The sequence below is a fragment of the Carassius auratus genome, unplaced genomic scaffold (assembly GCF_003368295.1).
Source record: "Carassius auratus strain Wakin unplaced genomic scaffold, ASM336829v1 scaf_tig00039986, whole genome shotgun sequence".
Taxonomy (NCBI): domain Eukaryota; kingdom Metazoa; phylum Chordata; class Actinopteri; order Cypriniformes; family Cyprinidae; genus Carassius; species Carassius auratus.
The window spans coordinates 30,001-132,500 of record NW_020526555.1 but is presented as its reverse complement, the minus strand read 5'-3'; the positions used below and the strand labels follow the sequence as shown (position 1 = coordinate 132,500).

The window sequence follows — 102,500 nt, the reverse complement described above, 5'->3', positions numbered from 1 at the left end:
AGCGCTCGGACAGTTATTCTGTAAATCAGGGAATCTCTAGACATGAGCTGTGTTTCAGTCAAGTCCTCTTCCTGTTGTTCCAGTTCCACTTCAGATCAGATTCACACTGAATCACTGAGACGAGGTCGAGATGATCCTGAGATCTGATGTGTGTCACTGCTTCAGTCATGTTCCTCAGTTAAAAACAAAAAACAACAGCAAACGTTCTTCACATGTCTTCTTTGATGTTCCAGAGAAGGAAGAAAGGCTTTGGGAGGTAGTGAGTTAAAGCTGTTGATTGTTCATCTCTAGTCCTGCCATGATGAATCACTGCACTGATCATTACACCCAGATGAACAACTCTAATTAAACTGTGTCTCTGACTTAATTACCCCCCCCCCCCCCCCCCACCACCACCACCACACACACACACACACACACTCCAGCTGAAGAGCTCATGACACACACTCACACACTTCAGTGAACGCCAAACCTCTGTGTGTGTGTGTGTTTTAGGGTAGTGGGATCTTTTTCTCTTAGGTGGGTTAAACCTGAAGCTTGTGTTTTAAATGTGTGTCATGTGAGCTGTGAAGTGTGTGAACGGATGATGTTGTGATCTCCAGGAAACAGAGCTGTTCTTACTGTACTGTACATCCAGGTGATGACATCATCATCACACGTGTGACATCATCACGTGAGTGGCTCGCTGTACAGTAAGCTCTGCCCCGTAACTGTTATTTATTGATTGATTTATTTTAATTGCGTGAGAAGCTGTAATGATTTTCTGGAGTAATTGACAGCTGGAGCACTGCGAAGGAATATAATATAGCAGATAAATGAACAGAGCAATAGAGAGAGAGAGAGAGAGAGGAAGAGTGTGGGAGGACGGAAAGGTGGAGATGAACAGTTAGAGGACAAGATGTCACGATGCGGCGATGAACGTGGGCAGATAATTCAGCAGAGAGAGAGAGAGAGAGAGTGATGTAACTCGTTCGGTGACGCTCCTGGGTTCAGATCCAGCTCTGTGTTTCTGTGCATCTCATACTCCAGACGTTAATATAAGCTCATCCACATCCTTCCGCTCGAGATGTTTGTGTTTCTCTCGTCCAGGAGCTTCAGATGCAGCGTGGTGCTGTGTGGTGAGGGCACACACACGTCTGTCACACACGAGGCAATCCCTGCATTCAGACCAATATTAAATATAGAGCCTTTTACTCTATATTTGTCTACTCTGTGAATATCTATATGTTTTTCTTCAGTGGAAAACAGAAGATATTTTGAGAACTGTCAGTGTTTTTTGAAATTATAAAGTACATCGTAATTGTAATAATTTGGCTCAAGCAGATGCTTATTTGAAAATAAATGTATAAGATACCGTTCTTAAAGTAATAACTGTAACAGAAGTGAAAAGTAAGATATTTTGAGAAATGTATCTGCTTTTTGTCCGTACATTGAAAGTCACTTGTGTCCAGGGTTGCTTTTGTTCCTCAAAATATCTTCTTTTATGAAAATCATGCAGATTTAGATTGACATGAGGATTTTTGGGTGAACTGTCCCTTTCAGAAGGTTCATTTGATTTAAGATGTTCCCTACGTAGACGGCTCACTACAGAGTGACCTGAAGCTCTCTGTTTTCTCCGTGATAGTGAATATGTGACGGTCACAGCAGGCCATCGATGGCAGCGGTCAGAAGCGCTTCATCAGTGTGAGACATATTAAAACTCTGGAGAGATTGTGTGAGAGAGCTGCAGTCGTTCCTCTGGTTCAGGCTCTGAGATGATGCAAACACAGAGATGTTTCAGTGCTCAGACAGCTCTCAAGCCTGCTAATGTGATCGCCCTGATGAACGTTTGAGCCGTTCCTCACACACAGTGACTCTGTGACGCTGCTTTTATCTGACACAGCGTGAGCTTCAGTTGTGGATGAGAGGATGAGGCCTGATGTTTGTCCGGAGCGATCTGTGCTGTTTGCTCTGTGCTGATGTTAGACACGCCGCATAATTCATGTCCTCCGGGCTTTCTGTGAGCTGGGTCTGGGTAATGTGAACACACACACACACACACACACACACACTCCTGCTGGGTCGAGTCCTCTCCAGGACTTTTAGTTTTGTCGTCATGGGTGGCTGAATTCAAGATAAGCTGGATTTAGTGCAGAGGACCGTCTCCAGGAGGAGTCTCTCTCTCTCAGTTAATGTGTTGTGTCTCACTCCATGACTGTCAGACAGACGGAGAGATAGATTTATTGATAAACATTTGTTATATATATATATATATTATATATATATATATATATATATATATATATTTTTTTTTTTTACTGTGCATGATTTTTTTTTTTTTTAGGTTAGTCAGAATATTCAGTTTCTGTTCTTTTTTTTAAATTTTTTATTTTATTTTTTAAGCATATTTGAATGCTTCCAAACCACAAAGGTCTTAATAAACATGTTGTTGTATATAATAATTTTGATATATAATTGTTAACGAAGGATGGAAGTGTAAAACGCTTTATATTCATATATGCATCATTATTAAGTAGGTTTTCTTTTACAGGTAAAATGAACCAAAAAATACATTTATCACACAGAAAAGTAAAATAAATGAATAAATAAATAAATAAATAAACCTTTCCTCTAGGCTTTTATGAGTAAAACAAATATAAATTAATAAAATGTAGATGTTTTGCTGTACAAACATGAATTACACACTCCCAGAATGAAAGTACAGATTTATGTTTGTTATTTTTACTAAAACAACAACAACAACAACATATATTTGTAGTAACTAACTACTGTAGATAATGTTTGGAGCATGAGGGTATATGTTCTAAAACAAAACTTTATCACTGAGTTGTGTTTACCTCATGACATCATACGAAGCTGCAGGAGAGTCTGTTGAGAACCTGTGCTGAGTTATTCTCCACACCAGCAGCTCTCTGAGCAGAAGCAGATCAATCTGATCAGTTCTAGCATCTGTAAACACAACTGTAAAACAGTGGCACAGCAGAAGCACGCTCCTGAGAGGACTGAATGAAACCAGGCTGTTTTCCTCACGTCAGAAGCTCAGATTGAGATGAATGACAAGGGTTTCTTTCTTTCTGTAACCGCACACTCGCCGCCTGCCTCTGGCTCCAGCAGAAACCTGAGCGCTGCAGTATTGGAAATCGAAGGTGAGATCTGTCCGGCCTGCTCTAATTGTTTTGGGAGTTGAGGATTGCAGAGGAGCAGGGTAATGGGAAAGATGATCCGCTCGGACACACGAGTAACGAATGCCGATAGTGCTCTCGTCCTGCTGGAGAAGTGTTGCTGCAGTGCTAATGGTGAAGCGTCAGCAGCTGGAATCAGTCCACTTAACACATAACACTTATTAACATTTAGTTTGATAAGAACTTGCATGGGTTATAGTTTGGGCCCAGAGACTGAAACCAAGAGCAGAAGTTAAAGACTGCAGTTGACTTTCAGTAGACGGTTTAATCAGAGCCAGACAGATATTAAACTGGACTGAACTGACCCTGCGGGGATAACCAAGCCCAGTATTTCTGTCTGCTCATTCCACAGTTTCCCATCAGTACTCGAAATCTTTTCAGTCACTCGTTTGCAATCAGACAACGGTGATGTTTTCCTGTAGAGACATGCTTTCAGAGTTTTGCATCATTTGTAAAGTGTCACAGAAAACACAGAAGAGAAGAACTAGACATGAAAGAAATGTGTGACACCTTGATGCTCGATGCGATGCTGTGTGTGTGTGTTTTCTATCAGTGTCTGCTGAACAGGTCTCTCTAATTGAAGTGGAAGCTGCTTAAGTCAGTAGTTAGTGAGGAGCTGGTGATCTGCAGTAGCTGCTTTAACCCAGAGCTATCTCCAGCTCAAGGGCATCGTGAGGATGAGGATGATAATCACACCAGCAGTAACACACAGTGAGTGAGGATGAGGATGAGGATCACACCAACAGTAACACAGTGAGTGAGGATGAGGATGAGGATCACACCAGCAGTAACACACAGTGAGTGAGGATGAGGATGAGGATGATGATCACACCAGCAGTAACACACATTGAGTGAGGATGAGGATGAGGATCACACCAGCAGTAACACACATTGAGTGAGGATGAGGATGAGGATCACACCAGCAGTAACACACAGTGAGTGAGGATGAGGATGAGGATGATGATCACACCAGCAGTAACACACAGTGAGTGAGGATGAGGATGAGGATGAGGATCACACCAGCAGTAACAGACAGTGAGTGAGGATGAGTATGAGGATGATGATTACACCAGCAGTAACACACAGTGAGTGAGGATGAGGATGAGGATCACACCAGCAGTAACACACAGTGAGTGAGGATGAGGATGAGGATCACACCAGCAGTAACACACAGTGAGTGAGGATGAGGATGAGGATCACACCAGCAGTAACACACAGTGAGTGAGGATGAGGATGAGGATCACACCAGCAGTAACACACAGTGAGTGAGGATGAGGATGAGGATCACACCAGCAGTAACACACAGTGAGTGAGGATGAGGATCACACCAGCAGTAACACACAGTGAGTGAGGATGAGGATCACACCAGCAGTAACACACAGTGAGTGAGGATGAGGATGAGGATCACACCAGCAGTTACACCACAGTGAGTGAGGATGAGGATGAGGATCACACCAGCAGTAACACACAGTGAGTGAGGATGAGGATCACACCAGCAGTAACACACAGTGAGTGAGGATGAGGATCACACCAGCAGTAACACACAGTGAGTGAGGATGAGGATGAGGATCACACCAGCAGTTACACACAGTGAGTGAGGATGAGGATGAGGATCACACCAGCAGTAACACACAGTGAGTGAGGATGAGGATGAGGATGAGGATCACACCAGCAGTAACACACAGTGAGTGAGGATGGGGATGAGGATCACACCAGCAGTAACACACATTGAGTGAGGATGAGGATGAGGATCACACCAGCAGTAACACACAGTGAGTGAGGATGAGGATGAGGATCACACCAGCAGTAACACACAGTGAGTGAGGATGAGGATGAGGATCACACCAGCAGTAACACACAGTGAGTGAGGATGAGGATGAGGATCACACCAGCAGTAACACACAGTGAGTGAGGATGAGGATGAGGATGAGGATCACACCAGCAGTAACACACAGTGAGGATGAGGATGATGATCACACCAGCAGTAACACACAGTGAGTGAGGATGGGGATGAGGATCACACCAGCAGTAACACACAGTGAGTGAGGATGAGGATGAGGATCACACCAGCAGTAACACACAGTGAGTGAGGATGAGGATGAGGATCACACCAGCAGTAACACACAGTGAGTGAGGATGAGGATGAGGGTCACACCAGCAGTAACACACATTGAGTGAGGATGAGGATGAGGATCACACCAGCAGTAACACACAGTGAGTGAGGATGAGGATGAGGATCACACCAGCAGTAACACACAGTGAGTGAGGATGAGGATGAGGATCACACCAGCAGTAACACACAGTGAGTGAGGATGAGGATGAGGATCACACCATCAGTAACACACAGTGAGTGAGGATGAGGATGAGGATGAGGATCACACCAGCAGTAACACACAGTGAGTGAGGATGAGGATGATGATCACACCAGCAGTAACACACAGTGAGTGAGGATGAGGATGAGGATCACACCAGCAGTAACACACAGTGAGTGAGGATGAGGATGAGGATCACACCAGCAGTTACACACAGTGAGTGAGGATGAGGATGAGGATCACACCAGCAGTAACACACAGTGAGTGAGGATGAGGGTCACACCAGCAGTAACACACAGTGAGTGAGGATGAGGATGAGGATCACACCAGCAGTTACACACAGTGAGTGAGGATGAGGATGAGGATCACACCAGCAGTAACACACAGTGAGTGAGGATGGGGATGAGGATCACACCAGCAGTAACACACAGTGAGTGAGGATGAGGATGAGGATCACACCAGCAGTAACACACAGTGAGTGAGGATGAGGATGAGGATCACACCAGCAGTAACACACAGTGAGTGAGGATGAGGATGAGGATCACACCAGCAGTTACACACAGTGAGTGAGGATGAGGATCACACCAGCAGTAACACACAGTGAGTGAGGATGAGGATGAGGATGAGGATCACACCAGCAGTAACACACAGTGAGTGAGGATGAGGATGAGGATGATGATCACACCAGCAGTAACACACAGTGAGTGAGGATGAGCGGTGTCAGAGTCAGGTGCAGTTTTAATGTGAGTGGATGGGATAGAATGATTTGCTTTGATTGCTGAGTTCATATCTGCTGTCCATCCTGCTCCTGTTCTAATGAGTTGAGCTGTAACTCCAACCAAACGCACCAGTGATCCTCCAGGAGACGACACACACCATTTACTCTCATTTGTGCATTTGTGTTTGAACCTGAGCTTCTGCTACTGATATCATGTAAACAACCCAACAGAACCGTGCCGCTTAAAAACAGACTGTCAAAGAAAGGAAACACCGTCTCTTAGAAGATTAAAGGTCTACAGTAATTTCACAGAGTAATAGAGTATAAATTCTCAGAGAAATAGAGCAATAAATTATGTTCTGTCAGGATAGTTATTTGCTTCCTTCCCTTTTTTTATTAAAATAACTTCACTTTAATCACATTCTGGGAATATGTGACTAAAGTGAAGATAGTTTATTGTGGTTTTTCTTTTAGTTATAATTGAAACAAGGTTTATTATTAGTTACAACTAAAACCATAAAAAAAATATAAAATACATAATAATTTTACCTGAAATAAAAATAAATGTTAACTGAAATGAAATAAAATAACATAAAGAAAACATATTAGTGAAATTTTATTTAAAGCCTGTATGTATAATGCATTAAAAAGGGTTAGTTTATTCAATTATTCATAATTTGCATTGTAATACTTTATATCTTTTAGCAAATAATTATAACCAAATTTAAAATGCATATTGTAAGAATGAATCGATGTGTTATAATGTATTGACTGTGGTTACAGACTGTACAATGCATTATAAAGGTCCTATACAAGGCATAATTAATGCATTAAAACCACTTTTATCATGCATCATACATAAATGGCACTTTCATTGTCATTTAGTTTAGTAGTTAACTTTATATACTAAAAAAATCACTAATAAAAATCTTTTGAAATAACAAATAATATATAAATTAAAATATAAACAGGATAATAGTAGTATGTCATTGATACTAAACAGACTTTTCTCACATGGATGTGTACTGTAAAGCTGCTCTGAAGCTGTTTGTAGAATAACAAAGGCAGGTTTGAGTTGTGTTTGTGGTGTGAGTGCCAGCGCTCTCTGCGTGTTCCTGATTTAAACCGCTGCAGTATTAATGGGGTCACCTGTGCTTTCTCAGGCCGTCCTGCTCCAGCAGCGCTGTTCGTTCCCGTGGAAGGACTCTGGCTCTCCTCTGAATGTAGGCCACACACTCCCTGCAGAGTGAGCTGCTTCATTGCCCTCCACGGCGATTGACACTGATGAATCGGGCCGGTTCTGTTGGTCACAGTGTTAATGAGCTGCTTTGTGCAGCTGAAAAGCAGAATGTAGAAGGATGTGTGTAAGGTTTGATTCATCTGTTCAGATTCATCCCGCAGAACAAAGCTTCAGTCGTGTGTTTCTGTTGAGACAGATGGCTCTGTCTGTACAAGGGCTGCTTTAATCCTCTGTACCTCCTTTGAATTCTGCCTGATATTTCTCTGCTGTAAGGCTGGAGAAACAGTCAAAGACGTCCCAACCGCTGACCTGACCTCACAATCTGATAGAACAGAAGAAAAGCAGGTTTTAATGGGATTTCAAGTGTTGAGTCTATGTCTGGTGAGCTCATTGATATGATAGTGTATGGCTGAAGATGAGAAAATGAACTCTGAGCACGTCAAAAACCGGGTTATTACTTCAAATAAAAGAACACTGAAAACGAACTGAAAGGAAATCCTGAGAAAGAAAACCGTCTCAGGTTCTGTATGTAACCATGTTTCCCTGAGAAGGGAATGATTCTGTCCTCTAGGGGTTGCTATGAAGCACACATCTAAACATGACAGTATCACTGGCTGGCTTCAGCCTGTGACATCATCATCCGGCACGAGGGCACCAGGGCCCGTTCTTCCTATGTCGCTAACTCAGTTAGCTGGATTCGATTTTTGACGATTTGGCATGATCTTGGATCATTTGGTTCTTGGAAGCTCATCCCAGAGCTGTTGTCATAGCAAAAAGTCTGTAAGATTAAATCTGCTCCGGAGCAGGCTTATCTCATGTTAACAGCATTAGATCGCATCTTTTAAACCAGAACTGATACTCAAAATATGTCCACAGCCACCGATACTTTATTACAATAGTGTCCTACTGATCCAGGGTCAATAATTTAAAATGTTAATCATTTCAAAAATATTTTCAAGATAATATAATACTGTTGTGTAGTCCATAATAGCCTGAAAGATTTATTCATCATAAAATAATCACTTCATAATCATATTCAAGTCTTACACACATGCTATACAGATCATGTAGAGTTGTGCATGCATTTGAGTGATGAAGGCTATTATTGGAGTGGCTTGATGGAGAGCAGGAGATGCAGATAACATGATCTTGACCCCTAAGAAACTTTCATTAATGCTGTCACATAGCAAATGTGCTAATCATATTTCATAAATCATATTTCATAAATTGCTTAAACAAGGTGCATGTATTTCTCATCTTTCAAACACCTTTTCCCTTGTACACCAACATAGCTTTGCATTGCTCATAATAACCCAGTATCATCACAAGTTACATTGCATAATCAGCAGAAAAATTAAGCACCATAGCCTGCAGGGTCTACTAGAACAATCCACAAAGTCCGTTTTTTACAATCTCGTCTGATTTAGTCCACTTTAAAACACATTCATTTTGTGTCCATTCTCTGAGACTATGTCTGAAACTAGCTTTGACTCTGGTTGCTGACTTGAAAGGCGATGCTTCCCATTTGTCAGCTGATGGGCTTTCATTTTTAACCAGAAATTTCCACACTGCTTCTCTGATGTTCACTGAAGTTTTCCGTGTCTTGTTCCTGTGTCACTTGAAATGTGTCCATTTTGAAATGTTGTTACCAATGGAGAGACACATGAGGAAAAAATAAACCATCAGTTGTGGGACTATATTGGCTATATGTGTTTGTGAATTAGATCTCGCTCGGGACGCACTCTCTGTGAAGGTTTGGCCAGGAACAGTTCCAGAAAGAACCATGTTTTCCTTCGTATGAAGAACATTTTTCAACTGTAAAAACCTTTAATGGTTTCATGGATGTTAAAGGTTCTGCATGGAACCAAGGTGGAGTTATTCTAATATAAAATAAAATAAAATAAATACAGTAGTTTCAAATCAGCTTGAATAAAATGAGTCGAAAATGAGGATTCATTTCTGTAATATACAGAACATGATTTTGAGAACTGATGTCAAACTGTGATGGATCTTTCTTTCTATCTTTCTTTCTTTCTTTCTTTCTTTCTTTCTTTCTTTCTTTCTTTCGTGTTTGTATTTCTGTCAGTAACAGCTGATTTAAGTCCGTAACATCTGACTGTCTGTAGATAAATGCCTTTAGCTGCTATGTGAGCAGATCATTTAGCGGGTATAAACTGCTGCGCTAGGCTAGCTCTGGCATATTAGCATCTGTCTTTCCTCACAGCGTTCAGCCAGAAAGCAAGGCTAATCGATACCTCAGTAACCGCAGAACCTGCGCTGCTCGTTTGAATTAGCTTTGTTCAATACTTCCCCATTCACACTCATTTGCATTTTAGCCTGAGAGCGTCTCATTAGCTTCCTGCATGTTTCTCCTCCACTGCAGGGTGCTAATGGTTGGACGCGCTTGGCTAAGTGTGTAGCATGGGGAGCGCTAGAGTGGCCATCACCCATCATGCATGCGCTATCAGGGGAAACGATCTGAACTTATCAGCAATCAGCATTAATGTTGATGTAGTGTTGTTTATGAGCATTAATCATTTAGGACAGGCCCCATGCTAGCAGCACCCGATTAATCTGTGTAGAGCTAGCATGGAAATTGATGATGATGAATTACAGCGTTTATCAAGTCAGTCTCCATTAGCAGAGGCGTCGAGGAGTCATCAATGATCAGACACGCTTCCGCTAAATTCAGTCCTGTGAGGAGATAGAGATCAGCGTTAATAACATCCGATCTGACGCCGCACACGCTTCACATGGGATGCAGTTTGGAGGAACACTGTACTTAAACATGATGATGATGAGCACTTCATTTCATCTATGCATTACACTCTTTACACACTTAACTAGTAAAGCTTTACATGTTTATATATGTGACCCTGGACCACAAAACCAGTCATAAGGGTGGTTTTTTCCGAAATTGAGATTTAACATCATCTGCAAGCATACATCTTTCCATTGATGTATGGTTTGTTAGGATAAGGCAATATTTTGGCAAAATACAACTATTTGAAAATCTGGATTAGGGTTAAATCAGAGGGTTCAGAAAATCTAAATACTAAGAAAATCTCCTATGTTGTCCAAATTAATTCTTAGCAATGCATATTATCATCTTCCAGAATAGATCGTTGTGGCTGAGGGCAAAGTCTCATAGCCTTATATTTTACATAAATATATCAGAGCGCTGCTTTTGTACTTTTGACTGAATTGCTTAGCAACTTATAATTGTTTTTGTATATTAAATATTATTGTTAAATAATATTTTATATAAATGATAGTAACATTTAATAGTAGCCTATTTAGTATTGAGAAACTGTGTGTGTTTGTGATGGTGATTTAATTTACCGTATTTTTTGAACTACAAGTCGCACCTGAGTATAAGTATATATGAGCATGATTTATGAGGGAGTCAGAAGTAAAGACTTTAAAATTGAAAGAGGCTGAAACAGGGTTGTAAACAAGGACATTATTCTTTCCTTTAAACACCTTGTAAGATGCAGCCAATAGCTAAAAAAAAAAAAAAAAAGGTACTATGACAAAGATATTGTTTTTCTTAGTGGACATTCAGACTAATGTTTTATTGTGTATATTAGAATGAGTTGAAGAATGAATGCTGTATCAGATGCAGGCAAACATACACTCTTCTTTACATAATACAATACGTTTTTAACTTTACATGAAGCAAATCATTAATTATGGCCAAATCACAGCTATGCTAATATAGCGATAGAGGCTAGAGTTTTCTTTAGTTTCCTTGTGTTACTACACTGTCAAAATAGTAGTGAAGTTCAAGTAAAAAAAAAAAAAAAGAATAATAAAAGAAAAAAAAAACTTTCTAAATGTTTAGTTCAATGGTACTGAGTGAAAATAGATTTTTACATTTACATAACATTTATATAGTTTTATACAAATACTAACATTTTAAATGATGTGAGATCAGCTTTGGCATAACAGTAATTGGGCATGAAGGAGAAAACTGGCTGTAGAAGAATAGTATTTGCATTAATGTCTGTTACAGGATTATGAATGAACAATAGCAAGATCATCAGCTTCTTCTGTAGCAGTGCAGGTGTGGAGTTGCTTGTGCAGAGCATGTTTCAGCCTAAAGTGCACTTTGGTTGTTACTCATACAGTGTGTGTGTGATATACTTTACACCCAAGCATTCTTGTCATAACTGAGATATATCATATATGGCTTTAGATTACGAGCTAGAACTAAGTAAAGAAAAGTGTTTCACTGCTGAACAGAGAACAGAACAGATGGAAGAGAGAGAGAGAATCAGATCAGAGAAACAGAAGGAGGTTGTGAGTGTGTGAAGGTGCGGTCATCTGTCACGACGGACTCTGAGGAAACAATGTCTGAGGGAATGAGTTTGCTGACATGAGAGCGAGTGATAAAGCAGCGCTCTCGCTGAGACAGATGACTCTTAACCTGTGCACATCTGACACACACACATTACTGATACGCTGTATAAATGTTTGATAAGCCATCTACAAACACCTCTAAAATATTCATAGAGGTCGCTGAACGGCTGTAGGAGGACCTTCAGTGGAAACACAGGTGTGTGATGGAAATCTTGGACTAGAAATCAAACATACACTTGGAAATGAGCAAAATGAATGTGGAATTTTAAACATAAAGACACATATGGCATGAAATGAAAGCTAAATCTGTTTGATTGTGCTGTATTTCTGTATGATTGATCATGTAAAGGCTGATTCAGATGAACTAGGGCTGTCTGGATGCTCTTGTCTTTTAATTCCCCATTTTTGTTTTCTGAGCAGTTTGCTTTTGATGTTTCAAAGCTCTTGGGGTTAAATGCGCCAGTTAATGACATGGATCAGACAGGTTATATCATTATGTTTCTGGAGCAGGTCTGTGTGTATGGATGGTAAAACTCTACTGGTTAATATAGATAGAGTTGATGATTTTGAGAGATCTCTACAGCTCAATATGAGATGCCTGCAGAGAGAAAGAATGAAGTGTTCATTTTAATAATATATTCAGATGACTATTCAGATCTGAACAATCACATCTGCTCTCAGTCCGAGCAGCAACATGAAGCTGAGTGTGTGTGTGTGTGTGTGTGTGTGTGTGTGTGTGTAGGTGCATCTAAAAAAAATTGAATATCATGGAAAAGGTCTTTATTTTTTGTAATTTAATAAAAAAAAAAAATCAAAATATCTCACACAAACTGAAATATTTCAAGAGTTTTTTGTTCTAATTCTGATGGTTACAGCTTAGGGAAATAAAATATTCAGTATCTCAAACAATTTGAATATTCCATTTTGAGCTTGATTAGATTAATTTTGAGAATGAATACTGGACTAGTTTAGAACATGCAACCACAGTTATGGGAAAGACTAGTGACTTGTGACTAGTGAGTTGTCCAGAAGATGATCATTAACACCCTCCACAAGGAGAGTAAACCACAGAAGATCATTGCTGAAAGGGCTGCTGTTCACAGAGTGCTGTATCGAAATATATTTATAGAAAGTTGACTGGAAGAAAAAAGTGTGGTAGGAAAAGGTGCAGAAGCAACAGGGATGACCACAGCCTTGGGAAGATTGTCAATCAAAGCCGATTCAAGAACTTGGGAGAGCTCCACAAGGATTGAACTGAAGCTGGAGCGCTCCGAGTCACCACACTCAGACGTCTTCAGGAAAGAGCTACAGCTGTCACATTCATAGAACCAAGACACTCCTGAACCAGAAAAAAAAAAAAAAACATTTCACTTGAGGTAAGGAGAAAAATAACTGAATCGTTGCTCAGTGCTCCACAGTCCTCTTTTCAGATGCAAGTAAATTTAGCATTTCATTTATGAAATCAAGGTCTGGAGTCTGGAGGAAGACTGGAGAGACACAGAATCTAAAGTCCAGAGTGAAGTTCCTGAAGTCAGTGATGATTTGGGGGCTGTGACGTCTGCTGGTGTGGGTCCATTGTGTTTTATCAAGTCCAGAGTCAGTGCAGCCATGTACCAGGAGATTCTGGAGCACTTCATGCTTCCATCTGCTGACAAGCTTTATGGAGATGCTGATTTCTTCCTCCAGCAGGATGATAGCACCTGCCCACAGAACTACTTCCAAGTGGTTGGATGACCATGATATCACTGTGCTTGATTGGCCAGCCAACTCACCTGAACCTCACAGAGAATCGATGGGGTATTGTGAAGAGGAAGACAAGTAACATCTGACAAACAACACAGAGGAGCTGAAGGCTATCAAATCAACCATGGCTTCAGTAACACCTCAGCAGTGATCATCTCCACCCCGCACTGAAGCAGGCATTCATACAAGAGGAGCCCAACCAAGCATTGAGTGCATAATTCAACCTGCTTCAGAGATCGTGAACATTACAGTTTTGTATTTTTTTTATTTATTTTTTATCTTTAAGAAGATAAAAATAAAAATTGAGATACTGAATTTTTAATTTTCCTAAGCTGTAAGTCATAATCATCAGAATTAAAACAAAAAAGTGTTTGTGTCCATTGAATCTAGAAATATAAGAAAGTTTGCTTTTTTAAATTAATTGTATGTGTGTGTTCTATGTGTTCTGTGTGTGTGTGTGTGTGTGTGTGTGCGTGTGTGTGTGTGTGTGTGTGTGTGTGTGTGTGTGTGTGTTCTATGTGTTTGTGTGTGTGTGTGTGTGTGTGCGTGTGTGTGTGTGTGTGTGTGTGTGTGTGTTCTATGTGTTCTGCGTGTGTGTGTGTGTGTGTGTGTGTGTGTGTTCTATGTGTTCTGCGTGTGTGTGTGTGTGTGTGTGTGTGTGTGTGTGTGTGTTCTATGTGTTCTGCGTGTGTGTGTGTGTGTTCTATGTGTTCTGCGTGTGTGTGTGTGTGTGTGTGTGGTGGAGGTCACGTCAATGCCATCTCAGCTGTAATTGCGTGTGGATGGCATTCTCACATCCGTGTGGTGGATTTATGATGCTCCTCCTGCATCAGACGAGTGTTCACTCAAGGCCTGCTCCGCTGACGGATGATGGATGTGTGAGGATGCTGTGGGATCGTGGCTTTACGCCTTGACGATTCTCTCGGAGGTCGTTAGAGTTCATATTCCTCCATCAGTTCAAACTGCTGGTGTCAAACACGCTGGAAAAGATTCACGAGACATGAGGAGACATTCTGGAGAAACATGTGTCACTGAGATATTAACCCTATAAAGCTACTGCATCGCATTCTACAGTAAAGGCTTCAAATGATCAACATGATCAAACTTTACTGTCAAACCTGTTTCACTCAAGTTCCTCATGTCTTCTGTCTCTGATTGATCATTTTTATCATTTTTTTATCCAGTCAAAGCTGTTTTATTGTAATTGTATTTGATCCAGTAAAGGTCAGAATAAGGTCAGTAATATCTCCAGATGAACTCTTCCTGGACTGAAGCAGCTCAGCTTTACTTGATTCTCCATCAATCATGTTGTTTCTGTTTCCCCTCCATATTCAGACTATATGAGCCATAAAAGAACAATGGATCAAATATGATCACACACACACACACACACACACACACACACTAGTGCTGAGATCACTGCAACAGAAAAGGCTCAGTTTTTGTTTTGTATCAGGTTTGGTTGTAAAGGGCTCGTGTCATGATGAGGAATCACAGGTTTCTTGCTGGATGCTGGAAGTTAAATGCCATGCAGGAGGAGTGTTTTCTCCTGTCTGTGAAACACAATGGTATTTTTAGCACAAGGCTGGCGTGACTGTGTGTGTTGGTCAACAGAAGCGGATGGGAACAGATGGAGTGTCAGTGTTTGTCCCCGCAGGCCTCGCTCGTGTCTTATAGGACGCGTCTCGCTGTTATAAAGCTTCACAATCAGCCTCTCTCCTGCATTCGGATTGCTAATTAGTGCTTATTGGCTTCTTTTAAAATACTGCCTGATCTCTTTAGAGCCAATTGAAGGGGAAATCTGTGTTTAATGAGACTGAGAGTAGTTTAATGCCACTAGTAAGAGTCCAGACACTAGAGAGAAACTTCTTAGTCATTAATGCTTAAACAGGGCGAACACTTTATATTATTTATTCATTTATCTAATCTGTCTGTCTGTATTTATTTATTTATTTATCTATCATTTAGTTTAATCTTTTTTTATTATTTAGTTAGTTTATTTATTCATTTATTTGGATGGTTAATCTTTATTTTATTTTATGTAAATGTTAATTTTTGTATTTATTTATGTTGGCTTTAATTTATATATTATTTCTATTTAGTATTTTCTGCTGTTATGTATTTATTTAGTCATGGGTCTTTATTTGTTCATGATCTCATTATTAGAATCACTTTGTGACACAGATGATGTTCATCCACACATGAGACAGATTCTGCAGTCAGAAGTGAACACAGCTCGTCTTCAGCGGAGATACATGATAAAAGAGGAAAGATTACAGTCATTCTGTTTCTTACAAAAGAGACAAAAATCCAGATGAAAGGAGGAGAATAAAAAACGCAATGTTCTCCGAACATCCTGTACTCATAAAATCACCATCATTACAGCAGAGCAATAGCAGTCTCACAGACGGACGAGAGAGAGAGAGAGAAACTGACTGCTTTATGACACTCCATCAGAGAACACCATCTGCTCAAAAGGCTGCATTAATTTGATCAGATATACAGTAAAACAGTGAACTATTATTAGATTTTAAAGCAGCTGTTCTCTGTGTGAATCTGTGTTAAAGTGTAATTTATTTCTGTGATGCTCCGCTGTATTTTCAGCATCATTCCTCCAGTCTTCAGTGTCACATGATCTTCAGAAATCAGAATAATATGATGATTTACTGCTCAAGAAATGTGTGTGTGTCCCTGTGTGTGTGAGAGAGAGAGAGAGAGAGAGAGAGCGCATGAGTGTGTGCGTGCGTGCGTGTGTATGTATTGGTGTGCGCGTTCGTGTGTGTGTGTGTGTGAGAGAGAGAGAGAAAGCGCATGAGTGTGTGCGTGTGTGCGTGCATGCGCATGTGTGGGTGTGCGCGTTCGTGTGTGTGTGCATGGTTGTGTTTGAGAAAGAGTTTGTGTGTGTGTGTCAGAGAGAGAGCGAGTGTGTGTGTGTGTGTGTCAGATAGAGAGAGCGAGTGTGTGTGTGTGTGTGTGTGTGTCAGATAGAGAGAGCGAGTGTGTGTGTGTGTGTGTGTGTCTGATAGAGAGAGCGAGTGTGTGTGTGTGTGTGTGTGTGTGTGTGTATGTATTTTTATTACAAATAAAAATAATATCCTCAAACACACTATTCATGTCGAGCTCCAGATCAGACACCTTAGAAGGGAGCTGCAGAGCTGATTCACACACATTCACATGCCTAGAGAAACACAACAGCCTGCAATTACCTTTCTACAGATCTCCATTGAGCCTCATAGAAACTTCACAGTAAATACGACGACACAACTGCTAGTTACTAACACAGCAGAGTCAAACAAACAGATCCTGAACGGATCTTTTCGTATAAACCAGTGTTTTCAACAAATCACTTGAACAAATGCTTGAGTAACTCAGAGTCACTTGTTCTGTACCTGAATGAATCATGATGACTTTAGAACCACATCGTTCTGTGGAAGGAATAGTCACTTGTTTTGTTTAGAAAGAATCAGCTCTGTGAACGATTCAAACGACTCACTGACCAGGACTGGAACTAACTGTGTAATAGTTGTCCTTTCTTGTTTATTGTAATTTATTGTATACATTGTGGTACAGAAGCATCTTGGAAGAGTCCTAGCTGAAGTAAATAAAAAAAAAAAAAAAACACAATTGTCCCATCTGTCCAAGGCAAATGTCCAAGAGGGACACAGACGAGGAGAGACGTCTCATTCTCTGCCAGTTTCCAAGTTTAGCGCAGGAAACTTGCCAGTGACTGTTAAATGCTTATGAATCAAAATGATTCACTCTTAAAGGGACAGTTCACCCAAAAATCATCTGTTCAGCAAAAGCAGATATTGTGCTGTTTTAATACAATACAAATAAACACGGACCGAAGCATTTCATGTTTTTGAGCCATATGATTATAGATATATAATATTTACCCCTAGTGGACCATTACTCATTTTATCTGAAGCAAGTTCAACTTGTGAGTTGAGCAGGTTTGTGAAGCAGGTGAATTGATTCATTGAAAATCTAAAATAACTCATTAATTGGCATTCACTGCTTCATAAAGATGCTTCTGAGTTACAGCAGGCTTTCAGTGAATGACTTCAGAAGAACTGAATAGGACAAAGCCGTATGGATGACTGTTATGAACCGCTTCTAGAAGCTGAAGCAAAGCAGTCTGATTTCACTGTAATTTAATGGATCACAGTTCTCATGGAGTTTCCTTCTGTTTCAAAGAAGAAAGCAGGACATGAGGAGGACAGAGGTTCAGGTTCTGGGTGAACGAACCCTTCTCTTGAATCAGCAGCATGTGATTCCTGTGAACACACTTCAGTCAGAGCACTTCCCAGCGGCACATCCGATCGAGTTTGTCTGTCTGATGCTCCTCATGAGAGCAACACTTGACAGACGACAGCCTGAGAAGAGACCGAGCCGGAGGAGACGCTCCTGATGATGAAAGAGTAGAGAGACTCATGAATATGGATGAGTGACAGAGAATCTGGGATTGATCCTCCGTGTGAGACGCTTTACAGTTCATCACCAAACATCCACGATCGGCACGGAGGATTCCCTGCACACACACTCACACACACACACACATGCACACACACACATACACACTCACACATGCACACACTCACACACACACTCACACACACACACACACATGCACACACACACACACACTCACACACACACACACTCACACACACACACACATGCACACACACACATACACACTCACACATGCACACACTCACACACACACTCACACACACACACACACATGCACACACACACAAACACTCACACATGCACACACTCACACACACACTCACACACACACACACATGCACACACTCACACACACACTCACACATGCACACACACACATACACAAACTTACACACGCACTCTCTCACAGACACACACACACACACTCATACACACACACTCACACACATTCTCTCTCTCTCTCTCTCACACACACACACACACTTACACACTCTCTCTCACTCTCTCTCTTACACACACACACACTCACGCACACGCTCACACACATTCTCTCTCTCACACACATAAACACGTGCATAAAGGCACTCAACAGCAGCAGTGTCATATTAGTCTTTGCTATGCGGCTGTTTTGCTCACTGAGGGGTAAAATTGAAAAGCTGTCTTAGTTGTTGAACAAACAGCAGACGGTCGTTGTGTCCAGCGGAGCTCAGAGACCTAAGCATCTCTCAAACACACACACACACACACACACACACTACTCTTCAGCAGACGCGGGCGGTTAAACACACTTCACCAGGAGAGATTGCATTACTAGCCATTAGCTCACATTTACACACGTCATCAACTGTATGTGCTCACAAACACGCCATGACATCATATTAAATCTCTGACGGATAAACGTGTTTGAGGGTGTTTGGGAAATTTATTTTTTGAAAAGCTATTTTAAGAAATTACTCCACTAATATTTATTTATTTATTTTTATAAAAATGTTTTTATAGAAGCTTATTTCATGAATAGTGTCTTCAATTTAGATCTGTTATGCTAATGGCATGCTGGTGCTTCTAGAATCTTATTCAGATTCTCACTTTGTGAAAGGATCCCTTACACTCACTCTTGAATCAGCAAAACTCAAATGAACTGAACTGAATCAAAAGATTCATTTGCAAACTGGATATTGATGTGACCATTCAGCAAAGATTGTTGCAAATGTAGTGAAAGGCTCTCTAGAAATGTGTCAGAGAGAAAGTATCATTTTTTTTTTATAAAATTCAATAAAAATGTATCCTTGAGTAAAGAACATTTACTCAAAACTGTACTTAAGTAGAGTATTGAAGTATTTGTACTTTGTTATACATCACTGCATATAAACTCAATTCGGATACATAAACTTTAAATTATTATATATGAACTCAATATTGTTATATATGAACTCAGAATTGCGATATAATTGTGATGTATAATCTCAGTATTATGATAAATAAAATCAGAATTGTGATATATAAACTTAGTATTACAATATATAAAGGCAGAATTGTGATGTGCTGTATAAACTAAGTATTGTGATATTAACTCAGTATAGCGATATATGAACAGTATTGTGATATTAACTCAGAACTGCGTTATATAAATCCAGTATTGCAATATATAAACTCAGAATTGTGATATATAAAGTATTTCGATATAAAATCTGAATTGTGACTAATAATGTCAGTATTATGATATATAAATTCAGAAAAGTAATTTATAAACTCAGTATTGTGATACATGAACTCAGTATTGTGACATATACATTCAGAATTGTGATATGTAATCAGTATTGTGCTTTATTCAGTGTTAAATGTGTCTAATGTGAGTTTGAGTATTATTTTTCATGATCTTTATAGCCATAGTGAAAGCAACAATAGATATTTTATTTCAGATCCTGAAAATAAATTATGGTAAAGCAAACTTACGTTAAAACTGTGAACTTACTGTGAACCAACATCCATAAGAAAGATGGTCTCACTCATTCAAAACTGTTCAGTCCATTCACATTTGAATCATCTATTTTCAGTGTCCACATTTCTTTACTTCACACTCGCCCTGTTTTTGCTGTCACATCGTTTATCTACACTGGACGTGACAAAGCATTGCTAATCATTTGAACTTTGTGTCAGCACGTCTCAAATAGAGCAAGGCAGCAGTTTACTGTTGGGGATTTGTCTCGCCGCACTGTGCCACATTGAGTGTAGACAGCATAACTGATTATACTTAGTTCTGTTGTATTTTGTTGCATCGCACCACACAATGTAAGTTAATGTCACTTTCTGATGCTGCATTTGAATTTTCATGCCAATTTATTTGAAATTAGCGTGGGCCAAACATATTTGTCTCGCGGGCCGTCTAAATTGAGGAACCATGGTCTAAGGCCTTCTGAAGCCGTACCGCTGACTAATCTGCAGCCTGTTATGCATCACACTAATATTGCTGTTGAGACAAAACACAATGCAATCAAATGAGCAATTCTTAGCATTCGCTCCCTAAAAAAAAAGAAAATTCTAATCAATTACTTAATGAATGAACCACAAACCACCTGGATTTTATGTTTCTAAATGAAACATGGCTTGAAGACAGATGCAGTGCAACGGTCCTCAATGGAGCAGCCCCTCCTAACTTCACTTTCATGAGTTTCTGCAGGACTGTTAGGAGAGGTGGAGGTGTAGCTGCTCTATTTAACCCCTTCACTGTCAAAGATCGTCAATGGCCCCAGATTATTGTTGTTTCACTTTCACAGCACTTTAAACATCACACTCTGGACAATCTGTGCAATCAGTATAAAGATTAAAGACTCTGCAGACTCTGTTGATCTTCTCCTTGATTCCTTTAACTCAAAAGTAAAAAAAAATATATATATTGATGACATTGCTCCTGTGTAAATCAGTAAGAAGACGAAGAAGTCCAAGAAGAAGCTTGGAGAAAAAATCAACAACAGTACAGAGAATGAAAAGACAATGCAGAAAAGCAGAGCTGATGTGGCGGAAGACAAACTTGAAATTCACTATAGCATCTATAAAGACAGCCTTCATGCTTTTAATGTGAAACTAGCCACAGCTAGACAGAACTTCTTCTCAGACCTTATAAACAGTAACTTAAATAACACTCGTACTCGTTTTGCCACTGTTGAGAGACTGACAAACCCCCCAAGTCTGATTCCCAGTGAAATGCTATCAGACAGCAAATGCAATGAGTTTGCTTCTTTATTTTCTGAGAAGATCATAAATATCAGGAAGGCAATTAGCACATCCTCAAGTGATGCAGAGGTCAGACAGATTCGGCCACAATATCAAAAAGATACTATGGGCCCTATTTTAACGATCTGAAACGCAAGTGTCAAAGCGCGAAGCGCAAGTAACTTTGTGGGCGGGTCTCGGTGCTGTTGCTATTTTCCCGGCGGGATAAATGGCTCTTGCGCCCGGCGCAAGTCTAAAATGGGTTGGTCTGAAGTAGCTTCATTATTCATAGGTGTGGTTTGGGCGTAACGTGAAATAAACCAATCAGAGCGTCATCCAACATTCCCTTTAAAAGCAGGTGCGCAAGTTCCATTATGGATTGCTATTATTATGGCGTATTTACCAGGCGCACACCAGGAGCGGTTCACAGCCGAGGAGACTGATGTTCTTGTAAGAGCAGTGAAAGACAGAATAGTTGTGTTGTATGGGGATGGGAGAAACCCACCCAAAATAGCGTCGGTTAAACAGGCCTGGGAGGAAATAGCCACAATTTGTCAGATGTCCTTATATACACATATGTCTTGCCACTATTTGGCCAACAGGTCTGATCCTTAATTACTACAATTAGCCTGAATAATTTGTAAGCTAGATTTTTGCCTATTTTTTCACATCGTGGCACACCACAGTGATTTCCGTCATCTCACGTGTTAATATTTTTTAGTGTAACAATTTATGATTTGTAAAAATAACTGTTGCATCTGTGTTGATTACATGAGCAAAGTGTATGCGCGTGGTGCATGCTATACATTATGGTCAAGCATGCGCCCTTAAAATAGCATAATGAACAACGCGCAACGCGCCACTGACTTTAGACTAGTTTTTTTCTGGTCAGTGGCGCAATTGTTTAATGGAACAGCAAAATAGCACCAAGGATTGTTTGCACCGGAACACGCCTCCTTTTCTGCGCTGAACCGCCCAGGGAGCGCAAGTTCATTCACTAGTTTAGCGACGTGCTTCTGTGGAGGGAAAAGCGCGCTTTGCGCAGGTGCAAAATAGGAATGACACATGCGTCGGTGTACAAAGTCAATTGCGCTGGGTGCAAGATAGGGCCCTATGTCTGCTTTTAAAGAAATTGAAAGCAAAATTTGGGAAGAAACAGTACAGCACCTTAAATCGTCAACCTGCTATCTTGACACATTCCCACATCTTTTTTCAAAAGTGTGCTAAACTGTTTAGAAGCAGATCTCTTAGAAGTGGTGAATGCCTCACTTCTTTCTTTCAAGCCCCTCCTGAAAAAGAATAATCTTATAAAATAAAACCATTTTGATCAATTATAGACCAATTTCAAATCTGTCTTTTATAGGCAAGATTGTTGGAAAAGTAGTATTTAATCAGCTGAACAAATACTTAAATACAAATGGATACCTGGACAATTTTCAATCTGGTTCCCGACTGCATCACAGCACAGAGACCGCACTCATTAAGATAATAAATGATATTCGCTTAATTCTGGCAAAATATCGGTGCTGGTATTGCTAGATCTGAGTGCTGCGTTTGACACTGTCGATCATAACATACTACTAGAGAGACTGGAAAACTGGGTCTGGCTTTCTGGGATGGTACTCAAATGGTTCAGGTCATACTTAGAAGGGAGAGGCTATTATGTGAGTCTAGGAGAGCATAAGTCTAAGTGACGTCCATGACATGCGGAGTCCCACAAGGCTCAGTTGTTGCACCGCTTTTGTTTAGCCTGTATATGCTTCCACTAAGTCAAATAATGAGAAAAAACCAGATTGCCTATCACAGCTATGCTGATGATACCCAGATTTACCTAGCCTTATCTCCAAATGACTACAGCCCCATTGACTCCCTCTGCCAATGCATTGATGAAATTAATAGTTGGATGTGTCAGAACTTTTTTCAGTTAAACAAAGAGAAAACTGAAGTCATTGCATTTGGAAACAAAGATGAAGTGTTCAGGGTGAATGCATACCTTGACTCTAGGGGTCAAACAACTAAAAATCAAGTCAGGAATCTTGGTTGTGATTCTGGAGACAGACCTTAGTTTCAGTAGTCATGTCAAAGCAGTAACTAAATCAGCATACTATCATAGCAGATATGTTCACTGAATATAAACCCAACAGACTGATCACTCAGATCATTAGGATGGAGTCAGTTAGAAATACCAAGGGTTCACACAAAACAAGGGGAGTCCTCCTTTAGTTACTATGCTGCCCGCAGCTGGAATCAGCTTCCAGAAGAGATCAGATGTGCTAAAACACTAGTCACATTTAAATCTAGACTCAAAACGCATCTGTTTAGCTGTGCATTTATTGAATGAGCACGGTGCGATGTCCGAACTGATTACTTTGTATTTTTATATATAATCATTTTCTATTCTTTACTGTTTTAAATTAATTTGAAAACCTTTTAAATAAACACACTTTCACATGCACTTTCTCTCTCTCTCTCTCTCTCTCTCTCTCTCTCTCTCTCTCTCTCTCTCTTTCACACACACACACACACACACACACACAGAGACACACTTTCTCACACTCACAATCACTGAAACCAAGACTAACGTGCTACATGATGGATTCTGAAAGACATCTGACACTGAGGATGTTTTAATGAACTCATCTCATTAAAATAAAAGATAAAGATACAAGCGACAAAGACAAACAAAAAGATAAAATTTGGAAATGGAGAAATGAGGAAATTAAGAAAAGAGAAAATAAGGCAGGTGCACTTGGGACACAAGGAGGTGGAGCAGAACGCAGTGTTACTGCAGCAACAAGCAATTAAACCTTCCTTCAGAGAGCGAATGGTGCATGTGAAGAGCTTGACCCTCAGCGAGAGGCCGCATGTACCAAAACACACACACACACACACACACACTCGCATACACACACAGATCTTAAGAAGCAGTAAAGCATCACATGAGACCAGTGGTGTATGAACCTTAAAGACATACTCAAGTCAAAGTACAAATATCTTACCAGAAAATGACTTTAGTAGAAGTCGAAGTCACCTTTTAGAATATCACTAAAATATTTCTAAAGTATGCAAAATGTATTGTTCTTAAGTACAAAAAGTATTGTTTATTCTTAAATGTACTTAAGTATTTAAAGTAAGAATACAAGTAAATGCTACATGGAAAAGTAGCAAATAATTATATATAAAAAAATGTTCATACACACCTTGAGTAGCAAGATTGTGTTAGGATTGAACTCTATTTATCCATTGTGTATTTTTAGATAAAAATAAGAAGCACTTAATCTATACTTAGTGTCTTTCTTTCCAACATATGAAAACATTTCTGGAACCTGCATCTGTACAAGCATTTACAGTAGGTGCATTTACAGTTCATGGCAACAAGTGAATGTTAATGAGTGAGTCATTTAGATTGAACCGATTCTTTCAAACAGCTGGTAATTCAGATACAAAGCATTTGACTGTGTTAATGAGTGAATCACTGAATCAATTTTTTAACCGATTCGTTCAAAAAGCTGATTTATTCAATAAGTGAACACCATCCATTGCTTATAGATGCAAAACAGTGCTGTGATATTTTTGTTTGGAAAAATTGAGCAAAAACAAGCAATATTTTGTCTAAAATGCAAGTCAATTGCTGCTTTACTGAGCTTGTATAAAATTATTATTACGTAAATGTGTTCATGCTGATATGTGCAGTAAAACTGGATTGAGGTAAATGATCTAAATTCAGCACGTGTTCTCTGAAAACAAGGCTCATTATCTTACACAGTTTTGTTTCTCCAGAGGAAATGATTGTGTTTTGTGAATGTTCAGATCACAGAGATGCATTAGGAATATATGATCTCGGTGTGAGGTTGTGATGTGTCTCAGCTCGAGCATGTTTAGCTGATCTGTGTTCATCATGCGTGTGTGACCACATACTGTATTCATAGCTGTGATATGAGATTGCAAAAGTTGTATTTGCCTTTAGTGCTGAGGAACATTACAATAATTGTGCCAAAATCAGAGTACAGAAAAGAATGCAGCAGATTACAGACACCTGGCTGAGATTCGTGGAAGTGTAATACGTTTATGATTATAACTGAGCAAACTGACAATACAGACATTATGTGTCTAAAATGTAACATGGTCTTCACTTCGTGGTATAAATTAATATCATATTTTCAGTGGTGCAGATATTGGGAGAAACTGCACTTTTGTTTGTGTGATGTTGTTAATTATATAATTTTTATTTATTTATTTATTTTCCCCTCATGTCTCGAATGTTAGGTTCATAATAGGCTAATAGGCTGTAGGATGTTAATCAGCTACTGCATCAGGATCATATGACGGGTCTGGACGGGGTGTTAATCATTCTAATGCATTTTTTTCCATAATAATTGCCAGCTCTATATGTAAACACACATTGTTTTATTTGAGCAAAACAGACGTACTGTGTACTTGTATGTATGTAAACGAATAGAGGACACACACACACACACACACACACATATATATATATAGCTAAAAATAAAGAAGATTGTTGTTTTCAGAGGCACAATAATAAGAGAGATGATTCGTCTTGCACTAAAAGAGAGAATGAAAGAGAGATGGAGCATTTTATGAGTTTTCTCTAAACGCTGAAACACAGATCAATCAGACTGTCGGCAGCAGGTTTCACTCTCTCTTTCTTAAAGAAAGAAACTCTTTGTCATTTAAATGCATCGGCGTGTTTCTCAGGTGTGTGCATGTGTGTTTGTGTGAGTGTGTGAATCAGACATTCAGATTTGACTTCTGGAGCATCAGTTTGTGATTCACCACTTTCAGTTATTATCCCGCTCGCAGTTGGAATCAGCTTCCAGAAGAGATCAGATGTGCTAAAACACTAGTCACATTTAAATCTAGACTCAAAACCCATCTGTTTAGCTGTATAAACTCATTTAATTTTTAAATCATTTAAAGCTTTTAAATTCCTTGTTTTATTGTTGATTTTTTACATTATTATTTTACTTCCTTTTATGTAAATCTCTTTGAATTACACTTGTGTATGAAATAGAGCTGCACGATGTGTCGTTTAAGCATCGATATCGAGATGTACAAATCCACCATAGTCACATCGCTGGATGTCAAGTCAAGTCAAAGTCACCTTTATTTATAAAACGCTTTAAACTAAACACATTGCATCAAAGCAACTAAACAACATTCATTTGGAAAACAGTGTCTCAATAATGCAGAATGATAGTTAAAGGCAGTTCATCATTGAATTCAGTGATGTCATCTCTGTTCAGTTTAAATAGTGTCTGTTTTTATTTGCAATCAAGTCAATGATATCGCTGTAGATGAAGTGACCCCAACTAAACAAGCCAGAGGCGACAGCGGCAAGGAACCGAAACTCCATCGGTGACAGAATGGAGAAAAAAACCTTGGGAGAAACCAGGCTCAGTTGGGGTCAGTTCTCCTCTGACCAGACGAAACCAGTAGTTCAATTCCAGACTGCAGCAAAGTCAGATTGTGCAGAAGAATCATCTGTTTCCTGTGGTCTTGTCCTGGTGCTCCTCTGAGACAAGGTCTTTACAGGGGATCTGTATCTGGGGCTCTAGTTGTCCTGGTCTCCGCTGTCTTTCAGGGCAGTAGAGGTCCTTTCTAGGTGCTGATCCACCATCTGGTCTGGATACGTACTGGATCCGGGTGACTGCAGTGACCCTCTGATCTGGATACAGACTGGATCTGGTGGCTACGGTGACCTCGGAACAAGAGAGAAACAGACAAATATTAGCGTAGATGCCATTCTTCTAATGATGTATACACACAGTTGTATAGCCTGAATGCAGTGTAAGTTGCTTTGGATGAAAGCATCTGCTAAATGCATAAATGTAAGTTTTGTTCCCAGTTTAATGGGTATTATTCATCTGTGTTTGAGAGAGAAAGAATCGCTTCAGGCATAGTCTGTATTTCTAGCAGTTGTATTTGCTTATTTTTGGTAAGGACAGTTTTGTGTGTGTGTGGATTTGATGTGCTCTACATCTTAGGGAAACACTCTTGGGCAAATTAATTAAGAAAACTGAAACAAAAACATTTGCACACTTCTCAGAATCAGTGTCACGACAGCACAATCCAGTAATCTTTTACGAAGCCTCAGAAGAGCTAGACCTGAATAAAACCAAACATTAAAACATTAATGTGCTGCTGTGGTTTAGTGGTTAAAGATCTGGGCTGATTTCCAAAAGGTTGTAGGTTTGAAATTCTTCTGAAACACTGTTTTGTGCCCCTGAGCGCAGCGCTTGACCCCGGGTTTCTCCAGGAGGAACGGACCTGCGGGAAAGCATGATGTAAGGCACTCTGATGAAAGCTTCTGGAAATGAATACATGTACATGCTGTTGCTTTGGTTTATCTGCTCCTCTCATGAGGATTGTTAGATTTGCAGAAAACACTCATAAATACGGGATTCCCATCTTTCTGAAGCCAAACTTGATGAGTCCTGATACTGTATGTTGTGGAGTCATGGAAAATACAGCGGCGGGAACTAAAGAGAAACGGTTTATTCTGGAGAAGAGCAGGAGTCCCTGGAGAGCGTCTGCGGTCGGTGCGGTTGGGAATAAGAGTTTCGCTCTGAGCCTCACTCTTACAAGTGTTCAATACGGTTACAACTAATTACTGCAAAACCAATATAAAACCTAGCTAAATTGTGAATATGATCCCACTTTATTTTAGGTGGCCTTGAGTGCACTTTTTGAATTTTAATTAATAATTTCTAAACATACATACATGTTTTTACATTGTACTTATATGTTTAAAAATACCCATATGTAATTACATCTGTGATTAATTACTGTAATCACATTTATCGTTACACTGTCAACCCATCTTTTACTCTTTAAATCACCCTAACCTTACCCATACCACCAAACCTGTCCCTAACCCTTACCCATGTCCCAAATCAAAAAGTGTTTTGCAATACATTATGAACACAATAAGGACATTGTACTTATTAATGTATTATTTTACATAGTAGTTAAGGCCAACTTATATAAACGGTGACTGTGAATATGAATTGTACTGAATCCTTAAAGCAATGTGGGAAGTGCTTTCAATTACTTGATACATTATTTAGTAACCAAATAATACACACATTCATTCTATGAGGGCTGCATTTTACTAAATAAAATGATTTAATAAGTTCCTGTTTACAAAGAGCAGTTATTCAGATGTACACAGGTTTGAGGCACATGTGATATCTGAGGGAGCGCAGATCCATGATCTCTATATGGAGAACAAGCCGAGAGAGTCGTGCTGGCGCCCTCTCGTATTACAGTAATACACTCTTGACATCTGCCATTAGATAATGCCAAAACTGCCTCAACCGTACTACGAGTCATACAAGCTGCAATCCATTTATTTTTGGTTGAAATGAACAGAAACCATCCCATGTTTTTCCATGGGTGCTCGATCATTTTTGTGGGTGCTCAGGGGCTCCAGATTGGTGCCTGTGGGTCAAAGGGTCAAATTTGATGAAAATACTCATCATGTTCTTTCTCTCTCTCTTCAGGGAAAGAAGAATCGGTGGCCACCTTCAAGGGGAACGAGTTCTTCTGTTACGATCTGTCTATGACTCCCATCCAGAGCAGCACGGATGAGATCACGCTGTCCTTCCGAACGCTCCAGCGTAACGGCCTGATGCTTCACACCGGGAAATCTGCAGACTACGTCAACCTGTCTCTGAAGAGCGGAGCCGTGTGGCTCGTCATCAACCTGGGCTCCGGCGCCTTCGAGGCGCTCGTGGAACCGGTGAACGGGAAGTTTAACGACAATGCTTGGCACGATGTTAAAGTCACGCGAAACCTGCGACAGGTAAGAATGAGCGCTCGCTTCGTTAAAGTGTTTGTGTGGATACTGATCTCTAACATTGCTTAAACGATGGCCTGAGCAACAGTGCTTCCCAATGACTGGCGTGTGATCCTGACAGGTCTGCGAGCAGCGCTGGGTGTTTTCTTGTTAGACCTGATCCAGACCGATACAGACCCATGCCTCCTGCTTCAGGACTTCATTACAGGCACCTTAACTTAATGTTCTGTTCAGAGAAGAGTTGCTCGACTGAAATTGACTCCAACCTAATGAAGTCGGCAGTCCTCAGGGGTCAAGAGTCCCGGTCTTGTTCTACAGGCTCATATCAAGGATTTAATGATCAGACCTGATTGCACTTTACATGTCCGCATTGACAAAGACCAGAAACGGGTATTAACAGAACAAATAACAGCACACAACACTGAATGCGATACGGAGAAACGCTCACAGAATGCTTGGCTCAGCACAATGGCATCATTTATTAAAGGAGCTTCATTAGTCCTGACTCTGATGTCTCAGCGAGATGCTTCAGTCGCACGCACAGAATGAAAGTTCATGGACAGAAACACCAATGAGCTTCACACACTGTACTATACATGGATAGACGATTCTTCAGCTGTATCCACTTCTGTGCTTGTGAACTGCATTTCTTCCAGTTAGCATTTGTTGTGTCCTAACTACAATCTTAAAATCTTATATTCACATTTTCTGCATACTTGCACCAAATTACAGCTGGATTGGAAATAGTACACATTAGAAATAGTGATATTTATGATTATGATCTATCTCAATCCCTTTTTGCTGACCCCTATCTTAAACTAGCTTTAGAAAAATAAATATTTTAATAGGTCAGATGGAACTTATGTCAGTTTTATAACTGATTAATATACTTTTATATACTGATTTATTGTCTATAATTCAGTATGAACAGTTGTTTCTATGACATGGTGTTATGTTGGAGGGTCTTTTTTAGCTTTTTTTAAAGTACTTTGGTCAGTTTTAGTTGTTTTATAGGTGTTATGTAATGTTATGTTAATTTTTTTTTTAGAATTAAAAATGTTAGTTTGGAGTAAGAAAAACAAAATTATTCAAAAGATGAAGGAAAATATTTTTACATTGACCTTCATATAAAATGGACTGAAATCAACTGCTGGGACATGAGTGTTTGTATAGCTGAAGAAACACCCTTACACTCTTGATTTCTTTGCACGTTTCCGACACACACACACACACACACACACACACACACACAATCACAGATTGAATAAAAGTGAAGAATGGTTCAATACAGCTCGTGTAATTGGCAGTTGCAGATAGCGTTGTGGAGATGCGATCGATTTCACTTACGCTCCACACTCAGTCTGCCTCGGCTCTGGTAATTGTAATTGGAACGAATGTCTTGTCACCTGTAATAAGAGCGATTGTAATTGGCTGTTGTAGCATGAGGGCGTGTCCACTGTAGTAATGCCTATTGCTATTGGCTGATGGCGTGAATCCAGAGAGGAAACAAAAGGAAAAATCTTTTGTCTGCCACTGAATTTAATTACACACTCGAGTCTTGGGTTCAGAATCACTCTTATGAAAACAGCTTGAGCAGCTTTGTTGGTTTATGCTGGTTTAGCTACCCAAAACTCTCTCAAATCCAACAAACCAAGACCTGCAGACCTCCTCAGGCTGCTTTTTACAGAGGATTTAATGGAGGATTTGAGCCGAACGCACCACCAGACACCAGAGAATACATTATACATGAAGATGCAGATTAATGAGTGTTTGAGAGTCGCATTTAATTCTAGACGTCTTAATGAGAAAGTAAAGATGCACAGGATTTGTGCAAGGAATTTGGGGATAGCAAATATTATTAGCTCAGTGTAAAAGCATAAAGAATTAACTGGAAAGACCCAGCATGATAATAAACAACAGTGTGTGTATGTGTGTGCAGGGCTGTCTGGAGTGAGGTCGCATCTGTTAGCAGCACACAGTTCTCTCTAGCAGTTCATTATTGACCAGCACAAATAGAAATTAAAACAGCTAGTAAATCTGATAAAGACTGATATTGTGTCACGTGTGCAGCAGTGGACCGCGCTTCATTTGGATACAAGAAAACCATTTAAAATAGAGTAGAACAGTGCAAGGTTTCTAAAAATAATGAATACAGTAAAATATATAATATAGTAATGTGAGTGTTCAGGCAATAAAACACTTTTTTGCACCAAACTTACAATCTGTTATGTCTTTAGCCAGCATTTAGCTAAACTTAACTTAACCAGCCACCCTTTAAACAAACCTTGTTCCATTAGCTAAAAGTACAATGTCCATAAAGATACTAAATGATTAGTAATCGCTTATAAACATTTGCAAATGATGAACAGTTTCATCTTTAGATTGGCTACTGCAAAAACATGAACAAATAATTAATAGATTATTTGTAAAGATGGGTAAATAGAGGTCTACACAACAAACACAGATCATATGAAATAAAAATTCTAAAGTGTTACCCAACATTCTCATTTCTGATTGGCTGCTAGGTGTGATTTAACTCCTCAGCCTGAGAAACACAAGCATGTGTGTGTGTGTGTGTGTGTGTGTCAGAGGTGGCTGGTTTATTGATCTGATTCAGACATACACTGTCCTCACATTTACTCAAAGCTGTACCTTAGATAATCAATAGAGTAACTGTGACATTCACAAACAGAGGAGGAATTCTCCTCTAAAGTGTGTGTGTGTGTGTGTGTGTGTGTGTGTGTGTGTGCGCGTGTGTGTGTGTGTGTGTGATATAAAACCGTTAGAACGAGGGAAATAAATAAATGAAAATCAATGTAATAAATAATTAAATGCTGCAGCACAACATCGCCACCTGGTGGTGAACAGTGAAAGTGCTCAGATGTTTCTCCACTTCCTGTCCTTAGAGCCAATCCAAGCTCTGAAAACAAACACATCCGGGATGCAGGACAGATCTTATTAAGATACTTTTGATTATTAAATCAATCATGAAAGTCTTTGATAAAAATAGGCCAATATAGACTTGCTGTTCTACTCAGTTTACTGTATATTTAAATGTTTAGCAGTGTTAGGATGAACTGAAATCAAGTGTCATGTGCTTCTCTGTTCACTGAGAAGAACAATATTTTCCTACTCAATATTTCAGTCTTGATTCCAGTACAAATATCTTAAGCCGGGACACATTTACTGAAGAAGTGAAAGGACTAATTCTGCCTACAGGGTCAGGAAAATCCTCTTCATCCAAAGGGCAAATTATGATTTTCTGACCCTACTGGCATTTATTTATACTTGTTTTAATCATAAACTCACTTCACTTTAATACATTTTTCAGAAAACGACTTCATATGTTCAGATGAATTCATCTTGATATATGAATAATTATATATGTGCTGGAAAGCAAGAGATAAATTCTGTGAAGTGGTGGATCAGACCAGCTTGAGACTGATCTGATGCTGATTTCTCTGTGTTTGGATGGTAAATACATCCTGTCAGACAGCTGTTCTTCTCTTAACGGATGCTGTGGTGTCCAGGAACTATCTGAGGTTCGATTCTCGCTGACATTTCTTGGAAGAGGTCGTGACATTTTCTCCTCAGCGTTTCTGTTATAGACTCACAGGCAGCCGTTACTGAGCATCAACATGAAGTCGATATTCCAGCACAGGTGAGAGAGACACATGTGAGAATACAGCCCTGAGACTTGATCATATAACAGCACAAACCAGCACAGATCAGATCAGTGTGTGTGTGTGTGTGTGTGTGTGTGTGTATCGTGAGGAATTATGCTGAAAATTCAGCTTTGATCACAGAAGTAAATTACAGCTGAACAGATGTTCACAGAGAAATCAGCTGTTTTATAGTAACGACATTACACAATTTTAGTGTTTTTTTTTTTTTTTTTAAACACAAACACTTTTTGATCGATCGAATTTGATGCAGCCTTGGTGAGCAAAAGGAGCTTTTTAAAAACATTAAAATTCTTACTGATCACAAGCTTTAGAACAGCAGTGAGATATCCTAGTTGAGTATAACAGTGTCAGAGGTCAGAGGTCAGAGGTCATGTATGAGCACTAGTGCGGAGGCTTGGGTCTGAGGCCGGGTCTGGATCAGAATCTGCATCTGTATGAGATCTGTTTGATGTTTTGTAATCACAACGCTCTTTTCTTCCAGGTCTGAGATGGCAAGACCGCACGTTTCCTTCCTAACAAGATTTGTTCCTGAAGATGTTAATGTCTCACTGTTTAACTCAGTTGTGTTTTTGCCTCCTTTTAGTCGTCAGCCAGAGACAAGTGATTTCTCAGTTTGCTCTGAAACCCATGTCTGGCCCAATTGGCCTGTAAAGAGCCCCGCCCACTAGTAGGCCACGCCCACTCACAGGACTAGCCAGTCCGAATGCTTTTCCTCTAGCCCCTCCCACTCCGATCAGCCCCTCCCCCGATCTGTCTATCCCCCTTCTTCCTGTGGAGAGTGGTTTCGCTAACTCTTGTGTCTTCTTACTAACCCCACAGCTTCAAGCTCTTCCAGTTTCTTTTGGATTTTGTGTTTGGTTTTGACCTGTTTGTGTTCCTTTGAAACGACTAACACTGTGTCATTCACTGAATGCAGGCCATCCGTTGTTTTCCAAATTAACTTGTGTACTGACGTACTAACCCTAATAACAATACTGATGTCATGTTTTTGTTTTGGATGACAAATCCTTCAATGAAGAGATTCTGTTGCTTTAGTTCTGCATTTGGATCTTGATTCTCTTGCACTAAAAACACATTAGGAAAAGAAAGAGCGAAGGCCGGTTTAAGACCGCCGCTCTTCAAAAGACCTTTATTGACTTCACGATTTGTCATTATTCTATATATTTTCTTTCCCTTCCCTTGTTTTTTTTGTTTGTTCCTAAAGCACTCAGGCATTGGACACGCTATGGTAAACAAACTGCATTATATGGTAGATATCATTCTAATTGTCTTCTACTTTGGTTTGCCCTGGATTTTCGTTTTCTATTTCTATTCTGTTTGCTTATACTGACTACACAAATCCCCATTGGTATCAAGGTAGCAGTCAGACTGTAGACCTCCACTCTTTTCATTTCACGGTCTCATTCCATCATGGTTGTGACTTTGTTCTGCCCATCCTGCATCTCCGTCCCGTCTGAAAGATCTTAGCTTAAATGCTTGAGTCTCGCTCCATGTGATCGTGACCGATTCGTCTGAAATAAAGAAGTTTCTCGACAGAGCAAGATCAGAGTTTCTCTTCTCTTCACTCATCTTACCCAACATGATTTATCACGCTCTGAACCGATATGAGCGTTGATTTGAGTGATCGTATATGACCCCAGTGGCAGGCAGAACGGGTGTCAGGAACTCAATAAAGATGGTCCAAAAACAAACAAAAAACATCAGATCAATTCTAATGGTTTCCACTACAAATACCATTAAAACATTACAAACCATCAACTTTTAACCATTTAAACCATTAAAAACATGGACCGTTCCATTGGATTTAGTGGTTTTAGAGAGTCAGATAGAAGATAATAGAAGGCAACCACTCACCAGAAGAAGCCCACAGAGATCACAACAGTTTCTATTTAAACTAATAGGGTACGACGGGGCTAAAGGCACCTTTGATATTATTTTCCTCTTAACCACTAGATGGCAGAAAAATGAGGCGTAGCACTTTCCAAAACGTCCGCTTTTTAAGATGCACGTGTATATTTGTCTGATCCTTGATTGTTCCAAAATAAACGACTTGTACGATTTATTTTTACACAACATCTGTTGCTCCATTAACATTCAGTACAATGTATATATATTTTTCTGCAGTTATTCCTTTCAGGCGCAGAGAATAGCACATTTTTTCTTAAGGTGGGACTTCAGCCCTGTTGTACCCTAAAAGCCCCATCACACCCAGTAAAACTCACACATTTTGTGATGGGGTCTACTGGTTTTATTTATTTTCAGCAGAGAGGGAACATACTCAGAACAAATCCTCTGAACATTCAGATGTCACATTCCAGTAATGTGTGCAAAATGATCAAATGTTTGTTCCTTCAGAACCTTCAGAAATATTGAGTGTCCTGTTTTACAGTCAGTGTTCTGATCCTGAGTCTGTGGTGTTCAGCATCAGTGTAGCCTGCAGTCCATCCGCTGATAACCACAGCTCGTTTGACATCTGGCTCACAGAGATGCTGGTCTCTCCTGGAGATTCACGGCCCGGTTCAGATCGAGCAGACAGAACCCCGTTACAGACCCTCAGATTCACTCTTCAGAGCCGACCCGAGCTGCACTCTTTTGGGTTTGTTTTCTTTGCTAAGTCTCGGAGACTCGGGCCAGTGTGAGTGATGATTTCATTAGTGTACATACCCACAGGACAACTAACTTAATTATTAAACATGAACAATTAATTATTACTGGAGCGCAGTAGCCTCTATAACTTCTGAGGGAGTGTAATTGATGCCAGGACGCTTCTCAGCCACAGCGTTTGGCAGATCTGTGCTTTAATGAACTGTCAGACCAAACCAGCGCTCTTTACTAATTAGTCTTCTTTATAATTAGCTTTCGTTTCAATACTTGCCTTATTCGTTTTAGTCTATTTGTTTTGTGCTTTTGTCATAGTTTTTTGTAGTTTTTATTTTACATCTGATATTTATATTTGAATTATATTTCAGCTCTATAGTTTTAGTTAACAGTAACTACTAGGGTTGCAAAGGGGTGGAAAACTTTCCAGGGATTTTTGGAAAGTTTCACACATTTCTGGAATATTTCTGAAATGTACCATCTTTTTGCAAGCGTATTAACAGCACTGTTGTGAGGCGTGCGTCGATGAGCTGTGGCTCTTCACTGCCTGTCACTGGACTCGTCAAACACGAGGCTCCGCCCACAGCTGCACTGGGACCTGTGTTCATTAACACTGATACTAACTCAACGATGAAACTCATGCATGACGGCGTTCAGGAAAAGCTCTCTGGTCCAGTTATATATGTGTATACTCTGTACTGTATGTACATATGCATATTTCTGATTGAGCAGACCCTATAGAGATAAGCCACACCCCTTCTGATAGGAATCTCAGTAGATCAGGTGGAAGGGTCAGTGTGATTGACAGCTCCAGATCACATTAGTATGACACTACACCGATCTAATGAACTCAGAGACAGCTACCGCTCCAGCTCGTTCCTCTCTCGTCCACCATCACGTGCGGTCTCCGAGCTCCTCCCGCTGTGTTTCTTTGGTATCTTCAGTACAGTTGTGTGCATGCTTCATCTGCTTCATCCCGTTCCCCGCAGCGAGAGAGAGTCTGCGATGCCCGAGCCGAACGTGTCTCGGCTTGCACGCAAACCTGTGGACTCAAAGTGCTCATCTTGTTGTGTACCCTCTCATATTTAACCCCTTAATCAACTAAATGTCGCCGATCCTCCATGTGTGGCGTGCTGTGACTGTGTTCTGACTCTCTCCGCCCTCGGCTTGCACTCAGCGTTTGCTTTGCCCTTCATCAGCAGCTCATTCCCATCCACATCTTCATCTTCATCTGCTCACTCAACTGCATGGCTTCTTCCCCATGTCCTGACTCTTTTGGATGGTTTATTTTGTTTCCTCTTAACCTCAAAATCCACCAGACATGACAATTTGGACCAATCTCTCTCTTGGAATCAAGTCACAAAGGATTTGACCAATTGACTGCTCTACTAATTGACTAAAACCCAAATTCTGTTACTAATCCGAATGAAACCTTTGTTATAACTGTACTAACAACCATTTTTGTGTCTGACCTGCTCTTCTTTACTAAAGTACTAACCTCCAACCCCACACACATGATCTCCGGCCGCCCCAGGCCTCCTCTCCTGCTCCTGACCCCTCCGTCTCACTAACTCCTTCGGCTAGTTTACTCCCGATCTCGCTCCACTAGATCACAAACTGTGTTCAGGGCCGTTTTCCAGCTGCCAGCCACCTGTTGAAGGATCTCTCTCTCTCTCTCTCGCTGTGTGTGCTTCAGTGTCTGTCTCTGTTTATGATGGGTGAAGGTAAGTGATCTCTGGAGAGCGCTGCTCTGAAGCTCAGGTAAGGACCATCACAGCGGTGTTATTACTGCATACATCCGCTCTGGGTTTGGTATCTGGATGGATATTAATTGAAAGTCAGTGTGTCCAATTACATTTGGTTCCCAGTATTCTTAACAATATCATCTTTAATGAAAGTCAAAAAGGTTTGAAATCTTGACAGAATGGTCATGTGGTTGTGAATTACCCCTTGTTAAGATCTGGTAAATGTTTTCTTGTGTTTTATTCTGACTGTAAAGGTGTATTACTGTAGTGCATTGTAATATCCTGCAGTGTTTCATATTTCTGTGTCGAGGACGTTGAATCTCTTAATTGTTCGTCTGCAGTAGTGTAAGCTGTTTTGACTGATGGACGGGTGTTGAGTGTACTGAGGAACTCTCTCTGCTGTTTAGTGCCATGATTTTGATTCGAGTTTTGGTTTTTGTTGTTCAGTAAGTGTTCAGTAAGTGTTGATTATGTCATGCCCTCATAGTTTTTGTGAAATAATAAGATATATTTACTTGAGAAACAAAATTGTGTAGATAGTTTTTTTTAGGACATATACAGTTTTTGTGTGTACATTTAAATGATTTAAAACAAGAATTTTATTATGATGGCCCTTCCTGGAATGCTTTGGTGATGATGTGAGTGATGGATGGGCATTGAGAGAGCATGTTTTCAGCTGCTGCATCATTTTGTGTGTGTTTTCAGGCGGTCTGAATCTTGTCTGTGGTCTCCGATCTTGAGATGCGTCACGTGATTGGTTTGTTTTTGGTTATCAGAGGTCTGCTTCTAGACGTGCCTCTTCATGTGTTTCGGCTCTGTTCAGACTGACAGATGTTTGTCTAACATTATAAGACATTATTCAGTGTTAACAAGGGATCAGTTTTCTGGATGCTATAATCAGTGTGTTTGTGTATCAGTGCAATAATAATGCATTAAAACATGAACAAGATGAGAGTTATTAATGCATGAGTCAAACTGGCTCGCCATGATTTTGCCAAGTAAAACATGTTCCTGGATCAACATTATTGTTCAAAAATATAGACTTAACCCAATCCTTACCCCTAAACCTAACCCTACCCATAATGTATTCCTAAATTCAGTTTGAAATGCTGATTAACAAGAGTGTTGAAGCGCTAAACCCTGATTGTAAGCCTAAAACTGATATTTTCTGAAAAGTTATATCTCAATTCTGATTGGTTGATTGGAATATTGTTCCAGAATCAACACGGATGTTGATCCAGGGCATGTTGTACTTGGTGAAATCACTCTCATGTTTATAAACATTATAGTCAACATTTGCATGTGGTCAGAAATGCATCATAAAGTCATAATAAGATGGTGTATTTCTCCTGAGCTGAAAGAGGCTGTAGTTTAGAGAGAGTTTCTCTGTGTGTGATGTGTTCTGACACTGATTGTGTCGTGTGTGTGTGTCTGTGATGTGCACGAGCGTCTTTCAGACTGATGTGATGGTGATCAGACGTGTCTATTACTCCTCTCAGGTCCGAGTAATGGCTTGTTTGGCCGACTATAAATGAGCTGCCAGCGCTCATCTAATGCAAGCGGCCAGCGATTCGCTGAATCAATATCAAATAATTATTTTATGGCTGACAGGTGATCAATTCTGCCAGATGTATTAGGACGGCCCAGTTGACAACAAGATGGAGCATTTTATCAAGAGAGCCGCTGCGCTGTGATATTGTGTCTTCACGCTCAGACTGGTTAGTGTGACACTGCTAACTAGACTCAGTTAACCAGTCAGACTGATCTCTGCGGTCACGTGATTCTCCAGAAACCAGCCGATCTGGAGCTGGAGAATCTGAATCATTCAGCACTTTCAGTGAACTTATGAAACATATGAAAACCTTCAGTAAGTGTGTTTAAGTTCAGTTGTTTAGCCTCATTTTAATTGCATTTGTACAGAATGTGTTCAGCTTTGATTCTGTCATGTTGCAAGGATGGACTGTGACAAAGTTGTTACTGTAGTAGTACTTTGTACTTGTCCTTCTACTCAAGTAATTATGAATAGGCTACTTATAATTTTACTGGAGTAATATTTGATTAGGGTATCTGTACTTTTACTCTCGTACTTGATTTGTGGGCCACAGACTGATTACTAAATATGACTATTTGCATATAACTGTTCAGTACTTGTTATTTCATAGTTCTTTTTTCTTGAACCTTGACTAGTAGATAATTAATAGTAGTTCTTCGGGAGATATCACAGAATATATTAGTTATTGATTAGCTAACTGTAACTTAACACAATCATAAAATGATATTACGTACTGATTAGTTAACACATCTTCTTTAGTAGGTAACAGTAGTGAGCTAAGTGTTAATTAATAGTTACCTGTTAGTTCTTCAATAAATCCTTATTAGTTATGCATTAAGAAACAGTATTCTAAAGTGTTACCAAAATATGATACATCATGGCCCAAATATATACAAATATGGACAAACTACAATAAAATAAACACTTAAATGTTTGCTTGCTTAAAAAAAGAAAAAATTCATTCAAGAGACGTTCTCTGAGAGCATCTCTTATTCTCCTATGCACTTCCATTCAGAAACATGATCTTATTTCAAGGATGTTTAGATAGGATTAGAAAACAACACTAATATTGATTAAAAATATATTGTGCAGTTTCTAAAAGATGTTATTCACTTGATTTTTATCAGTGTAATTTATGCATTTGTTTAGCCAAGTTTAGTTTGATCTTTATTGTCATTCTGCTACATGTGTGCACATACAGTGGAAGGAGAGGAACATCGTAAGTCACGCAGCTGGCTGGGGGACAGTGCAAGATGATTTGCAGTGCACGAGCATGTAAACACATCTTACTGAGTCTATTTTGGGATTATGTACACACAGCAGTGTGTGTGAAAAGTGTCTAGTGTGCATAGAGGAGAACTGCACAAAAGGTTTGCTGTGATGTGGTAAGGTTGTGGGGTGGAGGAGGTGAGATGGTCCATGTTTCAGGAGGAGGGGGTTTGTGTGGGGTTTCAGAGGAGGGTGGGGTGGTTTGAGTTCAAGGCTCTCACAGCTGTTGATCAGTCTGGTGGAGCGGGCTCTGATGCTGCGGTACCGTCTTCCTGATGGTAGGAGCTGGAGGAGACTGTGGGAGGGATGGGTGAGGTCCTTCACGATACTGTTGGCTTTACTGGAGCACCGTGTAAGGAAAATGTCCAGGATGAAGGGGAGAGGGCACTGATGATCTTTCCAGCCGTGTTCACTGACCACTGAAGGGTCATACGGTCAGCATCACTACAGTTCCCGTACCAGACAGTGATGCAGCTGGTCAGCACACTCTCTAGGGTTCCTCTGTAGAAAGTGGTGAGGATGGGTGGAGGGACACTTGCTCTTTTCAGCCTGGGGAGAAAGTGTAGCTGCTGTTGTGTTTTCTTGGAGAGTGACATGGTGTTGTTGGTCCAGGTGAGATCCTCAGTGTTGTGCACTTCCAGGGATTTAGTTCTCCTGACTCTCTCCACAGTCGAGCTGTCGATGGCCAGTGGGGGGTGTTCAACAGAGTTTCTCCTGAAGTCCATCACAACCTCCTTTGTCTTCTCCACATTGAGGGACAGGTTGTTAGTGCCACACCATTCAGCCAGCTGTGCCATCTCCTGTCTGTAGGGTGTTTCATCACTGTTGCTGATTAAACCTACTGTACACAGATGTGTCATCCTCAGACTCTATGATGTGGTTTGAGCTGAACGTATCAGTGCAGTCATGGGTCAGCAGCGTGAAGAGCAGCGGTCTGAGTACACAGCCTTGTGGGGCACCTGTGCTCAGTGTGGTAGTGATCGAGGTGCTGTGGCCAACATGCACTGACTGAGGTCTTCCGGTTAGAAAGTCCAGGATCCAATTACAGAGGGAGGTATTTAGGCCCAGCAGGTTTAGTTTATTAATGAACTGTTGTGGGATTATTGTGTTGAACGCTGAGCTGAAGTCGAAGAACAGCATTCTAGCACAGGAGTCTTTATTGTCTAGGTGGGAAAGAGCCAGGTGGAGGAAACTGCATCATCTGTAGATCAGATCGTGTCTGAGGTAGAACACTGACTGAAGGTACAGAAGAGTGTGAAAGCGTCTGGATTATAATTAGGACTGTCACATGACCTCAGTGTGTCAAAGAGTTCATCACAAGTGGCTCAGAAATCAACACTCATCTCACATTTTTTGCCGTTCTTATGTGAAAGTGTCTGAACTTTTGTCGCTCTGATCAGATAATGAGTGATGGAGGAGGAGATGTTCAGTGGTTCGAGGGCAGGGCATTGTGGGAGTTTTGGCAAATGCACTGTTCCATAGATACTGATTATTATTCTGATCATAACTCTTCTATATGTTGATTATAAACCACAAAAAAATATTGTGCGGCACTGTTTTCAACTGTTCAGAAATGTTTCTTGAGCAGTAAATCATCATATTATTCTGATTTCTGAAGATCATGTGACACTGAAGACTGGAGGAATGATGCTGAAAATACAGCGGAGCATCACAGAAATACATTACACTTTAACACAGATGCACACAGAAAACAGATGATTTACACTGATATAATATCAAACAATTTTACTGTTTTTACTGTGTGGTTAAAATGGTGGTTAACGAGAATGTTATTGTTAAGATTGTGTGTGTGTGTTGTAGGATGTTGATGTTGATTGCGTATGTCAGGAAGAACTCTCTCTCTCTCTCTCACACACTCTCTCTCTCTCTCTCTCTCTCTCTCTCGCTCTCTGTGTGTGTGTGTCAGTGTTTTATTGGCTCTCTGCTGCATGACTGCGGTGTGTTTGTGGTGAAGTGCGAGTCACAGTTATTTCTGGTTTGAGCACTGATGATGATGATGGCTTTAGTATTCCAGTGTTTTGGTGAGGGATTACGTGTTCTTATCTGAACATGCTCTCTGTCTTGTCACGAAGGGTTTTAGGGTAAATAAGTCCATATATCTAGGAGACAAACGGCCCATTAACATGATCAGCTCTGTGAGGTTGTAAGACGCAGGAGCTGCTGCTTGACTTATCTGTGTTTCAGAAGCAGACGAGTGTGTTTCAGCAGATGCTGCTTCAGTCTGAAATCGATCAGCAGAACCACACACACACACACACACACACATTCCTCATGTGGCCCTCATGCTGCATGGAACTGGCCACTGCACATATAAAAATAAGCTATAAATATAGATGATCTGGGCCACACTAAGCCTTAAGTGAGTAATACATCAACAATACTCAACATATTGTAAAGAGAAATTTACAAATGTCATCCATAAATGTTCAAATATGTTCCAGAAATGTGTCATATTTGATAAAATCATCCCGACCCAAGTTTTGCACAAGCAGCAATCAAAATGTCACAGATAAATATTCAAAGACACACTCCAATACTCTGAAAACAGTTCTTGTCAGGTTTGAACCTAAATGCCTCTCATTCTTCCTGCAGAGTAATTCTGTGAGTGTCACATCTAGATTTCTAGGGGAAATCCAAACACAATATAATACAGCAACATTTAAGACATGAAGACGTAAGAGCAGACAAACTCCGTGCACATACGGTACTTAAGTACTCAGACCAAACTATATGATCATTTAACAGTCACACCTGAACAGAATAATACAATCAACACCACCAGGGAAACAGAGTCAGACTAATAACCCAAAGTTTGCGAATTCAAGTCTCGGACCATCAGGGATTGTAGGTGGGGTGAGTGAATGTCATCATACTTGGCTCTATGTCACTTCTCTTTCACAATTTATTTTCAGGGAAACACACAGTTATGTAGTTCCAGGCAGCTCTTGACAGCATTACATATTCATATCACTACACCAAATGATTTGAGATATTTCAAAGCTTTCAACAGCAAAATAACCAAAACCTGCAATGACACCGGCCAAACAAATAAATATAGTAAACAACAGGATAAGAAGCACAGATCACCTCACAGAGACACACACACACACATATACAGCTGGCACACTGATGTTAGCACTACTCTGACGATTTCATCAGGAACATCAACTTAACAACTACATGACTTCTCACAAGAGAGGTAAGAACAATGGGTCTGTTCGAGGAGAAAATAAACTCAAGTTTCACTATAATAACACTATAGAAACACTGCTGCTGAACACTACTGAGAGACGCAGAGAGGTGATCTCTCTCTCTCTGTCATAACATAGTTATTAATTGTATTATCTGCAGTAGTCTGATCATTACTAGGTTTAAACTGATGTTGTGGAAGTAGCAACAGAGGCTTTAGGTGAGATGCGGAAGAAATAATTCAACTCACAACAGCGTTTTAATTACAAAAACTGGACAAATGCCTTGAAATATCTCATCTGATCGATGTCTTAAGGTGTGGCACACATAGTATATGTGGAATAATTGACTTCAGTCCATTGAATTATTAGGAAATAGGAGTAAAATAACTCCACTTGGCTTCGTAGACATATCACCACCTCAGGTGTGCATTATTGTGGCCCAGAGCCAATTATTCCTTACATATCTTTGCCAAAACTGGCCCAGATACATTTTAATATGCTTGGGCCACATTTGATGAAACATATGTGGACCACTTGTGGTTTATTTTTTTTACATTGTGGGCACTGGCCTTTGGTCCTCACAAGAAAAATAAAAACAAAAATGTAAGTGTAATCAAGTGTGTGTGTGTGTGTGTGTGTGTGTGTGTGTGTGTGTGTGTGTGTGTGTGTTTGACAGTACTACTTTAATGTTTACCATCAGACGTTCAGCAGCAGTTGAGTTTCTTCTGTTATTGCTGTAACTTGCTCCTGATGCAATGTGCTGAAACACACAAGTGTGTGTGTGTGTGTGAGTCACTGCGCTCAAATCAGACGATTATGAGCTTCTTCAGGTTTGTGGCTGCACACATGTTTAAACAGTCACAACAACACGCCAACATCCAGTACAAACATAAACTCTCCCAAATCACGATACATGTGCTCCAAGAGCTAAATAACTTTCTGCGGGGTAATCTTGTTTTATATTTTAATTAAAAAGATTTTTCTTGATCCTTTGACAGATTGTTATTTATTTATTTATTTATTTTCATATTTTAAGAAGTATAAACTCAGTAAATTGTAGCACATTTATTTAGAAAGTGAGACTTAATAGCTTGTCCTTTCACTTCTCCAGTAAATTAATTTACAATCTTTAAATGTTTGTACAGGAAAACAAGACAACAACTGAGGCAGAAATTCATTTTTATTCAGTGCAGTTTATGATGTTAAACTATAATGGTGTCACTCATTAGTAAAATGTAAAATAATAACTTTTTATGTTAAAATAAAACAATCCAGACGCCCCAGATTTAAAAAGTAACTCTAATGTAACATAACACATTACTTTCCATAAAAAGTAACTACGTAATGTAAGTAGGGGACTGACGCGATATTGCAATGCATTACTTTTAAAAGTAACTTTCCCCAGCGCTGAAGCACAGGACCGTCATCACACACCGCTCAGACTCTGACGTCTGGATCAGCTGGAAACACAAACTCAGTATCGCTCGAGTTATCCTGTGAATTAAGAGGAAAAGAGCAGTGATAATCAGCATGTAACTGTCAGATGAGAGCAGGCTCGAGCTGGATCCTTGTCCTGTGTAGAGCTGGAACTGAATTAGTTTCAGAACTGAAGAGTTTTCACCAGTAACAGTGGTTGTCTGACTGTGGATCTGCTGGGAAACAGTGTGTGCTGTATGAAGCGCTGGAGAAATGACTGATCTGATGCCTCTTCTGTCCTGAACGAGCTGATCTGATGCCTCGTCTCTCAATGCAGTTCACTTACCAAACAGCATTGACCAAACAACACGAACACAGAACAAATAATGATTTTTATAATACATAAAAACTAGAATAGATCCGTAAATCAGTTAGTAAATAATAATTACATGAATATTTTTTAGTTTTGTCCACTGGCTGATGCATGTCTTGCTGCTGTTGGGATCATGCTGGAGATCATGACTTCATTAGGTAATGTCATCAGAAGTGTCTGTGTTTGTTGGGACAGTAGTGAAGAGTGTCTGTCCTCTCTCTGCAGTCTGATCTGTGTGAGTGTCTTTCTCAGTCTGTAGTGTAGTGGTATCTTTACCAGGCCGTGTAGTTTCGTCTCTGTGACTGTGTTTGGTCTGGTCTGCTGGTTCTGCTGTCATTGCCTGATATGAGCTCGGGTCACTGTGTTTGAGCTGCTGGGACATTTTCACAGCTCTTCTCAAATATTAATTAAATGGGGTCCTATTATGCTTTTTCTCAAAGTCTTGATTCTGTTTTGGCAGGATTCTAGAACAAAAACAAATAATTTCCACTTAATTTACATTACTACAAGCCTTTCTCCCCAGCCTGGCACAAACGGCCTGATTAGTTCTGGGTTTGATGAACGCCTGTCTTCTGAAAAACGAAGTGTGATTGGTTAGCTGTCCAGGTGCGTTGTGATTGGCTAACAGCTTCGACGGCGTGTCAGTACCGCCCCATCAATATTGCCATATCAATTTGAGAGTGATTCAGACCCCGAGAATATTGAACAAGAGGATCGCGCAGAACTTTTGCACGTACGGATATTGCAAGACATTTTAGAGTGGTAACATTATTGTTGTATTTTTGGCTAAATCACGTTTTAGAAAATATGTCAACAACTTCTTAAAAATAACTGCATTTACCATGTACAGATAAGTGCATATGTATTATGTTTATTGTTATATAATTCTAAAATTGTAATATGAATTGCAGTGAAACTGTTATACAGTATATATAAGCAGACTGATTCTCTGCCAGCAGGAGGCGCTGTTGGAGTGCTACAGATTGAGGTTTCCGCGGTAACCCTAACCATTCCAATCTCTGCTATTATTTTTATGATATTCTAATGGGTTGCTTTGTGATATCATAAATCCCGGAAAAAAAAACACTGTATTCCAAACAAGCTATTCTTTGCTGTTCTTGAAAACTAAATATCTCCTTTTTAAGCCCAAACATACACACTACACACTGACTAACAAAGTGAAAAAACATAATAGGACCCCTTTAATATTGTGTATTGTCCTAATTCAGCTCTGCACGAGTTGTTTGGGGTTGCTCTGTTTACTTTTAGGATGCTTTTACAAATGTGTGTATGCTTAATATATGTTCCTTCTTTTTCCCATTTAGACAAATCTGAGGTTATTATAGGTGTCTCTCTCTCTCTCTCTCTCTCTCTCTCTCTCTCGTGGGTCTGTCTCACAGGTGGCTGTCAGCTGGTTATCTCTTTCTCGCTGTAATGATTTATTTATCGTAATAACACTGGAGTTCAGGCCAGAAACGAGCACTGAAAACATTAACATAGTGCCAGAGCATTTCCACACACACACACACACACACACACTCACTCTCTGACACACATTCACACTCACACACTCACTCTCTGACAAACACACACACACACACTCTCTCTGACACACACCAACACACACACACACTCACTCTCTGACAAACACACTCAAACACACACACACTCTCTGACACACACACACACACACAGACTAAAAAAAAGAGAATTTCCCTCGTCTTGAATCATGGTCATGTAAACAATGTTTCACACAAGGACACACATGAAAGCGTCTCGTCTCGTGAGCGACACATAGACAGTACCTCACACAGCTCATACACTCTGAAGAATAAAGCTTCTTCACCGGCATCCATGATCCTTTATTTTCAGAGTGTAGAGAAGAGCCTGAAGCTCTGATGGAGGTCCGTCACTAAAGCCCACAGCTCTCAGAGAACGACAGCAGACATAAAAATGTGTTGCGCTGTACGGCAGAACGATCGACAGTAAGAGTGAGCGATGCTGCGATGATGACCAGCGCTCTGGAAACACTTCTTCAGCGCAGCTGATGCACAGATCCACCGGCTGTCTGAGCACTCTTCATTAGAAGCTGCTTTGTGTTTTGTTGTGGAGAGGTGAAGACAAATAATTTCGGCTTAGTGCCTGATAGTCGCTGAATAAAAATAGAATTTGACAGATAAAGTCATCTGCCTCGCTGCCAAGTGTTATCAGCGCAGGTTTTAATTGGACACGTTCAGTCAGAACGGCCAAAAACATAATTATTATTCAACAAATAAGTGATCCTGACAAATCATTTTAAAAAGCCAAGTGATGCAGTAAACACATTTACGAGCGTGTGTTGGTTTGGTAATGACTGCATCTCCCTCAGGATGATAGAAATACACTCTCAATCAGAGCTTTTAGCAGGAAATGCATCTGAACTGCAGAAGAGACGTGAACTGAGTTATGAAACAGAGCCACATGAGACATGCACACACACTCAGAAGAAGGCTTTAGAGCAGTTTAATTGTGTTTGCATTACTGAAACATTAGTCTTTTGGTTAAAGTCTTAAGTAAAATCTGAACCCTTATCAGGCAGGATTATTATAGTTATAGTTAACTAAAGCTACAGCCATTCAAAAAATCTGTTACTGAAAATAAAATAAATCTTAACTGGAATCTAGTTTCCCTTCGAGGGAACTGCGTCGAATGACACTTTGGGGGGAAGCCCCTCTGCGTAGCACCTCTGAAGTATGAATGAAACTAAGCCAATCCTGATTGTTGTTGCGTCATGATGTAATGTGTGACGGCATATGCGGAAGCTATAAAAATGATGCCGGCACACAACAGAGACAGCTTTATGTTCTTCAGCAATCACTCTCTGTCTCTTGTTTGTCTCATTTGGTGGTGTATTGTCTATACAGAGAATGCTTTCTGCCGGATCTCGAGGGTCATCAAGTCCTTCTGAGGATGGACAATATGTCGGTGGTGGCCTGTATAAACCATCAAGGGTGTCTGAGGTCTAGCCATCTATCCAGACTGGTGCATTCAGGTCCTCCCTCACACCATGCCGTGGTCCAGACGTGGCTGAGGGTGCGTCTGTATGCTTTTGCCCCGATCGCTCTACTCCCGGGAGTTCTAGAGAGGGTTTGTCGCAATGGCATCAGTCTATTATTGGTTGCCCCATTGTGGCCGGCCCGAGTATGGTTCTCAGACATAATATTACTCCTGGACAGCCCTCCACGGGAGTTTGCTCCAGTCGACATCAAAGCCATCCTACTTCCTAGGCTATTTGCCCAAGGTGCCGTCTAATGTGGCACGGCCTACGGTTCTGCACGCTTTTCATCCTCCTCCTCACGTGACGGCGGATGAGGAGAGACTTCACCCTTCTCTGCCCTGTCAGAGCTCTCAAATATATATCCAGAGGTCCTCCTCATGGCGGAAGTCAGACCAGTTGTTAGTGTGTTTCGGGTCGCCCAAGAAGGGGCTTCCTGCTTCCAAACAGACCATTAGCAACTGGATTGTCCAAGCTATATCTATGGCTTTACCAGGTGCGCAATTTGCCTTCACCTCTGACTGTGAGAGCTCACTCTACCGGAGGCATGGCATCCTCTAGAGCCCTCCTTTCAGGGGCCCCCATCCAGGAGGTCTGCGATGCAGCAGGATGGGCCACCCCTCACACTTTTATTAGATCTTACAGCCTGGACATTCCATCGACACCTGGAACCCTTGTGCTCTCGTCCTAAGTGTGCCTGTGCACAGCTTCACACTAGGACAGACAGGGCTCATAGTGGCATAGTGGGTACTCGTTCCTCCAAAGTGTCATTCGACGCAGTTCGATGTTCCCTCGAAGGGGAATGTCTTGGGCTACGACTTTTTCCCCGAGAAAGGGAACGAGAACTGCGTCCCTGCGCCACACCTCCCCCTGCCTGGGAGCGCTTGCTTCATCACAGAAGCTGTTTCTGTTGTGTGCCAGCGTCCTTTTTATAGCTTCCGCATATGCCGTCACACATTACGTCATGACACATCTAGTTTAACTTGATGTACTAAAATAACAAAAATTGAAATTATATATATGAATTCAATTAAATTAAATTCAGTTCAAGTTTATTTGTATAGCATTTTTTACAATACAAATCGTTGCAAAGCAACTTTACAGAAAATTATGTTTCTACAATATTTAGTAATAGCTTATGGTGGTGACTGTCAGTTTGTGCACATTTGAAAGGATTTATTGTTGTCTATTGCTACAGATATACCTGTGCTACTGCTTCTGTGCTGCAGGGACACGTATGAAAAATGCAAATATAAAAATAAATAAATAAGTCAGTAAAATCAAACTCCTAATATTAACCCTAACTAATAAATAGCTCTTGTAGTCTTCACACTGCTGAAACAGAGGCGTGTTGTTGTCAGTATGGTGGAGTGTGTGTGTGACTCTGACAGAGAGTTTGGCATTCAGCTGCGCTCTGAAGAAGTGTTTCTCACACCAGAGCCGCTCCGAGCAGCACAATCACAATGACTCTGTAATCCAGTGTCTCTGTCTGCTCTCTCCTCCGGACGCTCTCTCACCGCAGGTCACCATCTCAGTGGACGGCATCCTGACCACCACTGGATACACGCAGGAGGACTACACCATGCTGGGCTCCGACGACTTCTTCTACATCGGAGGAAGCCCAAACACGGCCGACCTGCCCGGATCTCCTGTCAGCAACAACTTCATGGGCTGCCTGAAAGACGTGAGTCTGTCGAATGCCAGCGAAGCCTGCAGCTGTTCCCCGTTACACATGACAGACTTTCAACATGTCTTTAGAATTCTCTCGCCAAATATTGCATTCAGTCTGTTTTGTAGAGCTGCCCCTAATAGACGACTAACCATTAGCTAGGCTGGGTCCTCCAATGTTATCCACCTGAGAGCTCAGATCAGTCAGGGCATGAGCTCAGATCAGTCAGTTCCAGAAAGAAACACAAAGACTGTGCTAACTGGAAGAAAACCGGCTGATAAAAAGATTCGTTGGTAATATAGCATCATCAGATTTATAAGCAGGAACGCAACAGGTGTTGTGATATACTTTTTGAGCAAAGTCCGTTTTAGTCCAATCTGATATGAGTAATAATTACACAAAATCCTCCAGATCTAAACGAGTCAAACACAAGCTGAGGGTCAAAGGAGAAGTGCATCATCTCTGTTTGTGTCAGCAGATGAGTGCTCAGCCAATGGCTTGAGTTTGGGGGTGGGGCCAACTGTTTGAGGGACAGCAGGTGGGCGGAGTGTATTACTGTTACCACTGTAAATATAGTTTCGCTGCTTGTACTACATTAAAATGAGCTAAAGCAACTGCTGAACATTTTGTCACTACTTCAGTTTATTGTGCTCAGTGCACTTATGTAAATATTCAGAATTATGTAAATATGTAAAATTCACAACTGGGCAGTGGATTTATAGCTCTGCATAACATTGAATTAATTTCAAACATAGAAAGTTTTTGGAGTAAAAGAAAGACCTGCTGGTGTTTGACATTTAAAAAGTGTTCATGTTGAGGTTTCTGTGGTTCTCATGAATTCTGTGTAGTTATTACTGCCACTCACTCTTTTAAGGTCAGTCTTGTAATGTACAGTATTAACAACAGTTAGCCTAATTTCTTTTAGTGTGTCATAGTTGTTCATTTTTGACAGTCTTTACTCAGAACATGTGATGAAGTCTACCTAAACTAATCGAGAGCAAATTCATATTATTTTCTCTTTTTTTTCATTGAATGCCAAATAGCAGATTTAATTTGATTAGACTGTTGGAATATCATTAGTGTCCCATGGAGCAAAACCCCATGTGAATAGAAACTATATTTAATGTGTTAAATGCAGCAGTTAGACTAATATTTAATGTAATTTCGTAATTTTGTAATTTTAATGTCACTTGTTTATTTTCTATTGACGGTGTTCGCCCTCAATAGATGACATATTCTTTTGCAAGTAATAACTTTTATGAATCTTTGGTGCATTTGGCCTTAAAAAATGCATTCTTTTCATAAATATTGGTTCCAACGCTGTTCTGTGAATGCCTGCGTTCATAATCGCTGCTGAATTTGTGTCTGTAGTGACAGAAATTAATGTTTATTATCAATTACATAAGATGGAAAAACTTAAAGGAGTCATTTCCCTGCTGAAAATACGGTTAGAAATGTTTTTATTAGTAGTAGTAGTAGTTGTAATAATAATCTCTGCTACAATAAACTTGCTGTAGGTGCAGATGAATGCAAACAATCAATGAGACTGCACTGATACAAATGAGTCTGTGCTGAACTGGATACTACAGAAAAACAAATGTATTTTATATATGAAAAAGTTAGTTCAGGAGATAATATTAATAATTAAAGCTGCAAGCAGCATTTAGCGGGGTTCAAGCATTTAAGGCCTCTGAGGTGGTCTCGGTCAACCTGGATGTATGGATGACAGTTAAACACATCCAAAATGAAGAATAGGCTGATAGACAGACACACACACTGAAATTAAATGATTAAACTAGTTTTTAAGAGTTTAGATGTAATTTTCAGGTTTCACTGTAATCATAATGTGGCAAAATTGTAAAAACTGATGTGTCTGTATGAACAAAATAGAAAACATTGACTCAATGAGATTTAAAATGTTGTAACAGTGTTTTTTTATTGTATTGTCATGAATTCATAAAACCTTTCAACATTACTGTTTAAGTTAACTGAATGAGCCCATTAGTGGTTTTCCGCTTCCATCTAGTGGTTATAAATGGCAATTTCTCATACATCACTGTGTTAAACCTTTATAACTGTTGACCTTTCTCTCCTAAATTTTGCATGCTTGTTAAGAATGAAATTATGCATTATTTAACACAGTTTTGATCATTTGTAGGCTTTGTGTTTGTATTATAATAGGCCTTTGTATTAATAGGCCTTTGTGTACACTATTTAAAGAACATATAATTAAATGACTGGTTTTTAGATGTCCAAATGCCATTGTTCAACAATTTTTTTGATAATTATTGACCTTCAAAGTCTAGAGAATTGTACTTCAGTGGTTTTGATTTTCAGCTAAAACCCTTGTAATAGTTTGCAAAAGTAACTTTTTAAAATTATCTTGAATATTTAATTAACAGTTTTATTAACAACATTGGTCCCAGAGGCAAAGTTGTTTAGAATGAGGAGATCTATCATATGATATGAAGATCTAGTGTTTGTGTGAATATATGAGCATTTTCAAACAATTTGAGGCTATTTACCATATAAATCTTGTGTTTTGAGACCTTTTCTACTGTTATAACGCCACCTATAGTCCAATCTCCGCTAAACTTTGCGTGCTTGTTCAGAGTAACCTGTCACATGTTTTCACCAAGTTCTGTAAAGTTTTCAGTTTTCGTCTAGGTTTTATAGGCTTTTGGGTATTTTGGCCAAACTCCTTTTCTAAATTACCCTGTCAAAGGTAACCGAAAGAAAAATTTATATTTTTTCTTAATAATTATTGATCTGGAGAGTCCAGAGAATATTACTGCAGTGGTTTGATTCCAATCGGGCTAAAAACCTAGGACTAGTTTGCAAAAGTAGGTTTTTATCATATTCTTGAATAATTAATGAACGATTTGATTGACATCTTCGCTCCCTGAGGCAAAGTTGTTCACAAAGAGGAGCTCTATCATATGATATTAAGATCTAGTTTTTGTGTGTATGTATGAACATGTTCTACAAATTGTGATCATTTTCAATTGAAAATTTGTGTTTTTGAGGCTTTTTCAACTGTTATAGCGCCACCTATGGACCGATCTACATTAAACTTTGCATACTTGTTAAGAGGCCACACCCCTTTTCTAAATTACCCTTTTAAAGCTAACCAAAGTACAAAATTCATTTTTTTTTTTTTTTTTTGATAATTATTGATCTAGAGAGTCCACAGAATATTACTGCAGTGGTTTTGGTTCCGATTGGGCAAAAAACCTAGGACTAGTTCGCAAAAGTAGCTTTTTAACATATTTGTGAATAACAATTGAACGATTTGATTGACGGCAATGGTTCTTGAGGCAAAGTTGTGCATTATGAGGAGATCTATCAAATGATATGCATATTGTGTTGATATGTGAAACAGCACGTGATTACAGAGCCATAAAACTCGTTAGCGTCAACTAGTGGCCGATTTCTTTCAAAATTCTTACAGACATTAGTTCCGATCAACTTCCGTTAACCCTTCCAAATAGGTGCTTAAATTTGTTTGGCCAATTGCGGCCATGTTTTTTGAGATATGCAAATGTCCTCATAGGTACTTGGGCCCCTTCAGACCAAGACACTGCATACCAATTTTCAAGTCAGTTGAGCCAACGGTTGCCTAGTTATAGCCATTTATGTGTTTTTTCTATCATACAGCACCCCCAAATGGCACCTTTTTTTTATTTGACCAAAGATTGAGCTCATACATATGTGTACCAAGTTTGGTGAAGATATCTCATTTCGTTTCAAGAGTTATATTCAAAATAACATTTGGCTAACATTAGCATAGACGCTTTTTGGCGTACTGTTTCGCGTAAGAATCGAAATTTCAATTCAAATTTTATAATCCCGAATTTTGATATTGAGTGTCTAGGGAATATATCTGCAGTGTGCGAGCAATTTTGTTTCGTACTAACCTAAGGATAACAACGAAATATAGTTTTTGAGTCTACATCAAGCGGTTTACGATTTATGGCCAAAAATGTCTGAAAATTTAGTTTTTTTGTGCTGTAGCGCCACCTACAGGCCAATCGGGTCATACTCTCTGAACCTGTCCTTGATTTTTGTACTACCATCTGGCAAAGTTTCAAGGTTCCAGCTCTTACGGTTTGGGCTGCACAATGCGTTTTAGTGGAGAAAAAATAAAAAAAAATCTGTACAATAACAATAGGGTTTCAGCACTTCGTGCTTGAACCCCTAATAATAATAAAAGTAATTACATATTGGTACTCAGTTCAAGCGTGTAGAAGTTAAAGCGTTAATGAAACGTTACAAAACTTTTCTGAAACTGGTGAATTGTCATGAATAGTTAATAAGTTGTATTTACAGTGTTTTATCATTACTTCTGTTGTTTGGTTTAGTTTCGTCTGGAGTTCATGTTCTACTCGTTCAGACTCAGAAATCAAACACACAATGTTATGGTCGTTGTGTATTGTGTGCCTCTTCCACTGAGTTAACTCTTAAATCCACCGAAGATACCATTTAGTGGATGTCCTTCATAATACAAAATCATTTTGCCCCGTTCTCTTTTCCACAATAACCTTTAGAGAAATCGGGAATAAAACCAATAACTGAGCTGGCATGTCTGATTATTTTATTAATCCTGTTTTATCCTCCAGAGTGAAGAGATATAGTAGTGCTAGGAAACGAGACAGAGATTATTTCAGCATGTGTTGTGTAATGCGCTCCTGCAGGTGGTGTACAAGAACAACGACTTCAAGCTGGAGCTGTCTCGTCTGGCCATCGAGAGCGACCCTAAGATCAGTCTGCACGGGGACCTGGTGTTCCGCTGCGAGGATGTGGCGGCCCTCGACCCCGTGACCTTTGAGACGGCCGAGTCCTACATCGCCCTGCCGCGCTGGGACACAAAGAAGACCAGCTCCATCTCCTTCGACTTCCGCACCACGGAGCCCAGCGGCCTGCTGCTGTTCAGCCACGGCAAACCTCAGAGCCGAGAGCAGCGGCCCGGCCGAGAGATGAAGACGGACTACTTCGCCATGGAGCTGCTGGACGGCTTCCTCTACCTGCTGATGGACATGGGCTCCGGCAGCATCAAGCTCAAGACCAGCAACAAGAAGGTGAACGACGGAGAGTGGTGCCACGTGGACTTCCAGAGAGAGGGACGGAGAGGTGAGGAGAGACTCTGACGGGCTGTGCATGTGAAGACAGCCTGGCCCAAATAAAAACTAATAATATCAAATCAAAAATCAAAGTAAGACTTACAGAAACATTCAATATTGTATTTGTTTTCCTGCTAGTCATCAGTGTTAATTAGAGAAGTGTATAAATGGGTTTTTCATCAAACCCATAAATAAATACAGAATAGTTACTGCTTTTGTGGTTTTTCACCCATGTAACCTTGTATTCTAATCAAGATTTGACACCAATGTTTTTAGATACTAACAGAATTTAATAATTCTCAATTCCAGTTTTAAAACCTACTACTGTAAAATCTACTTCCTTAATGTAAAGTTAAACCTATACCTATCAAGACAAGTAAACATTCAGAAATTAACTAAGCATGATACATGTGGCAGACACATTGCATTGAATGTTGGTTTGAGTCCCAGCGTTCCCTGGGAACCGAACACATTACCTGATGCTCGCTAACACCACACTCTTGTCTGAGCTACACACACACTGTTAGCACACACACGTGTTGAAACATCAACTGAACGTCTTCAGGAAACGGTTCTTCTCGATTGGGTGTTGAATATGTCTGCTGTAGAGGATTCACTCCAGCACTTATCGCTGCTAAAGCGTGGCCAACGAGACGCCGTTAAACCCCATCCACGCTGCCGAAGCCTGCCTCCGTCTGCTGTAATGAGCTAATGGAGTGTAAGACTAGAGGAGGTGGGTGTGTGTCCTGTGGGGAAGAAAGTCCAGCAGTTCTGTAATTGCAGTTTAATAGACAATTAAGGGTAAGTCATCAATCTCTGTGACCTGCCGAGAGAGCAGCACTCACGCTGAAATATAGACACTCATCGCTCATGCACACTTCTTGATAAAAATGATCAAGCGTCAGGCAGGCATCTGAAGTTATTAGGTACCCACAGTCTCAACTTTTAGATCCGTATAGCGCTGCTGTAAAGAGAAACGCAGACCCCTCTCATCGATTAAATAATACATTTTAATAATAAATTAATAAATACATTCAATGCACACCGACTGAAGTAGTTTAAGTCCTCGGTTCTTTTAATGGTGATGATTTTGGCTCACGTTTAACAAAAACCCACCTAATCACTATCTATAATCTATAACTATAATTTGGGTTGAATTACCGAAATAAATGAAATTTTCCACAACATTCTAATTTATTGAGATGCACTGGTATGTGCCTTTTACCTTGAGACAGATTTCTGTCAATAGCTATGTTTCCATCCAAAGATTCAAGTTAAATTAATGCGCAAAACTGGAATGATGCATAAAACATTTTGGAATGAAGCACGGTTTCCATCGAGTCCAAGAGAACACAATCTTCCCTTGATAAACTGGCACTACATATCTCTAAGAAAACCAGGAGAAGCCACTGAATATAATAATTATGATGAATGACTTGTGTCTCAGAGAGAGCAGAGGAAACACTATAAATACAGTCACTGCTTTCAGAGGTGGAAGCTGTTGTTTGGGAACGCAGTCGTTAAAGACAATTTTACAGAAATAATTTGGTGACAGACTTTCCTCAGGCACTTCAGAATGACCATAACAACACATAGATGCTGTGCATGAGAGCGGCTCGCTGTTAGTCTGGTTACTCTGTCCCACAGTGCAGAGTCACATGACTCTTTCAAACATATGTATGTAGTAAATCTGTTTCCATCATAGTTAATGCACATTTTTTCTTGTTGGATTAGACGTTTATCCTACTCAGTTGTGTGCTAAGTTTGTACAATTAATGCACATCTTGCCATTTCCATCCAATGTTTTTCTAATGCAATATTTCAATATGTGCATAAAGACAGGGTGAAGGAAGCATATCTGCTGATTGATAGATGTTAAGTTTGTTCTCTCCAGGCTCCATCTCCGTCAACAGCCGCTCCATCCCCTTCAGCTCTAACGAGGGCAGTGAGATCCTGGACCTGGACAGTGACATGTATCTGGGTGGTTTGCCGGAGAGCGGTCAGGGCCTGATCCTGCCGCCCGAGGTCTGGACCGCGCTGCTCAACTACGGTTACGTGGGCTGTGTCCGTGACCTGTTCATCGACGGCAAGAGTCGAGACGTGCGTCGTCTGGCTGAGATCCAGAGCGCTCCGGGCGTCAGCAGCTTCTGCACGCGTGAGCTCCAGAAGAGGTGCAGCAGCGCCCCCTGTGCCAACGGAGGACAGTGCAAGGAGGGATGGAACCGCTACATCTGTGACTGCACTGGAACCGGATTCCTGGGAGCCAACTGTGAGATCGGTGGGTCAAACCAGAAAACACAGCTACTGATGTACAAACAGTGCTTGATGTTTCCAGCAGTACTCCGGCACGGACACTGAATAAAGTCATCAAAGTCTGCACCGTATTAGATATACATTTATTCTTCACCCAGAAATGAAAATGTGTTCACCCTCAGTTCATCAGAGATCAGGATGAGTTTGTGTTTTCATCAGGTTTGTAGGTTTGTCTCATCAATGGATGCTCTGCAGTGAATGGGTGCCGTCAGAATGAGAGTCTGATAAAAACATCCCAATAATCCACAGCACTCCAGTCCATCAGTGAACATCTGGAGAAGACAAAACCTGAAACACATCCAGCATTAAGATGATTTTAACTCAAACACATAGAGTCTATAATCCATAATAACACTTCCTCCAGTGAACAAGTGTTGTGGTCTGAATCAGGAGAGAAATCTGCACAGATCAAGCAGCGTTTAAACAGATCTAAACTAATCTGTGAGAGACAGGAGATGCTCTTTTTATTACTGTGATGTTTTTATCAGCTGTTAGACTCTCGTTCTGACGGCTGCTTTCTCTGGAGACTTAGGACATTTAACAATTTACATCCACTTAAGACAAGTAAGTGTTACATGCCAAGATGCTCAATTTGACATTAATGTGTTTATATGTGGATTCAAGTACGTGAAGAAGTGAAAGAGAACTCAGTTCAGCATTCACGTGTGGTTTGAGTGAGGTGTGTGTGTGTGTGTGTGTGTGTGTGAGCATGTCTTCTAGCAGTTAAACGGTTCATAATGTGACCCTGGAGCACAAAACCAGTCTTAATGTGTCAATTAAGTGTCAAGCTAAAAAATGAAGGAAAAATCCAAATGAATTCTTAGCAATGCATATTACCAATCAGAAATTAAGTTTTGATGTATTTACAGTAGGGCATTTACAAAATATCTTCATGAACATGATCTTTACTTGGTATCCTAATAATTTTTGGCATAAAAGAAACATTTGATAATTTAGACCCATACAATGTTTTTTGGCTATTTCTACAAATATACCTGCGCTCCTTAAGATTGGTTTTGTGCTTCAGGGTCACAAATGTGTACATTGGCAAGACTTAAAAGATTTGCTACACGTTCGGTCATCTGTAATATGTAAATCTAGTGTTATATTGCAGTCTGTTGCTGTAGCATGTTTCAGCGGTTATATTTAGCACCAGCATGAGCCCATCCGTGACGCTTTTATCAGCCGCACACAGAGCTGTGAAGCACCGGCGTTCGCGCTTCATTTCTTTGCGTTCGGCTCGCAGTGGCATCCTGATTCATGTTGGTGGAGAAAGAGCCGATGTCAGGAGCCTGGAGAAGCACTGGAGCAGTGATGCTCAGCACAACCATCTGTGCTTCCTTTAACAACACAGCTGCTCTGAGATCAGCGTCTGTGCCCTCGGTGCTTCCTGACACTGAGCTCAAGCTCACAATACTTCCTCTCTCTGTGCTCTCGATTCATAGTGTTCGCTGTCAGAACTCGGGCAGGTGGGTAATTAGGGCTGATTTGGATTCGGCTGCATTTATCGACTGCTCAAGAGAAGCCCGTTTGTTTTATTAAACATATTTATTTCATTCTTTTGAGCAGCCAGATGCTGTGCTGTGAAGGGAAGCTGTTGTGTTTACTGTGAGTCTCTGAAGGCCGGTCAGACGCAGCTGTAGAGCAGTGCTTTACTGACACCGAGTGTCACTGGACAGAATTACACCGAGAGCAGAGCAAAGCACAGATGAGCTCAGTGTGTTTGGACTGTAGGAAGTGCTCATTATTTCTCATTAGCTGGTGTGTGACGGATCATCAGGGGGATGCTGCACACTGGTGGTGTTTGAGGAGAGACCCCCACATGATGTAAAGCACTTGGGTGGACAACAATACACAATAAAGCACTATATAAATACATCATTCAATCATTCATTAATTCTGGTGTCATGTGTTTATCATGTCAAGTCAAGTCAAGTCACCTTTATTTATATAGTGCTTTAAACAAAATACATTGTGTCAAAGCAACTGAACAACATTCATTTGGAAAACAGTGTCTCAATAATGCAGAATGATAGTTAAAGGCAGTTCATCATTGAATTCAGTGATGTCATCTCTGTTCAGTTAAATAGTGTCTGTGCATTTATTTGTGTGTGTGTGTGTGTGTGTGTGTGTGTGTGTGTGTGCAGAGGCGACGGTGTTGAGCTATGATGGCAGCATGTATCTGAAGATCCTGATTCCCAGCACGCTGCACACAGAGGCTGAGGATGTGTCTCTGCGCTTCATGTCCCAGCGAGCGTACGGTCTGCTCATGGCCACCACCTCCAAAGAGTCAGCTGACACACTGCGGCTGGAGCTGGACGGAGGACGGGTCAAACTCACGGTCAACCTCGGTAACTACCCGTCTGTCTGTCTGTCTCTGTCTGACCTCTGACCTCTCCTTTCCTAAACCATCTCAAGATCTCTCCCAGTGTGTGTCCTCCGCCAGCCCCCGGCCTGTAGAGCACACATGCACCAGCAGAGGGCAGAACAACCCTTCCACTGAACACTAGCTCTGCTGTCAGCGACCGAACACTGCTCTTATAATGCTTTAGACATCTTTAGTTCTCATGTTAGTTTAGTTTGACTATATGAATAAACAATATATAGACATAATAAAAACTAATACAAAAAAAAAACTAAAATGTAAAAAAAAAAAAAAAATTTATATATATATATATATATATATATATATATATATAAAATATATCTAAAAGATGTCCCTGTAGAGGCTCTGTGTTCACTCAGTGAGTCGTTCAGGGTTCGATCCCCTGCTGCTCCAGTGAGGGTCCAGACTCTTTCTGCAGAGTGTGTCATGTTCTGGTCCGGGTCTGATTCTGGCGGAGAGGCACACACAGGGCAGCGGTGCATCCTGGGAAAGGATGTGGTGGGAGAGAAAGCCTCTCGGGAGACCTCCATCTCTCTCTCTCTCTCTGTCTGTCGGTGACTGGAGCCCTTCAATGTGCTGTGTGTCTGCGGCCTGAGCGAGCAGCCCGAGACCGGCTCACACACTCAGATCATCAGCTCTACATCTACCATCTGATTCATGCCTCTCAGTTTCCATCTGTTAGGATCATACAGCTTTAACAGCAGCAAAATAATAGACAGATGCATAACTGTCAGTCATACAGAAATGAACCAGATCATGGCATAGTTTATCATTTACTATTTACATCTGTTTGATATTATTTAAATAATCATATTTTTAGATGCATTTATTGTAATTGCTTGGAATCAGCATAAATTGTTGTAAACAAAAATATATTCAGTTTATTTCAATGTGATGAACATGGAATATGAATGTAAATATAATTTTTAGTTAAAGTTTAGTAAGATTGTTGTCTGTTTGTCATTTTTGGTCTATATACTTTTTGTTTGAGTTATTTTAGTAAATGGAGTTAAATTAAGGATTTCTATTTTTTTTCTATTATTTCTAGTAAGAAAACTATTTTCATAGTTTTAATTTTTTAAGTTTAGTTTGCATTTTAGCTAACTGTAATAATCCTGATATATAGAATACATAGTTTATAATACTAGATAAACAAATATAATACACATTTTCTTAAAATACATTATTAATTAAACAATATAAATGTATAATGAACTATAATAACATTGCTGTGGAACAAACAGTATTCAGTTAATGTACCAGACTGAAACAAACTGGATTTATTGATTATAAATTTATATATAAAAGTGTATAGTATATAGTTGATAATTGTTACATTGTTACAGCACTATTTCTTCTGTGCGACTGACAAATATGATCAGATTAATGTATGAGTTTATGATGACAGTTTTCCAGAGCTTTGTGAAACGGCCTGATGGAGTGAGAAGAGTGTGTTTAGACGGTCTCTGGCTGTTTGTGATCACTATTCTGTAGCGGTTGACACACTGAGATGCTCCTCAGCCTGAGGAGGACACACACACACACACACACACACACACACACTCTCAGTGTTAATCTCAGCGCTGTGTTCAGTGTCACACACACTAGAGGTGTTTCTGGCTGAGGAGTGCAGTGAAACCCCTTCCCATGATTCACAGCAGCAGATCCAGACCGCAGCACTTCACGCTCATCTTCCTCACTTGTGTTTATGCAGAAATAGCACAGCAGTCAACTGTTCTTCATCACACTTATTTCATGACGCAGAGATCGGTCAAACCGTTTAGAAAACACTTTAAAAACACTGAAAACACTGAAATATCAAATAACAGTCAGAAAAAAGTGAAAGTTTATTAAAAATGTAAAGAAATATTCAGAGGCTTTTATTGTGCTTTTATGGCTCATATAGTGGGATAAAGTGAGAATAGGAAAACAGCACAATTTTATTCAGACTCAAACTGAGTCAAAATATGAATAATTGATATTTATATGATGAAATGTGATGCTTGTACACTCTTAAAAATAAATATTCTTAATTTAAGAACTGTTCACTGAAGGGTTCTTTTGGGGAACCAAAAATTGTTCTTCTATGGCATCACTGCAAAAACACCTTTGTGAAGATTTTATTTGTAAGAGTGTAATGTAAATCAATGAGATCTATCTAACAGTGGAGCAGATATTGATATTAAATGATCTAAATATGAGTCTGTGCTCTATATCTCCAGTAATAAGATGTAAATGATCCGCACATCTAACACAGTGATGGAGAGCTGAAGAAATCAAGGCTCCTCAGAAGATGTGAGATGTTCTGGAGGCTTGTGAAGATCATTCCTCCGCTGAGGAACAGTGAAAGTAAAGCTTCTGGAAACAAACGCTCCTCAAAAGATCCTGAGGATCAGATTTGAGACTCTAAATGTAGTTTCATAACAATGTTCGGGAGGAGCACGTCAGATACTTAACCTAATTAGCACAGGTGGAGCCACTTAAGATAATCAACCTTAGGGTATAAATACAGCTGAATTAGCCTACCTGTCTCCATTGACGGTTTATCAGCATCCCCCCTCCACCCCATCTCCTCCACTAGAGTTCATTTTACACTTTTACATATACGGGGGGTACTCTAGGTTCGGGCCATTCCCAAGCTCGGAGCCCCTTCCCCGGACAGCACGCCAAATATGCATTATAATACTTCAGCTAATTATATGTAAGTGTGAACTCGTGAAAACATGATTGATGGAGAATCAGTAAGAGTTAATCTGGAGATATTACTGACCTTATTCTGATCAATCAGGAGAGATATAACACCAGGAAGATACGTGAAGTGTTTGTATAGTTACACTAGAAGAGCTTTGACTGGATGAAACACACTTAACTATCAATCAGAGACAGAAGACAAGAGGAACTTGAGTGAGAGAGTTTGGTCAAGTTGATCATTCAGAGGGAGTTAGTTCAGTAGATGTATATGATGGAGCTAAAGTGATCTGGGTCTGAGCGGAGCTGGGTCTGTGGTTCTGACACGTGTGTGAAGGGAATGGGTGCCGCTGACTCAAGTGTGTCCCCGGATGGTGGCCCTGATCTTCAGATGTCTGCAGAATCTACTTTGAAGGATGTGAAATGTTTTCTCTCTCTCTCTTTCCTTTAATTTGATCTCACCATCTCACTCTCTCTCCCACCAGACTGTATCAGGATAGACTGTAACCTCAGTAAGTGTACCAACTCGTTTATCACACACACACACACACACACACACACACACACACACACACACACACACACTCACTCACTCACTCACAAACACACACACACACACACTCAAACACGCACACATGCACATATCTCACACACACACACTCACAGAGACACATAGACACACACACACACACACACACTCACTCACAAACACTCACACACGCCCACTCCCGCACTCTCTCACACGCACACACACACACACACACACAGGTGTTTAATAAGTGTGTTTTTTCATGCTGTGTTTTGAGACAAGGTAAGTGTGTTGCTGTGATTGGAGGAGATATTTGAACATGTGTTTATGAATGAACACACACACACACACACACACACATGAATCTCTTATAACTGCAGGATGGATTTGATGTTCTTATCAGTTTCATCTACATTCATCTCAGTCCCACAATAAAATCAACATAACAAAGCTTTTCATCTTCCCTTCTGGAAATTCATTTGATTTTGTCCCTCCAAATCATTTATCATTTAATATTCAGTCAAGCTTTGTGTTGTCAGTTAACAGCAAGAAAAATAGTTAATTCATCAATTACAGTTTTTGTTTTTTGTTTTTTTATTGCTAACTCTAACTACATTCTGCACTAGCAACAGTCACCTGAGCTAAACAGTTCACATCACCTGCCAAACTCATTCCAAGCAACACAACTCGTAACACATGGCTCAAAACAGACTCAGTGCAGCAAAACACCACACACAACACTGAGCTAACAAACACTGTCACCCGGAACACACAGAGAGGAGAAACACTACACACAACCCTCACTGAGCTAACACACACCGTCACCCGGAACACACCGAGAGGAGAAACACCACACAAGACAGGAAGTCGTGGCCTAATGGTTAGAGGGTTGGACTCCCAATCGAAGGGTTGTGGGTTCTAGTCCCGGGCCGGCAGGAATTGTGGGTGGGGGGAGTGCATGTACAGTTCTCTCTCCACCTTCAATACCACGACTTAGGAGCCCTTGAGCAAGGCACCGAACCCCCAACTGCTCCCCGGGCGCCGCAGCATAAATGATGAACACTGCTCCGGGTGTGTGCTCACAGTGTGTGTGTGTGCGGATGGGTTAAATGCAGAGCACAAATTCTGAGTATGGGTCACCATACTTGGCTGAATGTCACTTCACTATTCACTATTCACACACAACCCTCACAGAGATAACACACACCGTCACTAGGAACACACCGAGAGGAGAAACACTACGATGTGTGTTCTCTCAGTGTTTCTCCTCTTGGTGTGTTCCGGGTGACGGTGTGTGTTATCTCAGTGAGGGTTGTGTGTAGTGTTTTGCTGCACTGAGTCTGTTTTGAGCCATGTGTTAGGAGTTGTGTTGCTTGGAATGAGTTTTGCAGGTGATGTGAACTGTTTAGTTCAGGCGACTGTTGCTAGTGCAGAATGAGTTTTGCACCTGTGACTCCAGTCGTGCCCACTGTCTTTTAGCTATTGAAAAAAACTGTAATATGTATAAAAGTATGATTATTGCTATTATTATTATTATTATTATTATTTTGTTAGTTGTTGTTTAGTAATATTATTTTGCATTATTTACCAATATTTTCATATTATATTTTATTACAAATTTCATTAATATTTATGATTATAATATTTCATGATTTGTTTTAAGAGCACCACAGATGGTGTTTTTCAGCAGTAGTTTGCACTGTTTTGGAGTTTAGGGTCAGGATAACGTGCAGCGCTTCATTAACGGCTGAGAGTCCGAGTGCTGGTGAATCACAGAGATCAACCGTGAGCCTTCACACTGATGTGGACTGTGCTGTCCTGAGATCACTTCCAATCAGCCTGATGTGTGCGTGACCCAGGCACTGCTGCCGTTTAGCCACGGCCAGTTACCCAGAATGCCCTGTCAGGTGCAGGAGTGGCGTATGATTGGAGGAGACAGCAGCTCTCCTCTCACTCTACAGGTGTAAATGCAGGGCTGTTCATGATCTCTGCTCACATCCAAACACAAGCGATTAAATACAGTCATGCAAAGTCCAACATGAATGACAGATCGAATCACAAACTCAAAGCTCAGAGAGATTCCCAGAGTCTTTGTTCTGCGTCCTCTCCAGCTTCTGTTACGTTCTTATCATGAATAATGAAAACAAGAGTCATAAATATGCAGCAGGTCACAATAAGCCTGCCATTCTCAAAACAGACTTAAATTTCAGCCTTGCTCTGTAGTCCTTATACACTTTCCTTACGAGTTCACATTAAAATGACTGAACAGAATATATGACTTTGAACAGAATATATATTTAACCCTTTACCCATCAGCAGAGTTTAATTAATGACCTTGAGTCAGTGATTTCGCTAAATTAAACACTCTCTCTGTGTGTTGAGATTTAATGTGCTTTATTGGCAGCTGTACAAGTGCTCAGAGTAATGACGGAGAAGGGCTCCGTGTGTCTGAATCATCAGAAGGAACATTAGAAAGGACACTAAAGGGATCTGAAATGAGATCAGGCTGGATCACGGCTGTGGAAGTGTGTCAGAACACTGCATGACAAAACATTACATCTGTTAATTTAGTATTACTTGTATACTATTTCATACAGTAGTTCTTTGTGGTCTTAGAATCTGATTGGCTGATAAGAATATGATATTAGAGTGATAAGAGAACTCCATCTGCTTCACTGTTTGTTTCACTCTGCTAACTGTATTCTCACAGTGAGTGTCATGACAGACGTCTGTCTGAGTCTGAGTATGAGACGGACTCAGTTTTAGGGGAACAGTAATAGCGTATGTTATCTGTTGAATTCTGTGTGTCTTGGTTAAAGGTAATTAAAATCCTGAATTAAAGTTACCCTTTTCTGCTTAAACAAAATAGCTTTAACATTCATCAGATTGGACTGCGGATCAATGCAGGTGGATGTAGTGAATAACAGATAGATACAGATTAGAAACTGATGCACGTCCAGGTGAAATGAAGACGCTTGAACGTTCATGTTCTGTCAGATCTGTCTGCCAACATCAGTGAACATCACAACAACTGATCCACAAGTGTGTGTGCACAGATATATCCTCACGGTATATGTGTGTGTGTGTGAGAGTGTGTACACAGATATCTCCTCACAGTATGTGTGTGTGAGAGTGTATGTGAGAGTGTGTGCGCACACAGATACAGTACAGACCAAAGGTTTGGACACACCTTCTCTTTCAAAGAGTTTTCTTTATTTTCATGACTATTAAAATTGTAGATTCACACTGAAGGCATCAAAACTATGAATTAACACATGTGGAATTATATATGGAATTATATACATAACAAAAAGTGTGGAACAACTGAAAATATGTCATATTGTAGGTTCTTCTTTTGCTTTGATTACTGCTTTGCACACTCTTGTCATTCTCTTGATGAGCTTCAAGAGGTAGTCACCTGAAATGGTCTTCCAACAGTCTTGAAGGAGTTCCCCGAGAGATGCTTAGCTCTTGTTGGCCCTTTTGCCTTCTGTCTGCGGTCCAGCTCACCCCTAAACCATCTGGATTGGGTTCAGGTCCGGTGACTGTGGAGGCCAGGTCATCTGGAGCAGCACCCCATCACTCTCCTTCTTGGTCAAATAGACCTTGATGCCTTCAGTGTGACTCTACAATTTTCATAGTCATGAAAATAAAGAAAACACTTTGAATGAGAAGGTGTGTCCAAACTTGTGGTCTGTACTGTATCTCCTCACATTATGAGTGTGTGTGTGTGTGTGTGAGTGTGAGAATGTATAAGTGTGTGTGTGTGTGTGTGTGTGTGTGTGTGTGTGTGTGTGAGAGAGAGTGTGTGTGAGTGTGAGAGTGTATGAGAGTGTGTGTGTGTGTGTATCTGACCGCTCTCTCCTGCTGCAGGTAAAGGTCCAGAGATCCTGACGGCGGGTCAGAAACTGAATGATAACGAGTGGCACTCAGTGAAAGTGGTCCGGCGCGGGAGGAACCTGCAGCTGTCCGTGGATAACGTGACTGTGGAAGGTAGAAACTCATCCTTCATCAAGCTTCATTTTCTCATGAGCTCAGGTGGGAGGAAGATGAATGTGCAGATTAAAGCTGCGGTAGGTAACTTTTGACGCTCTAGCGGTTAATAAACAGAAGTGCTTGCGTCTTGCTGAAGAACATTGTAGCCGGAACTACTTCTCTCTGTTTATGTCTATGAAGAATCACAAAGGTACTGGGTTACTCCGCCGCGGTACCCCCAAAGCAATCTAAAATAGTCCGAATATAAACACTTATTATAGGTGCACCCTAGTGATTCAGGACAAGCTAAAAACACGGTTTGGAAAATGGATTCATGGTGTACTCGCTTATTATATACATTTTTCTACATTTTGAACACAAACAAAGTTACGGACCGCAGCTCTGATTGGTTGTTTCTTACCGGGAGCGATGTATTTCTGCAAATGGCTATAGGACACTGGGAGGAGCCAGAGGAGCTTGATTTATACACAGATTATCTGTCTCATATTCTACTGTCAGGACATAATGACAGGTTTAACAAATATGTAAACAATATTTTTTTTACAAAAGTTCCCTACAGCACCTTTAATAGTCTAGTGTTTGCGAGTACAAGCCTCAACTTGCTTGAGTTTGTATTAGCACCTTTTGTTGTTTTCTCGTTGTATCTGATAGAGCTTTTGGAACCAGAAGCAGTAACACGTGACGTCAGACTTAACAAACCCCACCCACCACAGAAACATCAGCCAATCAGAACGCACAACTGAAATACAGACACAGCATTTCTGATTAGCTCTTTTTATGGATGTCTTCTTTCTAGCTAGTGGAAAGAAAACATCTGAAATACACACTGTTTATTTTACTACACTTCATCTATTTGTGTCTGAAGATTTGAATTACTAAACATATCTTTAAAGAGTTTTTCTTCCTCTTCAGCAGCACTATTAGACACCAAACCTTGGAGTTGTATTCCTCTCTATATTCTGAAGGTTTTTCTCTGGGGTTTGTTCATATTTCATTCACATGCATTTTTATAACATTTTATTCCGAAAAACATGGTGAGAAATGTAATCGTTTTCTGCCTGTAGACTATTTTCTGATTTATGGAGTGATGAAAAGAGAAATGCAACCTTCAACTCTAACAGGACAACAAAATCAAACAAGAATTATGAACCTGACTTTATTTGTGTTCTTGAAATCTATGCAAATTAGATAAAGCCTCATTTGCATACTTAAACATAACGTTTCTGAAAGTGTGTAATGTGTTTGTCTTGATGTACTGCTATGAATCTGGGGACGTCTGGTGCTCTGATGCATGGGCTGACTGTGGTTGTGTCCTGCAGGTCAGATGACCGGTGATCACACGCGTCTGGAGTTCCACAACATCGAGACGGGCATCATGACGGAGCGCAGGTTCATCTCCGTGGTGCCGTCTAACTTCATCGGGCACCTGCAGGGCCTGACGCTCAACGGCGTGCCGTATCTGGACCAGTGTAAGAACGGAGATATCTCGTACTGCGAGCTGAACGCCCGCTTCGGCATGCGCCACATCATCGCCGACCCCGTGACCTTCCGTAATAGAGGCAGTTACCTGGCGCTGGCCACGCTGCAGGCGTACGCCTCCATGCACCTGTTCTTCCAGTTCAAGACCACCAGCAGCGACGGCCTGCTGCTCTTCAACAGCGGCGACGGCAGCGACTTCATCGTGGTGGAGCTGGTCAAAGGGTCAGTCACATCTCCTGTCGTTCTGCTCAGTGATGGGGAAACACATTACACGCTACATACTCAGATTACTGCTTTGAGTGACTACTAAAATAACACATTACTATTTTAATTTAGAAAGAAATATCTTTGTCAAGTAAGTGTCTCCAGTTACTTTGTGTCCATGTGTTGAGTGACAGCTCTGGTGTTGCCATGGTGACAGAGATCCGGAGTCAGTGCAGAGTGTTGAGTGTGAACATGATCTCACTGTAGATCTAGACTAAATATGAACATGTGGCTACTCAGAAACACATTCAGTGATTGTTCTGGAGAAGTGTGTTTCTAATGGACAGATGTGTGAGCCCTGTTTAAAGTGTTCACAGCGTTACCAGCAGTCAAAGATTGAAGCTCGTTCCTCAGTTTTATCTGTGAAGAACACAATAAGTGCAGTGTTTTATAACCAGTGTCTGGAGGGAAATGACAGTAAATGCAGAGAAAACACCAGAGAGCAACATTTACTACGGTATGAGAATAAACCGAGCGCAGGAAATGAGTTTCATTCAGTGAAGAGTGACACGCTCATGTGTGCTGCGGAAACAAGGACACAGTTCAATCAGAACAATCTTCCTAGAGCTGATGGATTCTGAGCCAGACAAACAAGAAATCTGCACACAACACAATCACAGCCACCGTCCTGAAGACCAAAGCCAGTCAGAAGCAGTCCGTCTGATGGAAGTGTGTTTAAGAGCCGCAGCAGAACTGAACATCCATGCTGCTCTACTGCACTCAGTGAAGAATTAGTGATGGTTAGATCAGCTCAGAACTATATACAGCATACTTTTAGACTAGATAAACTCTGTCTACATTAAATCAAAATTCAGATTAAAGAAGTGTAGATTTAAATAAAAACCTAATAAAGTGCAAGTTCAGACTAAATAAAGTGTAATTATTTTTATCAAATTAAAACTTAATAAAACATTTTTGTCTCACCCCATCATTGTCCTGCTGCTGTCAGTGCTGAAGACACAAGTATTTCTGTGTGATAGCAGTTATGGACTTGACTGACTCTCAGCGCGTGTGTGTGTGTGTGTGTGTGTGTGTGTGTGTGTCTCAGGTTCGTCCACTATGTGTTTGACCTGGGGAACGGCCCGTCTCTGATGAAGGGAAACTCTGAGAAGCCGCTCAATGACAATCAGTGGCACAACGTGGTGGTCTCACGCGACACTAACAACGTGCACACGCTCAAGATCGACTCTCGCACCGTGACGCAGCACTCTAACGGAGCCAGGAACCTGGACCTCAAAGGTACCACACACACACAGAGACACACACTCATACTTTTATTTAAATGTAAAAGTAAACTGCATGGCAGGAGTCCATCCTTACTCAGTATTTGTGTTTTATGTACAAATAGAAACATTCTTAAATCAAGAGATATTTATGGGATATCCACATCACTGTACTAATTATTTTGCAACAAAAAAAAAATAGTAGTTAACCTGTTAGCCAGCAGCAGAACCTGATTTTACCAAGTGAGACATGTTCCTGGGACAACATCTTTTTTGACCCTGGAACAACATTGTGACTAACCAATCAGATTTGACAAACAAGTTTATAGATTTTGTGAAGTTTATGCTTACCCTCTCTGTTTGGTGCTTGTACATCAGTGTCATTCATCTATCATTTGCTCTGATTTTAGGGATTACTCGTGGTTAAGGTTAGGTTTAGGTGTAGGGAAATGGTCAAGATTACATTTTTGGAGTAAAATGTTGTTCCAGGGTCAACAAAATATGTTGACCTAGGAACACATCTAACTCGGCAAAATCAGGACGTGTTAGCCAGCACCCCCCATTATGGGACTCACAGCTGAAAGTGCTCTATCAAACTTATAATTGTAATAGTTTCCTACTTCAGTGTGTTACAAACATACTTGTGGTGTCTTTAGAAAGAAGACCCTTTGGGCTTCACTTTTCATCAACCAGATTTGATAATGCTCAAAAATATTAAAAATTATAGACACTGAAGTGCCTTGAATTTTTTTTTACCACTCTTAAATATTTTTTTTTATTTGATATAAAAATACATGAAATGAGTCCTGGAGAAATCTAGAAAAGTAATGGGTTGAAAGCCACATGTCTCATGAGTTTCTATTTCAAATCTGAATAAAATATAATGAAAAATGAGACTCCTGCAAATATTTTTATGAGACTATGTCTACACCCCCCACCCCCCAAATATAAGAAAATATATTTCCCAACAGTATTGAAGGCTTCTACAAACTATTTAGTCAGTAAACATACCACTGCATAGTTTTTTTTTGTTCAATTATAAAACACTAGACAGAAACTTAGACATCATATAAGTGATTTATTTGAGCACTAGAAAAACACAATAAGAATAATTTGAGTAAGAAAAATAAGAATAATAATAATAATAAAAGATTTAGCTTTGTTTGCCCATTACAGAACTTCCTGAGATTGCTAAAAATGCATCTTTTACAATGAATTACGATGCAAATAAGTTCTGATGTGCTGGTGGCCACTTATACAGATGGTAATAACACAAATGCATGGTATAAGTAAATAATCCACTCTCTCTATTCATATAGATGCGTTCACTATGATAGCCGTGATCATACAGTAATAGCGAGCTGATTTGGGCTGGTTTGAACTCAAACAGATGGTAATCATGCAGATACATTCACATTCAATATAAAACACACTCTCACATATATAAAAACTGTTTAAAGATAAAATAAAGAAAGGAAAAACGCGATCGCTGTAAGCTCCGCCTCCATCAGCTGACAGGTGCGTCAGAGCGCGTCACATGCTCCAGGAGAGAGCGCCAAATTCAAATAAACTATCTTCCGTCTATCTTTCATTCATTCTTTTATCCGGTGGATCGCTTCATTCTGTTTGTGACACTGTACGCTGCAAAACCATGCCGTGTTTTCTACAAAGACGCAGTTTCCGACTGTGAGTTATTCCATAAGGGATGCAAACAGTTCTGTCGCTGAAGAACTGAAACGTAAACAAAGGAATTATGATCCATATTACAACGTTATTGCTTCATTGGACTAAACGTGCTTCATGAGATGTCGTTCAGTGGACCCTTACCTTTCTAACTGAACCGGGATTTACAGCTGTGGATGTGTTTATGACTTGTTATTACGACGGATCTGGTATGTACAGCGTTTCTAATGTTCATGTTTTTATGTGTACTGCTTACACAAATGTAGCAAATACAGTCTTTATAAGCTTTCCATTGAAAAACAGCGATCTGTCGTCGACGCTTGAGGCTTAGATCTTTATAATGATACATAGTTTGTCAAGATTGAATTTGTCCTGTTTCATTTAATCTATTCATAATCACTGACACGTGCGAGTGGTGAGGCTTTGAGGACGAGGGCGTCGGGGTGCAGGTTAACAGGTTTCAACAGTAAATCACGTAAAAAAATCATTTTCAGAGTATGTTTTACAAGAAATATACATCTAGAATAATTAAATAAGTAGAAATAATTACTACCAGCTGGCGCCAGCACAAACATCTTTAGGAGTAATGAATGAAAATCTAAATGTTTACGATGTTTGTGATTTAAGGCGACTGCAGTGCAGCTTTATGCAAAGGAGCTGTGACACGGTGAGACAGCAGCCAATGGGAGCGCAGGTTAGTTATAGAGGTTAGTCCTGTCAGACTGATGATTTCTCTCACACTGAAGGCGTTTCTCAATGTCAAGGATACTTCCTTGGTAGTACTGATCCTTCCAAGTCACTTCCTTCAGAGGCTAGGTGAGACTCCTCTTTAGCATACGGAGAACACGTAACTGGAACAGGCTAGCAAGTGCACGTAATTGCGTCATTACGTCAGTGAAAAGGTCCGTTTGAATAAAGCTGTGAATGGTATCATTAAATTACTTTGGACAACTTAACTTATAAAATAAATGCCGTTGACGCAACCAATTGTTAAATGACAGGTCCGGTTCAGTTAACCATTTGTATTTGTATAATTTACAATATTGAACTGGCATTTAAACGTCAAACTTTACTTATATTTACTACAGTTATAACAAATGTAAAGTAAATAAAAACCGTTAACGCTCCGACTACGTTAATATTCAACATTTTTTTAATTTTTGAACTAACGTTAGATTGCAAAGCTGCGCGCATAGGATTGTGGGTGATTTGAGAGCGTGAAGAGCGCGAAGGATACACGTATGCATCCTTTCCCGTGTATGGGATATTTTTCAAACGAAGGACTCAGTCCTTGGTTAAAATTCAGAGGATCCTCGACATTGGAACAGTCCCTCGACGGATGTCGATGACGTAGCATCCTCGAAATACTGGCTTCTGAGGATCCTTCCTTGACATTGAGAAACACCTTGAATCCTGACTAAAACAAGCCTCAAACCATGGCTGTCCCCATGATGTCATGATGTCATGTGACCAGAGTTGATGCACTGCATCATGGGAAGGTGAATCTCATGGTCACGTTTGCTCAGCTCTCCCTCGGTTCCTCTGTTTGATCGATATCAATATCATGCTTATATACTGTATACAGCTGTGCTGGGCTTTGTGTGTTAGAAAAGCCTAAAGAAATGAGTCAGACGTTCTGAATGAAGTTATTTCAGTTTTAGCTGACTGTAGAGTTTCTGTCTGTAACGCATGAGTAAACCTACACTAGTGAGAATAACTCAAACTGAAGCTCCACAACACTTCAACATCAGTGAGAAAATGATTCATTATTCACTTCTGTACAGACGTTTGGAGCAGTGTTTCTGAAGAAAGTCTCTTCTGCTCACCGGGGCTGCATTTATCTGATGAAAAAAACAATAAACAGTTAAATATTGATACAGTGTAAAAGAACTGTTTACTGTGTGAATTAAAATGTAATTTATTTCAGTATTTCCAGCATCATTCCTCCAGTCTTCAGTGTCACATGATCTTCAGAAATCAGAATAATATGATGATTTACTGCTCAAGAAACATTTCTGATTATCATCAGTGTTGAACACAGTCGTGCTGCTCAATATTTCTGTGGAAACTGTGCATTATTTTATTCTTCAGGATTCACAGATGAATAGAAAGTTCAGAAGAACAGTGTTCATTATTAAATGTCATTATAAATGCTTTTACTGTCATTTCTGATCAGTTTTAATGCAGGCTTGATGAGTTTGATGACCCTAACTTTAAAGGTTAGTGTAGATCTGTGGATCATCACAAAGGATATTATAATATGAAGTCAAATATTTCCTGTGGTTTATGAGACAGACAGAGTTTAAGACAGGAAGAGGATTCCCAGAGCACACCTCCTACTCCTGAGTCAAACAGATGAATAAAACATCAAATCATCTCTTCAGGAGATTCATAATTACTATCCTGTGAAGCTCATAAACATGAGGCCTGAGCTTCCCTTAACAGATCCGAATCAGAGCATGCTTCATTCACACACACTCACACACACACACACACACACTCAAAAACACTGCGTTACACACGTGAGAATACAGAGGAGATTACAGGAGGACAGGGACAACACCGCTTCAGTGACGTCTACACCAAACAAACAAGGCAGTCTTAAGGTAATGCACATCTAGGCAAATTGCAGATGAATTAAAAACATAAAATACATCTAAAAAGACATCAAATAAGTATTAAAAACCTCAATATAGAATACATCTAGAAAGATTAAAAGTAAAGTAGAATAAAGTACAAGAATTTAAAAAAAGAAAAAAAAAACTTAAGGTAATCTACAAAAATTAATTGTGGCATTAAATTCAAAACCTTAATGCAATATAAAAAAAAGTATAACTAGAATTAAAAATAGGAAAAAAGTAGTAGTAAAATAGTAAAAAAAAAATCTAATTAAAATAAGTAGGATGTAAAAATGTAATGTAATATACAGTACATCTAGAAAAAATTAAATAAGTGAAATAAAAAAAGTGAAAGTGACGTAACATACAGCCATACACAGAATCTGTGCTATGCATTTAACCCAACCAAAGTGCACACACACACACACACACACACATAATATAGATCCAGATAATAAAATGTAATAAGTTGAATATGGGTATAAAAATCCATCCTATCCCAGTTGTGTGTGTGTTTGACCAGGCTCAGATCTGACGGTGTTTCAGTGATTCAGACAGTAGGTGGCGCTGGCAGCAGCTTGAACTGGAGTAATGTGTGATCTGTGAATGATCAGACTGGGTGAAGCGTAAGGAGAGTGTGTGTGTGTTGTTGAAGGGTGAAGCATCTCTATAGGCTCGCACCTGAACCTCCGGCTTCCTGTGTCCGGCTCCGAGCCTCTGCTTCTGATCAGTGTGTAGTGAACTGAGCCGGAAACACTTCCCCTGCGTCTGACGGGCTCCTCACGAGGAACAGTGTTCAGGGCTATTAGCGTCTGAGCTCAGAGCATTAGCCAGGCTCTGCACAAACAAACTGGTCTTTTGTCTGCGTGAGTAATTGGTGTGAATCGACACAGTGAGAGCGTTTGATCCGTCCCGCTTTATCCTCTGTGTATCAGTGATAGTGACACAGCGTTATACAGTCATCAAACACGCTCATAGATTTATCACCAGATTCAGACCCTTGATTTCGTCTCTGATTTCAGTGAATCTCTTCAGACACAGAATCACGATGCACTGCTGTATCTGATGATCATTTACTGTAATAAGATGAACTCAGTGAGAGTATTCAGTGAGGCATTCATGTTTACTTTAACCGGGCAGAGATTTACACAGAACAAATGATCAAACCTCTTTTCTTCTTCGAGCATAGCCTGCTGTCACAGAACACGCATGCAATCTCCTGAATACGAGCGACTGATCATGAGAAGGCTCAGAATGAAACACTGACTCTTCACACATTAGTGAGTGTGCTCTCGCTGCAGTGCATGTGTTTGTCTCGTCCACTGCTCTTTTGAGGATCAATCCCACATAAATATGCAGATGTCATTCCTGAAACTTTACAGCACGTGTGTGCCCAAAAAGATACATTTATACACATTCTGAATGGTTTCTAAAAAGCCAAGAAAGCACAAAGAGTGCTCCCTTTCTAATCACTGAGAAGCTGTTCCCCGTCGACCAAACCTGCAGAAATATATATATATATATATAAAAATTATATATAGATGAATAACTAAATGTAATGAAAGAAAAATAAATAAATAAATAAATGATGTGATAAAAACAACAACAAAAAAATTCCTTTGTAATAAGATTTAATCCTGAATTTATATTTTAATATATATAAATAAAATAAATATTAAATAACATAGTAAAATAATATATTAAAAACACACACATGTATTATTTTGATGTACTTTAACTTGGAGTATCTAACTAGAACTAAACTAAAACTGAAATAAGAATGAGTAAGAGTTATATAGACAATAGAAATGGCAACACAACAGAATTACTAAAACTTTACGGCATGAGTTTCTCAGAGGTTTATTTCTGTGAGTTATTGACACAGGTCTGTCACCGTACAGCTGAAACTGGACCAAGCACTTATATAATCAACTGAGGACCACAGAGACTAGTTTAGTGTGTTTTATTAGCTGGATTTGTTAGACGAGTGCTGATATTATGATATTTTAAATCATTTTAAATGTTTTTTTGTGGTTTAAGCAAATGATACAGGGCATATTTTTCTTCTTCACTGGAGGAAGTGTTATTATGGACTCCTGTTTGATCGTGATTGTGTTAAAGGGTTGATGATTTGCAGTTTGGTGTCATTGCATCTGTTTGTTTTTATATTGAACATGAATGTTTTATATCTCAGAGGGCTTTAAATATGAATCTGATCTGACTCATATCTGTGAAAGATCCAACAGAAGCTGTAAAATGGTTTCCTGTGAGGAGAGAGCCTGAATGATGTGTGATGTGATGGTTCCTCAGGAGAGCTGTATATCGGTGGAGTAGCGAGGAGCATGTACAGCAGTCTGCCGAAGCTGATCGCGTCTCGGGACGGATACCAGGGATGCCTGGCCTCCGTGGACCTGAACGGCCGGCTGCCAGACCTGCTCGCAGACGCCCTCCACAGAGTCGGCCAGGTGGAGCGAGGATGCGACGGTCAGTCTCACACACACACACACACACACACACGCACACACACACACACACACTGATACACACATACACACACACAGATACACACACACACACATACATACACATTTATAAACTCAGTGTATTACGTCATTTCTATTTAGTTTGTTGAAGTATTAAAATAACTAAAAATTTAACTAAAACTTAACCTATAATAAATTCAGACATAATTTAACTAAAAATAAAATAAATAACAAATACAAATGAAATGACAGTGGTTTACAGTAATCCTAAAAAACAATACTGCCAAACACACATGCTAAAAACAACTTACTTACACATAGTAAGGAATGTTATTAAAAAAACGAAACGGAAGCGAAACAAGTAGTAGGAAAGAGGAGAAACACAAAGCTACACTTCTCCGCTGCTGGAGTCTCTGGTGGTGTCTCTGGTGGAGTCGATGGTCTTCACACGAGGAGACTTCTCACTGCTTTGTGCTCCAGCCTCACAGACTGTGTGTGCAAGATATAAACCTGTAATTATGAGAAGAAAAGTTAGAATTGAGAAATGTAAACGCAGAATTGCAAGAAAAATAGTCAGAATTGTGAGAAAGAAAAAAAAAATTGGTAATTTTATTTATGTATTGTTTTATTTATTTTAATTCATTAACTTTTATTCTACAGCTGAAACATGCTTCCATTGTTTTGAACCTGGAACATTCCTTTGATTTGTGATGTTCTACCCATTGTGTGTCGCAAAACTAAAATCAAAAACATTATCATTACTTGAAATAAAATAAATGTCATAAATGTAATAAAGAAAGAAAGAAAATTTAGCTTGTTGCCAAAGCATAATTTCCCATTTTATTTTAGTTTAACTTTAGCTATTAAATAACTAAAACTAAAATTAAATATAATAAAACTGCATAAACATAATTATGATTAAGAAATAAAATCACACAATACCGTTTTTTTGTTGTTGTTGTTGTTTTCTCTCACACAGTTTTGAATTAAAAAAAGACAAGATTTGTGAGAGAGTCAGAATAAAATCAGAATAAAGTCAGAATAAAGAGAAGACTGAAGGCCTGGAGTATGAGGTTGTGGTGTAGAAGAGAGGATTTTAGGAATATACCCCACTTGAGGGTACAAAAATGCTTTGGCCAGACTGGGCACAAAGTGGAGATAGGAAGGGGCTACTGAGAGGAGCTGCAGATGCCCAACTCTCTTGAGAGAAGACATCACCAGAAGGAAGGTAGTCTTGATAGTAAGATGATGATCAGAGATCTCCTTGATGGGTTTGAAGGGAGGCCTACAGAGAGCTTCTAGCACCACAGCCAGCTCCCGAGAGGGGACATGAGATCGTACAGGACGCCTGAGCCTCAGCACACTGCAGCTGGTGGCGAGACTGGAAGCTGCGAGTTGTGCCCCTCAGGGTCCACACACACGCCTCCGGGCAGGGGTGGATTATTGTGCCCTCCGTCTGTGAGAGGAGGTCCCTCCTGACGGGAATCTCCAATGGAGAGCTGTTGAGGAGGGAAATCGGGTCCGAGAACCTTACTCAGCCGGGCCAGAACAAGGCTTCTGGCAGCAGACGGACCCCGTCACAGTGCACTCTCTCCAGAACTCTTGGGAGCGGAGCGATCGGGGGGAAAGGCATACAAATAAAGCCTTGACCACGTCTGTACTATGGGATCCAGCCCCAGTGGAGCTGGATGAGTCAAAAGAACCAGAGGGGACAATGCGATGTCAAGTCACAAACAGGTCCGGCTGAGCCTTGCCAAAATTTCTCCATATCTGCTTAACCACCTCGGTGCGAAGCCTCCATCCCCTGTGGCCTTGACCCCTGCCTTGACAGGATGTCTGCTCCCATATGAAGATGCCCAGGACGGTGAACTGCTCTCAGTGAGAGGAGTTTGCCGTGGGACCGCACAAGGATCTGGTAGCAGTTTGTGCAAATGGCGTGTGATCAGACCTCTCTGGTGGGTCTCTCCATTAAAAATATTCAATATTTAGTGACCTTCAAATGACCCTGATATGCAGACATTTGACGTTGAGCCTATTTTTCTTTCATTTTTCTGTTTGGGGTGTTTTTCTGTGCTATATGCATCCTGCAGCAGCAGAAGACATTGGGTTTGAGACGGTCAGCTCACTATCTGCATTCAGCCTGGTTAAACTTCATGCAAAACATCTTTGGATTTTTTACTTCTTTAACATTTATACATTCAGAACTGCTGAATATATCTCTAAACATATTAGCATTAAGCATGCATGAGAAATGCTTCTATCTACATGGTGTGTACGAGTGAAAGCTGGGTTCACGCAGACGTCTGACAGCATGCTGTGTGTTTGAGAGTCAGAGCGTGGACCTGCAGTGCTAACAGAGTCACAAACACTGCAAAGTAACATCCGGGAAATCCATCTGCTCTGTTCTCCTGCATATGATCAGATTGTCTGGATCTGGTAAGAGTCTGCTGTGAGTACAATGATCCGGTCTGGAAGAGTTTTGTGTGTCAGGAACAAGTCTGAAACTCCAGCATGAGCTCTCCAGCTCTCCATTGAGACACAGATGGTACTGTTACTCTTCACATCTTGAAGGTTTTGGTCTAACATCTTAGGTTTGACAGAAATAATTTCCCTCAGGTCGGCAGTCTTACCCATGATTGCGGTTTTGAGTAATGAACCAGGCTGGGAGATTTTAAAAGCCTCAGGAATCTTTTGCAGGTGTTTAGAGTTAATTAGTTGATTCAGATGATTAGGTTAATAGCTCGTTTAGAGAACCTTTTCATGATATGCTAATTTTTTGAGATAGGAATTTTGGGTTTTCATGAGCTGTATGCCAAAATCATCAGTATTAAAACAATAAAAACCTGAAATATTTCAGTTGGTGTGCAATGAATCTAAAATATATGAAAGTTTAATTTGTATCATTACACTATGGAAAATAATGAACTTTTATCACAATATGCTATTTTTTTGAGAAGGACCTTTATAATATAATATAATCTACCTGTTCTCTATTATAGATCAGTGGAGAGAAGCAACGGTCCATCACGGGCATGTGTGTTATTGTGTTTGTGGCGAGTGCAGACACATGATAATGTTATATATCAGAGGAAAATGAATGCTGTTATTTTTTTTAAACCTTATTTTAGCAAGTTTAGCAACTGAGGAGAATATGCTTGTACTGGCCTATGTAAAAATCAGTAAATGTTCTCAGAGTCTTGAATGTTATTTGTTTGAATGTTGAATGTTTCTGTAGCTCTTCTGCTCACCGAGGCTGCATTTATTTGATCGCAAATACAGTAAAAACAGTGGAATATTATTACCATTTAAAACAGCTGTTTTCTATGTGATTGTGTCTTTGCTGCTAGAGAAACATTGCTGATTATTATCAGTGATGTGCTGCACAATATTTTTATGGAAAAATTTTATTTGTCAGGATTCACAGATTAATATATAGTTCAAAACAACAGCATTTATTTGAAATAGAAATCTACTGTAACATTATAAATGTGTTTCCTGACACTTTGATCAGTTTAATTCAGCCTGGATGGATGGATAGATGGATGGATGGTTGGTTGGTTGGTTAGATGGATGAATTAACAGATGGATGGATGGATGATAGATAGATGGATGGTTCGTTAGATGGATGGATGGATGGATGGATGGATAGTTGGTTGGATGGATGGTTGGATAGATAGATGGATGGTTGGTTAGATGGATGGATGGATGGTTGGTTAGATGGATGGATGGATGGATAGATGGATGGTTGGTTAGATGGATGAATGAATAGATGGATGGATAGATAGATAGATGGATGGATGGATGGTTGGTTGGTTGGTTGGTTAGATGGATGAATGAATAGATGGATGGATGGATGATAGATGGATGGTTGGTTAGATGGATGGATGGTTGGTTGGTTGGATGTATGGATAGATAGATGGATGGATGGATAGTTGGTTGGTTGGTTAGATGGATGAATTAACAGATGGATGATAGATAGATGGATGGTTCGTTAGATGGATGGATGGATGGATGGATAGTTGGTTAGATGGATGGTTGGATAGATAGATGGATGGTTGGTTAGATGGATGGATGGATGGTTGGTTAGATGGATGGATGGATGGGTGGTTGGTTAGATGGATGGTTGGATAGATAGATGGATGGTTGGTTAGATGGATGGATGGATGGTTGGTTAGATGGATGGATGGATGGATAGATGGATGGTTGGTTAGATGGATGAATGAATGGATGGATGGATAGATAGATAGATAGATAGATGGATGGATGGATGGATGGATGGATGGTTGGTTAGATGGATGGATGGTTGGTTAGATGGATGGATGGTTGGTTAGATGGATGGATGGTTGGTTGGTTGGTTGGATGGATGGATGGATAGATAGATGGATGGATGGATAGTTGGTTGGTTAGATGGATGGATGGTTGGTTGGTTAGATGGATGGATGGATAGATGGATGGTTGGATAAATGGATGGATGGATGGTTAGATGGATGAATAAATAGATGGATGGATGATAGATAGATAGATAGATGGATGGATGGATGGATGGGTAGATGGATGGTTGGTTGGTTGGATGGATGGATGGATTGATGTACAGATGGATGCATGAATAGATGGATGGATGGACAGATGGATGGTTAGTTGGATGGATGGATGGATGGATGGTTGGTTGGTTAGATGGATGGATGGATAGATGGATGGTTGGATAAATGGATGGATGGATGGATGGTTAGATGGATGAATAAATAGATGGATGGATGATAGATAGATAGATGGATGGATGGATGGATGGATGGGTAGATGGATGGTTGGTTGGTTGGATGGATGGATGGATTGATGTACAGATGGATGCATGAATAGATGGATGGATGGACAGATGGATGGTTAGTTGGATGGATGGATGGATGGATGGATGGTTGGTTGGTTAGATGGATGGATGGTTGGTTAGATGGATGGATGGATGGATAGATGGATGGTTAGTTGGATGGATGGATGGATGGTTAGTTGGTTGGTTAGATGGATGAATGAATAGATGGATGGATGATAGATAGATGGATGGTTGGTTGGATGGATGGATGGATGGATGGATAGATGGTTAGATGGATGGATGGATGGATGGATGGTTGGTTAGATGGATGAATGGATAGATAGTTAGATAAATGGATGGATGGATGGTTGGTTAGATGGATGAATGGATGGATGGATGGATGGATGGATGATATATAGATAGATGGATGGTTGGTTAGATGGATGGATGGATGGATGGATAGTTGGTTGGATGGATGGTTGGTTAGATGGATAGATGGATGGTTGGATAAATGGAAGGATGGATGGATGGATAGATGGATGGTTAGTTAGATGGATGGATGGATAGATGGATGGATAGATAGATCGATGGATGGATGGATGGATGGATGGTTGGTTAGATGGATGAATGAATAGATGGATGGATGATAGATAGTTGGATGGTTGGTTGGATGGATGGATGGATGGATAGGTAGATAGATAGATAGGTAGATAGATAGATAGATAGATAGATAGATAGATGGATGTATATATGGATAGATAGATAGATGGATAGGTGGATGGTTGGATGGATAGATGGATGGATGGTTGGTTAGATGGATGAATGAATATATAGATAGATGGATGGATGGATGGATAGATAGATGGTTAGATGGATGGATGGATGGTTGGTTAGATGGATGGATGGATGGTTGGTTAGATGGATGGATGGATGGATGATATATAGATAGATGGATGGTTGGTTAGATGGATGGATGGATGGATAGTTGGTTGGATGGATGGTTGGTTAGATGGATGGATGGATGGTTGGTTAGATGGATAGATGGATGGTTGGATAAATGGAAGGATGGATGGATGGATAGATGGATGGATGGATAGATGGATGGATAGATAGATAGATGGATGGATGGTTGGTTGGTTGGATGGATGGATGATGTGTGTGGGCTGATGTTTTTCCTGTCACGAAATGGATATTCAGATTATGCGATGTTGTATGTTAATTGTTGGCTATAGTTGAGAAGGTCACATTTTTATGCAGATTTTATGTTAGATAATACTTTATCATGCACATTAGATCTCTGAACAGAAAGCATTGGATGTGTGTCTAATGCGTTGAGAAAGTGTTGTTGTTGATGGAAACAGGCTGCTGTGATATTCTGTGTGTGATTTCCCCATGGACCCCATCTCATTTCACTCCAGTGTCTCTCGCTCTCTCTGCAAAAACAACATTATTACGCAGCGCGAGCGGCCTGTCACCTGTGCTGCCAGAAACACATTCAGACTTCATCAGACGCTAATGCTGCTCCAGATGCACTGCTGCTCAAAGACTCACTCTCTCACATATTAAAGAAATGACATTGTTTGTGTCATTTAAAGGAACTGCAGAATCATTGGGATTTATTTCTGCTTTACTTTTCAAATATGCCAATGCAATATAGGCAAAATAAAGCACAGGTTTAAATGAGACGCACAATGTCTTCAGAAGGGATTGCATGGCTTTGTTTTGCTCCAAGCTCAAATCCATCCAGCTACACTTTTAAAAAAAAAATGATGTTTTGATGTTGTAAACAAAGATTATAGGAAATATTATTTCACTTTTTATACTTCAGTGTTTTGTGCTTAATTCAATGATACACTGTAAAACTTTGAGGTTAGCTGCAATCTTAAGTTGTTGGTGTAATCTGATCAGATGCACAAGTTATTTAAACTTTATATTAACCCTCTGAGGTCTGGGGGGTTTTGGGGGCCTGGAGAAGTTCTGTCATGCCCTGACTTTTGTGCTTTTTTCAGTTGCTTCTAAACATATTAGTGGCTAAAGTCTGAAAACGCTGTATTCAGTACAAATTAAGCTACAATAATATATAAATAGCTTGTATGTACATTATTTTGTTTTTGAGAAAACAACATTTATGTGTGGTTAGTGAAAAACTAAAATTTTGTCACTGAAAAAGTCACTGAAATAAGGTCATAAAACACATACAGAACATTTGTTCACCAGACTGTCAAACCTGGAGCTTCAAATGGATGTGAAAATCATCTTGTTTACTCACTTACAGAAAACAATATATTGATTTACATTTTCTAAGACTCTTTTTGTTGGTTAAAGTCATATGCGAGTAGGCGTCAACTATCATGAATGACATTGTGATTTATACCTGATAAGACAAAGACCCACATAATGAGCTGCATAATGAGCCCTCAGTCAGGTTTGTTTTTCTGAGGGAAGAGTTACAAGAAAGAATGTGAGGACAACATAAATGTATATAATTTTATATTTGTAGTTTATTTAGAATATATTGAATTATCCCACAAGTCAAGTCACCTTTATTTATATAGCGCTTTAAACAAAATACATTGCGTCAAAGCAACTGAACAACATTCATCAGGAAAACAGTGTGTCAATAATGCAAAATGACAGTTAAAGTCATCATTGAATTCAGTTATGTCATCTCTGTTCAGTTTAAATAGTGTATAACTACATACAACATAATTTAATATTCACTTGGGGGAGCAGTTAAACAGTTTATTAGGAATAATCAAAGCTGACTTCAAAAATGAATTTTTTGCACCATTACTCCAGTCACACAATCCTTCAGAAATACTTTTAACAATCTGATTTTCTACAAACCCCCCCCCCCCCCAAAAAAAACATGGACATTATTAACATTATTGTGATGGTCACTGATACTAGTAGTACAGTAGAACATTTAGATGATGTAAATTAAACTTCTTAATGTTTTAATGACGCGTGTCTAAATGAAGATCAGGGCAGACAGAGGCTGCAAGCACAAATATTTCATGTGTTTCCTAATAAACAAAAAGCGTTTTAGCAGCTGCTTCAGATATCTGTAATTTACTATATAACTTATTGTTATAATACCAATCAAAATCCCTATATATATATATATATATATATATATATATATATATTTATTTTATTTATATTACAGATAAATATATTTAATAAATAAACAACATATTTTTCTTGAATATATGTAATAATGTATATATGAATAAATGAATATGTGTGTATTTATATAGACATGACGCAGTACACGCATATAATAAATATACACAGTACAATCACAGTGTGGGATCCGGCACAGTGACTAAAAAGAATTACAATAACACTATAATTATTCCACAACAGATAATGTCAACAGGTCAGGAACACACACACAAACACACACACACACACACACACACAAGGTAACATTCACAATACTTGACAAAACAGAACTAAACAGGCTAGACTTTAAGTGCAAATAAATGAGAATAATTAATCATTTGACAGCACTAGTATTTATATATATATATTTTTTTGTGTATTCATGAATGCCTTTTTGCTAAGCCCTGGATATCTCCTCACTCCAGCAGACAACTGACCCGCTGTGTGTGTGTGTGTGTGTGTGTGTGTGTGCAGGACCCAGCACCACCTGTACGGAGGACTCGTGTCATCATCAGGGGGTGTGTCTGCAGCAGTGGGAGGGCTTCTCGTGTGACTGCACCATGACGTCCTATGGGGGCTCGTACTGCAGCGATCGTGAGTACACACACCATCGCCGTCTTCTGCAGCGATCCTGGCCACAGATCACACTGTAGTGTTCACAGAAGTACTTTTTATTCCAGCTCTAAACCAGCTTCTGTAGCTGCTTTGAGTCCTGTGTGATTTATGGACCCTTTTCACAGACTGTGATGATGCATTTCCACATTAATCAATATTATTATTCTTCTTATTATTATTATTATTGTATATAATGTATATACTTTTAAATAAGTAATATATAAATAAAATACGCCATACATTTCCAAAATAACATCACATCATATACATAAAATATATATATTGGTATTACTATTATTATACTATTTTTTTGTATTATTATTATTGCTATTGGTATATATATACGGTTGCATAAATGTTTATGTAAATAACTATAAATAAAATAAATACATGTCCATAATAATGTCACAAAAAAATATAATATTTATTATTATTACTATTATTATTTTATATTTCATATTTATATAAAGAATATAGAAATATAATTATTATACAACTTATATATAATTTGCCTTTTTTAAATGATTATTTACCACACATTTCAAATTCCAATATTTACACATTTATTTACATTCATGCATTCAATATCCTATTGCCCAAAGCGAGACACAAAAGAAGTCTCGAGGTTGCGTATGTAACCATGGTTACCCGACGGGAACGAGATGCTGTGTTGAGCGCTTTGGTAACATCCTGGCAAGACCATGTTCTGAAGCATGTGTGAAATCAGTCCAATAGTGAAGTGAGATGTCATGAAGGGGGTGATTTGAACAACCAAGAAGCATAAAGGCGCATCCGGCAAGCACACATGTTAGCCTCTGCTGAAGCAAGCACCTACAGGGATGCAGGGAATATGGCAAAGAGATGCAGCGTCTCTTTCCCTTCAGGGAACCATGGTTACATACATAACATAAAGACGTTCCCCTTCAGGAACTTGAACTTAGGACCCTGAGGTAGATGTCAGATCGAGACTGTAGAACTGCATGAATGTGTATGAAGAGGACCAGCCTGCATCAGCACAGACATCTTGAAGGGCCAGGCCCACTGATAAAGCCTTGGAGGCCGTCATACCCCTGGTCAAGTGCGCTCTGACCCCTATAGGTGACTGGAGGCCAGAGGACTCATAGGCCAGTGTGCTAGTCTCAACAAACCACCAACTCGGGTTTTCAAGGTCGCAGGAACCTCTTTCTTAGGTGGACCAAAGCAAATGAACAACTTGTCTCAGCCTCAGACACGCCCACAAACCATTGGCTAAACGTCTGATTCATAAGGCACACAAAATTGAAACACTTTAGAAGTGTCAAAGTTGTCATTGGATTGGCAGAATTATACAGGATTTTCTGGAGACATGTGTGTTGTGTTCTTTAGCGTTCCACCTGGAAATAAAGATGCCTTCACACCAAACCCCATCATGAAAGAAGAAAGCCATTGTGTTTACAACTGTGACGACTAGCACTTATCAGGATCAACTAAATGCTGGATTTTCCAAAATATGTAAAAAGTTTGCAGCCTAGACTTCCTTAAAAAAAGGCCGAAAGTTTTATACACTGGGGTGTTATTGTGGCGACATTTCCACACCCCGAAATGTGATAATGAATTAAATGAGCTGAGATTTGGTTGTTTGATATGTCGGTCAAACGGCCTCATGGGCGGCCTTGGCTAATGAAAGCCTCCATGGATTCTAGACCTTCAGCCATCAGACTGAATGAACAACTGATCTGCCTTATGCCACTGGGCAGCTCCGCGAACGTAAGCATCTAGTGCTCACACTAGACAAAGCAGATTGAGTCTTTCCTGGCCTGCTTCCTGGAATGGAGGAGAACAAAAGGCTTGCAGCACAATGGGACCAGGCAACAAGGGGGACAGTTTAGGGACATACCCAGGTCTCGGGTAGAGGAATGTCCTAGCCGTGCCCGGGGCAAACTCCAGGCATGACAAAGCAAGTGCCTGTGGGTCCTCAATCCTCTTCAGTGAGGATATAGTGAGCAGATCATCTTAAGTGTGAGGAACTGCCAGGTCCCACAAGGGCACCTTGGTGCACTGTACAGGCCTCAGCCTCTGGATGCCATGGAGGAAATGTGTAACTAATGAATGTCTTTCCACTATCTGACTACCCTGAAGGGCTTGTAAAGCAGTTAAGCCATGTAAACCTTCAGAGAGGAGTGAGAAACTCTGCAGAGAATCACTCCTTCGGAATCTCCAAAACTGATCCAACTGGGCAGTTGACTGGGTCTTACAGATCTATGAGTGGACACAATCCCCCATGCTTTGTCAGAACGCTGATTCTCTCTCTCGAGGAAGGAACACGTTCTATGGCTTACTTTTTCAAGAGAGTTTCTACGTCTTGTTCCAATACCAGAGCCTGCGCAGGATCCGCTAATATAGGAATAATCCTGTTGAAGCGAGGTGGACGAGAACCAAACTGGATTCTCTACAGTGTGCAGGACCCATCGTGAGACATTTGGAAGAATTTTCCACGCTGTCAGAAAGTCTACTAAGGGAACCAGTCTCTGGCGTCACTAGAGGAGCCACTTCATTGGCCTGAAGTGGATAGCCTGCCGGGAACGACTGAACTGACTGCTCTAACATGAGCATATTCCCACCAGGCCATTAAAAATGACGTCCAGCCTGGTTGAGACTGTTCCAGACCTTCAGGGATGATGATGAGGATGGGGAGAGATGGCTCGCAAGCGCCTGCTCCACTGCAGGCATCGACCCATTACTCTTCTCATTCAGCCCCATGATGTTCAAGTAGTTGGTGATTGTTGGACTGAAAAGTCAGGCTGAGTATGATTGCCTCCCATGGTCTCGACACCTTGGGGGAAAACAGAAGGCCCCGTCATGAAGGTTGTGATTTGATTCTTAGGAAATGCTCATCCAACTTGCTTTTGGGATGAGCGTCCTCTTTCTCTGCTGGCCAATTGATTGTTGAGCTCAGCTACAGTGCGAGTCACATCTAGCTCCTTATGTGCATGAGAGTGCAATGGCAAATCTCCAGTCTCCTCCGTGTCTACACTCATCACATCAACCTCCTCTGAGAAATATAGATGAAGTACCTGGCTCTCTCTCCACAGGGAAGAAACCACAAGGCAGCATCCGATCCCTGAGAGGGAACCATGGATCTAGCAGTTGAGGACCGAGATAAGGACAAGCATGTCTTGAAGCCCTCCACTATATCCACTTGTGATCCCCACAATAACAGCTGCAGCTGTGCCTCAGCAACAGTGGGCAAGACCCAGCTGGATCCCGAACCTGGCTGCTTTCATCGAAGATGGCCAGACGGGAGCAGAGCACACGGAGTGGGAGAAGCTCACAGTCATGCAGACAGCCCCCTCGAGAGCTGCCCAAGCATGCTCCACTCCCAAACAGACAGCGCACAAATCGTGAGAGATAGCGTGGGCAGGGAAGAACACACGACTTGAAATGCTGTCTGCTCGCCACATTACATTTTGATTTACACTTTGGCACTTTGGCAGATGCGCTCACTGAAGAGCATGAAACTAACATGTGCATTTGCCAGATGTACCTTTATGCTTCTTGGTTGCTGACGTCACCCTGCTCGTGACATCTCAATTCAGTTTTTGATTTCACACATGCTTCACAATGTGGTCTTGCCAGGGTGTTCCCAAAGTGCTCTACGCAGCTCAAGTTCCTAAAGAGGAACATCTGGATGATAATATTGATACATAGTGTTATGATATAAACAGTCATAACAATACTTAATAAAGCAGTTGCTGTATAGTGAGCTACAGTATATATCACTGTGCGTGAGTGTAAATAGAATATATACATCTGACGACTTTTATCCATTTCTTTATATTGTTTCCTCTTTTGTAAAGTTGTGGAAATGCTGTCAAGGTTTTTTTTTTTTTTTTTTTAGTCATTCACAGAAATGTGTGACGGGTCCACTGTTCCCCTGTGATGAACATGTAGAGGTGTTACAGATGTAAATCACACAGCATCTGTGACTCTGATCTCCTCTGCGCTGCTCTACAACTGAGCCAATGGTTTCACTGCTGTGTGTGTGTGTGTGTGTGTGTGTGCTGAGTACATGCCATCTTCATTATCTGTTCCTGCTTGTAATTTGATGTTAATTTCATCTCATCTCTTAATTGGCTGATTTATTGTGGTTAATAATTGGTTTTTCGAGGTCTCCCTGTTGGTTTAGTTGGATTAATTGTTCGATAAGTGAAAGACACAAGACACATTGGAGCATTAGCTTACGAATCTGAGTACTTCCTGTTTCCTGTAGATCTGCAGTGTAGTGAGCGTCTTTCTGGTATTACTAGACTGGCTCAGACCTGAAGCTGTGTTTAGTGTCGATGGAGCACTGCTAGCTAAACTTACCTGCTGAAACAGATTAACTAGATTCATTTTTATGGCTAAGTTAGTTAAGAAGGGTTTAAACATAAGCTGGATACTAGACGGTTGTGAAATAAAATGATTAAGGTGAACCAGACAGAATCCACACCTGTATTTTAAAAACAAACGAAAACAACTTCAACCCATTCATAGTTGCTTTTTTCCTTTTATTTTTAATCAGTACATGCACATTTATGCATAGAATAAAAATATATGTATGTTTTAATTTTGTATAAAATTACAACTATAATACTTTTTATTGTTATCATTTTATATATATATATATATATATATATATATATATATATATATATATATATATATATATATATATATATATATATATATATTTATTTATTTATTTATTTTTTTTTACTTTTCTTTTTAATTGTTTAAAAAAATTCTTAAAAGTGTCTCTGATGCGTGAGTTAATGAGCAGGTCTCTGGGTGTCTGGTGTGTGTGATTCTGTCTGCTGTATCTTGCACACTTCTGCATCTGTGTGTGTGACTGCTGATAAAGTTGTTTTCATGTCGTCTCAACTTCAAAGAAAAACCGCTCACACTCCTTTCACTCTTTGCTCTTTCGGTGGGTTCTCTGCTGTGAGCGTTTCACTCATTCAAACAGCCTTCAGCGTTCATTTCTTGATGACCTGATTTGACACAATCTGTATTCTAAGAGCAATAGAAATAAACACACACACACACACACACTCACTCACAAACACACAAACACAAACTCTCTCTCTCTCAAACACACACACACACACACACACACACACACAGTGTTTACTGATGTATTTTAGAAATGCTGTTTTACTGAATTCTTGCATCATTAAATCACTCATTTCTTGTTTATTACCGTGAAGCTGCTTTAGCACAGTCTGTACTCTAAGTGCAGTAGAAATAAATATGACTTGACTTGACACACACACGCACCAGCACACACACACGCGCACACACAGGGGCTTCTTTCTAACAGGTCAATCTGGCTGTGAATACATAATTCAGAGCTGAAAGATTTGTGTGTTTTCATCTGCAGCTGCAACACACACGCACACACACACACAGACACACACACACACACACTGATTTACATGTAAATGAGGTCATCCCAGAGGCATCTATTAAATAGTGTGTTCTGTTTATGTGAATCAGTATGCAGTGATAAGCGTTCAAACAACAGTGCGCTGGATTGTTCTGTGTTTGTTTTGGTTCTGGTCGCAGTTATTGTGTGTTTTCATTATATAATGTTACGTACTGCGCAATAGTGCTGTCAGTCTGATCAGATGAGTCCTGACACGCTCAGATCAGCTGATGTCACTTCCTGTCCATCATCACACAGAAGGTCAGGTTGAGTCCGCTGACCTGTGGAGAGCAGCGCACTGACGGCTTTTTAACGACAGCACATGTAAAAGAGCAATTAATGTCAAGACTGATCATCATCATCAGGAGTGCTGCTATCAACTGAAACAAGACACTAACAGTACAGTTAGGCAAGCCACGCCCCTGAATAAACTCCGCCCCTGGATAAGTCCCGCCCCTGCTTTACAGAGCATCTGATAGGAATGAGAGTGATTCAGTGATTTCTGTGTTCTGATTGGCGGCGGTGACGTCATGTGACTGATCTCGTTCCACAGCATGTCAAGTGTTGTTTTGTCCATTCTGACAAAGCAAAGTCTGTCGTAGGTTTGGAACCGATTAATTGATTATATTAATGTACCTCTTCAGAAGAGATTTGACTGCATTGTGTTTTCATCTTCGCTCCATGTAATAGCTAATAAATCAGTGTTCTTAATCGTAATGCTGCTGTGTCTACAGAGGTTACAGGAAACAGCTGTAATTCTGCTGCTCCATCAGCGCCACCTGCTGTCAGAGAGTGGATCTACAGACACTCACATTCACATGAAGCTTGAAGAAAAACAAGCTTATGTGGATTCTACACATTTAAACAATTTGGATAAGTTATCTAGAATCATTTACGGAGCAGATAAAATACATATGATCAATTATTAATTATCATTTTGACTGTTTTCTTTATTTTATGACATCTGCCTATACAGATAACTGAGTCAACATATAATATAGTTCTTTATACTTAATTCTACAGGAAATATTAAACATGATGTTTTTTTATTGTCATATAAAGCTTTAAACGGATTGTTACCTATGTATCTAGCTGAGCTTCTGAGACGGTACGAAACGGTCAGATGTGTTAGATCTTCTTGTAATGAATCGCTGCCAGTTCCAGAGCGAGATATAAAACAAAAGGAGATCATCTGAACGTGTGTCTGTTTCCAAATGTGGATTGAAAACTGTATAGATGTGCTTTTAAAATTGTGTGATTTATTTATTCTTTTGTATATTTTTGGGTTTGATCTTTTCTGCTTCATCATATTGTGTATTGCTCTTCATAAATGTATATTTTATGATTGTGTTTTTATATTGTGTAAAGCACTTTGTAGTTATATGAAATGTCACAGATGTATATTTACGGAGTAATCCACTCTCTCGTAGAGGAGTTTTCTCCTGAGATTACAGGAGGAGAAAATGACTTCAGAAACGTGGCAGCATTCATATTTTATTTCCTCTCAGAGATTGGTGGCTCTATTAAAATCTGTTGACTTGAGCTGTTTTTGATCTCAGAGCTTTTCACATGTTTTTCAGGATGCTGCCTTCTTCCTAAATCATTTTCCTTCAAATTCAGCTGAAAAGGGTCACAACATAGTGGATTACTCAGGAAATATTCATCTATGGCCTTTAATATCTTAGCTTTCGTCACTAATCATGTTTGTCTATCTTTCGATTTTTAGCCGGAGAAGTTTCTGAAATTAGTTTGATTTGATGTTGAATGACCCATTACATCTTGATGGTTAATATTTGATCCATATCTGATGATGTTTATTTGTCTGAGTGGTTCAGTCCTCATTAGCTGCTGTTGATGACAGAGAGATCATGTTCAGTTATGGTCTCAGTAAATAGATGCTGATTGGTGTGAATCATTATCAGTGTGTGCTCCACCCTTAAACACACTGTGAACCTGAGGTGTGTGTGTGTGTGTGTGTGTGTGGGGGGGGGGGGGTGTTCACAATAGTGTTTGTGCGCTTGATTCACGTCACACTCGTCCTTGAACGCAGCTAAATTCTTATTCTCAGAGCTGGACTGTGTCACTACTAATGAATCATTACTGACGTCTGCTGTTTAACAGAAACACCTCAAGACGTCCAGTATCAGCACATTAACGTGGAAACACACAGTGTTCTAGATGAACAGCTGTCAGTCAGTTCTGTTATCACAGATTCTTGATCTGGTGCGGATTCAGTGACCTGATCACAGCCAGTGTTTTTACTACTATTATAGTTTTTATTAAGGTTTTGATTACTTTTATTTTATTTACATTTTAGTAATTTTGTTTTGTCATCTTTATTTTTTAATGCATAAATAGTTTATTACTTTTATTTCAGTTTTAGTAATTGAAAATGACAAATGTTGAGAAATGAGAAATCCCAGCTCACTGAGATGAAATAAGTTTTGTTTGTTTAATTATGTTTCATTTAAGTTTATTTTACTCCAAATAATGACTTTAGTTTTGGATTATACTATAATAACCATAGTTACTTCAAAAATAATTTACACAAATATTCTTTCCTATTTAAAGTTTCTGTCTTGTTTCAAAAAGTTTAAAATCTTAAAACAAGATTTGGCAAATTATAGGGTTTGGAAAAAACTCATTTCAACACCTATTCTCTGAAAACAAGTCTTAATAATCTCCAGTCCTAACTGTCTGCATAAATATGTGTTTAATCTTGTAGTTAATTGTATTCAATAACTGGGACCTGATAGGATCCTCATGAAAAGACTGAGGAAGAAGGAATATGTTCTTGACAGTAGAGCGTCAAGAAGCTCCTCATCACACCAGTAAACGCTGCTCTTTCTAGAGTTTTTCTTCTGTTCTTCAAAGCTTTTGACTTCTCATTAATAATGAGCGTGGGGCGCTCATGCTCTGAATGTGGGATGAGGATGAGGAGTGCGTGTCCTGATGAAGGGTTGAATTCATGATCTGAAGGTGAACACATCTTCAGCAAATGTTCATTTTTTGATGAGCTGTTCATTTAAATCAGTTCTGGTCATTCTGATGTGAGGGAAGAGAAAGAATCAGCAAACCTTCAGGTGATCAAGTTATATAATGATCAGAACACATATGGGCTTTGGGGTAAGATCTCAGTCCTCATCAAACCCGAACCACAAACAGCAGTTCGCTCCTGACTCTGGTCTTGTGGTTGGACTCAAATCAGAGGATGATAATTGATCTGACAGAATGTTCCCTCTTCTGTTCGTGAGGGGGATTGTGGGATAGCCATGGTTCTGAGGAAGGGTTTTCCCGTGTGTAATTACTTGCTGAGACCGCGAGGGCAGATCTGTCCTTCTCATTCACTCCTGTAATGAAAGCTCCTGACGCTAACTGCTGTTTCCAGCAGGATAACACTGCTCTAGAGTTGTGTGTGACACTGGTCCCAGGTTTGAATAACGCAATAGATAAGTAGACTGCAACTTGCTTTGGAAAAAAAAAAGCATCTGAGGTCAAGGGTTAGATTCACAGGGAATGTGTCGATTGATTAAATGTGTGAGTGCAGTGCAAGTTCCTTTAGATAAAAGCATCTTCCAAATGCATTAAAGTGAATATATAAGACATTAATCCGTTATAGTCATTAGCTGGTCAAGATGGTTGATTAATTGGCGTTTAAATGACATTCACTGATGCGCTTCGCTGGGCAGCACAAGCTTGCTGATTTTAGGATTAAACATGCTGAAAATTCATGTTAAAACAGAAAAAGAAAGGAAGGAAAATAAAAGTTATGTATTTAATAAGATCATATTAATAAGACATTTGCATTGTATTTTTTGTGTACTATAAAATAATTGTATTTTAATTTTAATTTGAAAATATAATCGTATCACTGTGAGGTCTGTTTTGGGTTTTGTTTCTTGTTCATGGTTTTCATGTCTTTTATTTTGTAGTTTGTTTATGCTGTTTGTGTCCTGCTTCCCTTTCCCTCATGTATCTCTGCCTTGTGTATGTCTCATCTTCTCATTGGTTATTGTCTTGTCATGAGATCAGTTCTGTTTGCTCATTGGTTGCTTTAGTCATGTGTGTTGTTTCTCATTGGTTTGTTCTTGTCATGTGACCCTCATTGTCTGTATAAGTAGCCACATCTTTGTCATTGTCTCTTGTGGTGTATTAACATATGCACCTGCTGCTGGTGAGTCTGGTCTGGTCTGGTCTGGTCTGGTCTGGTCTGGTCTAGTCTAGTCTAGTCTTTGGTTGTTTGCATTTTGGATTACACCTTTAAATAAACTGCACTTGGGTTCATCTAAGCTAGCCGTCAGTGGAATACTCATTACAAGAACAGTTTATTGATTATTTTGGTTAAAAAATAAAGTGCAATACTAGTGTGTGTGTGTGTGTAGATTAATTAATGTGAGCACCAATCCAAATTTCCTTGTCCTCTCACATGAATCATAATGAAAAACCCATGTGTTCTTCTGCACATAAAACCATCTTGACCACAATCTTGAACTGAATTTAAGTCTCCTTGGATGGAAGCATCAGTTGGACATTGATCGTGACTGATCTAGACGCGCTGGAGGAGAGTGTGATCCAGCAGTGTGTTTGGGTGTTTGTCCTTCTCTCATTGCTTTGAATCACCTGAGATCTTCTGCTGTACCCACATTCCCTCAGTTTCGTGAACAATCTGCCCGCCGCAGCTCTTAAACAAAGCATCTCCGAGCTTTAGAAACACGTGTGTTTGAATCGAGGCTTGACTCTCTCTGGATCTTCTGTCCTGGCGCTCCATTAAGGGTCAAGAGTTTCCTCTCGAGAGCCGCTGACAGGAAGCTGGAGCAGAGCAGGGATCGATGTGAATCTCCCAAATGCATCTGTGACTGTGGAGGGGTGCACACTATTGATCCTCACACACACACACACACACACTCAGCACTGTAACAGCATCCGGCTGCTGGGATCGATCCGTAGCTGTCATCCTCACATTGATCCGAGGTCTGTTTCCATCTGGTCTGGGCTCATGGACGCCGCTGAATCCAGTCTTAATCTGCTCGGAGACCTGAAGATCTGGTGCTAAGCTCTCGTTTGCCTTCAGCCGTTCAGATATTAAAGCAGTAATTACGAGCGGTGTTAATTGTCTGGTTGACGCCCCAGAGGTCATGAGCTCTTGATAACAGCTAGTTTTCTTCATCTCATTCAGTGTTTAACTCTCTTAATGACCCTGCAGAGGCTGGTCAGATACAGGAGAGAAGGATCCCCAGCTCGGGAGTGTGTGTGTGTGTGTGTGTGTGTGGGAGGACGCGTGTTAATGATGCGCTCACACTAATGCATGTTTACCAGAGTATTGGAGGTAAATGTGTTGCCTGCAGTGTTTCTGTGTTATTGTGATGAAATACACGTGTGATTCACTTCAGACTACAGTTCCTCTTTACAAACAAAACAGAAAAAGAAACTGTGTTTTGTAGGAGGCAGTTAAGCTGAATGCAGTTCTCCTCTGCTTTGGCTGCTCTTGTTCGGTGTTTCCACGTTGTAATTAAACACACTTCATTAGGAAACTCAAATCATTACTGAGAATTATTATTATTGCAGTGTATGTTGGGTCATTCCATGTCATTATAACATTATTAATAATAACGATTATAATAGTATCAGCTGTATACAGAGTGAGCAATAATGGTTTTCAGCACTGAGAGTAGGTCATGTTCATCCATCTGGAGCTGCCTGAGATGCCCGTGTGTCTGGACTGGAGTCTGTTGAAGACGTCAAAAGGAAAGCTTGTTAAGACCCAGTATCTAAAAGTGCTTTAAGATATCTTAAATGCTTCTTGAGTTAAAGGCATGCACACCTTTGGAAGGGGAAAAAAAACTTGAAAAGTGAAAATCTGTGTAAAAGTAACCTTATGATGCTGTTATCTTTGTGAAGTCATTTCTACCCCCTGTAACTTGGTTCTGAATAATATTGACCGCCTGGGGTTGATTTGACATGGAATGACCCTATTATCATTTTGAGTGGCAGAATTAGTTGTATTTGCTTTGCTGACATGTGATGTAGTGATAAAACACAAAAAGTGATACTTGATACACTGTAGTGATGGTGAAATATCATGTTTGTGTGTATAGCCCATCATGGGAACCCCTGAGAAACATCATGCTGTCAGTCTCTGGTCTCGGGTGAGCATCTGTTAGAAACACACAGACTGACACACATCAGGATCCACTGCAGACAGATTGAGTCTCTCACAGCCTCACCGACTCAATTAGACGCATCAGAACAGACACTGGAGTCTGCACTGCGTTTGCTTACAGATGTGTGTATAGGAGTGTGCTGTTTGACAGACGCAGGTCCTAACATCTCTCATATATCAGATGAGTCCGTCTCTGTGAAGTCCGTGAGGATTCGTATGTGTGCTGCTCTGGAGGCAGTGTTCACACACACACACACACACACACACACACACACGACCTGCTGAATCTGCAGCTTGATTTCAATCAGACAGACTCATTCAGTTTCAATCATTTATTACGCTCCAGTTCAGCTCATAATTACCTCAAACCTTGTCTGTTTATTTGTTAATTGCGTTTACATTCTTTATAGATTCAGTGTTTTTAAAATTAAAATGTAGCATATTCATTCATTCGTTTTCAATTAAAAAAAATGGTGGGAATCAAATTAATTTATAACAATTTTATTAATCATCGATCATAAAATTATAATTAATGTGCACAAAATGTTGCACTTAAAATAAATAAACATTATATAACATAACTAATATAAAAATGTATTTATATAACTTATATTTTTGTTTTATTGATTGGGTGGTATTCTTTAAAACAAACTTTAATTTGATTCATTGCACAACCATGTTTTTGAATTGATAATTTTAAATGATTCTGAGTTGTTTATACCATGCGCAGTATTTCATGCACTGCAGAAGTCACAGAGCTGAAGCAGTAAACTCTGATGACAGGTGTGTGTGTGTGTGTGTGTGTGTGTGTGATGGGGATCCTGTGGTCAGTGGTTCTAGAGCGGTCAGTGACTCTTCAGACTGTGTGTGTGTGTGTGTGTGTGTGAACCGCTGCTCCCTCAGAATAACACACACTGAGTGCTAGAGGAGGTGTCTGGAGGAGCCTGCGGTTCCTCTCTGATTGATGGTCTCCACTGTTGACCGGCTTTTCTTCCAGTGTGTGTAATTGCTTCTTGATAATATAACAAATGAGAAGTGACTCCAGTACATCAGCGCAGGACAGTGAACACGAGCAGACACAGCCTGGTGCTCTGTCACTCACACTGCGTTACAGGTGGAGTGTGTGTGTGTGTGTGTGTGGGCATGTTTTTGTGTCATATCAGGACACAACTCTGTATAATGACATGGGTATGACACAGGTATTACAAGGAGAGGGTGTCTTATGAGCACATAACCCATGTCCCCATTTTTCAAAACACTTATAAATCATACAGAATTAGTTTTTTTGAGAAAGTAAAAATGCACAAAGTTTCCTGTGAGGGTTAGGGTTAGGTGTAGGGTTGGTGAAGGGAGATAGAATATACAGTTTCTACAGAATAAAAACCATTACACCTATGGGATGAACACACTTTACACAAAAACATACGTGTGTGTGTGTCAGAGATCAGATCTCGTGGAGTTTGAGCTCAGACACACACACACTCTCACACACACACACACAGTTGTATGTTTTGGTTTCTTCAGCACAGTAGTGTGAAGATGGATATTGATTGTGATTGTAATGATGAGAGTCAGGGTTCATCAGTATTACTGACCGCAGCTCAACACTGTTAATCACAGACAGCAGATACTCACTGTCAATGATGTTTGGATCGTCTCAGTCTCATCTGAGAGAGATTATCAGAGATATAGAGACACCGCTGATATTTAGATCAGTTGATGTCACTATCTGCTGAACATCTCTGATTAACATTAAACGCAGCACAATTTCATCATATAAATATCAGCATCTGCAACATATTGCATAGTTTTTGCAGATGATTACGAGCCATAAAAGCCCGATGTATCAAATATGATGCAAAACATAAAACATTTTTCAAACATTTCATCTAAGTTTCAATAAACCTTTACGTTTAAATTAGATATTTGTTTCATTGTTTCATATTTCAGGCTTTACAGACTCTTCAAATAAACCTTTTACATGATTTCTGTATCATAATCATTATTTAATATCAGTTTTCTTTTGTCTATTATTGCTCTGCTCAGATGCTGTTCTAAACTCATTCAACTCTAAGTGTTTTAATGATCTGGGAACACAACATTTGAGCTGAACTGAGAATCGAATGCGTCTGTGAGCTCTCTTCCTCTGAGATCTGCTGGAAATGGAGTCGTCTCGGTGTGAGTCTCAGACCGCTGCTGGTCAGATTCAGGAGAGGGATTTATTAAGGAGTTGTGTGCTCTGTGCTGGCTGTTGTTGTGTGTGAGGATGATGTCACTTCCTGTGGAAACCTCCTGTGACCTCCGCTGGGATCGATGAGTGAAGAGCACAGACACAGCCAATCAGAGCCAGCGCTTCACACGTTCCTCCAGTCAGAGCAGACGTCTGAGAGTGGGTCTCAGTGGAGCTGGTCGTCTCTCTGACGCCTGCAGTAGTCTGGGCACTTCTCAGATCGACACACATGATATCACTGATACTGGGGGAAACCGCTGCTTCTATCAGGAGACGAGTGAAGATAAACCCCTCTGAAGCATCAGAGCCGTCACATTTACTCATGTTCTGTGAAGTTCAGGCCTGCGTGTAAGATTTATGTGTTTCAGTTTCATATAAATGTTCCATCATACACAAATAAAACAGGTCCTGCACTCAAGAAAATCATTGCAGCTTATTATTAACTATTTGCATCTATAGAAAAATCATATTTTCAAAATGCATTTAGTCAAATTAGGATCAGCATAAATTCTAAATTTTAGTATTGCTGAGATACTATCAAAGTTTTTATTCTTACTTTAAATTAGTTTATTTTACTTTATATGCAATTAAAAATGTAAAGATGTATTAATTGTGTTGTGTTTTTGTGTATATAGTACTTATTTCTGTAGTGTTAGTTTAATCTTTAGGTAACTATAATAACTAGTTAACTGCTGTGGAACAGGCAGTAGTAAATTAGTTAAATGTTTGGTCACAGGAATAATGACAATCGAACAGATATTCACGGAGAAGACTGATATTTTGAAACCGTGAGATCAGAGAGCAGACTGAGTCAGGTTTGTGCAGCAGGTGACATCACATCTTCAGTGTTTCTAAAAGCTTCCAGAGATGATACTGAGCTGGAGACCCGTGTCAGATCAGCGCTGGTTAACTAGACTCGTCAAGCGTGAGGTTTGGCTGGAATGATAGATAAATCTCTCACTGCTCACGCTTCTCACACTCGTTTACAGAATGAATGTATGATTGGACAGATCGGCTGGACACTGTTTGAGATTCAGGATGAGTGTGTGCTCAGATCTTCAAAGAGAGAAGTTATCGTTTGAGTTTTACCTGAGATTACTGTGCTCAGCTTCTCAAACTCATGTGGACCTCATTCACATCCCAATGAGAGACTCCCTGTGTGTGTGTGTGTGTGTGTGTGTGTCTGTGTGTATGTATGTTAAACATCATTCCAGTGTAAACATCTGGTTTCTGTGTGAATCTGTGTTAAAGTGTAATGTATTTCTGTGATGCTCCGCTGTATTTTCAGCATCATTCCTCCAGTCTTCAGTGTCACATGATCTTCAGAAATCAGAATAATATGATGATTTACTGCTCAAGAAACACTTCTGATTATCATCAGTGTTGAACACAGCTGTGCTGCAGTATCTGTGTGTGCAGCAGTAGTGTTGGAGCAGTATATGGCGATGCATCTGTTTATGATGTGTTTCTCTCAGAGTCCGGAGAGACGGAGGCTAATCGTTTGTGCAGCTGCTGGTCTGATCCACGAGGAGCGATGTGAAACACATTTGTTTAGGGTGTAGTTAGCACTCGAATGTGATCAAAAGTTGGAGAGGAACACACACCATCTGCCTGGTTTCTGCCTCACAGAGTCACTAATGACGTGTTAGCGCTCAGGTCTGGACGCGCCGCTCTGGATGAAGGACAAGTTCAGTAATCCTGCAAACAAACACAGATCTGACTGTGTGTGTGACTCCGAGCCGCTGAAGCTTCTCAGTCCCAGCTCACACTCTGATTCCCTCGTCACTGAGCGTCAGATGCACACTTTCCATTTCATTCACATTAACAAACACCATTAAATGAGCTTGAAGTCAAAATATGAACTCACGTAGACTTTAATGGCCTTTTTGGTTCTTTTAAGTTGGTTAAAGGGTCTTTAAAGGGTTTGTGTTTGTAATGACATTAGGGCGAGTAATGATAATGATGATGGATGCTCATTTTAGGGTGTACTGTTCCTTTAAGAAGGCACTGAGATGTTAACCCAGATTCATCTTCAGGAACTATGTTTAGGAAGTGGCTTATTTGAGGGAAATGCTTGATAAATTAATAATGTGGGAAGAAAGCTGTGTGCTGATGTGAGGTTTGTGTGTTCTGTAGATACGGAGAGAGACGTTCTGAGAGAGAGAACAGATATTCACAGTGTGTCGCTCACAAAAACACACAAACTGATCCAGACAGTGTCACACCTCAGTCAGTAATAATCTACATTGTTACAAAAAATGCATTTTAGGAGCTAAATATCACATCAATGAACATGCAGCATGATCCAATGCCAGACACTATAGGAACATTAGTACGAGACTTTAGGTCAAATATAAATCTCTGGCGTTGTCAGTGTTGGGGAAAGCTACTTTCAAAATTAATGCATTGCAATATTACGTTACTCCCTAAAAAAGTAACGTTACTTAGTTACTTATTTATGGAAAGTTATGTGTTACATTACTTTTGTGTTACTTTATAAAATCTGAGCAGGGCTTGATTGTTTTTAATATAAGAAGTTTTATTTATAGTCCATGTAAAAGCCTTTCACACCAAAAAGTGTCATGAATAAACCTCAGGCTGAAGGAAAAGTAAATTCACGTCTGTACAGTAGAACACAAGCTTTCAGTCAATGCATGGGAAAACAATTAACTGCCGTTAGTTTTTTGGAAAGAGTAATGATGATATTTTCTTCTAAATTGAGAAGTAATGTGCTACTTTACTAGTTACTTGAAAAAAGTCATCTGATTGTGTAACTCGCGTTACTTGTAATGTGTTACCCTCAACACTGGGTGTTGTTGGAGAGTCACATCTTAAATATACCTTTTCAGTCTCACTGATATCACCAGATCCAAAGGTTTTAGAAAGAGATGGAAAAGTTTAGCAGGATCCAGCTGTAGCTTATAAATCTGACCATCAGATAAGTGTCGTCTGATTTCAGTCTCAGATGTGTTCATCATCTCTCATCTGCAGGCTTGATGACATCATCGGACGTTTTGCTCTGATTATGAATGGCTCTATTTTCTGCCTTAGTGATGTCATACTTTACTGTTAAATCGGGAGACTGAAGAAGTGACTCCACATCTCGTTCAATCAGTTTACAAAAATGAGTAATGGAAGCACTTGTAGTCTGATGACGGAAGTACCTTCTGGTTTTGCTACGTGTGTTTGACTCTAATACGAGATCATCCCTGCAAAAGAACCCTTTCAGTTCAAAAGAACTTACAATTCATAAGACAAACCTTCCTGAGAATAGAAGATTCAGAGTATAATGAATGATCTGACAGATGGAAACTAGACTGTGGGAGTTGTTTGGATGAGCGTCTGCTGTTGTGTCTCCGTCCTCCTTGAACCGCTCTTGCCTCTACGACGTTCCTGGACCTGTTCGAAGGGGTTGATCGGCCGCTTGCAGAAGAAATCTGAATCAGAGGCACTGGAGCCAGACTGTTTGGTTGTGGATGCTGAATGTTAGACACCCATCCCAATCTGTATCTCTCTTAAGTTTCTTGAGCTTGATTTCACTAATCTCTTGACGATGCTTGGAAATGGTAGAGTCCAGAGAGGTTTTAAGCGATTTAAGATCTAGCCAAATCTGTCTGCTGATATCATCCAACTCTTTCTGAACACACTCAGTGACAAGCGCTGTGAGATCCAGTGAAGCTTT

The 102,500-nt window shown here is 40.0% G+C and overlaps 1 protein-coding gene across 3 annotated transcripts; it reads left to right on the top strand.

Moving 5' to 3' along the window:
- The first annotated feature begins 28,758 nt into the window (after window positions 1-28,758).
- Window positions 28,759-85,044, top strand: LOC113084378 (neurexin-2). 3 transcript variants are annotated; one of them, XM_026254824.1, is made up of 12 exons: window positions 28,759-29,068; window positions 33,953-33,976; window positions 49,470-49,631; window positions 54,311-54,746; window positions 56,631-57,014; window positions 59,197-59,400; window positions 62,609-62,635; window positions 66,526-66,645; window positions 67,968-68,349; window positions 69,440-69,630; window positions 76,226-76,399; window positions 84,845-85,044. In XM_026254824.1, exons 1-12 carry the CDS (start codon window positions 28,826-28,828, stop codon window positions 85,021-85,023), a joined length of 2,526 nt encoding a protein of 841 aa, XP_026110609.1. In that variant the 5' UTR covers window positions 28,759-28,825; the 3' UTR covers window positions 85,024-85,044. The 3 variants fall into 3 exon arrangements, with proteins under 3 accessions (XP_026110609.1, XP_026110608.1, XP_026110610.1); XM_026254823.1 differs by having other exon boundaries at window positions 33,953-33,997; XM_026254825.1 differs by lacking the exon at window positions 33,953-33,976.
- The last annotated feature ends 17,456 nt before the right edge of the window (window positions 85,045-102,500 follow it).

What these genes read in the sequence shown, in the direction of transcription:
- LOC113084378 (XM_026254823.1), top strand. Translation starts at nt 28,826, where the DNA reads ATGACTCCCATCCAGAGCAGCACGGATGAGATCACGCTGTCCTTCCGA. An exon ending in TCATGGGCTGCCTGAAAGAC is followed by an intron (nt 49,632 to 54,310) that starts GTGAGTCTGTCG and finishes GCGCTCCTGCAG; the next exon opens with GTGGTGTACAAGAACAACGA. An exon ending in CCAGAGAGAGGGACGGAGAG is followed by an intron (nt 54,747 to 56,630) that starts GTGAGGAGAGAC and finishes TGTTCTCTCCAG; the next exon opens with GCTCCATCTCCGTCAACAGC.